Source organism: Acomys russatus, chromosome 24 (assembly GCF_903995435.1).
Source record: "Acomys russatus chromosome 24, mAcoRus1.1, whole genome shotgun sequence".
NCBI lineage: Eukaryota > Metazoa > Chordata > Mammalia > Rodentia > Muridae > Acomys > Acomys russatus.
In genome coordinates, this window is record NC_067160.1 from 15,921,418 (window position 1) to 16,046,648 (window position 125,231).

General features: G+C 39.9%; 1 protein-coding gene across 2 annotated transcripts; it reads left to right on the forward strand.

The window, feature by feature from the left end:
* Positions 1–2,291: 2,291 nt before the first annotated feature.
* On the forward strand, positions 2,292–118,846 carry Tlk1 (tousled like kinase 1). Of its 2 annotated transcripts, XM_051166690.1 has the most exons (21): positions 2,400–2,536; positions 32,399–32,642; positions 40,917–41,035; positions 54,857–54,928; positions 68,639–68,714; positions 72,755–72,801; positions 74,465–74,560; positions 76,288–76,377; positions 77,905–77,997; positions 82,862–82,972; positions 83,250–83,386; positions 87,161–87,349; positions 93,082–93,148; positions 105,086–105,183; positions 107,145–107,226; positions 109,551–109,732; positions 109,861–110,030; positions 110,333–110,468; positions 113,545–113,656; positions 114,670–114,777; positions 117,691–118,846. In XM_051166690.1, the coding sequence occupies exons 3-21, from the start codon at positions 40,922–40,924 to the stop codon at positions 117,865–117,867; spliced, it is 2,157 nt and encodes a 718-aa protein (XP_051022647.1). In that variant the 5' UTR covers positions 2,400–2,536; positions 32,399–32,642; positions 40,917–40,921; the 3' UTR covers positions 117,868–118,846. The 2 variants fall into 2 exon arrangements, with proteins under 2 accessions (XP_051022645.1, XP_051022647.1); XM_051166688.1 differs by lacking the exon at positions 32,399–32,642 and having other exon boundaries at positions 2,292–2,536.
* Positions 118,847–125,231: the final 6,385 nt, after the last annotated feature.

Sequence of the window (125,231 nt, forward strand, 5' to 3'; positions counted from 1 at the left end):
TAGTCCAGTCTAGCTTGCTACTCAAAGCAATCCTCCTGCCTCAGCCATCCACATGCTGGGATTAAGAATGTGAGCCACCTTGCTTGTCTGCCTTGGCATTTATTTACAGTTTATGAGGAACTGAACTCTGAATTAAAGTCTTGGAATTGGAAGGGGTCTCTCCGTGAGTCTAGCCTCATTGTTACATATGGGAAAGAAATAGAGATTTTTGTTTTCACTTGCTGACATTAATGTCAGGTCTCTTGACTTCCTTCCTGTCCTATGTTCTTTACGATACAATCTGCAGCCTAAGACGACTCTTAAAATACAAAAGAGGGGCCGGGGTGGAGTGCTCGCCTAGCATGTATGAAGCACTGGGCTTTATCTCCGGCACACGAAAGACGAAGCAAACAGAAAGAGTGCATATTTATTTACACATCATAGAAGGTCATAGGTATGCGACCAAGAAAATGGATGCGGTATGTCCATTCAGAGACTTGGAAGCAAAAATTGTTGAAGGCAAATGGCCAAAGTTGAAGGGATAAAGCACGACACAGTCACACAAGAAAATGCAACCATGTGGCAATTAAAATAACTATGTTGAGAGAAACCGGACATAATAAACACTGTACGCTTCATCTGAAATTCAAGAACAGTTAACTTACTCCATAGCATAGGGAGTGGATAAGTGGTTCTGAGGCGGATGGAGCAGGGGGGATCCTCAAAGGGGTAGGTACAAGAGGGTTGTGAAGGCAACAGATAGTCACCACTGAATGTACAGGGAGCTTCAGAGCTGTGTGCACCCTACAGTGTGAACCAAAGACATGCACTTTACAGCGAGTCCATTCTGCTTCAATCCAGTTGTTTAATTTGTGTCGGCTCCTGGGTTTCAAAGGCAGAATGTGACAAAAACCAGAAGAAGCCCAGGAACACTCCGGTGACTCCTGGAGATAACTGACAACCAAGGCTCTATTCTGGGACGATAGTTTATCTGAAGAAAACATTACTATGAGAAATGCAAAGTCATAAAAATAGACAATAGAAATGACATTTTTGTCCCCCTGGTAATCATGTCATTTCCTTATGCCCGCACAGTTGCTCTATAGTGTAATCTTTTTAGTGTTCTATTCAATTTAGTTGTTTAAAGAGAGCAATAACCTTGTCGTATTTCTCCTGGACTACTAGACTGTTCTTTTATGAACAAGATGGCCAGTCGCTGGTGTGTGTGTATGTGGGTGTAGAGAAAGCTACGCTTTTATCTATAAATTTTAGCAAATGCTGTAATTTGTTTTGGGAATTTGTTGTCAATACTCAACAGCGGCACCAGAAACTGGAAATTTCTAGAAACCATATTTTCTTCAAGATGAACGTTATAGGTGTTTTTTTTTTTTTTTAAATGTGAATTCAGTAGTCAAAAAATTTAGTCTAGATTTTTCTACTTCTGTGAAAACAAAGAAAGCTCTACCACACACATGGGCTACCCACCCCACCGGTAGAATTTCTCAATTCCTTTGGTAGATTGTTTTTAAGGAAAGTTTTATTTTCTTAGGTCTTTTATTCCGTGACGACTCCTGTTTTGCAGACCCGTAAGCGCACACTGGCTTTTTTTTTTTTTTTTTCCCCTTTCCCTCCCCGTGAGAGGCAAAGAGGCAACTCTCAACTTTTCAGTTCCATTTTGAGGCTCCCGAGCCGGGCGAGAGCAGAGGCGTCTCGGGCAGGCTGGGTGTGGGGCGCGCGTCGGAGCAGGCGCGCCGCGGCGAGGGGAGGGGGGGGAGGCAGGTGGCAGCGGGGGCGCGCCTCCCTCCGGCCGGCCCCGCGCACGCGACTCCGCCGCCACGCGCCGCGGGTCCCGCGCCTCCCCTGCGCGCTCGCGCCCTCCCCCGCCCTCGCCCCGCCCGGGCAGGGCCCTCCCCCCTTCTGCCCCCTCCCCCTTCTCCCCCCCCTTCCCCAGCCGGCCCCGCGGCCGCCGCCGCCGCCGCCGCTACCGGAGGCGCAGGAGCCTCGCGATAGTGTTTGCCTTGGCGGCGCGTGACGCCGCCGCCGCCGCCGCCCGTAACTGATGCAGAGGTTACCCCGCCGCCTCAGCCGCCACCCACCGCCCGCCGCCGCCCGGGCGACGCCGGGGCCCGACGCACTGCAGAGGTGCCGGCAGGTTCCGCCCGCGGAAGTGGCCTCGGCCGGCGCGGTCCGCGCTCCGCCCGCGCTCCGGCCCCGGCCCCGCGGCCCCGGCCCCTTGCCTCCCCTCAGCGCTGCCCTCCCCGCCTGCCCTCCGCCCGGCGCGCTCCCCCGGCGGCGCGGCGCTCCCCTCCCAGCCCTCGCGCCCGCGCTCGCCCTCAGCGCGGCCCCCGCCATGACGGAGGCGGGTGCCGGTGCCGCCGCCGTCGCAGGGGGGGAGTCGGGCTCCCAGAAAGTAGCTTGATGAGTGTCCAAAGTAGCAGTGGAAGTTTGGAGGGGCAGCCATCTTGGTCCCGGCTCTCCACGTCTCCAACCCCGGGCTCGGCGGCGGCGGCCAGGTCCCTGCTGAATCACACGCCGCCATCCGGGAGGCCCAGGGAAGGTAAGCGCTGCGGCGTCCTCCCGCCGGGGCTCCCTCGGCTCGCGCGGACCCCCGGGCTGGAGTTGGGGGGGGTGGATTGGTGGGGGTGGCGGTGAGCGGGCGGGCGGGCAGGCGGGAGGCCTGCCCTTGCTCCCTGAGCCTCCCGGCCTCGGGGCTCGGGTGGGTTTGCCCTCGCGGTGCAGCCCTGGTGCGCGAGCCCCCTCCCCTAGCCCGCACTCCTCCCCTAGAGGCGGTCCCCCGCGCCGCCAGCCGGGCCGCCCGGGACGTGGAGGATGCCCCTCGCCCGCCGCCGGAATGCTCTGGGCAGCCTCGGATCCCCCGCGCGGCCCCTAGAGCGATCCCCAACGGCAGAGCGACTCGTGGGCAAGGCTGCCCGAGCCACCCCTCCAGATGGTTGCAACTTTCCTTCCTTTTCCCCATCGGCTCCTGCGCGTTTGTACGTTATGCTCAAGGGTGCAAGTAGGGCTCTTCTCTGCCAGCGGTTGTGGTTTGTGTGTGTGTGTGTTTTGTTTTGTGGGAAATTCCTGCGTGAAGGTTTGTGCAGAACACGCACCGAGGTCGGTTACAATTGTTTTCTAAGTTTTCTGGCTTCTTGCAGGCAAGTGTTCTGCCACCAGATGTAGCAGTCACACAGCTAGTAAGGCATCTAAGTGCTTTTGACTAAAATTTGAACTTGCTGCATTTAACTTTAAGTATACTACATAAAATGGATTTTTTTGGGGGGAGGGCCACTCAATTTACCAAGGAAGAATAAACGTGCATCGGATCTATTTTAACGCGCTTTTGTCTGGAAAATACGTAGCCTTATTCGTTAGCTATTGGTAAATGGGTTCTCTCTCAGTTGTCTCACACAAGGAGATTATCGGCACCTTCAAAAAAAAAAAAAAAAAGGTTTGGAAGTCCAATAGTATAGTGAACCTGATAAAGAAATTCAGAGCTTCGATTTACGTAGGAGTGTTAGGATTAATGTATTTTGAAAATATGTCCATATTTATTACCCAGAGGCTTGATAATTGCTAATCACATGTTTCATTCCTGGATCCAGTGGTTCAGGCACAGCATTCTTTGTCATTTTGTTCCCGTGAGCATGTGTGAAAGTGACAATAGGCTCAAAGATTGACATGAATATGCTCTAAAAATTCATGGGAAGGTATGATTTATGGCATCCATTAGACATGCCGACTACATTGACAGGCATTTCCCCCCTTTCCTATCACCCTGACACTGATTTTTTCATTACTAGAAGATAAAGACTTATTTATTGAATGGCTTAAATTTAACACATCTGAGTTTTTCTTTCTGCACTTGAAAATTTATAAGATGTTTGTGTACATGCATAAACTTGAAAATCTGTAAGTAAATGGTTTAAAGTGTGTTTTGTAAATTAGAGCAGCTGGTGCTTGTAGCATATTTCCACTTTGTAGTTTCATTAAGATGCCTTAGCGATTGTGAGTTTCGAAAGACTATCTTGGTTTCTAAAGTACTATACCTTTGAAAAATAATTCCTCATTTCTCAAGTGTTTATTGAGCCATTACTATGAGTCAAGACCTTTATGAGATAATCTGCTAAGGGCATGGTGTTGGCTTAACAGTTGACATCTGTTATCAGTCCTGGGAATTTGGCAGCCACCAAATTCAGATGGAGTTTCTGAGGAAGGTCAGCTCGAGCTAAACTTCTCATCTGTTCTGAGCCATTCCTGATGTTGAGAAATTCTGAGTGGTTAGAATAATTTAACTCAAAGTTCCAAATAACCAGAACACCTCACCCCCAGCAGCTTTGTTTGTAGTTTTTGCTTTTTTGTTGCTGTTAACCTAAGATAACAGTTAGTACTTGAAATCATGGGATATGGATTTGTGAAAGTTACGCTTGATGCCGATTTTTCCTTCCTTCTCTGTAGGACCTTACATAAAGTGGGTGAGTGCTCTACCACAGGGTTACACCCCAGCTCTCATAATCTATAAGGTCATTCATTGTTGGACAGTTCTTTCTATTTTTTTTTTAAACTAACAATCCTGTAAATTAAAACTGTTAATCCTAACCTCTATTCATTTTGAGGCTTGGTACCTTAGTCTTAGATTTTACCAATGTCAACAGAAATTATCTATAGGAAGCCCCAAGGATCGAGATGGAGATCTTTATCGTTGAGTGGAGCCCCAGTTTTTAAATTTTTGTTTTTTTTAAATTTCAGACAGGGTTTCTCTGTGTAGTCTTAGCTGTCCAGGACTCGCCTCGTAGACCAGGCTGACCTTGAACTCACAGAGATCCTACTGCCTTTTCCTTCCCAGTGCTGGGACTACAGATGTGTGACACCACACCTGGCTAGAGTCCTCGTTTTTTATACAAGTGTTTAGTACCTTTTGCAGGTTTATATGTTAATGCTGCATAAACTAAGTTTGAGAACTTTTGACTTCAAGGGAGGACTAGGAAGAAGTGTTGACGGAATTTGATTTGAAGTATTGAGTGAATGTATCAAGAGTACAGGCTTTGTTTCTTGAAAACCTGAGCCAAATTAATGTGAAATCACAGAAAAATGTCAAGTTCAAAAGCTGTTTAGGTACATGTATGTTTGTGAACCCCCCCTTTTTAAAAAAAATTCATTATGTATACAGTGCTCTGCCTACATGTATATCTGCAGGCCAGAAGAGGGCATCAGATCACATTATAGATGGTGTGAGGCACCATGTGGTTGCTGGGAATTGATTCAGTGCTCTTAACCTCTGAGCCATCTTTCCAGCCCCCTGTTTGTGAACCGTTTTTGTCAGTTACTTAATTTTTAAATCCTTATTTATGTACACGCGCGTTTTGTCTGCCTTTGTGTGTGTCTGCCTTTTATCATGCCTCATGCAGACGAGGTCAGAAGAAGGTTTTGGATCCCCTGGAACTTTCAGATAGTTGTGAGCTGCCACGAAGCTGTATTGCTAACTGCTGAGCCATATCTGCTTTTCCTTTTCTTTTCTCCAAGACGACAGGGTTTCTCTGTGTAGTCCTGACTGTCCTTGAACTTGCTTTGTAGACCAGGCTGCCCGAAAACTCACAGAGATCCGCCTGCCTCTGTTTCCCTAAATGCTGGAATTAAAGGCGTGTGCCACCAGTCCTAGCTAGCTAAACCTTATCTTGAACCCTTGGTGTACTTCTTTTAAGCAAATTAAACTTTGAAAGTGTGTGTCTGTAAAAGTTATTTTGAAATTTTGATATATTTGACTCCAAAAATCTAAAAAGGTAATGTGATTATCTTTGTTGTATAGTTGGCTCTCTTTTAACCCTTCTTGCTGTGACTCCCGTTACATGCATATGGTTTCATTTGCTTTGAGAAACAATATCTTTAGATAAGTAGTTTAGGAATCTCTTAGATCTCCAGTAGTTTTTTTTTTTCTTTGTATTTATTTATTTATTTATAGTTTCTCTGTTATCCAAACTGGCTCTGTAGAGCAGGCTGGCTGGCCTCTGCCGCGTGCCCCACTGCCTCTGGCTGATCCTCAGGATCTTTATGATACTTGTGGGATAAGCTGTTGGATTTTTTGTTTTGTTTTGTTTTTTGCTCTGAGTCCAGAGTTTTTTGGTTTTGTTTTGTTTTGTTTGTTTTTATTAGTTTGGAAAGTTTCTCACAGGTGCTGATCAGAGATTCTCCTGGGTTTTTGGCCTGTAATCTCCAACTCATTCTTTTGCCTATAATCTTGTTATTAAGGGGTGAAGAGCTAAAAAATTAAGACTTCAGTAAGAAATCTTTGTGGGCCTACATAGTGAGTCCCAGGACAGCTAGAGCTACACTGGGTCTCTACCCAGTCTCAAATGACAACAAAAGAAAAAACGGGCGTGGGGGTGGGGTGGGGAGAAGACACATTTCAAGGAAAGGTCAGTTTGTTGAAATCTAGTAACCTAGTGTATTGCCAGCTGAATAAGCAGATTTTAGTTCTATTCCTTGTCTTTTGCATGTTAACATATGGTTACTTTTTAAATTCATTATTGCTAAGAATCAAATGATTGAAAATTCAGAGTACCCTTTCTTTCTTCATCAGTCTCCTGCTTATGAGACAAGAAAACTCAGGGTAGAGGCCTGGAAATCTGAGAGATGCTATGCTGTTATACACTTTTTGGTCTTTTTTTTTTTTTTTTTTAAAGATTTATTTATTTATTACTATGTATACAGTGCTCTGTCTGCATGTACACCTGCAGGCCAGAAGAGGACACTTGATCACATAGATGGTTGTGACCCACCATGTGGTTGCTGTGAATTGAACTCAGGACCTCTGGAGGAGCAGTCAGTGCTCTTAACCTTTGAGCTGTCTCTCCAGTCCCCTACACTTTTTGGTCTTAGCACTCCTTTATTCTGTTTAATATTACTAAGGATCCCAAATAGTTTCCTTGCTTGCTTATTAATTAATTAATTAATTTATGTTTTGTGTTTTTGAGATAGGGATTCTCTGTGTAGCCCTGGATGTCCTGGAACTCTCCCTATAGACCAGGCTGGCCTCCAACTCATAGAGATCTGCCTGCCTCTGCCTCCCAAGTACTGGAACCAAAGGTGTGTGCCATCTCTGTCCAGCTCCAAATAGATTTATTTATTAATGTTTGCTGTATTAAAATAGAATTTAGCTGAGCATAGTGGCACATGCCTGTAATCCCTGCACTCAGGAGGCAGAGGTGGGGGTGGGAGGACAACACACTTACTGAGTTTGAGGCCAGTCTGGTCTACAAAGCAAGTCCAGGGCAGCCAGGGCTACACAGAGAAACCCTGTCTCAAAACACAAACAACAAAAAACCCTGAGAATTTCAAAAGTCTTAATTAATTTTAAATATAATAAGCCAGTTACATGTTAAGTGAAAATTTTGTGAAAAAAATATCATTTAAATTGAAAAAAATTAGTATATCTAGTCGTATTGTTTTATATTTTTGCAAATTTTTTTTGGCTTATTGGAAGAACAGCTGGATTTTGCTTCTGCTACTTGTTGTGATGTGTGTTGATTGAGGTGTATGAAGTACTTAGCCTTTTCAGAATGACTGTTTTCTGATACTACATCAAATTTATAAAAAGAATTTTTAAGCCAGGTGTGGTGGCACGCACCTTTAATCCTAGCACTCAGGAGGTGGAGGCAGATGAATCTCTGTGTGTTCGAGGCCAGCCTGGTCTACAAAGCGAGTCCAGGACAGCCAAGATAACACAGAGAAATCCTGTCTTGAAAAACCAAAACAGGGCTGGAGAGAAGGCTCAGAGGTTAGGAGCACTGACTGCTCTTTCAAAGGTTCTGAGTTCAATTCCCAGCAACCACATGGTGGCTCATAGCCATCTCTAGTGAGATCTGGTTCCCTCTTCTGACCTGCAAGCAGAATACTATATATGTGATAAATAAATAAATCTTAAAAAAAAAAAATAAATAAAAGAAAGAAAAACCAAAACAGCTGGGTGGTGGTGACGCATGCCTTTAATCCCAGCACTTGGGAGGCAGAGGCAGGTGGATCTCTGTGAGTTTGAGGCCAGCCTGGTCTACAAAGTGAGTTCCAGGACAGCCAACGCTACACAGAGAAACTTTGTCTCGAAAACCAAAAAAAGAAAAGAAAAAGAAAAACCAGAACAAACCCAAGACTTTTTCAAAAGTTTACTGGCAATGTGGAAGTACTTTGTACTCCAAAAGCGTCTGAGGAGCCACAGAAAGTCAGTGGGTCATATATGCTGTCTAAGTTGGGAGACATATTTCAAAGGCATTAATGGAAAATAGATTCATTCTCCTAGTCTAGAAAGCAGAACTAAATCAGCAGGTGAAAAATTTTGTATAAATTTTGGACAAGAATAAAAGAACCATGTAGCTGCTAAGCTACCAATCTTGTCCGACAGTGGGAAGAAGTGTTTGAAGAATTATCACAGACTACAAAGACATTTGGGGGTTGGGGTGTAGATTCTTATTAGGTGCTCTTAGGTTTATCAAGTTAGAGTTCCATCTAAGTTAAAAATACAAACATTCTGGCGTTCTCTTTTTCTTTAAGAATCCTAATTATAGTTAAACTGTACTTATATACCCATGAATGCTTTGCATGTTCTCAAGCCAGTAATACGAATCTATTGTTGGTTTTATTATTTGTCTTCATTTTGTTGTGATTTTTCTCTGAGGATTTTCTGGAGTCAACAGGATCAGTCTTGTTGAAATGTTGCTAAGTTCTCTGTAAAATATAATAAACTTTGGAGACATTTAGAGAACTGAGTACTGCTAATGGTCCAGTTTAGTAGAGTATAATATACTGAGCTCAGGATTTTAGAATACTTTGGGGGGCCAGTTTTCAATTTTGAAAGAGAAATTAAAAATATAGTCTTCTTTTTTGTTTGTAATTGCTTATACGATTTTAGAAGTAATATGCTTAAGCTGTTTAATGCTTTTAAAAATATAGTCAGAAAATGAGGAAACATGGAGGAAAATGTTTAAATTAATCTCTCTTGAATTAAACAATATACATTAAATATAACCTGGATATAAAATAAAATCAAGAATTTTGATTTTTATATTCCAAGGATTGTACTTGTAATTACTAAACAGCAGTTCATTCTTTAATTTTATTTGGAACATAATCTTTTTTGTATGTTAGATATTTTAGGCATTGGGAAGTTAGGCATACATTCTCTTCACACATTTTTGGGGGTTTGTTTTGTTTTGTTTTGTATTTTCAAGACAGGGTTTCTCTGTGTTTCCTTGGCTGCCTTGGACTTGCTTTGTAGACCAGGCTGACCTCGAACTCACAGAGATCCGCCTGCCTCTGCCTCCCAAGTGCTAGGATTAAAGGCGTGCGTCACCACGCCCTGCTTCTCTTCACATTTTAAAATGATTTATTTGTAAGTGTGGTTGTCTTTGTGAATGTTTGCTCACTGAAGAAGAGATGGGGGTCAGGTGCACACATCTTTGGGTGCAGAAGCCAGAGCGTCCAGTTTGTCAGAGTTATTGGTCTTTACCTAGCTTGTTTTGTGTGTTTTGGGAGCTAAACTCTGGTCCTAATTGCATAACCTATGATCTGTCTCTTCAGTCCCTTGTCTGATTTTGCTGAGGTCAGTTTAGTAAATGTAATGACACTTCCAGCCTGAGACTTCACTTAAAATCCCCCCCGTGTGCCCCCCCTGTTTTTTTTTGTTTGTTTTTGTTTTTGTTGTTGTTGTTGTTGTTGTTTTGCTACTGGAGACAGGGTTTTTCTCTGTGTAGCCTTGGCTGTCCTGGAACTCTCCTTGTTCACCAGGCTGGCCTCAAACTCAAGAGATCCACCATGCACCTCCATGCCCAGCTAAAATTCATTTTGTTTTGGGTTCTTGTTTGTTTGTTTTTTTGAGACGGTTTCTCTGTGTAACCTTGCCTGTCCTGGTCTCACTTTGTAGACTAGGTTGGCGTCAAACTCACAGAAACCCATCTGTCTCTGCTTCCCTAAGTACTGGGATCACAGAGTGTGCCACTGCATCTGTCTTAAAAATCCAGTTTTGTTTTTGTTTTTTAATGCCTGATTCATTGAATAAGTAGGTTTATAAAATGAACATTTAGAGGTGGGAGGGTGGGGATGGAAAGATACAAGTGAGGGATGTAATCTGAATAAATTATAATAAATTAAAGTAACAAACAAAATGAACATTTAGTGTATTTTTTAAAATTTTATTTTGTTTGTGATTTTTGGTTTGTTTGTTTTGTTTAGTCCATACTGGCCCCAGAGTAGTTGTGTAGTCAAGGATGAGCTTTGAGCTCGCTCCCTGTTTGCTGCCTTTCCTGGTTGAAATGAGAAAGAGAAAAGCAGTGTGGTGTACACGGCATGACTGATGTATACAGCCTCTGATTTGCTGTTAACTGCCTGTGTGACCTTGGACAAGTGCTCAGTTTCATGAGATGAAGAGCACAGGACTGCAGGTACTGTGGGAGGAGTCTAGTACACATCTTGCATTTGCAGCTGAGGGAATGTAGACAATTTACCTAGGCTTTCACTGTAAGACAGTTGAGACCAAAATTCAGAGCTCTTGTAAGGTTTGTGGCTTTTCTCTTATACTCGGCAACAGTTTCTTAAAGATAAAATGTGTCTGGGTAGTTCACTGTTAGGGCTGATTAGAGGCACTGATGTATGTCTTCCAGCTCAAAAATTCTTGTGAGGAACAAATGTAGTTTACACATGTAATCTCACCACTGGGCTACATAGTGGGACCCTATCTCAAGGGAAACACAGTTATTGAAAGGCTAAGGTAGTGGATTGAGAGAGCACGGTCTGGCTTTGAGTAATTTCACTGGTTCCTTTCTCTCTCATTTTAATACAAAGCTACCTTTTTGACATTCATTCAGTTTACAAATTTTTGTTAATTTTTTTGGCATGACTTGTATACATGCATGAAGATGTAATGAACTCCACCCCTCAGTTTAGGAAGCTGAACAAGCTGTGCTAATTGTAAAAAGATAAATTTAGAGCACTCATGGAAAATGTTAGAGATACATTATTGGAAAAATCTCTTCATGTTTGATAATCTAATTTGGAGTTCAATTTATCTTTTTTTCTTTGCCTTATAATCCCTCTGGGTTGTAGCAGGTAAACATTTGAACAAAGCATTTCCTTGTGAGGGAAAAGGCGCCCTGGACAAAGCTGTGATGTGGAAGATCCTTGACTTTTATTAATGTTCAATATAGGCAGAGAAAGCTTGACATGCAGTTTGGGCCACCTATGCAGTTTTTTTTTAAATGTAGTTTTAATTCTAATGTTGCTTTAAAAATGATTTGATAAATCTAATGAGAGGTTGAACGGGTTAACATACATTGAAAGCCTGGAGTAGAAGGATCCACTGAACAAATCTAGGTGGTGGGTTAAATTCAGTATTCACTCTTCCCAAGGTAGCTTCATCATGAGGTCTGATATTTGGTGACTTTTAAGAAGGCAAGTTATTTTTGTACTTAAATACATGTTATATTCTCCAGATCATTACAAAGCCAAATAAATAGTTTTCTTAAGTGACTTACAATATTTGTTTCTTTTCATTTTATGTGGCTATACACAGATTTCTAAACTGTACCTTTCCTTAGAAACTAATTAGCTGGAGAAAACATCAAGCTGCTTTTAGCTTTATATTCTGAAGACCTGTCTGAGAAGTGTTGGTATTAAGTGTAATTTCATGGTTTCCTACTCACAGTGTGTGTACTTTCCTTTGGATGATAAATGTAGTGCCACTGGGGAAGGTCAGAGAGGTTTGTGTTAAGCTAATAATAACTCCACTGTCTTAGGAGACCAAAGACATGTGGGCTTTTTGTTTTGTTTTTGTTTTTTGTTTTTTTGTTTTCATTTTCATGAGTAGCAGTCATCCCTTAAAATGCTTTTTTTCCCCTTCAAAAAAGTGTTTTGGTAAACATCACTAATTAGTCAAGTTTGTATACTTTAAAAAATGGCTTAATTTACTTAAAGATACAACTGCTTCTCAGTGTTCTGGCCTCTGAGCTCATTTGCTTCTGACAGCCATAGGATGTGAGTACTGTTAACATCCCTGTCTGCAGATGAGGAGGTCTGTACAGAGGTTCAGAAGTGAAGGAATGTCTTACTACACAGAGGTTTACTCAGTCTGGACCACACTCACGTACAGAGTCTTACCTGTCTGACAATGCTACTTACTGTTCTTCCCAAGCTAGTGTGTTAGTGGTTTGTTTTGTTTTGAGACATGGTCTCACCATGTAGCTCTTGACTGCTCTGGAACTTGCTACATAGATGAGTCTGGCCTGCCTGTACCTCCAGAGCCCTGGGAGTTAAGGTGTGTGCCTCTTACTCTTAGTTCATGTTCTGATTTTGTTTTTTATAGGCTGGTTTTCATTATGAAATCTTTTGTGCTTTAGCATTTAAGCACCAGGATTAACATTAAGTACCAGGGAATAGGCATATGCCATATTCCCCCCAGCTTAGTCATGATTTTTTTTAGTTACTTGTGTTCACAGCATAACAGCTTTATTCATATAACTGGGAATTGTGTGTGGAGGAGTGTGGAATGACTTTGGAAGCAACTAGATCCAAGATCCCAGCTATTATCTCTGGGTCTCTCTGTTTCCACTTATGGATTTTCTAGCTTCTTTCTTCTGGAATGCCAGACATTTACCTGTAGCTTAGCAACCACAAATGAAAGACAACTTTTCCTTTGTAATGCCCATGTGTCAAAATTTGGTTACTGCTCATCTATTTGAATTGCCAATTCCTTAACTATCTTGGGGCCCAGGAGGCAAGATGTAGGCATAGTCAGTAAGGTTTTGGATAGAGTGAGAAAGCTATAACAGGCTCCCTTGAGATCACTTGGATGGACTGAAGTGTAGTTTTCCTAAGGAAGAGATGATGATAAAAACAACTAATATAGGGGATTAATTTAATTTTTTTCCTTTTTATCTTGTTACTTTGTGGCTATATTAAAACTATTGATACTACTTAGGATTTTTTTTAAAAAATGTTTGTTTATTTATTATGTATATAGTATTTCACCTGCATGTCAGAAGAGGGCATCAGATCACATTATAGATAGTTGTGAGCCACCATGTGGTTGCTGGGAATTGAACTCAGAACCTCTAGAAGAGCAGTCAGTGCCCTTAACCTCTGAGCCCTCTCTCCAGCCCCGTTTGTGGCTGTATTAATGAGTGATAAAATGAGAGAGTAAAGCTTTAAAATGTTTTTAGAAGACTAAATTCAAATCACCAGTGGGTTTTCGGTAAATTTCTCTGATGATTTGGTAAACTGTCAAATTCTTCTCTGTCTTTTTTTTTTTTTCTTTTAGCTCCTGTGCCAGCAGTGTATGAGATGGACCTGTGTTTATAAGCTAGGGTAGGGTTCAGCCTACCCTACAATACCAGGTTTAGGTATTTTTAACATATGCTTTGCACGTAACCAGAGCTGCCTACTCAAGACTATACACGTATATAATCCAATTTATCTGTGCTTTGTTAGAGTTGCTCCAGGTATTTCTTAATCTGTTTTAAACTAAATTTTGTAATTTTAAAGGCTACCATGCACCACAAGGACAGGCCACACATGTGTACAGTCTGTGTTACTGTTCTGATGTTTGTATGAGACTCAGATGGCCCAAGGAGTACATTTCTTAGTACATGCCCTGTATTAAATGGTATATGACGATACCGACTTTTTGAACATTGATACTATGTGTTGAAAGTATTTTCAAGTAGAAAGTTAATATAAGATAATACTTTTAAATAAGTGTATTTTATGTTGAATCCGGTACTAGCTAAGGTTTTAGCACTTACTGTAATTTCTTAATTTAACTAATCTATAGATTTTTTTTTTCTGGGCACCCCTGCCCCCATAGGGTCTTGCTTAGTAGTCCAGGCTGGTTCACGCCTCAGCCTTCCAAGTATTAGGATTATAGGTGTGCATCAGCAGTGCCTAGCAGTTCCTGTCTGTGTGTGTGTGTGTGTGTGTGTGTGTGTGTGTGTGTGTGTGTGTGTGTGAAGATTGATCACATTAGAAACATGCTTGTGCTATTCATTACTAAGCTTTAGAGCAATAATCCTTAAAGCACAAGGAGGGCTTGTGCTGTCTCTTATTCTTAGTTGTAGCAACGGGTACTTGATTAAATCCTTGCTTTTGTAGGTGGTATGATGGGGTTAGATGTGTGTTTTCCCATCATTTCTTTTTTTCTTTTTTTGGTTTTTTGAGACAGAGTTTCTCTGTGTACCCTTGGCCATCATGGACTCACTTTGTAGACCAGGCTGGTCTCGATCGCATAGCGATCCACCTGCCTCTGCCTCCCAAGTGCTGGCATTAAAGGCCAGCACGCCCGGCTCTTCCCATCATTTCTTACTTGTATGATCTTGGGCATACCTTTATACTGGTTTTTTTTTTCTTTACAATTTTTTCTCTGTCCTCTGTCACTGTTTCTGTCTCTGTCCCTCTCTCTGTGTATGCATGTGTACACGAGTGTTGTAGAATTAACCCAGCACTTTTTACAAAGTAAGTATAGGAAAGCACTCTCCCAGAATTGGCACTATTACACAGATCACAATTTAGACACAGGTGAAAAAATTTTAACAGTATCCATACACAGTTTTTTGTTTCTCTTTTTATCAGACAGCTTGCATTAATTCTACTTCATTTGGCCTCCTTCCTCTCTCTGGCCTCTATGACCAAGCTGGTCTGTGTAGATCCTGCAGTATTCACACTGCACAGCCTGCCTTGAGGTACTTCTCCATTGCTTTCCTGCTTTGATGCTGGGATGAATTCTGCCTCTGGAGATGAAGAAATGCTGGAGAGGTGTGTTCTGGAAAAAAGTGTGTGTGTGTGTGTGTGTGTGTGTGTGTGTCTCCAGAGAACAACTTTGCTTCTTGTTGAAGGAGGGTCTCTTGGTTCCCCTGAACAAATGCTCAGTGAATTTCAGGCTAGATGGCCCCTGAGCTTCTGGGCACATCTGTCGCTGAATCCTCTAATGCTGATATCACAGATATGTATCACTGACTCTGAGTTACTTTTCATGTAGGTTCCAGGCCTTGAACGTAGGTTGTTAGGCCTGTGTAGCAAGCACTTTCATCTGAAGAGCCAGGCATTTTTAAAAACATTCATTCAGCAAGTAGTTTTCAGATTGCAGCCTATTTCTGAGATGGACTGGATAGTGTATGAATTCCCAGCTTTGACCTCTGTGGTGAACATGAATTAGTGTGTAATTGTGGTATATGTTCCAGCAAGCTGTTAAAGTCATCAGTCATTTGGTTGCTCAAAGAAAACTTAAGCAAAAGAGATGAGTAAGATTTGGGATGGGTAGTGCTTAGACTCCAGTTAGGACAGTTGGGGATTGAGGGGGCACAGCCTCTTTCCAGTGAGGCAAGTTAAGTTCCTTAAAATAGAGTGGGGAGGAAGTAATCGAGTTTCTGTCACGGAGGTCTGAGCAAAAGCCCTCTAGAGAAGGGAGGGTTAGCTGCTGGTTGACGGTGTCTTGTTTCAGTTGGAAGGTCTTGATCACTAGCGAGATTGGATTTAGTTGATATTTGTATCAAAATCCTATTGTCAGTTTTTCTTAACATCTATATCTAAGACATTAGAATAAGTGGTATTGATGTCGCCTCTGCTACACCAGATGCAAACAGTTCCTTCCTCACATTTAGATATTTTTATATTTTCCATTGTATAAAGTTTTATACCTTTATTGGATTCAGCTCCTGACCTTTTGTTATGATTTTTTGGTTTTTTGTTTGTTTGTTTTTTGAGACAGGGTTTCTCTATGTAACCTTGGCTGTGCTGGCCTGCCTCTGCCTCTCAAGTGTTGGGATTAAAGGAGTGTGCCACCACAGCCTGGCTTCCTAGTAGTGTTTAAGACATGTATATACCGTCCTCTTCATGCACTGTTAATGTCTGTTTAATATGTACCTACCAGCAAAGCTGCTGGATTACAGATTGTGTTTGCCTTAGAAGATCCTGCTAGTTTTCTGGTGTTTGACAGTCCCATATGAGATCTCCCGCTGTGCAACATCACTACACACAACTGGGATTGCCACTTAAACTATTCTGGTGCATGTGGACTGGTATTTCTTTGTGGTTTTGATTTTCATTTACATTATTTTTATTATTAAACAGACTTTATTTTTTAGAGCAGTTTGAGATTCACAAGAAAACTGAACATAAGTACAAAGATTTCCCATACACCAGCTTCCCCCACCACGTGCACGGCCTCTACAATTATTTAAACTCACACCAGAGCAAGACAGTTTCGCAGTTGCTAAACCTCATAATTACTGCTCATAGTACATTTAATTTTCTTAAATGTGGAAAGGTGGCACTTTTTCATGAAGTTTATTAGCTTCTTGGATATCTTTTAGGGAGTGTAAATTTGTCATTTTAAAAACTGTCATTTCTTTTTCCATTTTCATGTATTTTTGCATTATGTGGGGGGTACGTGTGGAGGCTAAAGTTTGTGGGAATCATCTTCTTCCATATTACCCATTGTGACATCTTTCAATAAAATCTAGAGTTGGTCCTACTAACCAGCTGGTTTTGGGTCTTCCAAACTGGAATTACAGGCTAAAGTTTGTGGGAATCATCTTCTTCCATATTACCCATTGTGACATCTTTCAATAAAATCTAGAGTTGGTCCTACTAACCAGCTGGTTTTGGGTCTTCCAAACTGGAATTACAGGTTAGCTACTGGGCATCTGATGCTAGTCCCCAAGCTTGCATGGTGACTCCTGCCAGCACCTTAACCACTAAGCTATCTCTTCACCCTGTGTTGTTCTTTCAGAGGGTATTTGAATGGCACAGAGGCCGTAACTTCAGTGGTAGCTCACTCTCCAGCATGTTTGTTGGAGGCCCTGGGTTTGGTTTTTGAGTGTGGGCATGTATGCAGGAATTCTCTTATTTTGGAGAATTCTTTAAAACAATTATTTTTTGACAGTTTCATACAGGTGTTTGGAGTGTGTCCTTCCAGCCCCCTCTCTTATCCCTTTCCACTCCGGCTAAGAACTCATTTACAATTTTTACTTTGATTTATATTTATTTTATGTGTTTAAATATTTACGTGTGTATATACATATAGCAAGCAACCTTGTGAAGTCCAGAGGACAGCTTGTGGGAACACTGTTCTTTCTACCCATGTGGGCTTCCCTAGTTAAATCAGGCCATCAGGCTTGTTGGCAAAGCACCTTATAGGAAACATTTCCCCCCAATTTGTGCCTTGTGTTTTTTTCTTTATGGTGTTTAATTAAGAAGCCTTGTTTCTGTGTTTCTAAAAATGTTTTCTTATCTTTTTAATGTAGCCATTTGTAGCTGCAAAATTCTTTGGTGTATTGGTTTGATTCATGTAATACATTCTGGTATGTTCTCCTTTTGTTTTTATTCATCTCTGATTTTCTTCGACCCATTGGTTATTTAAGAGGACATTAATTTCCAGATGACTGAATTCCCCAAAGTGCTTTCTGTACCTGATTTCTAATTTAATTCTACTGTGGTTGTAGAACGTTGTTGGTATGCTTGAAATTCTTTTCAATTTTTTGATGTTTGTTTATAGAGTATATGGTCTGTAAAATGTCCTGGTTGTTTTGTCAACTTGACACAAGCAGGGGTCATCTGAGAAGAGGAAATTTCAGTTGAGAAAATGCCTCCTTAAGATTGCCTGTAAACAGGCTTGTGAAGTGTTTTCTTGATTAGTGATTGATGTGGACGGGCCTAGCCCACTGTGGGCAGTGCTGTCCCTGGGCAGGTGCTCCTGGGGTGTATAGAAAATTGTCTCTCTTCCAGGTGAGGTTTCCGGCTTTCTGGTCTGCCAAATTGTGAGGAGTCCCAGCCACAAACTCCAACCACTGTAAACTCCACCATGCCTTCCTTGTCTGTCATGATGGACTACTCTCAAACTGTTAGCAAATACATCATCCCCCTCAACCCCCGTCCCACCAGACTGGGTCTCACTGTGTAGCCCTGGCTCTCCTGGAAATCACTATGTAGATAGACCAGGCTGGCCTCAAACTCAGAGATTCCTCTTCCTCTGATTCTGAAAGCTGAAAGGCATTAAAGGGATTAAAAGAGTGCTCCACTATGCCCAGCTTTAAGTTACTTCTTGTCAAATATTTGGTGATCATTAGGAGGAAACTAATACATACTTTTCTGCATATTTGTTTGTTAATTATTGAAAGTCCTGTATTGAAGTCTCCTACTTATTGCTGTTGGGGTTTTCATTTCTCCTTTTAATTCTGTGGGTTTTATCATATCTATTTTGGGGCTTCATTATAAGACGTGTTCACATTAGCTGTGGAATCTCCTAGATAGAGCTACTCCTCAGTTGCTGTAAGATATCCTTGACTCTCACAATATTGTGAAGGTCTGCATGGTTTGATAACAAGGTATCTTATGATTGTTCACAAGGCATGCCTTCTCCCTTCCAGTGACTTCCATTCATTTTGTGTCTTTGAGTTTAAAGTGTCTTCTGTTGACAGCATTTTAGTTTGGTCGTTGTCTTCTTAATCTATTCGCATTTATGGTTATTTACATGCTTTGGTTTATGTCTGCCATTTTGCCTTTTTCGTTTGTTGTGTGCCTTTTTGTTCTTAATTCTTATTTTTAAAAAACTGGCTTAGCATTAAGTTAATGTGTTAATAACTTAAAGATATTCTTTACTGATCTCCGTAGGATTTATATTGTACATTGTAGCACATTAGAACCTTAGAACATATCCATTCTCCCCATATTTGTTATACGTATTAACACTATTGTGCATTGTTACAGTTATTTATATAGTCTTAGTGCTTTTTAAGGAAATCAAGATAATGGGGGCTGGAGAGATGGCTCAGAGGTTAAGAGAACTGGCTACTCTTCCAGAGGTCCTGAGTTCAATTCCCAGCAACCACATGGTGGCTCACCACCATCTATAATGTGTTTTAATGCCCTCTTCTGGCCTGCAGGCTTATATGCAGGCAGAACACTTATATATGTAATAAATAAATCTTTTTTAAAAATCAAGATAAAAGAATATACATCCATATTCATCCATGCTTTTATTATACTACATTTATTACTTAACATTTTTACTTATGTTCATTTCTTTGAATATATTCAATTTATTATTCTGTATTATTTCCACATTTCAGTAAAGTTTGTTCCTAATTTACTTTTGTTTGTTCTGGTGTTTCTGAGACAGTCTCTTGTGGTTTAGGCTGTCTTGAACTCATGGTGTAGCTAAGAAAACATTGAACTGATCTTCCTGTTTCGGTATCTCCCAAGTGATAGGATTACAGGCATGTGCCAGTATGCCTGGCTTACTGTGATTTATATGTGATAGATCTGACAACATAATTGTGTTGTGCATGCATGTGCATGCGTGTGCGCACACACATTTTCTGTTTAACTCAGATGATAAAGTTATTCTTCTACAATGGTCTGTGTAATTATCCTTTTCTGGCACTCCTGCTTTTTCGTGGCAGTTTGAGTTACCCTCTGGGTAGCCAGTTTCAGCTCACTGTTCACTCTAAGAAATTTTAAGCTCCAGTTATTTTGTAGTTAAACTTCAGAATTTTAATTTTTAAATAATTTTGTTTTTGTTCGTGTTTTTCATGTGAGGAAGCAATGTTATAAAAAGTCTTTAGAACGTGGTTTCTTTTCTTTGAATATTGTGGCTGCTTTGAACCCTGTTTAATCTAATACTGAGCCATCTTACCTTTGAATTTTTTCTTTGAATGCCTCACAATGATTTTATTGAAAATTAATAGCTGTGCTGTGGTGGCGCACTCCTTTAATCCCAGCACTCGGGAGGCAAAGGCAGGTGGATCACTGTGAGTTCAAGGACAGCCTGGTCTACAAAGTGAGACCAGGACAGCCAAGGCTACACAGAGAAACCCTGTCTTGAACAACCAAAAAAACAAAACAACAACAACAAAAAAACACTGAGTTTTGAAAAGTCTGTATGTTGATCTCTTTCCCCCCTGGAGCTGTTGTTGTTTACTTGCTCATCTGTTGAGGTGCTGGGCTACAGTGGTTCTCTAGAGTTTGTTTTCTGTGCTGTGCACAGCCTGTGAGTTGCTTCTCAGTCTATGCTGGTCCTTTATGGAGAGATGGCTGCTGGACTGGTTCTGCTCGCCTTGAGCATCTCTTGATCTCGTCGTTTGTTTTTAGCTAGGTTACTTTTGTTGCTGGCTTGCTCAGCTGTCAGCTCCATTAATTACTCTGTTTTCATCAACATCTTAAGGCCTAAATTGCTCCTTAGTCTGACCCAGTTAGAATCAGGCCTTTCAGCAGAATCGAAACACTGCCAGACTTTTGTATTATAGGTGGGCTTACCCTGAGAGGACTCTTTACTCCCTCTCTGCAGAGACTCACTATAGTTCTCTTGTTAAACTGACAGCTGCTCTTGAGTTTTGCATTTTGCTGCTACTGTCATTGAATTGCCAGTTTCCTTTTACCTGCTCACTCTGAAGCTCTCTAAAGATTGTTTAACAATTCCCATAGGAACGAACTTCCCCAGTTTGTTTGAAATAAAGGGTGCCCACATGAGGCACTGCAGTATCCTCTGGTTTGTGCATCAACACCTCAAACCTGTGCCTAGCTTTAGTGAAGCCAGGAGTGGGCCAGCAGACGTGCCACTGCTCATTTAGGATCAAGGTACTGATGGGTATGGTAACCCCTGTCCTTCTCTGCCTACATCACATAGAAAAAGCACCTCTGTCTTACCAGTGAGTGTTGGGAGCCCAGGATTCTTCTGTGCTCAGCCATAGCTGAAGCAGGACTTCTACCTTGCAATTGTGTGTTAGTTGGAGAAAGCAGCTCCATTCTTCTCATCCTTGCCTACCTGGCAGTGTGAAGCTGGCCAGTGGGAGCAAGGTGGTAAGAGATGCTAGCAGCCTTCCCAGCTGTTCACTAGACAGGAGATGGGGACCTTCCTAGTGTAGGACTTCACTGAGTCAGGAGGGTAGGAAGAGAGAGGTGGCATGTAGTAAGTGTGCCACAGATACTTGTTCATTTCACCTTATCAAACAGAATTTTGTCACGGCTTTATGACATTTTAAAGGAGAGTTGAGTTACTGAGTTTCTGAACTCCCCTTTGTGTCTTCACCTGTGTTCTTGTGGTTGACTTTTGCGTGTTGTGATACAAGGGTAGGTTTTATTTCCATAAGGCTATCCTGTTATACCAGTACCATTCCCCCTACTGTTTTTCATAGTGTTGTCTGTTTTATACATGAAATGTCTGTACCCAGCTGTTGCTGTGGACCGTGTCAGTTCTTCTGTTGAATACCGTATGTCCTAATGTAGTGTCTTAAACTTGATGGCTACTAAAACAGTCTTGGCTGCTTTTTTTTGGTAGGCAGAATTCTAAAGCTACTGCTTAGTTTTGTTCTCCGATTATTGAGTTGAATATAAGTCTAGTTATGTTGCTGAGGGATTTTTATGGTTGTTACAGATTAATAGACTTTTAAAAGCTGAGTGTGGTAGCTCACACCTATAATCCTAGCACTTGGGGAGGCAGAGACAGGAGGATCTCTATGAGTTCCAGGCCAGCCTGGTCTACAAAGCGAGTCCAGGACAGCCAAGACTACACAGAGAAACCCTGTCTCGACCCCCCTCAAAAAAACACCCAACAATAGCAGCAAAACAAAAAAGATTTTTAAAAGTGGTATGATGGAGCTGAAAAGCAGAATTGAGACCAACAACAGAGGTCAGAGAAAGCTACCTTTTTTCCCTCTTGTCCATGTTTTGAAACAGGGCCTTCCTTTATTGCTGATATCGCTAGTGTCAAACTCGCTTGAAGATTTAACTCTGTGAACTAGAAATGCACCTGACCCACAGAAGATGTGTGGCCAGACTTTGCTACTTTGTGGTTTCTTCTTTCTTTCACTCTTTCAACCCCATAACACTAGATAAGAGGGAAAAAAGGATAGAGAAGAAAGGAAAGAGATATTTGAATAAGGTTAGGGGTTTGGAAGGGGGCAATTTTATGGTTAGACTACTTCCTGCTGATTAGGGGCATTGTGCTCCTTGAGGCAAGTTTGATGGTGGTTGTGAGGATATCTAATCTCTTGTTGCTTGTTCTTGGGGCATGACTACTTAATAACAAACCTCATCCATCAGCAACCAACAACTCACCCTGCTTCTCCGGGCCCTAACATTTATACATCCTCTGAAAAGTTCCTAGAATTTCAAATGTTACACAATCTCTGAAATTGTCTGCAGCTGGCAAAATCATGCCCCCACCAGAGCATGAGGCAAATCATAGTCAGCTGCTGCAAAGCATCCCCATATCTCCACACCTGGGATTAAAATAAAAACATATTCTTACAGTATTTCTGGTTTTTTAGTTGTTGTTGTTTTTTGTTTTGTTTTTTGAGAGAGGGTTTCTCTGTGGCCTTGGCTGTCCTGGACTCGCTTTGTAAACCAAGCAGGCCTCAAACTCAAAGAGAGCCACCTGCCTCTGCCTCCCAGAGTGCTGGGATTACAGGCATGTGCAACCAACCCCAGCAATTTCTGTGTTTTTAAGTAATCCAAAATTCTAAAATTATCACTGCAAAGATGAGTCCAACCTCCAGCTGATACCCTGAAATGGAGACCTTGGGCTGTGCCAACATTCTGCATGAATGTGTACGCATATGGCCCTCTATAATAGGTACTTTTGGTACTGCCGTAATACCTGTCAGAGTGCTGGCGGAGTCAGAGTAACTGACAGGACTAGCTTATGAGAGGAAAGATTAGTTTGGTGAGTGTTTTCAGAAGATTGTAGTCTTTCCTGGCAGAGTGGCTGCACATGTGCTGGTAAGAGACCTGGCGCAGCTGTTCCACCATATGGGCCTAAAGCTGGAGTCTGAGAGCGTTAGGGGCTCTTTCAGATTCACCCTGTAACATCTCTTGTGGCAGCTTAACAGAGATACAGCCTAATTGTCATTTATATCATATTTGTGAACCTCTAAGCAGAGAACCTTGTTATAATTTTTAAGTGTGACAATAGAAAGTTTGTATAGACTCCTAATTTTCTTCAAGATTGTATTAGTTAATTTTGGCTCTTGGAAATTCAACAAAAAAAATAAAAACAAAACAAAAACCACGAACCTATTTGATATTACACATTAAACTTCATAAACCATTTTAAAAATTATGAGTATTGTAGATCATATATATGCTGTATCCCATTTCTGTTAATAATTTATTATTTCTCCATAATGATCACGTAATTATTGTTATGCTTTTAGGTGTTTTTGCCTTTCAATGTGATTATTAATTATATCTTCTTAGACATTATTTTGTTTTATTGCTGATAATGTAGAAACAATATTTTATATTGACTTGATAACTAGTAGCCTTGCTTATAATTCTTTTACTCTGAAGCTCATTTGCATTTCTTTCAGCATATTGGGGGCTCTTTGTAGTTTTTGTTCTAAATTTACTGCATTGAGTGATTCATTGTTGAGCCTATGTGTTTTAATGGACCTATTGTCTTGTATTCCATATTCTTTTAGTATTTCTCGCAGTTTAGTGTTATGGCATTGTTGGTCTGTCACCTGTAGATGATGGAAATTCTTTTGTGTTACTAATTAATGACTCTTATTTAAATAATGAATAAGTGTTTTCATTAAAACCCTCTGTACCTAGCTGGGCCCAGTGGCACATGCCTGTAATCCCAGCACTGGGAGAGGCAGAGGCAGGCAGATCTCGGTGAGTTTGAGGCCAGCCTGGTCTACTAAGTGAGCCCAGGACAGCCAAGGCTGCACAGAGAAACCCTGTCTTGGGGAGAAAAAATTTAAAAGAGTCTATACCTGTGTATATGTTTTTATTTCCTCAAATGAAGGGATGAGATGAGAGCCCTTTTCCCAAGTCGTTCTAGCTCTTCCTGAACTCTGGGGGCCTGGTTCAACTCAGCTTTTCTGGTGTAAACTCTTTTCCAAGCTGGCTGAATTGCTCTGCCTGGCCTCAAACTAATTCTGACACTGTGCTTTAATCTTCTGGCTCCTCCTCATTCTCTGGCTCATTCTGTCCTCACTTGTGTCTAGCTTGTTCTCTCTGCACTCTGTCTCTGTCAAACTCTTCCAGTAATAAATTCCTGGTAAAAACCCCCCTTCTCTCCCTGTGCTGCTCTTAAGTAGCCTCTCTTTCCTGTCCTGTCCTTGTGGATTTGGGCGTGTCCGGTCTCTGACTCATTCTGTCAAATCTTTCTCTGACTCATCACTTTGCTCCTCAATTAGACGTCACTTTCAAACATGGCTTCTTCTATAAACTAACTTTACCGTGATTGTTTGGGATTAAAGGTGTGCACTGATGGCGTATTTGTTTTCCAGCTAGATCATACTGTAATCCAGATCACGTCTGCATTCCAGGTGGATCACACAGACCTAGAAGATCTTTAGATGTGATTCCTTGGCAGAGCAGCCACGTTGCTGGATTAAAATTCCTCGACACATCTATTTAGGGAAATATTTTTTTCCAAGTCTTTAAAATGATGTCATGTGAGGGGTGTGTGTGTGTGTGTGTGTGTGTGAGAGACAAATACCAAGAGAGAAACATTCTAAAGGTTTATTTTGGTTTATGGTTGCAGAACATGCAGCCTAGCATGGTGTGATGGGAGACTAGGGAGGGAGGGAGGATACACCCTCTCTTTTTCTTTCTCTTTCATCAAGGCCCCAGCCTCTAGGATTATGCGACCAGTATTCTGGTCCGTTTTCCTGAATTAGTGCTCTTGGTGCTTAGTACCCTCCAGACAGGACTGCTTTCCTTAACTCCTAGGCACTTTTCAACCTGCTCAAGTTGACAAGATTTAACTCCTATAGTGTGGAATTGCTATTGCTCTTTATAAAACCAACCTTGCATTCCTGAAACCAGCCTACTTTGGAAATTACTACTAAACATTGTAAATTGCTAAATACTCTTCTTATCTATTATTAGGAATTTTTGTATCTATAGTTTTGAAGTAGATTTGCAACTTTCCTTTTATATAAATAAATTTCTGTCAGATATCGTGTTGTGATAAGACTTCCTTCATAAAAATGAATTGAGAAATGATTTTGCCTTTACCATTATTGCAAAGAGTTCAAGAATGGTGTGCTATTTTCTTTTAGTTTTGATAATTTACTAGTCAAGCCTTCAGGTCTGGACATTGTCTGGAGATACTTAAAATAATGGTGTGAATTTCTCCTAATGTCTGTAGACCCCTTGAAGTTTTAATTGTGTCAGTTTTGACACACACAAAAGGTGTTTTTTAAGGAATTTATGCCTTTTTGAAAAAAAAGGAAATTTCAAATATAATTGTAAAATTGTAGTTGTTTCTCGTGTTTCTGTTTTATTTAGTGGCGTCTTTTCTTGAAGTTGTATGTAATTGCTGTCTTTGTGTTGTTTCTTCCTATGAGTAGACTGCTAGTGGATATTGTCTTACTCAGGAATCCAGGTTCAGCTCTGTTCATTCTTTCTCCTTGGTTTTCTACTTGAGTTTTTAAGTGTAAATTGAAAAGTATAATTTTTATTTCATTCTGTTTTTTCCTAGAAGATTGTTTTTCTTCCATTTAAAGAAATGTAGCTCTTGGGGGCCCACAAAATAACCCATGAAGCCTAGTCACTTGAGTTTGATCTCTGGGACCTAGGAAAGAACCATTTTCTGCAAGTTGTCCTGTGATTTCCACATGTGTGCTGTGGTGCACTTTCTCCCTCTCCAAATAAAGAAATGTGAAGATTTTAAGAAACAGAATAGAGCTCTTCACATGGGCTTTGGCTGGGGTCATGGGGCAGAATCAGCAAATACAAATCGGATCCTTCCCAGCTTCACATGATTGATTCCTTCTCTTCCTGCTGTGAATGGGAAGATCACACAGTAATTCAGCACCACATAGAGGGGCACACATAAGCATTGGCAGTGCCTCACAAGTGTTCCAGACCGCAGCAGCGCCCACTCCATCCAGGGTGATGAACTTGCTCCTGGCTTTATTCTGGTGCACACGCTGTGGACAGTCTACTTGGACAGTCCAGCCTGTGGTCCTTCTTCTCTTCTTGGTCTTCTTGAAGCGTCCAAGGCCTAAAAGCTAGTTCTGGTTTCTATCCTGTCCCTTTGAAGGTCTGGGTTTAATTTGCTCCTCTTTTTCTAAACTGTGGTAAATGTTCAGCTCCTGGATCTCTGACTCTCTCCTCTGTATTTAGGGTCGATAAAGCTCTAGAAGTGTGGGTTGAATGCTCCCCTAAGTTCTGTATTTCAGTGCAAAGATTTTGATGTTGTGCTGGGTGGGTAGTGTTGGTGGATTTCTTTTTTGTTTATTTTTGTGGGTATTGCATTTTATTCAGTCAAGGCATACTGTAATTTTCATCTTTTTCTTTTAACAATTTTTTTATTATGTATACAATATTCTGCCTACATGTATTCTGTGTGTCAGAAGAGGGCACCAGATTTTATTATAAATGGTTGTGAGCCACCATTTGGTTGCTGGGAATTGAACTCAGGACCTCTGGAAGAGCAGCTAGTGCTTTTAACCTCTGAGCCATCTTTCCAGTCCTTCTCATTTATTTTTTTAATAAAAATATTTTTATGAATTATTTGAGAGTTTCATATAATGTATTTTGATATTCACCCCTCCTAACACACACACACACACACACACACACACACACACACACACACGCTTTTTCTGTTCATTCCTCCAATTCACCCCAATCCCTTCCCACTCTTTGTGTCATCTTTTTGTTTTTCAAGACACGGTTTTTCTGTGTAGCCTTGACTGTCCTGGACTCATTTTGTAGATCAGGCTGGCCTCGAATCACAGTGATCCACCTGCCTCTGCCTTCCTGAGTGTTGGGATTACAGGTGTGTGCCACCATGCCTGGCTTTTGTGTCATCTTTCATTGCTGCTTAAATAACTTATCAATTCCAATTTGTACTGACTATAAACTAATGGTGTGGGGCCAGCCACTGAAGTGTGGTCTGCCTGTGAGGGGCTACGCCCTTAAAAAAAAAACTGACTCTTTCTTCCCCAGAAGCCATCCATAGCTACTCAGTTAGGGGTGGGATCTTGTAAGCCTCTCTCCCCTCCGTGCTAGATGTTGAGTGGCTTGATTTTCACTTAGGTCTTGTGCAGACAGCCACAGCTGCTGTGAGTTTGTGGGTGCAGTGGTTCTGTCAAGTCCAGAAGATGTTGTTTTACAGGGCTTTCCCAAACCCCTGGCTCCCCCTTTCTCAGCAGGGACAGGTCTTTTGTTTTGTTTTTGCCTTGTGTGTGTGTGGTATTAACTGTCATTTGTGGCTCAACGCTGCACTTACACTGCACTTTGACCAGTTGTGAGTTTTTACACAAAGACAGTTCTTATGAGGTCTGAGAGTTGCACTAATTAATATATGGGTGTAGAGATGCAAATTTAGGAACCAGCTTGAATCAGTGTTCATTTAGCAGAGTGATAATAGTAGGTTCACTCCTGGAGCTTGTGAACTTTCCAAGCATAGATTCTCAGCCAGACTAATAGTACCGGGGATGTATTTCCTCCTCTGAAGTGAGCATTAAATCCAGTCAGAAAGCTGTGTTACTTTGGGGATCTCCAGGATGCCCCTGAACAACAGTTGGAGAGGTGGTGTCCCACACTTCACCCTGGGCATTTTATTTGGCAACCCATAGCTTCCTGGGAGAAACATCATCTCCAGGAGAACTTTATTATATATTGAAAACTCACACATGCACACACACACACCTCTACACACGCACATGCCCCCTACCTACCTACCTTACTTATAAAATGATTCTTCAGTGCCTAGTATCTAGAATCTGATTTTCATGCTTCCTCAGTGAGAAGATTGGTCCAGTTTACCTAAAATCACTAAAGGTGAGAAGCTACTACTTGATTTTATTTTTAATACACATTGTTTTTCAATATTTGAATAATTATTTTCTTACCATTTCCTTCATCCCTTTTATCTTTTGTTTAGATTGCCTTTAGTTATGTACAGACTGACTGGTCAGCTTGTTACTACTTAGCTATCTGGAGTTGTGGGTTTAATTTGAGGTAGAGATACTTTTTTCTTTAATGTCTTGAAGACATAATTTGTGAAGTCTTTTTGGTGTCGGTCATGTTATATCAATAAAGCTAATTTGTGAACAGTCCTTCCTTCATAAATTAGTTATAATGCAGCTGATTACAGTGAATGTAATATTAAAGACATGCGACAAATCATGTTACTATCTTATAATAGTGATGAATTTGGTCATTGGCTAAAGATCCTGATCTTTATAAGTGCTTGTTTCTTTGAAAATAAATGTGATACATTACAGTCCTCATTCCCAGTCTTCTGAGCCTTTTCTGTCATATAAGAAAATGCAAAAGTAATACAAACTTGTCATAAAAGTGTTGTCAGTTGTCTTGTGTGTATATTTTCTGGCTTTGGGATTGAATCCAGGGCTTCATATTTTTATCAGTTCTCAGGAGGGGGGGGATATGAGAATATATGAATGAATGAAAATAAATATGAATGTTTACTATTTTGGAGATCGAACCCAGGACCTTATGCATATACTACTACGCTAAATCTTCACCCTATTGTACATTTTAATTTAAGATACTTTGTCTAAATTGTGTAAAGTAAAAATGACTTTTAGGCTTAAAGTTTTCAGATTTAGTAGTCAATGTAAAGCCTGTACTAGAAGCCTAAGAGCCTAATAACTGATGAATTTTTATCTTAAAGACTGTGGAGTACCTCACTTTTTACAGTCAGTATCCTTAGCTATCAGTACTTGGTGGTGAATGTACCTGGAATCTCAGCACCATTAAAGCAGTGGCAGGAAGATTGCTGCACATTCACGGCCAGCATGACTTACATAGCAAGTTCCAGGCCAGCCAGCTACATAGCATGACTCTGCCTCAAACAGCAGAAAAGGACAGCAGTAGAAGACCTCTGATTAGCTTTACCTTCACCCTAAGCTGAGTGGCTAGCATCAGGAGAATCCGCTGGGCCTGGTGGCAGAGACTTGTCAGCCCAGTTACTCAAGTGAAGTCAAGGCCAGCTTGATCTTTGTTGAGATCCTGATTTAAATAGTAAAAAGAGCCAGGGGTATAGCTTGGTGGTGACACTCTTGCCCATCATTCGGGACCCACCCTGGCTCAATCCCAGCCCTGCAGAAGAAAGAAAAGGAAACAAATACGGTAGATTTGGGGGGAATAATCCCTTAAACACTGCTTATGGGAATCTAAATAGTTCAGCTATTGTGGAAAACAGCATGAATTTTCTTTAAAACAAACAGATAAACAAACTAGAACTGCCCTATGATCTGTTATATGTTAATATCACTTGATTACACACTTGAAGGAATGAAAAAGTCAGTATGCAATAGATTCCTACACACCCAGGATTATCAGTAAGTGACAGTATTCATAACAGATAGAATCCAGGGACTAAACGTCTACCCGCTGATGGATGGATAAAGAAGGTGTGCCACATACACACAGTAGACTTAACTCCACCATAGCGAATGAGGCTATATTATTTGAACGAAATAGATGGCTCTAGATAAGCATCATATATCATACCACATTTTCTTTTATACATAAACTCCAGATTAAAATGCCTACAAACAAATCTGAATAAGAATTATATAAGTAGAGGACTTGGGGAGTATTGGGATAGTAAGAATAGAGAATGACGTATCAGCAAATATATACATGTATGAAAATTCCATAGTGCAACATTTTTTGGTATGATAATTTAAAACATAGTTGTATTTGTGTCTGCATCTTGGTGATTAAAATGAAAAGCCACGTTAAAAACTAAAACTGTGACTTTTATTTTTCAAAAAGGTACTGTATTGAATCAGTGTTTTTGATAGTTAATTTATTTCTCTTTATCTCATCCCTTACTTTGGAATTAGATGTGAGTTGTCAAACCTTTGTGGGATGGAGGAGGTGAGAATCATAGCCATAGTCTTGTGCATGCTGCACCTTGGATCCTGAAACAGCTTTTTATCTTCCCCCTTCTCCTTTCTTGAGACATGAAGGTCTCCGTTAACTCAGGTAATGTAGCCTCAAACTTTATAGGTTTCCCAGGATGACCTTGAACTTCTGACCCTCCTACTTTAGCTCCTGAATGCTGGAATTACAGGTGTGCACCACTATGCCCATTTTATGTGGTGTTGGGATAGATAGAATGCAGGGCCTCGTGCATGGTAGGCAGACACTCAGCTAATTAAATACATCCTCAGTCCCAAGCTAGAATTTTACAAAGAGTTATCACAGCTGCTCTTTGTGTTACAGTGTCAGTGCAGCCATAGAGTGCAGGTAAAGGGTCTGCCATGTATAAACATGATATCTCACTTGTGGAATGGAAACTTGAGTTTTATACATGAAATAAATGGTTGATCCCCTTCCAAGGCTGTTGCCATGTGTTTGTCTTTAATACATAAGAAAAGTCAGGAACTCAAAATTGTTAACCTCTTTTTGGTAGCAGTGCAAGTACATTAATTGTATTAAAACATTTAATTGTGGTGAGAAATACGTGGCATACAGTTTACTGTTTTAATAATTTCTAAGTTTACTACAGATAAATGTATGTGGTTTTATTGTTGAACAGCTATTTCCAGATTGTTTTTATTTTTGAAACTGTGACTTTCATTAAAACAACGACTGCTCGCTCTCCCTTACCCCCAGCTCCTAGCACCACAGTGCTGCTGGTGTCTGAGTTTAGCTACTCCTATTTGAGTGGAATCATGCACCATACACTATTATACCTCTTGTTGTGGCTTATTTTACTTAGTGTAATGTCTTCAGAGATGTGTCATATTGTAGCTAGTGTCAGAATTTCCCTTTTGTTAGGCCGAGTATTAGGCTGAATAAAGTCCTACAGTATGCTTATTAATTGATCTACCAAGGACACTTACAGTGCGTCTACCTCTTACAGTAGTGCCATTGGGAGGTATACCTTAACAAGATCTTTTTTCACTTTGACCAGCATTCAGTTCCTCAACGCACACCCCAACCAGTCCCATTCTGTTCTTTCTTGTGATTTAAACTTGTTTGATTCCACATGTACTGGTATTTGTCTTTTATTTTTTTGAGGGGGGCCTGGCTTGTGTCACTTAGCATGTGTCTTATGTAGGTTTGTTCATGCTAGTTTGTTGGGAGGGATTTTTCTAAAAGGCCAAGTACTGTTCCATTATATATATATGCCAATTAAAAAAAAAGGTAAATGATCTGTTAAGGGATACATAGGTGGATTCTGTGTCGTGCCTGTTATGGACAGTGTTGCAGAAAATATGGGAATGCAAATGGGTCTGGCCTTTGTTTCCATTCCTTCGCATATATACATTTGGAATTGCTGGACCAGAATACCTTCATATACTCTTAGCCATTTAATATTCATTGCCAAGGAAACATCTGTTTAAGATCTTGGCCTGCTATTTTAGGTTATTAGCCCCCCCCCCCCACTACACACACACATTTGGTTATTTGATTTTTCTTTTTTTCTGAGACAGGTTTCTCTGTGTTGCCTTGGTTGTCCTGGACTGGCTTTGTAGACCAGGCTGGCCTTGAATTTACAATAATCTGCCTGCTTCTGCCTCCCTGACTGCTGGGAATAAAGGCGTGTGCCACCATACCCAGCTCTAAGTGTATTTTTTTAACCTAAAATTATTATTATTGTATGTAGATGGTGTGTGTGGGTAGGGGGTGGGGGGTGGAATGCCCTGTGGCATGTGTATAGTTGAAGGACCATGTTTTAGAATTCATTTTCCTCTCTACCTTTATGTGGATTCTGGGTATTGTTGTTGGGCTTGCAAAATCTGTACCTTTACCTACTGCATCTTGCTGGCCTAAGGCAACCATGTTTTACTATTATTTTTTATGTTGTTGCAATTGTTTGTTTTAGGTAGCCAGTATTTAAACATAGTTTTGTCTTTCCTCTTTCAGCATGTCCACAAAGTGCAGTTGGAGAGGACAAGGCTGTCGGGGGGGGGGGGCGGCGGCGCTGTGTGTGTGTGTGTGTGTGTGTGTGTGTGTGTGTGTATTTTTTGTAAATGCCAGTAGAGATGTTTAATATCTCATAATCTTACTATCTTTAATTGCTATTATTTCAGTGCTGAGGACCCAGCCGTCCAGGCCTAGTGCATGCTAGGCAAATGCTTGACCTCTGAACTGTATCCCCAGCTCCTGTGTTTTGAGAGTGTCTCACTTGTAGTCCAAGCTGACTGGGAACTCAGGATCCACCTGCCTCAGCCCCTTGAGTTGTAGGGATTATAGGAGTGTGCCAGCACACCTGGTTCCATAATTAAAATTTAAGATACACAAATAACAACTTGGAACGAGGCACTCTTTCTAATGTTATAAAGTCAGAGGTAATTTTTTTCCTGTGTTTGAGAATTAATTCAGTCATACCTTGCTTGTGTAGTATAATCAAATAAGGTGGTGAGTGGTACGTTTTATGATGTGTCCAGCTTAAATAATCTCGTTCTTTCTTTTACTCTGTTTTTCTTCATTTATGTTGCAGGTGAGCACTGCTTTGTCCTGTTGGCTTGTGTACAGTAGCATCAGTCATTTAAACGGCCCCAAGGGTGATGCGCTCTGATGTAGATGGCAGTGAAACAGTTTCCAATTTTACTCTCGGTTCTGTATGCTGCACTGTGCTGTGTCCTGCCTTTCCTCCTTGTCATCTCTTGCTCCTTGCTGATGACAATTGAATCATTGCCTTAGTGCAGACTTTTGAGTGTCCATCCTTACTGCTGGATAAGCAAGTAAGTCCCGACAATGAAACTCAAGATTGTTCTTTCTTATTTACAAATTCAGTATCTCTAAAAAAAGAAATGCTCGGGTTGAAAAGTGCTTGCCTTAACAAGCTTGGAGTCTTGAGTTAGGACTCCTAGCACTCACATAAGAAGCCAGGTGCAGCAGTGTACATGTGCAATCCAAGGCTGGGGGCTGGAGACAAGATTCTTGGATTCCTGGCAGTCAACCAGTCAGTCAGTCAGTCAGTCAGCTCCAGATTCAGTGAGTGATTTCATCTCTCCTGCCCCAGATGGAGACACAGCGGTGCTGAATTTGTTGTCTGTCTTAGAGCACACAGATACTAAGTTTATCATGTATCTGTGGTTTGTGTTTTTGGTGAAAACTTACTACTCTTATTTTCTCATTTAAAACATTCAGGTTTTGTTTTTTCAGAAATGTAAAGCTTGGATTTTTGTGTTTGTTTGTTTGTTTGTTTGGTGGGGGGCGTTGGATTTTGGGAACTTGATGAGTTTCTGAATATATGATTACTAGTTATGAAAAATAAACTCAAATGGAGAATTAGATTGATAAGAATTTTTATGCATTTTTCATTTAGCAGTACATTAACATATACAAAATGTATCACATAATGAAACTTCACTTTGAAGTTATAAATATCAGGAGTTACTATAATGCATAATCTTTATTGTTGGAAAACAAAGGGGAAAAAGAGTGAGAGAAAAATAAGCCAGAATGCTCCTTCCAGTTTTCATAGGGCATACAGGTGAGGGTTAACTTGAATTAATGTGCATTTTTACATTTTTTTTTTTCATTTTTGTCAGCAGTTCTGTGTTCTTTATTAAAGGTCCAAAGAACAAAATGAAATTGCTTGTTTTAAAAATGAAAAATATATACTCTTTTGCTCATGGCAAATAAATTGGCATTATGAAATGAATCTTGTCAGGAAATTACGACAATTGAAAGAAAAAAAAAATTAAGTGATCATATAGGTATGTCTATACCTCTGAGGAATGGGATCTAGGAGATGAGCTTGGAGGGAGCTTTCTATATTTTGTAAGTAGCTGTTACTTTAAGAGTAAGGGAAGGCACAAAAGAAGAAAAGACGCTAAGTCCTTGGTGTGAAGACAGGATCCAGTCAACTTCTCAGTCCTTTTCTATGAGTCTGTGTTTGGAGAACATTCCTTCTCTCCGCACAGTTGTCTCCCCTTTGTCTTTATTTTTCCACTCTCTTTTTCTGTCATACATACACACAGACTTCTTTTAGAACCTTCTTTTGGAATAAAGGTGTTCTCAGTTGAGAACTTAACCTCCTTTTCAATTTTTTATTATTAAAACGGGACTATATGTTACTATCGAAATAAGATCTAGTATAAAGTGTGTGTCTGTATAGTCATGCATGAATGCATGAGAGGGAAAATTAAAATTCTAACCCTGAGGCTAGAGGAAAAGGATTTTGGTTAATTATCTTATATGATGTAGAGAAATTAAACATTAAAATCTATGCTGTTCTACCCACTAGGAATTTCAGACCCCAGGGAGAAAGCTGGAAAGAGCACAAATTATGAGATGTATATTGTGTATGCTGGTATACACCTGTATGTTCCATGTGAATAGGGGCGCTTATTGAATGAACCCTAAGTGCGGACTTGTGTTACTGTAACAGATTTATAACTTTCCTTTCATTATTTTTCTATTATATATTAGGATGCTACAATGGGGGGCAGGATTAAAGGAATTTGACCAAGCTGAAACAACTTTAGCATGTGTGTGTTGTGTGTTACACAGCATGTATGTGGAGGTCAGAGGACAGCTCTTGATGTATGTTCTCACCTTTGTCCTCGTCTGACAGAGAGTCTACTGTTGTTTCTGTGGTATGCTCTAGGCCAGCTGGCTCACAAGCTTCTGGAGAGCCACACTCGGGTCTTCAGGCTTGGGTCGCAAGTGCTGAACCACCTCCTCAGCTCTCAGTGTGTTTATTTTTTGGTGAAAGCAAGATTAGTCATCAGATGTTTTTTATTAATAAGGGATACAATTTAAATTAGTTTTAAAAGTCATATAGAGAAGCATAAACCTAGTGTGTTGCCTCTGACTCAGTCTGTGCAGTTAAGTATTATATCTTAATTCTTTCCTGTGAAGGCTCCAAGAGTAGTGTTTAAAATGATAACAGCATTAAACATGGAGATCATCTAGGGTAGACTGTCCTCTCACTACAGGCTTATAGAATTACATGTACCTTAGATTCTGTGCCTGTTATGACTCTGTAATCATTTGTATAAAATACTTGGTGTATGTGATAATGTGTGTACAATCTCTATGTGTGGGGCCGTGTGTGGGGCTATGTAGATAGGTAGCAGGGTAGGTATACATGGCCCAGAGATAGTTTACTAGAACAGAATTAAGTGTACAAACAGACTTTGCTTGTATGAGATGTGATTGACCAGAGAGGTATTTCAAATCAGTGGAGAAGGTTGTATTTTTGAAAAAATTGTGACCTTTTTCCTTTTGGGGGGGAATATATATATATCACTTAAAAAGAGAGTTCCAAGTTGGGTGTGGTGACGCACACCTGTAATCCCAGCACTCAGAGAGACCGGGCAGAGGCAGGAGGATCTATAACTCAAGTTTGAGGCCAGCCTGTTCTACAAACCTTGTCTAGGACAGCCAAGGCTACACAGAAAATCAATCTCTCTCTCTCTCTCTCTCTCTCTCTCTCTCTCTCTCTCTCTCTCTCTGTCTCTCTCTCTCTCTGTCTCTCTCTCTCTCTCTCTCTCTCTCTCTCTCTCTGTCTCTTTCTGTCTCTGTGTGTGTGTGTGTGTGTGTGTGTGTGTGTGTAATACACAAATAACAGCCTGTTGAGTCTGTATAATGCTACTTGTATGTGGTTTTCAGGACTGACCATTTGGTATTGAGTAACCAGGTGGTCTTCATTTCTTTGGGAGAGGCTATTTCTTTCTCTTGTTCTCACCATTCCTTATTTGCTATAAGTTTTTATCTAGGGTTGAGGCCTCATGAGAATTTCCTCTTCCATGTCAGCATGTCTGCTCATGTTTAGGCAGCCATGTTATATTTCATGGGTGTATACCCATTTCTGACATTTCTAGGAGATACTTCTCACAGTAAACTCCCTGATCGTCTATCTCTAACAATCTTTTCACACACACACACACCTTCCAGAATGTTCCCTGAGCCTTATGCAAGGGAGTGTGCTGTAGATGGATCAGTTTGGACTGGGCTCCATAGCTCTGCATTTTGATCAGTTATGATTTTCTGTAATCTGTTACCCGCTGGAAAATATTTATGTATTTATATTTGGACAGATGAGAACTACACTTCTCTGGTGAGACCCTAGAGATTGTCTTAAGACAATAGTTAGAATTAATCCAAAAGTGTTAGAAAAATTTTTGCTTTATTCTTGTTTCTGTACTTTGAAGTGCATCGATATGAGCAAAAAGAGATGACTTAAATGAAATATTTTATTTTATTAAACTATTTCTTAGTTTTATCCTGGTTTTCCTTTTTGTTAAAAATGTCCTCAGCCTTATTAGGCATTATATGAAAAATATTAACAGAAGAAGAACTTAAACTGTGATGTATAAGCCATCTATCAGGTGTTACACAGAAAGTTAACAATCTGGAATGAATTACAAGTTTTTGGACTTTGGGAAGTTTCAAGTTTTAAAATGTTATGGTGATATGCCAGCAGCAGCAGCAGACTCTATTAGAGGTTTTTAATGAATGGACTTATTTTCTTGACTTTTTGGTAATGGATAGTGACTTTTAAAGAAACGCTTTCTAAATATTTTGATTTTATTTTGACTGTTAAAGATGAAGATGTAGACAACTAAAATTACACAATGGAAAATTTTTGTTAAAAATTAGCATGGTGTAATTGTAAGCTATGCTGATTGGCCATAATTAGTGTATCTTCTGTGCCATTCTTGGAAGTCATGCTTTATGACAGCTGAGCATTGTATGAAAGACAGAACAGAGAGGAGGAGAGTGGGACACAGCATAGTGCTTGAATGGGTTCAAGTTTATGTGCCTTATTTTTGTCCCCTACTTTGCTCATGTAGAATGCTGTTGCTCTCTAATTTGGGGGAGCCTCTGCTCTTGTTTTTATTTGAAATTTGGAGTTTACAACCATGAACCTAAGAAGTAGGCTAGTAAAAATAATGGGGTACAGCCAAGCATAGTTAGGGGCTGCTCTTTTTGTTGATGGTGGCTTTTATGAGACAGGGTCTTGCCATGTAGCTCAGGCCAGCGTGCAAGTTTTACTATGTAGCTCAGACTGGCCTTGAAATTGTCTTGATCGCTGGAATTGTGGGATTACTGGCAGGGACTATTATAGGATATTCCTTAAGAATGTTAATGTTTTTTAGTATGTTCTTTAATTTTTTACAATGTATAAACACAATATAATAAATAACAATGGATGTGGTTACTTTTTCTTAGAAAGTTTCACCCCTTGTAATTGAATACTGAACACTTGAGTGTTAAATGACAGCTTGGATTAGATTGATATGTTTGAAATGTGCTCTCAGGTGATAGTCAGCAAGCCTATGTACTTCTGCATTTTAAATATGCTTTAAAAGATCAACTGAAGAAGAATAATATTGAAACTTCAATTTAAATGTCTACAAAGAGTGTTCAATCTTTCCAAAAGTTATGATGATTTCTTTCTGTGTTATAGTGTGACAGAGACCATACATTATAATTATCAGTACTTTTTACTGCTTTTAGGTTGTAAATTTTAGTGATACAGTTATAACATGACAGTATGCTGAATACCTTTGCTGTTGCTGATCTCTGTTATTTGTTTTCTTTATTACTAGTTCTTGTCCATCAAAACAAGAGAAAATGGACTTTGAGTGTGTGTGTACACACAAATCCCTGTGTGCACATATATGCTGGAGCTAAAACCCAAGTGTTGTACATGCCAAGTATGCACTCTACCATGGAACTACACCCTTGGCCTCTGAATGCAATTTGGATTACTTTGTTGAATTAAATAGTAAAAAAGCAAACATTTTCTTATTATGCTGTAACAGTACAATTGGGATAGAGTAATATATATTGGCATTTCCAGGGTAAAGACGCTGCAGCATTCCCAACTTTTGGTAGTATAATTGGAAATTTTGAAATGAAGTATCTTAATTATGAAATAATTTTTCCTAAAAATAAAAATGAAAAAGACCTGAAGTTACCATCAAAACAAGTTTCCAGTGGACTCACTTGCTAGCTAGGCAGTCATTTCCTGATGTTGAGTTAGTTAAATTGTTGGATCACAGAAGTCAGAAAAGTTATGTCCAGAGACTTGCTTAAAATTCTTAGCTTTTTGGCAAGAATAAATGATTTTAACACTGCAGAACATCTGTGGTGGCTTTGATAGTCAATTAAAATACAAGGCACATGGTTTATAGTGCTTCTTCTGGCTCTTGAGGAGTTGACAGATGTTATTGATGCTACTCAGTTGTTCCTGGAGAACTCACTGACAAGCTTAAAGTGGCAGAAAAATTAACGTTATCAATGTTTTTTTGTGGAGCACTTTCAGACAGGTGTTTTCAAAGTTGAAGGAATACCTTAGCACAAAGGGAAGTGGAACTCACTAAGCTCTCCTACAGTGGATAGTGATAAGTATGCGTGGAACAGATAGAATTCACAAACTGATTAAAAATGTCAGATGTTCAAAGCCTATGGTTAATATGTTATTTATCAGCAAATCATTTTCAGGAAATATGTGAATCACTATTGTGAATGCCATTCACTCTCATGGGGTTAAATTAGCGTTCCCTCCAAAAATATTTGTTAAGGACAAAAGTGAGTATTCTGATTGGCTTAATGTTGGTAAAGTATTTTCTTTTCTTTTCTTCTTCTTCTTTTTTTTTTTTTTTTTTTACAGTTTAAAGGCAGAGATTGAAATTTTATGATAAAAGAGGACCAACTATTATCAGTTACTATTATCAAATACTATTTACTTTTAAAATTGTTTTTCTTCAGATTTACTATTTTTAAATGAATATAACATAAAATTAGAAGATAAAATAATGCATATATGCCAGGCATGGAGGCTCATGCCTTTAATCCCAACACTCAGGAGGCAGAGGCAGATAGATCTCTGAGTTTGAGGCCAGCCTGTCTACAGAGTGAGTTCTAGGACAGCCAATGTTAGAGAGAAACCCTGTCACAAAAAAACCAACCAACCAACCAAATAAATAAATAAACAATAAAAACATAATGCACACCTAGTAAAGTATGTTACACCCTTGTATATACTTGAGTGCCATCCAAGAAGGCAGATCTTAAGTCCTACACGGAGATGCATGGGTATAGTTTTCAGCTCCACTTATAGTTTTAGGAGCATTTTTCAGATGGTGTAGCAAGCCCAAAGGAGACTCTTGTATTTCAGAATCTCCTTGGTTATACAACTGAAGAGCTTCTATTGACCCTTTAATTGCTTCTGTACTGTAGTGACACAGTTCGAGGCAAACCTCTAAAGAGTCACCCAATAGAATTCTACACTTGTCTTTCAAGTAATAAATATCGTTAACTAAAGTCACACGATGGTTTTGGTATATGGCTGTACCAATGTTAGTGAAAATACCTCAAGGTCAGGAGCATTGGCTGCTCTTGCAGAGTACCTGGGTTCAGTTCCCAGCACCCATGTGACAACTCACAGTTTCTGGAGATAAAAGACCTTTTTCTGGCCTCATGGACACGTGTATGCATGTGATACACAAACATACACTCAGGTACATGTACATATAAAGTAAAAATATCTAAGAATGTAATTGATAGTGAAAATGTAAAACCCTGAGTGAAGCTCTTGGGCTTCAGAATGGCCATTCTAACTCCAGAAGCTTACTGTAATATAGTCAGGGACTGGGTGAGTGTTTGAGTGAACATTAATCTAGTTGGATCGTATTTTCACTTAGGAGTTTATTACAACAAGGTGATTTTTGTTTTGTTTTGCTTTGTTTTTTTGGGACAGAGTTTCTCTGTGTAACAGAGCCCTGACTGTTCTGGACTCACTTTGTAGACCAGGCTGGCCTCAAACTACAGAGATCTGTCTGCCTCTGCCTCCTGAGTGCCTGGCTAACAAAGTGATTTTTTTTTAATATTAAAAGCTTAATGTTTAAAAAAGATAAATACATAAGAGTCTCATTTCAGATCAGTATTTATGGATGAATATTCACAAGAGATTTTTAGACTAGGAAACCCTAGTAAGTAGGGTGGCTTGCTCCCCAAAGAGTCCATGCTCATCAGTAGACTTGTATTGTAAGACTTCATTCTCAATGGCATTGCTTGAGTGTTGTCCATGAAGTTTGTGGAAACCCTTTCTCTTGTTATGTAAATGTGGACATGATTTTGCCTGTTGGCCTACAGAAATTGAAATGCTTAGGATCTCTCTCTTTAAATAAAAAAAGTTGGCAAATCGTTGTTTGACAGCAGAGCTTCTCATATACAAAGTGCTGACGGGACCTTGTTAGAATAATGCAGGCTCTGGTCCAGGCTGCAGAGGGACTGCTCTTCGCTCATACTAAGTCTAACAAGATACTTAGCTAACAAGTCACTAGTGTTGTAGGTAGATTTTCAGGCACTGCCAGTGCATTCCGACAGCACCTGTTCTGTGCTCGGCGAGTGCTCCTTTTGTAAGTTCACTTGTGACTCACAACCAGTGTGTTCTTCCATCCTCTTAGTGTATTAGGACAGAACTGACATTGTATAGGATTCTTTTCTTATGTTTTTGAGATGAGGTAATGTAACCCATGCTGCCTAGAGGCTAAGGCAGGAAGAGAGCCTTGAAGTCATGATCTTCCTGTCTTAGCCTCCTTAGTGTTAGGTGTGTAGGTATGTGCCACATACCTGGTTCGTATAGGACTTTTATTACTTTGCTACAGTAGGCCAGTGTTTCATGGAACATGTTTATGTTTGTGTGTGTGCGCTTGCGTGAGAGAGAGAGAGAGAATGAGAATGAACTGAGTTGGGTGTACTGTGGCCTAGATAGTCAAAACTAAACTACAAGATGTTTTGTTAAATGGGGTGCACTTTTTTTTTAAGTTGTAGTTTCTTTTTCTTTTGAGACAGGATTTCTCTGTGTAGCCTTGACTATCCTGGACTACTAGCTTTGTAGACCAGACTGGCCTCTGCCTCCCTGGGTGCTGGGATTAAAGGCATGTGTCCACCACGCTTGGCTAAGTCATAAGTCTTAATCTGTAAATTTTGTATCTCACTACATGTAATGTGCATGCACACATGCGTGTGTGTTGTTTTTGTCTTACTAGGTGCAATGGATGAGCTTCACAGTCTGGATCCAAGAAGGCAAGAGTTATTGGAAGCGAGATTTACTGGAGTTGCGACTGGGAGCACTGGGAGCACTGGGAGTTGCAGTGTTGGTGCAAAAGTGAGTAAAATTTTAATCTCATTTAAAGTCCTTTCTTTGTGTTAAGTGGTCTAGAACATGTTTAGTAGGGCTGGTTGAGACGGCTTGATCACCAGAGTTCAAGCCCCAGGACTCATGTTGGAAGAAGAGAACCAAGTCTTACAGTCTGTCCATTGGCCACCATGATATATGCAAATGCCCCAATATAAAACACTAAAACTACAAAGTATCCTTTGCACAGAAGCCCTGTATACATGCTTAATGACAAACTATTTCCCTCCCCCCTCCCCCAGACAAGGTTTCTCTGCCTTGGCTGTCCTCGACTCACTTTGTAGACCAGGCTGGCCTTGAACTCAAAGTGATCCACCTGCCTCTGTCTCCTGAGTGCTGGTATTAAAGGCATGTGCCACTACGCCGACTGACAAACTCTTACTTTTTAAGATTTTTATCACGTGTAGAAGGAAATTAGAAACCTCATCTCTTTTTATTTGCTGTGCAGAAGACTTCTATATTGATGCAGTTGTGTTTGACAATTCTTGCTATTATTTCTTGAGCAAAACATCCTTGCCTATGCCCTGCTTTTCCTGTAGCAGTTTCTAATGGGAGGGAGGTCTTACATGAAATTTTTCACTGTTTTGAATTGAATTTTGCACAGAATGAGAGAAAGGGATCTAGTTTTTCCATCAAATTGGAATAGATTGTCTTTTTCTCCAAGATACATTTTTAGCAACTTTGTTGAAAATCACCTGTGTGGGCTTCTGTGCTGTCTATTCCCTTGATCTGTACATGTTAGTCTCAGTAGCATACTGTATCTGTTAAGCATCTGTAGTATAATTTGAAATCAGATATTATGATGCTGCCAGCCTTGCTCTCTTTTGGCTCAGGGTGTCTTGTGGCTGTTTGATGTCATTAATATTTCTATGTGAGTTGTAGGATTCTCTTTTTCTGTTTCTGAGGAATGTGCTTGGCTTTTGATGGAGGATTATGTTGAATCTGTAGATTGTGCTTGATAATACAGTATTTTCACAATATTGTGCTAGTGTTTGAGCTCTATTTTGTAGTGTCTCCAATTTGTCTTTAATGTTTCAAGGATTTCATTGTGGATTTCTTTCACCTCCTTGGTTAGGTGTCTGTCAGTTATCTATTTACCAGTATACACACACGTTTTAAATTATTATGCATGCTATTCCATTGTGAATGGAACTGTGCTCTTGATTGCCTTCTCCGTGTTTGTTGTTGATATATAGAAAAGCTACTGTTTTTGTGTGTGGAACATATATCCTAATACTTAAAGTCTATCACATCTAAGAGCTTTCTGGCAGCTTTAGAGTCTCTTAAGTATGGGAACATATTATCTGTAAAAAGGGATGATTTGAGCGAGTTCATTTCCTATTTATGGCCCCTTTGTCTCTTGCTCTTGTCTTACGATTGGCCAACAATTCAAGTATCATATTGAATAAGAGTTAAGTAGTGGAAACCTGCCTTGTTACTGATTTTAGAAGAAATACTTGGAGTTTTCCTAATTCATTGTAATGTTTTGTTATCAGCCTTCAATGTACTATGACCCCCTTTGTTGCTGCTGCTAGTTTCTTTTCTTTACTTCTTTTCTTTTTCTTTTTCTTGGTTTTTTTTTTTTTTTTTTCCTTTTTTCTTTTTTTCTCCAAGACAGGCTTTCTCTGTGTTATCTCGGCAGTCCTACGCTCACTTTAAAGACCAGGTGTCCTCAGAACTCATGGAGATCTGCCTGCCCCTGCCTCTCTGAGTGCTTTGATTAGAGGTGTGCACCACTGTGCCTGGCTTGCTGCTAATTTCTTGAGCGTTGGTCGTAAAAGGATGTTGAACTTTGTCCAAAGACCTTTTCCACATCTGTTGAGACTCCTGTGATTTCTGTCCCTGGGTCTATTCAGACGCTGCATTACATCTTCTGCTTAGTGTGTGTTAAATCATCCTTTATTCTTCTCTTGGTGATTTCATGTTTCTTATTTTGAGAAACTGCCAAACTGTTTTCCAACTGTCTTATATCCTCATCAAACAATGAACAAGGAGGATGGTTTCTCCATCCTTGTCAGTATTTGGTCATTATCTCTTATAGCATAGCATTCTGGTCAGTGTATAAAGTAATACCATATAGTGTTCTGATTTACATTTCTCTGTTGACCAGTGAAGTTTTTGCCATATACCTACTTACTATTTGTGTATGTTCTCTGATGGGGTATCTAGTCAAATTCTTTATTTTTAAGTTGGGTTGCTTTTAAATCTTGAGTTATAAGGGATTTTTATGTGTGATGGGTAATAGATCCTGGTCTAAGTGATTTGCAGAGTTTTCTTTCATTATTATATCTGAGAAACTTGCATAGTTCAATGTCACATAATGTATACCTATTTTTTTTCTAAGACATTGTTGAGGAGTGAATATATTATGTCCCTCTCAGGTGCATGTGCTGAACACTTGGTCCCAGCTGGTGGTGCTATTTTGGGAGATTGCGGAAGCCTTAGAAAATGAGACTTACTTAGCTGGAGGAAGAGGTAGTAGAGGGTAGGCCTCAGGAAGAGTTCCTCTGTCTCTTCATGTCCCTCTGTGATGCTATCACCAAGAGCATGGGGCCATGTGATGAAACCTTAAGCCAAAATAAGTAATTCTTCTCTTTAAGGTGTTTTTCCTGGTCATTGGAGAAAATGAAACCAGAAAGATGTTTATAATTTTAGCCCCTACATTCAGGTCTTGGATCATTTTGAACACACATGTGTATTTACACATACGTAAATTCACTGTATGTACATGTGCTTATCTAGTTGTTTACTGGACATAAACTTAAAGTTTTCTGCTGATCTATGCTTTTTGTCCTCAACACAATATCATACTTCAGTGTAGCTTTGTGGTACATTCTATCTATCTATCTATCTATCTATCTATCTATCTATCTATTTATTTATTTACTTACTTACTTACTTAATGTATATGAGTACTCTATCTGCATGTACACCTGCAGGCCAGAAGAGGGCATTAGAGTAGATGGTTGTCAGCCACGATGTGGTTAATGGGAATTGAACTCAGGTCCTCTGGAAGAACAGACAGTCCTCTTAACCACTGAGCCGTCTCTCCAGCCCCTTATGGTACATTTTAAATGTGGAAGTGTGCATTTGCCAACTGAGTTCTTGCTTAAGATTATTTTAGCTTTCTTGAGTCTTTTTCATTTCTGTCTGGCTTTTAGAACCAGCTGGTCACCTTCTGTAAAAGACAACTGAAGTTTTGGTAGGAGTTCAGGTAAATGTTTAGGTTAGTTTAAGTATTGGCATTCTTAGTAAGTTGTCTAGTCTATGGCATAAATGCCCTTACGTTTTTAGGTATTTTGTTTTCTTTCATTGATGTTTTGTGGCTTTTGGTGTATAGTTCTTGCATTTGTTTAAACTTTTGAGTCTTTCCTTTTTCACAGTAGTATGAAGCTATTGAATTTTGTTTTGTTTCTCCTTTAATGGAATTGTCCTCTTCATTTTATTTTCAGATGTTGATTGCTGTTGAATAAAAAGTACAATTGAGTTTTGTGCATGGCTCTTGTGTCCTGCAACCTAGTTCAACTTACTTATTATTAGCTCTGCTAGTTTTACCAAAAGCAATAAGCTTTTGGAGTTACTCAGTGTTCTTATGTACACAATACTGTAGGCAGGAGAGCAACTCATGTTGTCAGACCTCCATCCAAGAGGCCCTGGGATTGATACCCTTCACCATAGGTTTGGCTAAAAAAAGAACATGCTCAGATCCTATTTCCTTGTCAGTTGTGAGTTGAGTCACTTATAGTCCTCTGTTTTATCTTACTGTTGAATTATCCCCAGAGGGATATAGTTTGGAATGTGTGTGCATTTAAGATGCCATTTTTCTAGTTTGGTGGGTTTTCTGAAAGGCACACCTTTCTTAGAAATTCTGAAATGGTTTAATATAGTTTTCGAGTTGTGATTCCTGCCTTATTTTGTGGACCAGTTTTATGCTTCTCTCCTCCACTTTTCATCACATTTATGCTTTTCTCTAGTCTAACAAACTCATTTCTTCAACGGGTGTTTTCTCCAGTCTGTTTTTTTTTGAACACGCAGTTGACTTTGATTGAAATTGTGCATTGTAACCAGAGCCTAGTGTGTTTTTGCAATTTTTGTCTAGGGCTAGCGCTAGTCAGAACACCTGATTAAATGCTGAGATAGACAAGTCTTCTTGCTTAATTGGTGATTTGATTTTCGTCTTTGGTCCACTTCAGATTTTCTGCTAAACCATTTAAAGTGTTTGACATTTTGTACCAATTATTTTATTTTCTTTATAGAAAAAGAAGTCAGTTTTAGCTGTCTTACAGAGGGGAAGAGATTTGGTGGACTGTCGGACAATTCACAGAATGGTTCTGAGGCTGAGAAGATGAGACTTGGACAGCAGGCAGGGCAACTCTGGTCACTTTGGCCAAAGAAACCCCTGTTTCTTTCTGATTGTGGTGCTCTTAAGGGATCCCAGCCCATAAAGTGACACCTTTCACCTCCACCCTGTGCTTATGTCACTCTGAGATCCCAAGCTATAGGGCCACAGTCCTCAACCTATGGTTCGTACCTTCGATTATGATTCATAACAGTAGCAGAATTAGTTATGAAATAACAATGAAAATAATTTTACGGTGGGCTTCCCTATAACATGAGGAGCTGTATTAAAGGGTCACAGCATTAGGAAGGTGAGAACCACTGGGCTAGGGGAAAGCGTTGTCAGGTTGCTTTTGTGTTTTCTCTTTGAACTATAGGCATGGGCCTATGCACAGACGTGTGTGGAGGAAGGATCTTCTTTAGATGCCTGTAGTACATAGACAAGTTAATTTATAGTTCCACCAAAATTATAAGACAGCACAAAACAGAACAACTTTTGATGCTTGACCAACCCAAAATCAAAATGGAGGTTGAGTACCTAAGATAAGAAATGTTAATTGTATTTTATATCCATAAGACTTAAGTTTTGAATTGAAAAATTGAGACAGTGCGTTTTAGGGAATGAAGGCATTTTGATATTAGAGTAGCATGGTTAGATGGGGGCATCTATTGGTGAAGTACAGCATTGCATTCAGTTCTTACACACACACACACACACACACACACGCACACACACACTGGTAAGATACTGCATTGCATTAAATTCTTCCATCCCCACTTCCCCCGATTTTTCATATGGTCCATGTAGCTGCATTTGGATAATTTTCTCTACACGACCAAGTAGTGACTGTAGGTCATATGAATTCTGTCATAAATGCTTTACTTAACTGTCATTGTGACACTCAAGGGACCATAGACCAAATGTCATTCAGTGTATGTGGCTGATTATATTCCAGTGAAACTCTGTTAAAACAGGTGGTAAGTTATACTTTGATAATCCCTAGTTTCTAGCAGAGCTCCACAGTAGTACTTTATGGAATAGGATGGTCCCATTTAATATTTCTATGGCCTAATTTATGTTTACTAGTATTAAGGGCTAAATAAATAATTTTCAGTTTTTTAAATCTTAAGTCGGGGCGTGCATATCTGGGCTGTGCCACGTATATGGGGAGGCCGGGGGCAACTTTGGGGGTCGATCTCTCTTTCTACCCCCATGAGGACTTAAAATGTGGAGGTGTTTAAATGAGGAAGCTAATTCTTAAAGTTTAGTTTTAGTAGTCTCAGCTTAAAAACTGTGTCTTCTATCTTTAAGTATTATTCTCTAAAGTCTTGACAAGATAACCAGTAAAAGTTACAGAATTAGTACGCAACAGTAGCAGTCATGGAAATGCAAATCAGAACTGCGATGGGATATCATCTCACCCTCATCAGAGTGGCTGTTGCCAAAAACGCAAAAATAACATGTTAGCAGGGATGGGAACAAAAAGAAATTCTTAGTCACCGCCTGTGGGAATGCAAATTAGGGTGGCCATTATGACGACCCATCTTCAGAAAAACTTAAATCTACAGGATAGACGAGCTGTCATGCTTCTGAAGTATGCTTCTGAAGTATACCCAAGGGAAATAAAGTCAGTCTACCAGAGATACGTGGATGTTGGTACTTATTCTAACACTAATAACTACTGTAGGAAGTCAACTAAGATATGAATTGATTGATGAACACACACACACACACACACACACACACACACACACACACACACACACACACAAAAGACCTTTTTTCAGTCATAAAAATGAAACCCCAGGGTTTCAATGGTTAAGAACCCTAGCTACTCTTCCAGAGGACCCAGGATCAGTTCCTAGCACTGACATGACAGCTCTCAACCATGTGTAACTCTAGACCAAAAAGATCTGACACCATCGTCTGGCTTCTGTGGGGATTGCACACATGGAACAAAGACATACTTTTAGCAAATACTCATCCATGTAAAATGAAAATAAATAAAATCTCAAACAAAAACAAAAACAGTCTTTTGAGGACTGTTGATGGCTCACAGAGCACTGGCTGCTCTTCCAGAATCCCTGGAGTGGCTCACCGCCTGTAGCTGAGTTTCCAGGAATCTGATCTGTGCTTCTGGACACTCAGGTGCACATATGACAAGGTGGCACACACATGTACACAAAAATGAAAATAAATAGGCATTTAACAAGATATACATTTTCCATTTGTGCCCAAATTGGCACAACTAGTAGACACTATTAGCTGAAATAAACCAGATGCAGAAGATGTGCTCTGTGGAAACAGGAAGAATTGATCTCAAAGTAGAGTTAGTTACTAAAAGGAAGGAAGAAGAGAGGGAAGAGTGAATAATGGGAAACTAGGACAGAAAGGGGGTTGGATAAGTTCTGATATCCTGTAGGACAGTAAGAGTGACTGATTTGCAGTCATCTGTTTTGTACTGTGTATGGAACTGAGAGAGGAGCTGGAACAGGTGGTCAAGAATTGGCAGTAGCAAGCTGGGCGTGGTGGTGCATGCCTTTAATCCCAGCACTTGAGAGGTGAGGCAGAGGCAGGTAGATCTTTGTGAGTTCAAGGCTAGCCTGATCTACAAAGCAACTTCAGGACAGCCAGGACTACAAGAGAAACTGTCTTGAAAAACAAAACCAAAAAAACCAAAAACAAACAAACAACAAATTGGCAATAGCAACTACCCTGATTTGACTGCCATGTATTGAGGTACTGAATTATGCCTATGAATGTGTTACATTAAATACAAATTAAATATGTAAGTGATTTTTTTAAAAGGTTCCTTACAGAAATAGTTACATTGAGGTTAGGAAAATGTTTTTTTTTTTCAGTGTAACAAATGTATTTTCAGAAGATTAGTTGTGGAACAATAATACACTTAACCATCATACTATTTCATAATATTCTGTATAGAGACCTTACAGATTGCTTCTGTTTGGTAGAAAAATGTATGGTTGCTAAATAAAATGTTTTTAAGATCTAGCTGCAATCTCATTTTTAAAATTAAGGAACAAAAGTATTAAGTAAAACACTTCGTGGCACAGGGCGCTGTGAACATATGGAAAAATGCATATTAATTTTGATGTAGAAGATAGAGTTAGGAATGTTGATGAAGAAATTGTTAGTTTTACTATCCATGGAATCTGTACTAAGATTCCTAGCATTCAAATAAGTAGGAATACCTAGAACCATATGCTATGGCTTATATTTGTGATCCAAGCATCTGAGAGGCCAAGGCAATATAATATTGGTTATATTCCCGTATAATCAGTACAGTGGTAACAAAGCAGTGGCTTTAAATAGAGCCCAGAAGCAATCCTTAAGCTGGGCACAGTAATATATGCCTGTAATTCTAGCACTCAGGGAGTCAGAGGCAATCGTACCTCTGAGTTTGAGTCCAGCCTGGTCCTCAAAGCAAGTTCAGGACAGCTAAGGCTACACAGAGAAACCCTGCCTCAAGTAGTCCTCCCAGTACATAGAGAATGACTCATGTTTACTTACACAGCTTACTTGGTGACATGACTCAACACAGCCTGCCACCACCATTCATATTAGAATAAAGACTATACTCATTGCTACAGAAGACAGTCACAAAGAATTGACAGATGAGGGAGGATACGCATGCTCATGTCATGTATACGTCATTCAAAAATAAGTATTATTTTTATATATTAAAAAATGAGAGGTAAATTTTTGAAGAGATATCCTGTACAATAACATAAAAATTATAAAACACTTTAGAATAAATCTAACAAGCCATTTGACAATTTCACCAAGGGTTATAAAGTGCAGAGAAATTAAAAAAAAAAAATCCAAAATGAATGTAGTACTTATGAGTGGAAAGACTCAGCATTATAATGTTGTCACATCTTCATAAGTTTTCCTGTAGATCAGTACAATATCAGTTAAAAATTACAGTATTTGGGGGAAGGTAAAAATCAATAAACTTCCAATTTTTACATCAAAATATAAAGGTAAAGAAAGACACCTAGGCGTGGTAACGTGCTCATGAATTCAAGGCTAGATGGGGCTAGGTAACCTATCAAGATAGTATTTAAGGACAGTACAGAACTGGGGGGAGTTGTACTATTAGATGCCAAGAAATAAGGTAAATTAAAACAGTGTGACACCAACACAAAAATAGAAGTTAACAGAACAAATAGTCCGACAACAGATTCATTACATACTGACCTTGTATTGTAGAAGGCAAGGGGTTAACTCAGACCATCCAGTCTGCTGTCCTTATGGAAGCAAACACTTTAATTTGTGGTTAAATTAGTATTTCAGTGCTTATACTTTTTACTGTAAATTCATTCCTAGCTGAACTTGGTGGCTCTATTATTGCATTTTCTTTGTTAAAGCCTTTGCTTTCGGCTCAGTTAACAGTTATTTACTGGGTTAGTGTAAACATCCATGTACTCTTCAGCCGATAGGTGCAGACATCATTTTAGAATTTCCCTCGTTCTTTAAACCTCTCCCCTGAAGTACTTCATTCATGTGTTCTAACCGAGGCTATTTGCTCTGTTTCCTGGGATGTGTATTTTCCTAGAATTGCGCTTCTAACCCTGAGTATTCATTTCCCTTTGATTTGTGTTTGAGCTCCTATTCCATGTATCCCACATCTTCTTTGTCTTGGGTTATTTATTTCTTCGTTTTAGTAGGGCATATTTGCCAGTCATTTCCTTTGGAAAGGAACATGGTGAATATTTTGAGACCTTGCTTATTTTCCTCTCATGGTTTTTTTGTTCATTTATCTGGGAGTAGTATTCTAGGTTGGAAATAATTTTCTCAAATTTGACGCATTGTCTCATTGTCTTTTAGCTTTCTGTGTTACTGCTTGTCACTCTGGTACCATTCTGATTTCTGGTCCTTGTGAATGAATTGCTTCTTCTAGTTGTGTGTGTTGTGTGGGTATGTGCACACTAATATAGGTACTTATAGAAGCCAGAAGAGGGCATTGGCCCCCCTGGAGATGGAGTTACATGTGTGCTGGGAACTAAACTCAGATCCTCTGCAAGAGCAGTATGTGCCTCTGAGCCATTTCTTTAGCCCTTATTTCTAATTAAAAAGTCACGCTTTCCACTTCTAGGAAAGTTTGGCTCATCACCGTCATCATAGTCATCTCACAGTTACCACAGTCATCATCCTTCCTTCCTCCTTTTCCTCCATCATTGTCATCACCACTGCCGCCACCACCATCCTTCGCTCCCTTCTACGTCATCACCCTTCCTTTACTCCTCCCTCCCGCCTCTCACTATTTGGACCAGAAACTTGCACAGTCTAGTTTTCTTGTTGTTTTGGTTTCTTTTTAGAGAAGACTTTTTTAGTTTCTTTTTTAAATTTATTTTATATGTATGGGTGTTTTGCCTCCATGTGAGCATATCATGTGTATGTGTCAGATCTCATGAACTGAGTTAGAGATGGTTGTAAGCTATTATGTGAATACTGAGCCACCTCTCTAGCTCTCAGGATTTTCTTCTTTTTTCTTAGTCTCAGATATTTTACTCTGATGTGCGTACCTATATTTTTCTTGTTACCTTGCTTGGGGAGAATGCAGGACCTCTTAGCTTATAAGTGTATGTCCTCACCAAGTTTTAGACTTTTCATTCTTTCCCTGCTCCTTTCTCTCCTGTGACTAACTGCATGTCAGTTGGAATGCTTGTTAGTTTGGATAGCTCTCTGCACTTCTGCGTTCTGCTGTTACACCAGTGCAGTGGGTGCTCATTTAGAGTGGGACTCCTGAGTTCTGGAGTTCAATCTGTCTCTTCTCTAGTTTTTATTTCTTTGCAGAAATTTTAGTTTGTTCATTCTTTACAAGCATATTTCACCTTGTCATTTTGAACATTTCTGTAGGTACTTCAAAGTATCTCATTTGTTGGTTCCAGTATCTCTGTCAGAATGAGAACGGCCGGGTGTGTTCAGCAGAATCTTGACTTTTTTCTTTTTAAGGTTTTATAGCAGCTAGTTAACTTATCAGGACAGCATAACTGTGTTGCCACAGGGTGTCCAGCCACTGGTATTGCTTTTCAGGTTCTTCAGAGTTATCTGGACTGCTCAGAGCTGGCTCTTAACACAGATTAGGTACCATCTAGAGGCATGAGCACAATTGATGTGCAACATTCTGAATTTTTTTCTTTGTGGTTCTTTATTTTCCACATATTTCTCCTTATTTCATCGCTGCTGTGGTGTCTAGAAATCATTTTTTCTAAACAGTGAAACTGGAGATTTTGATCCAGCTTATAGTTGCTTTGGGGCAGTTCTTTTGTCCAAATTCAAGACTATGTTATTTTTACTGGAATCTGTATCTAATGTACTAAGAATTGTAGCTCTTGAGGGCAATGCAGATGGTACAATTAGAATATTGCACAGCTGTTTATTAGTCTATATCAGTAAATAAATAATACTCTACTGCTTGCCATCAGTGCTCAGAGGGTCAGCTCTTCATTGTGGTTGTCTGAGCAGTTAGTTCCTGATTGTATTCAGGTAACGCCAGTGTCTTAAAAATCACTTTGGGTAGTGATGGCGTACACCTTTAATTCCAGAGGCAGAGACAGAGGCAGGTGGATCTCTGTGAGTTCTAGGCCAGCCTGGTCTACAGAGTTCCCAGACAGAGAAACAAACAAATAAACAAACAAAAAAACACAAAATGAAACCAAACAAACGAAATCACTTTCACTGGATATAAATTGTTGTATTCATTCTTGTTTTTCTTAAATGCTTCCTTTTAGTAGTCTTTTAAGTATTTATTTTCTCTCTGTTAAATCCTCCAGTGCTTCCCTAGTTGCTTTCTCTCATTCTTTTTATTTGGTCCGTGAGATGACTCAGTGGGTAGAGGTGTTTGCTGCCAAGCCCAAAAACCTGAGTTCAATCCCTGGAGCCCACATGGTAGATAGAGAGCACCAACCCCTCTCCACACATTACTAGTTCTACACACACGCGCGTTCGCGCACACACACACACACACCAAATACATCTAATTAATAAAAGTCCTTTTTACTATTAAAATGCTTTGTGACCTTAGGGCTCTCTTAAAGCACCAAGTGCTTTAAGATTGCTTGTTCCTTACTGACACTATTTCTGAAGCTTCTCTGAGTACTGTTACTTGTGGTCTTTAAAAATCTGATGGTAGTGTTTTTTCTTATTATAAACTATTTTGTAATACTGTGTCTCACTTTGAAAATAATGGGTTACAGTTTTCACTTATTTTGTGTGTGTTTCTGGTGTCATAAGATTGACTCATTTGGTTTTTTGTTTCTTTTTTTGTTTTTTGTTTTTGTTTGTTTGTTTGTTTTGTTTTGTTTTGTTTTTGAGAAATCAGGTGGCCTGAACACTAAGGTAGTTCAGCATGGCTTTCCCACAGAGTTTCTTCCCTCTGCTGTTGGTTTTGGGTTCATTTAAAAACTGAGCCATTTTCCTTTCTTTTTGAGATTTCTAGCCTATGCTTTCAGAAATTTGTGTGTGTTTACACATGTGTATTCAGTTGTGTATGTTTGTAGAGGCCAGAGATCAATGCCAGTGTCTTCTTCATCACTACACACCTTCAAACATTTTTATTTCTAATATATGTTTGGATGTTTTGCTTGCATGTATGTCTGCTCATCACGTGCATGCCTGGTTTCTGCAGGGAGCAGAAGAATGAGTCGGATCCTTTAGAACTGGAGTTACAACTGGTCCTGAGTTACTGTGTGGACGCTGGGAACTAACCCTGTGGCCTCTGGATGAACACACAGTGCCCTTGATGGCTGAGTCCTCTGTCCAGCCTCCCACTTATTTTTTGAAGCAGGGTCTCTCACTGAACCTGGAGTTCCCCCCTTCCTCCCTTAGAATAGACTGCTTGCCCAGCAAGCTCCAGGGGTGCTCCTGTCTCTGCCTGCCTGGCAGTGTTGAGGTTATAGGTGCATGTGGCTACTGTGTTCAATTTTATGTAAGTGTTGGGATTGAACTCTGGTTCCCATGCTTACACAAGTGCTTAACCAGCTGAGCCATCTCTCCAGCCCCCTTCTGGCCTTTTATCTGGATATTTATTTTCCTTTATTGCTGTTGTACGTATTGTGTTCCTTTTAATTCCACACCCAGCAATATGCATTCCTTGCACTTCCTTCCTTGTTATAGACAGGTCTTTCCAGGACTCCTATGATATGACTATGACTGCCCCAACCTTTAGACTTTGTTGTGAACAGACTCCTGTATTAGTGATTATTTCAAAGGTCAGAAGGCTCCTGGCTACAGCTTCTGTCTTTAAGTTGGGGTTTTGCTTTTTGATGGTATCTATCCTGTTTTCACTCTGTAGATAGCTTTTCTCTTGCTTTCTATACAGGCTTTGTGGTTGCTTGTGCATTGTTCCCTTCCAGCTGTTTTGGGGGTGAATTTGTGGAAATTTCTGTCACATGACTTTATTGTATTTGTCTGTAGATTTTTGTCATTTGTTTAGTTTTGTGCATGTCTTCACCAGGCTTTATAGATGGTCAAAACTTTGCCACTGCCTGCATTACTCCAGAATCAGAATTTCTAGTTTGACAAATTTACTCAGTTTTAACTTTGTTCCAGAACTCCTTGAATCTTAATCATGTCAGCTGAGAGCCCACGTTGATAGCTTTACAGCGTTCATAGCATACAGTGGCTCACAGTTGTCACCAGAAATTTATCTACAAATAATTAGGCCAGTTTGTAACTTAACTGTAAGATTTGTAGCTATTCTTAGAAATGAGAGGGAAATCTGAGGATATCAGTTGGTTTGCATTTGTGCAGCAACCTGTCATTGTCTGGTCAAAGCATTCCCATAAGGATGGATCCAAGACCTCGATACTGCTACAAGAGTTCACAAAATGTTAAGCATTGGGGAAGCATATTGGAAGGAAAGCATATACCAGCGGACAGTTTGTGTCTGCTCACCACTGCTCAAAAATACATTGTCTAGAAAATAGGGAAACTTTAGCAAAGCAGTTAAAATTGTCGAAGTACATAAGAACTTTTAAATTAAATTAAAACAGAACAAAATAGGCAGTTTGTTTTTATGAAGAAAGAAAGTACGAGGCATGGAATGTGATTCTTATGGTGACAGAGGTGCATGGCTGATGCCTTACATTGGTTGGTGTATGTGAGACACAGAATGTGATCATTATGAATGAGGCACACGATGATGCTTTCTGTATGTTGCCTGATGACTTTAATGATCTTGGATTCTAGACATGGCCCAGTTCCTTTGTTTTTGACTTGATGATGTAAAAAAGTTAACAGTACAATAAGACCCTGAAACAGCAGAATTTTGGTAGCTTGACAAATTATTCTAGACATTTGTAGTGTTGAGAATATGGTATTTGTTAGATTTACCTTGCTTACTTGGCTTCCTTGGTTAAAGAAATCATATTTAATTTGTTTCTTTAAAATCACTCCTAATTTTAACCTTTGAAAACCTTTCACAGGCTTCAACAAATAATGAAAGTTCTAATCACAGTTTTGGAAGCTTAGGATCACTAAGTGACAAAGAATCAGAGGTAAGTAATTTTATTTTAAATGTGGTACTGGGAAAGTAAAGGTGGAATTGTCTTCTAAATAAGTGTCCCTCCCTCCTCATTAACAGTCCTGGTCTGAAGGTTAATATTTCAAAGTTTTCTTCTAGAATTTATTCATGTAGTGTTCCTCTAGCCCCAGGCAGCAGTGGTAGAGAGGGGGGGGGTGGCCTTAATGAAGCACAGTATTTAGATTAAGGATTGTATTTGGCATCAGAGAGAATATAGTTTTTGATTATGCAGCTTAATTTGCACATGAATAATACAAAGGCGGTATCAATGGAAGACCAGGCATTTATGGTTATATACGATGACGGTGGGTTTTGAAATATGCTGCATTTCATAGTTTTTTAAAATTATTATTTTAATGTTTCCCATCTTAGTTTGGTCTTTATGAGGCTTTGTATACCCTCCTAGTTATAAAAATATGTCTTTCTTCTTTGTAGAGTTTCTTGTGGAATCAAGCTCATGGTTTTCATTTTGAATATTTTAAAAATGTGATAAATCCCCCCACTAGCACCCATTTACTGACCTCACGGAGAAAGTAGGTGGTATTTTTGAGTGGACATTTGGGTCCACGGTATGGCTCATTCTGTGCATGATACACTTGATGGCGTCTTCTAAAACTGGTGGACACGAATGTGTTTGGGTTTAGCTTTCATGTTTTGATACAATGACTTTTTGTAAGTCTAGCCTTTTCTCTTCTTGGGTTATACAGTTCTGTTTATTAGTTTTAACCAATTTATGCGTGTATGTATGCGTGCATGTATATGTTTGTGTTTTCCCTGTCAGTGTAATGATTTGTACTTGGTTCCTTTAGTCTTTTTCTGTCAATAGGTCGTTAACACTTAGGAAACCTTACTGCGTTTGGCTTCCTTGTTGGATGCAGAAATTCAGAGGTGGCATCTTTCTAGCTGTTTGTTATTGAGAGTATCTAGGAACCTGTAGGTAGGCAGTTTTGTGCAGTTGTACAGGCACCCTACACTCCACAGGAGTGTGGCATAGGGTTCTCACTCATCAGGCTTTCCCTTCCACAGAGACAACTGGCAGGCAGCTGAAAGGACTGTGCAAGTGACGGGACTTTATCTGCAGTAGGTTCCCTTGAGGTAAGCGTTAGTTGCCCCTGTAGCATCAGTTATCACAGTTTAGTTTTTCAGATTAGCACATGTGTACTAAGACCTTTAAAATAGGTTAGTTCTAATCCAAGTTGAGTTAATAACAACAAACAAAGCAAAACAACAACTTATCAAGAATATTTTTACTTTATTTCTTCTGGACTTTGGAATATTCTTGATATTTTTTATAGATGAATATATTCAGTAATCTCATATGTTCTTTCATAATCTTGTGTTATGAAGAGCAATAAAGTGACTTCAGATGTTTTTCCTTTCTGTTATATGCTTTTTGTTTTTTAATAGCAAAGTATAGTAAAAGTTAGGGTCCCTATATAAGACCTTCATAGGGATAAAATATTTTTATATTTTCTTTATCAATATTCACAATACAGGTTATGGATCAAATACTTGGATTCTTTTAGAGGAATTACTCTATTAATAAAATTTTCCTTTAAAGAATTCCATGGATGCCAGACAGTGGTGCCACATGCCTCTGATCCTAGCACTTGGGAGGCAGAGTCAGGCAGATCTCTGTAAGCTAGAGGCCGGCCTAGTCTATAGAGAGAATTCCAGGACAGCCAGGGCTACACAGAGAAACCCTGTCTCGAGGGCAGGGATTGGGGGTGGGGAGAAGAATTCCAAGGCTATATTTTTAGTTGGATTTTAACTAGCTGTATTATTTGTACATAGATTTATTTGTATAGACATTTTGACATTTGGGCAGCATTAGAAAATCTTGAAAAATCATTTGGCTTTTGCTGTCCTGTGTTCTGTATATGGGATTTAAAAAAATTGATAGTTAAGCGTAGAGGCACAGTATTTTGACATTTCTTCAGATTGTACATATTCCCTAACAGTCAAAGAAGTGACTTTCATTATTTGTTCTCTATTTCCTTGTCAGAAGTTGATAATCTGGAAAATGAATCTCAGGCTCTATTTCTGTAGTTAGAACCTTAAGGAATGAGTTTCCTTGAGATGAAATTTTATACATACCAAGTACGAATGTACCTGGGCCATGATATAAGGCACTGGGAGTAAAGAGCGTGAGGTAGAAGTGCTCTTTTGCACTGAGTACCCTGAGTAGCATAATTTAGGTAGTGTCTCTTGTCTCCTGACAGCACTTATCTTTTTGATAATCTATTTTATGACTGTTATTTTTGGGATGGAACCAGGGCCTTGAGCCTGCTAGACAGATACTGTACTGCTGAGCTACAATCAAAGCACCCTAATACATTTAAAAAATAATAGTGTTTATTTCTGTAAGCAGATAGTACTGGAAGGTTTGTTTATGTTTTTTTTAATTAGCTGTCCTTTTACCTAACCTCAATTATGTTAACTTTTTCTTCTAACATTTACTTACAAATCTGAATAGAAATGTGTACAAATCCTACTTTGGATTTTCACTTACTCTTTCCCCAATTGTTTTCTGTTCACACGCCCAGAATCATATTTTCTTCTGTCTCCTTACTAAAACTGGAAAGCACCTCATTATAGTCACTACTAGGTTGATTGAATCTATTTTAATTTACTGTTATTTCAGCTCATCTATGTATCATTTAATACACACATATGACTTATTTTTAGATGTATGATTACAGAATAAAAGCTTTTTGTGGGGGTTGAAAATTTGTCACATTTGTAAAGTGCACTGTGCAAAAACAAGTAGTTTAAAGTCTCAGTGCTTACATACAAAGCTGGGCATGGTAGCATGTCTTTAACCCTTGTGCTCAGTGACAGATTACTGGAGTTTGTTGACCAGCCAGTCCAGCCAATCAGTGAGCTCCATGTGAGAGACATGTCAAAATACAAGGTAGACAATGAAAAAGACAACTGGCATTGGCTTCTGACCCCTCTCTGTACATGTATACCTACATAGGCATCTACCCCCGCACACATCGCACACCCAGATACTTTCCTCTTGGTAGTGCAAGTATTTGTTAGATATGATGGTTCTAGGTTTGTTTTCATCCACACCATTCTGAGTCTATTAAATAAGCTTAAGATATCTAGTGTAAGCACTTACTGTGTATCAGTAGTCTGCTCATTTAGCCCAACCACAGAATATGAGCATATGATATCATCTCTGCCTTTAAGTAGAAACAGTATTTGGGAGGAGGCAGGCAGGCATTTAAACACTCTTTTGTGAGCAGTGTGAGTGCAAGGTACTAGGAAAGCCAAGAGTAGGCAACCTTCAGTTCTGTATACCTGTAAGGAAAGGTGGACAGAAAGAGATAAAGGTACTTTGTTAAGCCCCACCCCCCCAAAAGCACTGAGCATGGTGGCCAATGCCTTTAATCCCAGCACTCGGGGGAGGGCACGGAGGCAGGTGGGTTGATGTGAGTTCGAGGCCAGCCTGGTCTACAAATCGAGTCCAGGACAGCCAGGGCTACACAGAGAAACCCTGTCTTGAAAAACAAACAAAAACCCAACAACAACAACAACAAAAGAAAAACTGAGTTCCTCCTGCATGATAGGGCAGAATGTGAAAAGGCGCAAGCTAAGGGATTGTGGTGGTTTTTGCTCCTGTGTGGAAGCATGGTCAGTTTAGTTATGGAGGTACAGCAGTGGTTATCAGGACTAAGGCACTTTAGACCACTAGATAGTTGTGGCCTATCATTTCAGTGGTTTGTAAACTTCTAGTATGGAATGCTGGGAGCTGGGGATCACATTTTAGAGGCCCTTGGATTTCATGGTGAGGAAGTTCAGGTGATGGGGGAGAACCTTGAAGTCAGAGAAACAAACAGAAAGAAAAGTATAGAAGGCTCTCACTGGTCTCAGGGAAGAGGGTGGAATTTGAGGGAGATGAGACTTGAATCGGGAAGATGACTAAATAGCAGTGTGGCCTTCTACATAAAGTGCCAGTCTGCAGCTTGAGTAATTAGAGAGCGGTGCTGGAGAGGCTCTGGTCACACTGGTTTCGGTGTTGACTTGCAGACTTTCCCCACACCCCCTTTCCAGATCCTAGAAGTTACTATGTCACCACACATAGCATGCTTTTCAAACTTTAATGTGCAGTAAATTCCTGGATGCTTAGGGCAATAGTAGTTCTGCGGCATTTGTTTTGACTTTTTACGCTCTCAGATCCCACTAGACTTAAAAAAGGAAGAATGAATAGAATTTGATAATATTGAGAAAACGAAGGAAGGGAAGGAGTCTAGGATGACTTACAGCGAGGCTCTGTAGGCAGCAGAGGACTAGAGGTAGACACCTAGAAGTCTCAGGCATGGGTGTTAACAAAGGGCTAGGTACAGACAACACATCTTAAAATGCAGTCTGAGGGCTCCTGGGGTTCCTCAAGTGTGCTTCAGGGAGGTTTCTTATAACTGTGCTAACACATTAGTTTCTTTTTCTTTCATTTTCTTAGAGTTTATAGAGAATTTCCAGACTGTGACACATGGTGACATCACACCAGTGATTTATGCATTATGTATTTGTATGTCCTAGTGTATCAAAAGTTTTGAAATGGTACTGACATTTGTATCTCACACAAATGGGTTTGGCTTTTATTAGCTGTTTTCTCATACTGTGGTAGAAGGAAAGAAGGGCTTTGCCTCACCCTGCACATCTTAGGGCTTGACCTGTCAGCAGTGGTGGGAAATGAAAATGACAGAACAAAGTTGGGCTCAGGAGGGTTGTGTGCTTTGAAGATGCACCAGCACCAACCAGAAAACTCAGCATGTTTATTTTATACACCTGAATGGAAGAGGCAGGGCTATTGTCTGTGGCTGAAGGAGGAGGTAGGGGTATTGCATACAGCTCAAGAGGCAAGTTTAGGCTAATCTTAGGGGTCTCTGTAGGGGAGCGGGCTCAGGCTGTACCACATTTGTGCACATACTATCAACATCTGCACATGGGTCAGGCATGGGGTCATTGGCATGGCTACGCTCACATTCAGCACACATTCATTGAAATATGGGGCTGTCATTAGTTACCATGTCCATAAAAGTGGGAAGGGCATGCTTATCAATTTCTTGATGTAGTGTTCCTCTCTCCCCACACCTCTCAGTTCAGTACCCAGATATTGTCCTTGGAGTATTCTTTGAAATTCTGATACACTCTTTTTAGGTGGTGTTGATTTTTTTTCTTTACATTCTAAATACTTTGAAATAATAGTTTTCTAGGCATTTATTTAGCAAGCAAACAAAAATATGGTTAAATATTACTTTTTATAAAAGTGTGTGTGTGTGTGTGTGTGTGTGTGTGTGTGTGTGTGTGTGTCATGGCTGCTTTACTTTTCTCAAGCAGATTGAATACAAAACTGACTGGAAGAGAAAAGTGAGATTGTTTTAATTGAAAGTTCAGCCTACTATAGTGCTTCATATACTCTAGTAGGTGATTAGTAAATGCTTCTTGAAAGAAAAGTTAAGTGTTACTGTCCACCCATCTCCTTCACAGAAGATCTTCATCCTTCTTTGTCAGCATGTCCATGCCATTCCTCTCAGCTGCTCACATTACCTAGGGTTTATACAATACCAGAGTGCCAAGTTATGTAAAGAATCAGTTTTCAGACTTTTAGGTCTCAAGATTGAGCTCTACAGCTCTTCCATATTGTTAAGAATCCCAATAAACTTCTGAAATGTCCTTTACAGTTATCAGTATTTACCACTTTAATAATTTAAAAAAAAAAGTGAGACCAAGATGAGTGAGCACACAGTTCATAAGTCATCAGTAAGAGCCATCCTGTCTGTACAGCCTCTGAAGTGCTCCTTGTTAAATTCATGAGAGAGTGGGAGCTCAGTGCCAGCTACAAAGAATTCTTACACTCTTACGGAGTGAGGCTTGTGAGGCTTAGCAGTGTACACTGGATAGTTAGGAAGCAGAGGAGACTCTCCTATAAAGTCAGTGAGGGTGTTGCCAGAGTCTCCTCAGCTCTTTTGCACTGTGGTAGCCAGGATGCCCTCAGGTGTTGCCAAATGCTGTCTGATAGTGGGAGGGAAATTTCTTTTGATAAAGGTCTACTCACTAACTGAGGGGAAGGAATTTAAACATGTTAACCATGGAGGTGAATTACAACTTTCTTAACTTTAAATCACCAAACATGCAAACAAACTCACAGAGTGTCACTTGTCCACAGGCACACACATGGTGAGTTAATGGTAGAAATTCTAATTTAAAAACTTGTCTTGTTGTAAAATGCTGTTCTCAACTGTAGGAGCATGGGGAGCTTTAACCTGATAGCTAAGGTAAAGTGGAGCTTACCATAGCATAGTTGCCCTAATTAGTCTTCTGAAAACATGTATTTTGGAGTACAGAATCTTTAGGTTTGAGATAGTTTATAGCAGTTGTCAAATAGGCCAGCCCAAGTAACATCTGGAATAAAATCATTCACAGGTGCTAATTTCACACACATGCCTCGGAGGTTTTAAGAGCTTTGAGCTTAGGCTCATATTGCCGAGAATTTAGTTTTCAATATTTTATTTTTTAGTAGAGTTTTAAAGATACTAGAAAGATGCATTTTATAGCAACAAAAAGTAGTAGATATTTTACTAATGTTCCTTATTTCTCATTTTCTAAAATAGCCGAGTATCCATGATCCATGACAACCTACTGCCCAGTGAACTTGCTATTGCCTAATTAATTTTCTGTTATATGGTCCAATTTTGGTTTTAATTGTACTAGGGGATTATAAGTAGCAGTGGTGGCAGTAGCAGTATAAGCAGTAGCAGCCGCAGTAGCAGCAGTGTTTTGTTGTGTGTGTGTGGGTGGCTTTCCTTACGTGTGCATCTGTGCACCAAGGCACTGAAACTGGAGTTGCTGATGGCTGTGAGCCAACAAGTAGATGCTGGAGGTGATCCTGGGCCCTGTGCAAGAGCAGCTTATACTCGCAGTTCTTGAGCCTTCTCCTTAGCCTAGGAATAGTGTTCTTAATTTTGGAGATTATGAAATGCATATATTACACAGGTAATTCATGATTTAATTACTTTAGATAGATAGCCTGATATTTCACCCATCAAAATCACTCCCAAGAGTTTTTGAGGTGTTTTCTAGAAATAGTTAACTTTGGAATGGAGATTCTGTTTAGAAACCAAAACTTTGTAAATTATTGAAAACCATTTTCAGTAGCTCTATGATAGAACTATTAAAAATAACACTGATCTTACACAGGAGTTAAATGAAATATAGTGTTGTAGAGACAATATAGTGGTGTGTGTGTGTGTGTGTGTGTGTGTGTGTGTGTGTGTGTGTGTGTGTGTATTTAACTTACAGCTTGTACCAGGCAAATACTCTACTCCTGAGCTACACCTATCCCACAATAGTATTTTTTCATTGTGTACAGATCTTAAAATTGTCAAGTATTTTCCTATGTTAATATTATTAAATATAGGTTGATACTACCTTTGAACTTAAGTTTTGAAATGTGCATTCTACAGTTGATCTTAGTGAAAAGCCGAGACGGTCTGACCCTCACTAGTTGGGAAAATCTGGTGCTTTTTCAGTTCCCAGCACCTACATGGTGGCTGATAGCATCAGTAACTCCAGTTCCTGAGGATCCAATGGCCCTATGTGCACAGCACACATATGATGCATTCTGTAAATCACCCAGAAAGTAAATACATAAAGTAAAAATAAATAAATCTTTTTAGAGAGATTTTGTGTGTATGTGTGTCTGTCTGTGTGTGTGTAGAACTAGTAACTTTGGTTTAAGATATTGACTATAGTGTGTGTGTGTGTGCGCGCGCACATGCGCACACAAGTTAGTCACATTTCCTGTGTATCACAATGGGACAGAAATTACTTATAAATTTTGCTACTGTAATGACTGTCATAATGCCAAGCTTGCGGGGTAAATTTTCTCAAGTTATTGCTTCCCAAACCCACCCAACTCATCTCTCACAACTGTTCTCTATGGCTGTTTGATTCTGCTTTTGTGGCTTGAAAGCCGTGACAAGATAATCTGAAAGTTCAACTTGATTCTAATTTTATGGTACATTTTACTTAGCAAAACCTTAAAGGGAAAGCCAGAGAAAAGAAAATGTCAGTAAACAGTTATACTGCATAACGAAAAGAAAATAGCACACTAAATTACCAAATTACTCTTCAGTAAGATTGGAAACTTAGTGTGTTCTTTGTAACATGTGGGGACTCAGTTTTAAGTGACCCAAATAACAGTTCAGGTTAGTATGGGAGTATGGCAAGCAACATGGTTGTTAGAACTCAGGGTAAGAGGAACACCTTCGTATTAGACTTCCCTTTGTTGTTAGAGGGTGCTAGGCATGTATGAGGAAAAGTACAATGTACAAGCTTTTAAAAAATATAATTTTATATTGGAGCTGAGTGGTTATCAATTAACTTCTTGCTTGTGCTCTCCCACTATAATATTAGGATATTGTCATATAATAGAAGTGATAAATTATAAAGTAAAATATAATATACTAAAAGTAGCTCATGTGTTTATTTACTTTGAACATAAAGGTTTTGTTTTGTTTTTTTCTTTTGAAGTGGGTTTTTTCTGTGTTGTAGCCTTGGCTGTCTTGGACTTGTTTTTTATACCAGGCTAGCCTCAAGCTCACAGAGAACCACCTGCCTCTGCCTCCTAGAGTGCTGGGATTACAGGCTCATACCACCATGCCCAGCAAGGAAAAACCTTTTTGATGATAAGATTCCAAACATTGTATATATAAACTTTCAGGGTAGATTTTGGAGTTAGCAGTGTAACAGAAATTTCCTATGAAAGGTCAAAGTTTCATGCACAGATTTCTGGTAATAGTTAATTATTAAAGCTTTGCCTCTCTTTCAGAGATGGACTATTCAAATTCTAGGTCATTAGTAAGTGAAACTATTCTTGAATTAGAACGTCCATATTTCATGATAGGTTGCTACAAAAATGTAAATAAAATACAAGGAAACAAGAAAAACTTTGCAACACAATTTGCTGTATTCTACTCTAGAAAGTTTAGAGAAGACAGTATCTTTTTAAAATTCTTATTATTTAACATGTATGGATGTTTGCATGTATGTCTGTATACAACATGTAAAAACCTGATGCCTGCAAAGTTGATGAGAGAGTGTCAGTTCCCTTGGAACTGGAGTTACAGGTAGCTGTGAGCCGCGTGGGTACTAGGGATTGAATCCTGGTGCTCTGAAAGAACAGCCAGTGTTCTTAATAACTGAGCTATTTCTCTGTCTTTGAAAACAGAATATCTTACATATTTGACATTCTTGGGGAGCGGCATTGATTTGCATTGAATATTTTTTTGTAAGGACCCAGGTTTTGATATGTGCCATTATGTAATAAAAATATTTCTTTAAAAAAAAAAAGATATTTCTCAATAAATCCTGCCCAAAAATGTGCTTAACAGTTGAACACTGGGTGCTGGATGACTTAAGGGGTTAAGAGTCCTTGTTGCTCTCATAAAAGATCCAAGTTAATTTCCCAGTATCTGTACAGTAGCTTACACAATGATGTGTAATTTTAGTTCAAGGGAATCTAATTCAGTTTATGACCTCTGCAGGTAACAGGCATGCACATGGTACACATACATATATGCAAGCAAAACACCCATACACATAAAAATTGAAAAAAACAAAGACAGAGATCGAACATTATTTTTAGCAGCTGTGGGCAAAAGTTTGTCATGACATCTGTTCATATTATAGTAATCATCCTTGAACTTGGTGTGTGAACATGAATCATTTAGACAGGCAGTGGATTGTACTTTTGAGTCATTCATTTGCTTGATGAATATTTCACTAAAGATAGTTAATATTAGTACAATTTTGTTTTTTAAAGTGTTTGTAATTTCTTAGAGAATTTAGTTGGAAATAAGTTAAATGTAGCCCTGATAGCTATAGTGATTTTGTTAGGACTTTGTCTGAGGGGCGTTGCCTGCTTAGCTAGGCTTCATGGGCCTTAGCTGAGAGAGCAGTGATCTATCCCCTTTCCGTTGGTGCACTGCCTCTTCACACACTGCAACCCCTTGTACAGTGCATTTGTGCTGATAATTTTAAGGGTCTATCTCATCTACGCTTGTAGATACATAATCTGTAGTGATTTATGCCCTGCATTTTACCTCAGACTAGGATGCTTTTTCTTAAATTTTATTTGTATTGAAGAAAGACAATTTCATCTTTTAGCATAAACCAAGAAACCACATGATTAGCTATAAAACCTTTGTTTAATAAACACTAACTTAAGTTTCAAATGATAGAACAGCATTCATTAATTATATCACCTCTGGAGTGCTTTAAAATTTGCCTTTGTTTTTCAAACACATTTTTAACTGCTAAAAATACTGTGTATGTTTATGCTATATCAATTCAAATGTCTTAGAACATTGAGTGCCGGAGTAGAATGTCTCAAACCTGGCATTTGTAAAGCTAAGTGTTCTATGAGTGCTAGTCTTTCCTTCGTTTTCTCCTAGCCACTGTCTTACTTCTGTTGGGATCTTGGGCCTTTTATAATCACTATTTTTTCACCTCATTCTACAACCAATCCAACTTTACCTTCTCTGTCAATCCTTTCTGAGGTCAGCTTCAGTGGGTTAACTGAGAAAGGTAGAGAAGGAAAGAAAAATAGTATATAAAGCAAGAGCAGTAATAAGCTTGAAAAGTTCTATAGAAAGTGTGTGATCTATGCAAATTTTACATGTTATGTAAATACAGGTGGTATCATTGTGTCTTTGGTTCAAGAAAACCATTGGATGTGATGAGTAGTTTTTAAAGTCATAATTTGCTTCTTCAAAGGAGAGTTAATAGAATCAATATATTAAAATAAGATGCTGTGTTTGCAATTATAGGTAGCAGTGGCATAAGATGCATCTCTGTAGGTTAGAGCTTTAGCTCAGCCACCTTCTCCTGTAATAATTTCTGAGCACAACCTGTTTTCCCTTTAGGCATCTGTGGAACAGTTTGAAAATTGCAAATAGTATTCTGAACTTTGTCAGTGATGAGCCACTATAGTGATTAAATACATGGTGAGTTTCTGCACATTTTCCTCCGAAATTCTAAATCCTCAAACAGGCCTATGTACCAATGAAATGACTCAGACAATTGACGGTGGCCAGCTACATTGAGGATTTTTATTTTGTCTAATACCAATGTTCCTCAGATTACTTATATTTAAATTCAACTATTCCATGCTATTAGGGTTGTTGGTGGCCTAAACTGTAGGTTCTTACACTTACACACACACACACACACACACACACACACACACACACACACACACAGCGTTAAGTGTGCCCATAAAGAGAAACTGTTTTGCACGTCCTACTAGAGTAGAAGCTGCTAATCATTTTACATTACGACACATAATTAAAGTTTGAAACATGAAGTGATGGATACATGGGATGATGCGTAGGGTGCTTGTTGACATAAAAAGAATTGATGTCAATGTGTGTTAGCATCTTTGTGTGCTAAGTATACTGCAGGTGCTGTGTTCTAACTGTTCCTTATCCAGTCCCCACATTCTTACGGTGTTGACAGTATTGCATCTTAGGTTGATAAGGAAATTGCTTCATGGCATAACATGACAGTAATTATAGTACATAATGGATCAAGAGTTTATTAGTGTATTCACAAACTCATGGTACCTGGGCTATTAAGATATTACATTCCATATAACTCCAAGTATGTTCACAAAGTGAAAGATTCTTACAAGGGAGGCACGTTAGGACATTGTAGAAGAGCAGCAAGCTCTCATTCAGTAGCAGCGTCTGCTTTACAAGCTAACCTAAGTGTACTGTGGTTTCAGTCTCTGTCTTTCACTCACTTCATACAGTCCTTCTGGATCTTACCAGTTGTTTCCAATCTCTTGTACGTTATAGTTTTAAAGTTTTTTCAATTGTCTTCCCCCCCTTGTCACTTCTCAAACTCTCATCTTGTTTGAGATAAACCTCATGGCTTTCTTTCCTTCTTTACTGTAATCATGACATCACTACTCCACTTTCTTTAAATGAATGACCCTTTTCCCAAAGGTATGTTTCATTTCCTCCTACTGAGAAATGTGGTGGGAGGAAGAAAAAACCTTTACTAAGTACTACTTTTTATCTCTAAAAACAACCTTGATGCTTCTAAGATGCTTATTGAGTGAACTGTGTAATGAATGCTTTCCCAGATACATTTGAGAAGATATACATAATCCAAATACCACAATCCCACCTCAGCCGTCTTGTGATAGCTAGAGTGTTAGCATTTTAATGGTTTGTACTAAAGAAGTCTGTTTGCCCCCTATGAAATGTAGCATTCTCAGCCTGTCTAAGCCAATGTTCCTTGGAGTGAACCATTTAGAACATGGCATTTTCTAACTAAAAGGAAAAAAAAAAAAATACTGATTCCAGTATTACTTTTAGAATTAAATTTTATGGTTTTTGTTATTGTTTAGTCAAAATCTAAAGATAGAATTCAGATAGGACCTTAGTGTGCTTTAAACTTAGCATAATGTTAATTTACTCTGAAAAATTGTATTTTCTTTGGTGTTAGGTTTATTTGTTATAGGCAGGGTGAGGTGGCACACACCGTTCGTTAATCCCAGCACTCAAGAGGCAGAGGCAGGAGGATCAACTGTAAGTTCAAGGCCAATCTGGTCTACATAACAAGTTCTAGGCTAGCCAAGGTTACATATTGAGCACCCCCCAAATATATATTTGTTGGCATAGATTGTTGAAAGAAATATGAATAAATTATTATTGAGGGACTTGCTTTTATTTTAATACAAGGTTAGGATTCTTCATAGAGATGTTAAAAATTTTAGTTTGTTGTAATACTCTAAAAGTAGATTGACAGAATTTCCTTGAAAATCTATGGTTTATAAAGTGAAAAATGTCACAGGTCATGCATGATGTTTAAGTAATGTTTTGAAATAACAGTAGTTAATTCATTTATTTTTTGATCCAGGGCATGTAGCATGTTGAACAGAGGAAATTTGAAGAGCATTTGGACTTTGGGATTGCACATAAATTCTGTTTGAATCCTGCTATATAACACCAGTAGTGCAAACCTTGAACAAGTTGTGAAGTAGTCATTCATATATGTGTCTAGTAAAAACTACATTCTAGGCCTATAGTGAAGAAGTGAGAGGGGAGAAGATAGGATATTTATCTGTAAAGAATTAAAAGATATAGCTGGGTGTGGTGGTGCAAGTCTTTAGTCTCGGCACTCGAGAGAGAGGCAGGTGGGTATCAGCCTGGGTTACATAGTAAGACTGTCTCCTCCCGACCCACCCCACCTACTTCATACATGACCTATGCATTTATTTACTATAATTATTCTTGAGTAATAATTGTCAGGCATTCAGGTCTCATTAGTTTGGCTTAAATATGTCAGTTTATGTTTTGTCCCTATTTTCTCATCTAAATTTACTCTTTGTAAACTATATATAACTAGTAAAAAGTTAATTTTCCTCTCTTCTGTACTTCAGAAAATTAAGAGCTAATTATTCTCAGATTTCTCATTTTTTCTGTAAATGTGAATTTCAGTTACATCTTCTAAATAAAATGCATGTCAGTGATTGCATTTGCATCCTATGGACACTGTTGAGTGTTTTATTTGGCCTTGAAAATAAAAATGATTTTTGTATTGACAGTAATAATTTTGTATATTAAAACCATAATTTAAAATGTTGTTAACTTATTTTCCTTAGACACCAGAGAAGAAACAATCTGAGTCATCCAGGGGAAGAAAGAGGAAAGCAGAAAGTCAGAATGACAGTAGTCAGGGTAAGCAGAAGCCATCTTCCTCCAAAGACGTGATGCACACAGTCCATTACTCTGACTGATAACCTAGCAGGATGGTAGCTTTGAATAAATGGCTTTGAGGTTTGCAGATTTTATATCTAGTATGTATTCTCAGTGTAGACTGTACTTCACATAGAAATAATCATGAAACTGCAGGCCTTTGTACTGTGTAGTTAGCTCACGGTTAGTGTCTGTGAGCTTTGACATTTCCATGCTTATTTGGGCTTAGAATCTGGTAAGCATTTCTTCGTCTCCTTTCATTTCTCCTTTTTCATGTGGAATATTGAAATGGCTTTTCTAAAACATACACTTTCTATCTAGCTATAAAACAAGCAGCCTATTCTCTCCTTTATTAAAAAAAAAAATAGAAGAATAATTAGATTCTAATCAAAGCATCTATTTTTTGTTAGGCCCATTTTTCTTTTCTTTTCTTTTCTTTCTTTTTTTTTTTAGGCCTATATTTCATCCTTTCTTGTATATATAATTTTTGTGATATAAACTTAAAAAGTTGTTTTTATTAGACTATACATGATCTCTTAAAAAATCTTCCCTCCCTTCCTCCCTCCCTCCCTCCCTCCCTCCCTCCCTATTTCTTTGAGGTAGGGCCTTTCCTTGAATCTAGGGCTCACTTTTCTTGCATGGGCTGGAAGGCAGCAAGCCCTAGCAATCCTCCTGTCCCCACCCTGCTTGGAGCTGGAGGTACAGGTGTGTGTAAATAAAAGCCTGGCTTTTTTTTTTTTTTTTTTTTAATAATGAACTGGTACTGTGAGTCCTGAAAAGATGGACAGAAGCTCGAGCTCCTCACTCATGTGCATTGATGGCTTTATATATAGGAGTTGCGTGTTTGAGCGCCAGGCTTTAGGCTTATGAACTGCCTTACCACTTTATATATGGCACTGGAATCAAAGGCCTTTTTAAGGTGTACAGTATGTTTGATCTCACCTGGCTGTTGCTCTGTTTTGTCTTGGAGTAGGCCCTCCAACCTGTGGTGAGTGAACATGTAACTTCGGGTGTGGTGGCACATGCCTGTAATCCCAGCACTCAGGAAGCAGAGGCAGGTGGATTTTTTTGAGTTCAAGGCCAGCCTTGTCTATAAAGCAAGTCCAGGACAGCCAAGGCTACACAGAGAAACCCTGTTTTGAAAAGCCAAAACGCCCAAACAAAAAAAAACTAAAATGCTAAACAAGAACACATAATTTCAGTATAAAGGTGTATTAACTCACTTGAGCAACAGACTCACAAAATCTTTAAAAGTAAGCCCCCAAATAGGTTGGGGCTTCTGAATGTTTAGCTAACTTGTCATTAAGAACTAGTGTAAAACATTGAGACAGTTTAGTGGTTAAAGGTACCTGCCACCAAGCCTGACAACTTGAGTTCAGTCTTTGGGGCTTATATGGTGGAACAGGAGAAACAGTTCCTGCAAGTTGACCTCTGACATCCATATGTACACTGTGTCACTCCTTGTGCCACGGACGCACAGACACTAAGTACATTGAATTAGAATGCAGAACTTTATCTGTGTGGACTGCAACCCACAAAAATGCCTGGTCTTTTGAGTGAAGATGGCTGCCTAAAGTGGATCTCCTCATTCTTCCTCACTGAACATTTGCTTCAGAATGACATTGGCTTATTGTGTTTCCCACCCTGCCTTTCCTTAAAGTGAGCTTCAAGCCCAGATGCAAACCTCCAGTGTCACCTCATGGTCATTAAATCAAGTTTCCATTCCATAACCATACTATATAGTAGAAGTACTATTACTTTTAGGAAATCAGACCAGTCTCTGAAACTAGCAGTGGAGTAACTCTCTCCTCAATAATGGGCCTTGAGGGAGTGGTTACTGGTTAAATTCTACTTCTGATGAGGAAAAGACAAAATGGGAGTGCAGCTGTATAGGAACAGGCTCCTCCTGAAATGAGATGATGTGTATATGGATAAAACAGATAGAAAATAGTGTTTCAACAGAGGAAAAGAATTAGGGAAGTAACTTCTAGGTAGGCAGCCCAAAACACCTCTGTCTTCACTAACAGGTAGTGTCTCTTCAGGAATCATCAGAAACAACACCCTTTAGGTTAAAGTCCAACTTCTACATAAATAGATATGAAAATGTTCACAATTCCGAATAGCATTTGTTGTTCCAAGTCAGCATGATACAGATTTGTGCTGATAAGGTAGCTCCATTGGATGGTTACTCCATTTGCCTCCAAACAGGATAATTGTATTCCTAGGTCCTATGGATTCCCACAAGTTGTTCTCTAGCTATAAACGGCAAATATGCAAAGTGTGCACATGTGCTTTGCATAAACACAAATAATTAAAAAAAAAAAACAGAAAGTTGAGTAAAACAAATAAGTCAAAATTGAATTGATACATACTTATATGATATAAAGCATTTGACTTATATCATTAGTTTTTCTATTAACTATTTGAAGAAATCATGTATTTTCCACAATTCAAATTCAAGAATGAATGCCTTTAAAACTATTGGCTCTGTTTCTTAACAATTAAACTTTATTATACAACCCAACTAGCTTACACAAAAGGGAAAAAAGGTTAATGGGAAACGAGAGTGAACCGGTCCCTAGGTGTCTCTGTCCTGCGCGCTGGTCCAGCCTATTCGCTGATCCTCTTCCAGATCCAAGTACACTCAAGCCTGGTCTAAACCTGCTGCTTCTCTCTGTCCTTTCTGCTGGACTGTCTCTCACATGCAAGGGGCGGTCTCCTTCTCCCATTGAGGGTCGATTAGAAATACAGTAGTCCAGGTGGAGTCCCCAGGTCCACTTCCTGAATTCCAGGCCCAGGATAGCTCCACCCATTCTATCTCAAGGTTAATCTCAGGGAGTATCCATGGTGTGTCCAAAGGCAAAGCCTGCCAAGACTGCTTTCACTTGTGACAAAGCTTACTATCCTTCCCACGGTAATCATGTATTTTCCACAATTCAAATTCAAGAATGAATACCTTTAAAACAAAACAAAATGAAAAATAGGACACATTACTTTTCTTAATAATAAATCTTTTATGCTGGTGGAGGTGGCGCATGCCTTTAATTCCAACACTCAGGAGGAAGAGGCAGTTAAGTCTCTTAAGTTCGAGGCCAGCATGGCCTGCAGAATGAGTTACACACACACACACACAGAGAAACCCTGTCTTCAAGGGGCAAAAATCATTTAAAACTAATGGAGACTGCATTTTAGGACAGAACATGTAAGGAATGATGTGACCTGTGATGACCCTGCTTATCAATATGGTCATAAGAACAGTTGTTAAGATGTAGATTTTTAAAACATATACATTCTGATAATTTGCAGCAAATACATTATAGAAAATGTAGTGAGACCCTAACTCAAGAAAGAAAAACAAAGAGAAAGAAATTGAAATGTTACAATAACATTGACAATAAGTATGCTGTTGTGTGCCCAACAGATTAAAGTTTGGTTTGTATCACAGCTGGTTTTCATGATCATCATTGTTATTATTAACAAAGTGTGGCTTAGTTTGTCAGATACAAAGTTGCCATTTGTCTTTTCAGTTTATTGGTTTTATTTTCTGTAATAGATATTAAGAAATATTATTCATGTTTTCAAGATTAAGTTCCCTTTGCTGAGGGTGTGGCCATGTGGCTCAGTGGTAAGAGTATGCTTATTATATCGAAGCCCTGAATTCAATCCCCAGCACCCTTAACAACAAAGGGAGAAAGGTGGGAGGGTAGAGAAAGGGAGAGAAGGAAACAGGGCATCCTTAATATTGTTTATCTGAATTTTCAGTAATCCACAATTTCATAAATTGTCATGTATCTATTAAAATATGATTTGATTAGATTTTATAAATGCTTAAAGATTATTAGTATTTTTAATACTCATTACCTTATTAAAATGCCACACTTTTAAGTTAAATAAATTGTTTTTATATGCTTTTAATTCAATAAGTTATGTTTAATTTGGCACTTTTCACTTTTTGATGTAATAAATGGTAGATAATCACAACTGACTTTTAAAACTATATATATTTTTTTAATATATTTTAGGAAAAAGTATTGGGGGACGTGGCCACAAGATTAGCGACTATTTTGAAGTAAGTTTATTAAGAATTATTTTCAGTTCCTAATTCAGTATAGTTGTTCTGCAAGTTGGAAACCATTTCTTTGAAGCAGAAGGTCAGCTGTGAGAAGAATGTTAGTGTTGTGTGATCATGGAAACATTTCAGAGTATTCTTGCTTAAGTGACCCATACTGTAGGTAAAGTCAGCTATTAGTGTTCTTTTTGCAGATGGAGGAACTAAAGACAAGAAGTAAAGTAGCCACCTGGATGACAGACTAAATTGGAGTAACAGTCGAACCTGAAACTTCACCACTTGATATCGCCACGGGCTTTATCGTCTAATGGCAGTATTGAGCACTATGAATGGCGATTAAGAGGCCCTGAAAAAAATAGCTATGCTTTTAGTCTTTCTTAATCTAGACTATTTTCTTGCTTCTGCAGACCTTAGATTGCCAGTTCCTATTTGAAAATACTGATTTGCTTGTTAAAGCAACAAATACTTCTTCAGTAGAAAAACATGACTTCACTTTTGAGTGAGAGCAGAATTAGCTGATTAAGACAACAGCTAAGTTCAGACAGCATCGGTGCGCACACAAACACACACACACACACAAACACACATATCTCTAAAGCTTTTTTGGTGTGTGTGTGGGGGCTGTATTTGGAGGAGGGGTAAGGAATCCTGTGTAAAACTGTTTCTAGCCCCACATTATCCACTGTCCTTTATTCTTTTAGTTGAGTTGAGCCACTTAAGGTTAATATAAAAAAGAACTTGTGCTGGGGGCTAGGGATAAATTCAAACAATCATAGTTTCTTGAGTGCCTACTATGTGCTGGATAATAAACTAAGCTCTAGATAAAATGAACAAGGAAAAATCCTCTTGTTACAAGAAGGTGTTTAGTGAACATACTGGTCAGTTCCGGTTTTTACCATTCGTATCGAACAACTTAAAAATTAATGAAAGGTGAAGTAGACAATGAAGTCTACCCCAGAAGGAACCAAGCGGCAGTGACCTCTCTTCTTCTGTTCTTCATACTGAAGCATGAGCTAGGAAGAAAACACTGTAGGCAGGTTGCTGGCTTTGGTATGCAATGAAGGCATGGACGCCATAAGACAGAATGGGGGTTGTAAAGACTTTGTTGTTGCTATTATTATAGGGAAAAGACTTGTCCTATATAATCATTTTATATATTGCACTGAATATTTGGATATCATAACATCCTGTGAATAATGATTCTTAAGATAATTGTGTTCACTAAAAATCATAAGTAAATATTTTTAAATTTCTTGGGATTCGAGACTTTCTGGTTTCCTTTAAATAAAAATTTATAGAGAAACTGCTCATCTTTGGAGGGAACAAACAAACAAATATGTTCATTTGGGGGTGTGTGTGGATTTTTTGTCTTTGAGTGAGCCACAATAGCAAATCACAGAAAATAAAGTCATGAGTGGGCATTGTTGTATGATGTAGTCTTAGGCTTTATATAGCTGACCTTGCTCTTGATTTTTCTGGACCCATTTAAATGCCAGTTTGAGTTTATCTGAAGCAAAGTATAATTAGGTCTGGGGATGTTGACCAGCTGTGTGGGTTCTTGGGTTCACTCTTTTGCATTAGAAATAAAATTAGAGATATTTGAATTAATTCCTTCATGCCAAGTCTGACACAATAACTATGCTTTTTCATTTCTTTTTTGCAGTACCAAGGTGGAAATGGCTCGAGTCCAGTAAGAGGCATACCTCCTGCAATCCGTTCTCCGCAAAACTCACACTCACATTCCACTCCTTCCTCATCTGTAAGCTTTTATTATTCAAGGTTTTAATGCGTCTTTGCCTTAGAGGTTATGCTTATTGAATAACTTACAATGTATTGTTTTTGCTGATACTTTCATATAGTCACTTATGTTTTAAAAGGGAGATCACTTCAGTGACATGAGTTGAATCTTCTTTTTAATGATCTGATTCTTCTGGAACTTTTATTTTTGAAAACAAGTCTCTTAGTCAGGCATTGTGTTACGGGGCTGTAATCCCAGCACTCAGAAGAGATGGATACCAGCAGGATTTGAAGGTCGGGGTTAGAGACACCTCAGTGGCCAGGGGTACTCTGGCTGCTCTTCCAAAACATCCTCCCACTTACATGATGGCTCACAAACGTCTTTAACTTCAGTTCCAGGGCATCTGAAACACTTTGGCCTCCATAGGCAGCAGGCATGCATGTGGATGCAGGCAAAACACCCATACACGTAAAATAAACAAGAGTTTCTTAAGCTGAAGCTTTCCTGCATTGATCATGTGTTCCTAAGTAGTGTTGTTATTATCTTTTAAGCTACAGAGCTCGTGTGGTAAGATAAGTACTATAGCATCTCTATATTCAGTTATTAATTTCTTATTTTAACTTCATTGTTGATTACATTTAACATGAAGATAATCGTGAATTATTTAGGGGAATTCTTAAGAGAAAGTCTAGCTGTTCAGTTCAGCATAGAAGAATTATTATAATTAGCTTATAACTCTTTATTTCTAACATTTAAGACACAGTTTTTATGTCCATGGCTTTACATCTTAGATTTTATTTTTTATTTACTTGGAAGTTGACTGTTTAACCAGAAAAATAATGTTGGCTTTCAGTAATTTGAAGACAAATTAAAAATTGGTAAAAAGCAGACTTTCTCTTACTTATTCAGGCACCCTTTCACTATTCCCTTTATCTTCTCCTCATTGTAGACTTAGTTGTTTCTTACCATTTTGTTCCTTGGGATACAGTACATTGCTATTTGCAAAGGAAGGCTTAAGACTCAACTTCGAAAGCTGATACAGCATTGATACAATTTTGCCATAAAACTCAATAATAAATCTGATTTTAGAGTACTTACGACCATGCATTTTTATTCTAGTACTAAAATATCTATATTCAGATTTATAACTCCTTTCTTTCTTCCTCTGTTATTCTCTCCTCCCCCCTGCCCCGCCCTTGGACAGAGTCTCTCTCTGTTCGCCTAGCCTGGGATTCACAGATCTATCTACCTGCTTCTGCCTCCCAAGTACTGGGATTGAAGACACGAGCCACTGTAGTACTCAGTGATCCTTCTTACAGTCAGGATAGTCTTTAATACTTTTGTTTCAGGCCATACTCTGCTTATAGAGCACTCAGCTTTGATGGATCTGAATGTAAGTCCCTTTAGGTCAAGGAATGTACGGTTGTTCACACTGGGTCTTGTACAGGAGGCATTTAAGAATGCTTGTTGAGTAAATAAGTGATGATTAAAAGTTTGAAAAAGGTACTACAAGATAAATCTTGTTCAGAAGGATCCCAGTACTCAGGAGGCAGAAGCAGGTGGATCTCTAGTTTGAGACCAGCCTGCTCTACATACTAAGTTCCAGGACAGCCAGGACTGTTGCACAGAGAGACTCTTTCTCAACAACCTCCCACCCCCCAGCCCCCCAAAATTGTCAGATATGTTAAGTGTTGTTCCTAAGTAGAAACTTCTTTTACCTGAGGTAGCAAATTTACCATATTTTTCAGGTTCGACCGAATAGTCCTTCTCCTACTGCATTAGCTTTTGGGGACCACCCTGTTGTACAACCAAAGCAGTTATCCTTTAAGATTACTCAGGTAAGTAGCTTTATATTTTGGCTATGAGCCTGGCATGACGGTGCACACCTGTAGTTTCATCACTTGAGGGAGGCAGAGGCAGCCAGTTCTCTGAGATAAGAGGCCAGCCTGGTCTATGATGTGAGAGTCCAGGACAGCCAAGGCACCACAGAGAAACCCTGTCTCAAAAACAAAACAAAACAAAAAATTGCTATGACATTTAGGAAACTTTATGTTAACAATTAAAATGTTTATGGTTTGTTGTGGATATAATTGTAAAGTAAAATTAAACATAAGAGCTGACTTACTAAACTAAAACATTTGTAGGGCAGGAAGAACTGAAGCATCCATCTTATTCCTAGCTTGAGCAAATGTCTCAGGCAATGAAATGATCATAGCAGTCACCACATGTCAGTCTTGCTCACTGAAGGGCTTTGAACCTGCGTACAAGTACACATAGAGTAGACATCTTCATGACGTTTCTGTGTTGATTATAGTAAGTGAAGCCTAAAGAAGTCATTTCAGTGTCTATGTTTGTACACTTAGAAAAAATCACTTATATCAACTCACTTGGAAATATTAATGCCATTACTATTACTATTAACATTCAGTTTCATGAATTTTGAATACTGATCACATGTACACATTTTAAGGAGTTTTTGTTTTCTTGTTTCTGCTTTACTTTTTGGTACCAAAGATTGAATTTGGGGCCCAGTGCAAGTAGCAAGCAGATGCTCTGCCACTAAATTGTACACCTATTTATTCTTAGTTGTTTATTTGTTTGTTTACTTGTTCGTTCATTCATTTTTACATGCATACTTTCTGGCTAATGGTTTTTCTAACTTGAGATTGGAGAGTTGATCTGTTGATTGAGCACCTTAGTTCCACAACAGTGTATTTCCTTTAGATTTTCTGGGTCATAGCTAAAGTGCTGTGCATGTATCAAAACTTTGTTTGAGGGGCTGGAGAAATGGCTCAGAGGTTAAGAGCACTGCCTGCTCTTCCGTAGGTCCTGAGTTCAGTTCCCAGCAGCCACATGGTGGCTCAGAACCATCTATAATGAGATCTGGTGCCCTCTTCTGGCGGGCAGGAACACATGCAGGCAGGATGCTGTATACATAATACATAAATAAAACTTAAAAAAAAAAACAAACAAACAAACAAACTTTGAGCTGGGTGTGGTGGCGTAAGCCTTTAATCCAGCACTCTGGAAGCAGAGGCAGGGGGATCTTTGAGTTTAAGGCCAGCCTGATCAAAACATATTCATCATAAAAATATGAGCACTTTTACTTGTCAGCCATAAACAGATTAAAAAGTGATTTTACAAAAATAAAGATACACTAGAGCAATGTATAGTATAAAGCATTTGTGTATGTGCTTATGTAAGTTATGCACATATTTACACTTCCGATGCGTAAAACTGCACTGAGTTGTCTGTTTACACACCACAAACTATTCTTGGATGTTTGAGGTTGGTAAAATCTGCCTTCATATTTATGCATAATAGTGTATGTAGTAGAGATAATAAAGTATCTTTCTTTCGTTTAGACTGATCTTACAATGCTGAAATTGGCAGCATTAGAAAGTAATAAAAATCAGGACCTGGAAAAGAAGGAAGGTCGGATAGATGATTTGCTCAGGGTAAGTAATATGTCATGGAGAGGAAATTATGCGACTCATTTTGGCAGGAGTGAAACATTTGAGAAAATACTAAATATGACAGTTTTCCATATTTAGAAACAATAAACTTTTTCTGGTACTAAATGGATGTGATTGAAATACACTTTACAGGCTAGAGAGATGGCTCAAATGTTAACCTCTGTAAGCACCTACACACAGCTATACAGATACACACACTCCTAACTAAAATAAAAGACAAATGTTAAAAAGTCAGAATACTTTATTAGCTCTTTGAGTGTGAATTGAGAAATTGTTAAAGAAGTAGAAGTAGGCTGACACGTGGTTTTACTGGATCGTCTACCCCAGACAGATGCTCACTTACTTTTAAGTGGTTTATTGCTCTCCACCTGATATCTCAGACCACTAGGGGTGGAATTAATGACATAGTCCTGTGTGAGTTTCAATGAGAACTTAATTTTAAGCATTCAGAGATTGATGCGATTGCTCAGTGGTTACTAGCACTTGCTGCTTTTATACAGACACCTTGGCTTGGGCCAGAACCCGTGTGATGGTTCACAACCCTCTGTAATTGAAGTTACAGAGGTTTTGAAGTTGCTTTTTTGGCCTCCTTGGGTACCTCATTCAAGTGGCACACAGATATACATATGCCGACAGTATATATATACATGCATACATAAAGCTGAAATTATGTATTTGGCAAGTGACTTAGCAGACAAAGATGCTTGCTGTGCAAACCTGCAGACCTAAGTTTATCTTCAGAACTTCCATAAAGGCGGGAGGAGAGAACTAACTGCACAAAGGTGTGATTTGCACACAAACATCATGGCATGTGCATTCACACCCTCAGACACATACATCGTGCACATACACAGTAAAATTTAAAAACACCCAAAAGTATATTTAGAATGTGACTAAGGCATAAAGCAGAATTTCTTGTCCCTTGCTCTTCATTTGGATCATCAGATGGAAGTACTAATTTTGACCTCTACCTTGTGGACTTCTGATTAAATTGATGTGATATAGCTTGAGTGTTGATAATTTAAAAAGCTTCTTTCAACTATTGTGATTTAAACCAGTACTGAGAACCAGTGGCTTCAGACTTCAAACCAGCACCTGTGATGCCATTGTGTCCTTGAAACATTGCTCTGTCGCATCCTTTACTGCTAACCACTCTTCTGACATCAGTGATACATGAATTTATCATTTCTTTGTGTTTCTTTATAGTGGTGTGTGTGTGTGTGTGTGTGTGTGTGTGTGTGTGTGTGTGTGTGTGTGTGTCCGTGTCCCCGTCCATCTGTGTCCCCGTCCCCATCTGCTTTGAGACAAGGTCTCCCTTTGGCCTGAAGTTCACCAATTAGACTAGACTAACTGGCTGCTGAGCCCCAGGGATCCTTCTCCTCTTCTTCCTAGTACAGAGATTTTTAAGCCCCTACCATGCGTTCTGGCTATCAAACTCAACTCCTTGGACTTGCATGCACTTGGCTGACTGAGCCATCTTCCCAGCCACTGTGTATACATTCTTTTTAACACTTTATTATTTGTTAAAATTATCCTCTATGGATTCTTCGTTCTATTTGTTTTTACTGAACCTGATATGTGAGAAACACACTCATATTGATAAGTATAACTATATGTTACTTTTCATTGCTGTGACAAAAGACCTGAACAAATCAGCTTAAAGGAGGATTTGCTTTGGCTTACAGTTTTTAAACAGATTTTAGTCTGTGGTGTCTTCGCTTCATTTTTCTGGGCCCTTGGTAAGATAGGACTATCAGAATAGGAGGATTTGGGGCAAATGAGGATATACCTGTAACAACTGCCTTGACCGCTTGAGCCTTAGGAGGGGTGACTTTATAGATCACAGCCCTCACGCTGTGGTTTGCTCCTTCCTGGTGCTGTACTAAGGCAGTAAAGAATGCTACATGACTTATGTGATCCTTCAGCTTTGGGCTGAGGCTTTGTTTCTGATTCTTCTACTACAAAGAATTCTGCTAAGCACTTGCCAGTACTTGGCTCCTAGGGCAAATGCAAGATTTTCCTGTGTTGTAAGCACAGGAAACGAGGCAGTAGAAGAGAGCACAGAGTGCTTACATCTTGTACATTTTGATACCACAATTTGCCCTCAAGTGATTCTGCTCCCCTAACAGAGCTGTTGCTCATTGTCTGTGCCAAGTCTTAGTATTACAAGATTTAAAGTGCTTATCTTCCTGATGCCTCTGACAAAATGGTGCCTTGCATTTTTGTTACACATTCCTGTTTACTGACTGGTGTTCAGTATCTTTTTAAAACATCTTTTTAAAAAAATTATTAGATATTTCTCTTGTGTTCTGTGAAATACATAGAGAAATAGGGTCTCATCGTAGATTACCTGAGGCTGGCCTTGAATTCCTGATCCCCCTACATCCCAAGTGCCAGAATTAGAAATGGATGCCATTTCACCCAACTCTGTGTGTGTGTGTGTGTGTGTGTGTGTGTGTGTGTGTGTGTGTGTGTGTGTGTGTTGGTGATCAAACCTAGGACCTCGTACATGCTAAGCAAGTGCTGAACCACTGAACTGTATCCTTAGCCATTTTTTCACGTTTTATTAGACTTTAGGGTTTTTTGTATGTTGGTTTTTTCTACTTTTTGAGAGGTCTTTTCCATTACACCATGCTGCCTGTTATCAAAGATACCAAAATAACTGATTGTAAGATTCTAAAGATGCTTTTCAATGAAAAATGAGGCGTGCATCTGAAACAGAGCAAGGAGGGGGGATATATGTGGGAGGGTGGGGGAAGGGAAGGGAAGGGAGAAATAAAATTATAACTTTGAAAAAAATTTAAAAGTAAGAAGATTTGGTTTGAACTTACAGTACAATTTTGTGATCTCGCTAGAATTGATTTGTGGTATAGTGTGGAATAAGGGTTCATTTTAACTTCTTACTATATTGCCAGTTGTCCACTTGAATTAAAAAGTTCATTTTTATACTTCAGGCTCTACCAGTGTATCTTCTTTACATATGCACTGCACCTACTTGTGTCCAGTGTCCTGTTGTTGTGCTTTGTGCATTACTAAATGAGTCCTGAAGCAGTTGTCTTTTGTTGGTAGCACAATATAAACAGCAGTACTTCAGACGAGACACAAATGTATTTTAGAAAAGAACAGAAGTGCCAGCAACCTAGATATAATTGCCCCACAGTTTCAAGAGACCATGGTTCCCTCAGCGGTTTGCTTCCTGTCTTTAGTACAAGACTTTCATCTTGAAGGTCACCTCTGGGTCCAAAATAAAAATAGTCACAATCACAGTGTCTGTGTTCTAAGCAGAGGCCAGGGGAAAGAGACCTACAAAAAGCAACCAAAGTGTGCAGGCTTCTTGGATATTCTACTGAATTGCTTACATGTCTTTGTAAGGGAAGCTGGGAACTCTATTCTTTTAGCTATGTACATATCAGTCCAGAATTAAACATTTTATTTCCATTATTATGCAAAGAGATTAGAATGATTGTAATTACTGTGGCTCTATATTAAATCTTGACATGTACATGCCCAGAACTCAGCACTGTGAGGGCAGGAGGAGGGCAGCAAGATCATAAGTTTAAAATTACTCTGAGCTGCATACATAGTGAAAGACTGTCTCAGACAGGGAGACACATACACACAGACATATTGACACAGAAAACGCTCAATGTGTGATTGAACAAATACCCGTTCCTTCAGAGCCATGTTGAGGCTTTGTTTGAACTGTTTAATAGTGAGGATCTGTTTGTGCTAAATCCCCTTTAGCATATAGTTATGTTGAGCGTGTAGCTTTAGACTGGCAGTTATTTTCTCCCAACATTTAAAAAATATTCTACTAATATTCTACAAAGAGTCTCTTGGTTTCTGTGTGACTGGCCTAGACTTGGGGATCTGAGTACCCAACAGCAGCAGCATTGCTGGAGAAAGTAAAATTCCTAGGCTCTCCAGACCCAATTCAGAAAATTTGAGGGTAGGGTATCTCAGCAGGCAACAAAAGTAATTTTCTTTCTGTAATGGTCGTCTAGTCAGATTTGTCTGAAGTTAGAGAGAGCGTATAGCTGCCTGTGGAGTATACAGATTCAGGATCCTGTTCACAGAAGAATGGTAGAAACAGTTAATTGGGTCAACAAATTGCAGCACTGTCTTGAATTTTAGTAGACATAGACAAAGTGTTCTGAGAAGATCAGGTAGTGTGAAAGAAGAAATTCACATTTCCTCTGAAATGTGCTGCACACATAATATACACCACATTTTACTTTAGTTGAGGTATTATACTTCTTCCATTTAGAAATAAGGGGACTGAGCCTGATGTGGTGGTACACGCCTTTAATCCCAGCACTGGGGTGGAGGTGGGAGCCAGAGGCCAGCCTCGTCTACAGAGTAGTCCAGGACAGCCCAGGCTACACAGAGAAACCCTGTCTTGAAAAAGGAAACAGGGAACTGAATTTAGATTCAGATGATGTAGCCAAAATTATATACCTTGGAATATACATGTAAATATCTAGACTGTGTATATAAATTTTTCTGTGCTTTCTACTATGCAGTTAAATTAATGGGCTTTGTTTTTTCTTTGTTGCTGGTTTTTTGGGGGGGGGGGTTGTTTGTTTGTTTGTTTTTCTCAAGACAGGGTTTCTCTGTGTAATAGCTCCGGCTGTCCTGGAACTCATTCTGCAGTCCAGGCTGACCTCGAGCTCACGGAGATCCACCTGCCTCTGCCTCCCAAGTGCTGGGATTATAAATTAATGTTTAATAGTAAATAACTTTTGGTATTCTTCTTACCTATATAATTTATTCAAAACACTAAAACCATTGTTAAGATTTTCATATACACAGATTCTAGACCTCTCATTTTCTACTCATGTTATAGGCCAACTGTGATCTCAGGCGGCAAATAGATGATCAACAAAAATTACTTGAAAAATACAAAGAACGATTAAATAAGTGCATATCAATGAGCAAGAAGCTTCTTATTGAAAAGGTAAGTTATTACTAAATTTTCCTTTCCCTCTGTAGCTTGCTTTGCCCTGCATGCTTTTACAGTTTGAATAAATAGCCTGGCGGTGGTGTTGCACACCGTTAATCCTCGCACTGGGGAGGCAGAGGCTGGAGGGTCCCTTGAGTTCAGGTCCTGCCTGGTCTACAGAGTGAGTGCTAGGACATCCAGGGCTACATAGAGAAACCCTGTATTGAAAAAAAAATTTTTTTTGAGGGAAAATTTTGAATGAATATAAATGATTTTTCCTTCTCATTTTCAGAGTACACAAGAAAAATTGTCAAGCAGAGAGAAGAGTATGCAAGATCGGTTACGCCTTGGACACTTTACAACAGTTAGACATGGCGCCTCTTTCACAGAACAGTGGACAGATGGTTTTGCATTTCAAAATCTTGTGAAGTTAGTAATGGTTACATTTTAAAATTTTATTGTTAAGTGTGCGTGCACAGCTCTGTGTGTGTGAGTGTGTGTGCGTGCGTGCGTGCACGCTGTTCTTACTAAAAGAAAGTGATAAGGAATTTTATATTGACTGGAAAATGTGTGCCTGAGTTTCCTGGAATTCATTTTTAGTGAGCCTTGCTGTGTTGTTCAAGTTGGTCTTGAATTCTTGGACTTGACTGATCCTCCTGTCTCAGCCTGCTGCGTGCTGGGACTGCAGTAGACACCACCATTTCCACCTTTTTACTCTTGTCTCCTTCCCCCATTCCTTAAGTGTTCAAGATCAGCACTACCTGATCTCCTGCCTCACCACAGTGACCCCACACAATTGTCACCACTTTTTTTTTTTTTTTTTTTTTTTTTTTTTTTAAGTTCACATGGTGAGAGGTCAGGGAGCATTGGCTGCTTGTGTGTCTGGAGCCAAGACCATGATCCTCTTTTGTTTTTTTGCCTTGAAACATTTTAAAGACCTACCTAGAGTTGGGGTGTCAGTGTCCACATGGCTTTTCAAGCATGTAACCATAGAGTGGCCTTGTCTTGTCCCCTGGCTCTCAATAGGTTTATTGAGCTTTTGTTGGCGACAGCTGTGCTGGGTACTAGTTAATCACAATGAAAGACAGAATCTCTGCAACACTGAGTTTGAGGGCTTAATTCTGTGCCTTGTTAAAAGTTAGGATGCATTATATGTGATCAGAATTGAGATACTGAATAACTTTATGATAATACAGAAATAATATTGGGAGGAAGATAAAATATTGACAATTAAAATGGACAGATATTATTTACACTTGAGATAAAATACTGAATACAAAAGTAGAGAGCAGGAAATGGGCTTGAGATGACAACCATACTTTTTAGTATTTTGTAAACAAGAATCTGTCTGCTACTAAGCCCTGCCCTGACTATCACACAGTTCTCTACTGAGTGTAAAGTATTAAGGGCAGGAGAGATGGCTCAGTGTCAAGGATACTAGATCTTCCAGGTTCAGTTCCCAGCACTTGCATGGTCGCTCAGATTATCTTTAATTTCAGTGTTCTTTTTTTGCACCAGCACGCACCAAGAATGCACACGATACACAGACATACATGTAGGCAAAACATCCATACACATAAAGTAAAAGTAAAGGAAAAGTAATTTAAGAAATAAAATACCACTAACTATGCCAGTAGTTACATTTTGTTATGTAAGAACAAAATTATTTGCATATCCTATCAGTGATAAGAACTGATTGAGAACTTACTGTGTGTGGTTACTTTTACATAATGTTTACATTCATTGTTATAACCCAAAGTGGTTAGAAAATGAGAGGGAAGGGGAATAAGTGAGAAGTGAGTAATATGAAAGATTGGCCTTTGAAGCAGTTTGTGATCCCTGAATAACCAGCTGTCTGCTGCATCCCTGTCCCATTGATTATTTCTCTGTCTCTAGGCTGTTTATTTATACTTCTAGCTTTTTTTCTAAAATATGTATTTCTTGATTGTTTTTGTTTGGGCTTCTGGGGATCAGACCAAAAGGCTCAAACTTACTGGACAAGTATCTACCTCCATGCTGCATGCCTGGCCTTCAGATTTACCTTTCATTAAGTAAGAGCACATTTGTTTACTCCTACATCCAAATAGAAACAGAATTAAGATCTTATTCTTACTTTGTTACTTTTGTATCTTAGTCTGGGTTTTTTTCCTCCCCATTCTTGTCTTATCTCTGCTTCCTCACTAAGGCCACAGAAAAAGAATGTGAAGAATTAATCTTTCAGCCACAATGTCAGAACTTTGGGGTCCCTGTTTGAAGGGTGGAGTGGGGCAAAACATTTGCCTTGTTTTAAATCTGAGTAGTACAAGAAATGACCATGTAGAACTGTAACAGTTTCTTGACATAATAGGAACTATAAAAGGAACATGGTTACTATCAGAATAAACTTAATGTGTTGGAGGTATACAGTTCCTCTGTTGGCTGTTGAAATGGCTCATCAGGTAAAGTACTGCACTAAGTCTGATGGTCTGGGTTGTGTCCCTGGGACCCAGTAGAGGAGTACAATAGACTCAGAGCTGTCTTCTGACCTCCATATGCCCTATCCACACAGCTCCCAACATTTTATGCGAGTTTTGCTCTGTAACCTAAGCTGCTCTAGAACTTCCAAACCCCCACACCCTTTCACACACATACTCTTAAATTACAAGTCTACAACCAACCTTTAATTCTGTAACAGACATAATATCTGTTAGTTTTTAGAATTAAGCTCTTTGGGAAATAGTTTTATGTTTTTCAATGGGACGTGCTAATAAATTTGAGTTTATTAATGTAACAGGTAAAAACTCCAAGTTTCTTTTCTGCTTTTTGTTGTTAATTTATTTTATTTTATTTTAAAAGATGTATTTATCGTGTATACAGTGCTCTGCCTGCATGTACACCTGCAGGACAGAAGAGGGCATCAGACTGGATTGTAGATGGTGGTGAGCCACCATGTGGTTGCTGGGAACTGAACTCAGGATCTCTGGAAGAGCAGTCAGTGCTCTTAACCTCTGAGCCATCTCTCAACCCCCCCCCCCTTTTTTTTTTAACATTAAGGTCAACTTTTATTTCAAAATGTCAACTGTGCATTCCCATCTTTTAAGAAAAGGCCTTTTATAAACTTATCTACAAATATTAATGCTAAGTGATAAAATATATTTTTAAAAACATTTATTTATTTATTTTTTTATTATGTTTACAATGCTCTGCCTGCAAGCCAGAAGAGGTCACCAGATCTCATTATAGATGGTTGTGAGCCACCATGTGGTTGCTGGGAATTGAACTCAGGACCTTTGGAGGAACGGCCAGCGCTCTTAACCTCTGAGCCATCTCTCCAGCCCCGATAAAAATGTATTTTTAAAATCTATACCACACTGTCGTGAGATGGAGCTTGGGTTTTGTTTTGTTTTTAATTCATTTATTTAAAAGGATCTTACTGTATATACTGGTATATTTTGATGACCATGCCAAATAGTAAAGATACAATAGAGCGTGTGTGTGTGTGTGTGTGTGTGTGTGTGTGTGTGTGTGTGTGTAGACATACGCTGTCTGTTTTTGTGAAAAGACTAGCCTACAGAACTCATTCTGATGAAGTACCTATAGGAATGGTATTTGTTAGCAAGGACAAGATGCTGTGAAGTTCTGTGTGGCCACACACTTGCCCTTGTCTAGAGGTTTAGGGGACGCTTCATTTAAAGACCTATAGGATGTTTTGCTTCACCAGTGTGTAACCCAGGAGGCTGGAGAGATGGTTCTGCTGTTAAGAGCACTTGGCCGCTCTTCCAGAGGATCTGAGGGCCAGGCTTTGGTTCCCAGCATGCTCATAACCTTTTGTAACTGCAGTACCAGGGGAGCTGATACCCTCATCTGGCCGGTAGAGGCACCAGATCTACTTGTAATGTACATGCGTACATAGGTAGGTACAGGCAGTGTCCTCGTTTGGTGTTATTGGTGCACATCTTTAATCCTAACACTTAGGAGGCAGAGGCAGGTGGATCTCTGAATTCCAGGCCAGCCAAGGCTACACAGTGAGATCCTATCTAAAAAAACAAATGAGCAAACCAGTTATACACATAAAATAATAAAGTAATATTTAAAAATTTTGGAAAGAGTGGGTCCAAAAGTATACAGACTTATGTGATTGTTTCTTATGTATTTTTTCATGTTTTAATTGTGGAAAATAATGGGAGAGTAATGTGGCTTTCTTTTTTGTTCATTTTTTCACAGGCAACAAGAATGGGTGAATCAACAAAGGGAAGATATTGAACGGCAAAGGAAGCTTTTAGCCAAACGCAAACCTCCAACAGCTAATAATTCTCAGGCACCTGCTACCAATTCTGAACCCAAACAGAGAAAGAACAAAGCAGTCAATGGAGCAGAAAACGATCCCTTCGTCAGGCCCAACTTACCACAACTGTAAGCCTGTGCTAACTGTCTCAAGCACGTTGTTACCAGTGAGCAGGAATGCTAACGGTGGTGTTATTCATAGTTAGTACTGCAAAACCAAAAATAGTTACAGCCAGGAAAGATGCTAATTGAAAAAGGTTTCTCCGACACAAATCTCCAGCTCTGCATATTTTAGTGGAGAGTAGGGTCTACCTCTCCCATGTACCAGAATCAGTTGGCTGTACCAGCCTAGTGCTCAAAATAATGAGCTCTTTAAATCCCATTGGTGTTATTTTGAAGCCATAAACACAGCACACAGGTAGTTACAGATAGCTGCTCCTTTTCTGTTTTCCAAGTTTTGTGTCGATTATTCTTTGTAAGTCAAAGGACAAAGATGCTTTAAAAATAGTTATATGTTTATAGAAAATTTGGAAGTTGTACAAAAATTTACGAATGAAGATGCAGGTACCCTTTGGTTTGTGTAGATATATTCATGTCCCCTCTGCTGAAAGACAGTGCTTCAACCTTCATCTAGAAGCAGTGAGCAAAGCAGAGCTCTCATTACGTTACAAGCACATCAGCTCCATTTGGTCCCTCCACCCACACACTGGCCACACCTTATGCTTTCTACACTAGTTGCTCCCCTTTCTCTTGCGTGCTACTCATTGGTTAATATTTGTCTTCCCTTTCTCTCCCCCCTGCACCATTTGTGGTGAGTCCTTTGCTTTTCTCTTTATCTACCTATGTTGTCTGGCTGGTCTTTAATTTCTGGGGTCAAGCAGTCCTTCTGCTTAGGCTTCTAAAAATTTGATACTGCATGAACATACCACCATACCCAGCTTCTCCAAAATTCATCTCAAGGGGGATGGAGAGATGGCTCAGCGGTTAAGAGCACTGGTTGCTCTTCCAGAAGTTCTGATTTCCAATTCCCAGCAACCACATGGTGGCTCACACCATCTATACTGGGATCTGATGTCCTCTTCTGGCCTGCAGGTGTACATGCAGATAGAGTACTCATACATAAATAATTTTTTTAAAAAGCCATCTCAAAATTACTTCTTTAAGTCATTCTTGATTTTCTTCTACAATTACAGCACTGGATTGTTGGCTTAAAAAAAAAAGTAAGGATCTTTATATATTTAATAGCAGGGTAACTATCTTCTAGGGTGGGGGGAACAAGTAGCTATCTTGAAAGTGTTGGCTTTGGGGTTGGAGAGATGGTTCAATAGTTAAGAGCACTGGCTGCTCTTCCAGAGGTCCTGAGTTCAATTCCCTGCAACCACATGGCAGCTCACAACTGTCTGAAACTCCAGTTTCAGAGGATCTGACACCCTTTTACAGACATACATGCAGGCAAAACACCAATGCAAATAAAATAAATCAAGTGTTGGCTTTTAGTTCTATCCCTAGAGACAACTAACACACACCTCATCTTTTAGCTCTACTCTGTAGGCACCTAGACCTTTAACTATGCCCCTGTAAATAAATACCTGGCGCTTTAAAGACTTTAACCTCCTTATTTAAATTTATTCCTAGCTCTTTCTACTGGCTTCTGTTGAGTCCTGTTGAAACGGGGATTGTTAATCTTCTACTGTTTATTTCTAGTATGTGCAGAACAGTGATTTCTGTTTGTTGTCTCACACCTTAGAGCATTGCAGAACTTATTTAGATTAACCAGTCTCTTTGATCCAAATACATATATTTCTTTGTCTTTTTAAGATACATTTTTACTTGTGTGTAAGTATAAGTCGCATGTATGCAGGTGCTGGGAAGGGTCAGAATGTCAGGCTGCCCAGTGCTGGAGGTGCAGACAGTTGAGATTCCAATCACTAAACTGTTCTCTCCAGCCCCGTAGATTTCCTTTGTTAATTTATTGAGATTACATCCCGATTGTTATCCCCTCACTTGTATCTTCCCGGTCAGTTTCTTTAAAAACACGTTTCATCAATGCAAAAAGACAGCAGAAAAGCTAAAATGCTACTATATGTTAGGTTCTTCTTTTTGCAGTGTTGGGGCTTAAATTATAGTTAAAAGACATGCTTCTGGAATAGGAACCTTGAGATCAGGAATGGAGATTCCTCTGAAAGATCTTTTATTGTATAGGATTGCTTTAACTATTCTGTGTTTTTCCATATGAAGTTGGGAATTGATCTTTCGGGGTCTTTAAAAAATTGTGTAGGTATTTTGATAGGGATTGCATTGAATCTGTAAATTACTTTTGGTAAAATGGCCATTTTTACTATGTTAATTCTCCAGATCTATGCACAAGGGAGATCTTTCCATCTTCTGATATCATCTTCAATGAATGTTTTTAGTGGAATATTACCTAAATTTTGTGGTTTGTTTCTTGTGAATGCTATTTTTTGGAATTAATGACACTCCCTCAGAATACATACATAGGCTTCAAACAAGGGCTTGGGTGTGATGAATGAAAGCTCTTCTTTGAGAGTTGGGCTATGACATTAATTTTTTTTCCTTATCAAATACAGGATCCTTTTTGTTGTTGTTGTTATTTTAAAGAAGTGTTAGTATATGTTTTGTAATGGTTCTAAATGTATTAAAGTGGCTGTTTTTCAGAGAGTAACATAGTAATTAAAAATAACTATAATGCTTTAAAGTCACGTGCTTGTTAAGGATTTGGGACTGAGGATGTAACACATGATAAGAGTCCTTGTGTGGCATAGACGAGGCCCTGGGTTTGATGCCCAGCACTGGAGTATGTGACTTACCGTGTCAGTATCTGATGTTTTGAATATAATATCTTGTGTATTTACTCTTAACACTGGTATAGAGAAGGGAAAGTGTCTTCATTGTCGTCTAATCCCAGTTGGATGGACTGTACTACTCCTTACACAAACTCTAGCTGATTATCTTCCTGGCCTCTAGGTCCCTTCCTGATCTGGCTTCCTCCTGGTATTCTTCTTTTTCCTCTTTTATATACCAAGAGTGTTTTAAGGATCTTTGTGCTTGCTTTAACCAGTATCTAGGAGCCCCCTGCCCACTCTTCCCCCCATGGCTAATAACCAGTATCTAGGAGCCCCCCCACTCTTCCCCCATGGCTAATAACCAGTATCTAGGAGGCCCCCCTACTCTTCTCCCCATGGCTAATAACCAGTATCTAGGAGCCCCCCCCACTCTTCCCCCCATGGCTAATAACCAGTATCTAGGAGGGCCCCCACTCTTCCCCCCATGGCTAATAACCAGTATCTAGGAGCCCCCCCCCCCACATTCTTCTCTCCATGGCTAATAACCAGTATCTAGGAGGCCCCCCCCCACTCTTCTCCCCATGGCTAATAACCAGTATCTAGGAGCCCCCCACACTCTTCTCTCCATGGCTAATAACCAGTATCTAGAGGCCCCCCACTCTTCTCCCCATGGCTAATAACCAGTATCTAGGAGGCCCCCCTACTCTTCTCTACATGGCTAACAACCAGTATCTAGGAGCCCCCCCTACTCTTCTCCCCATGGCTAATAACCAGTATCTAGGAGCCCCCACACACTTTTCCCCCCATGGCTAATAACCAGTATCTAGGAGGGCCCCCCACTCTTCTCTCCATGGCTAATAACCAGTATCTAGGAGGCCCCCCCTACTCTTCTCCTCATGGCTAATAACCAGTATCTAGGAGGGCCCCCCACTCTTCTCCCCATGGCTAATAACCAGTATCTAGGAGGCCCCCCCATTCTTCTCCCCATGGCTAATAACCAGTATCTAGGAGCCCCCCACTCTTCTCCCCATGGCTAATAACCAGTATCTAGGAGCCCCCCACACTCTTCTCTCCATGGCTAATAACCAGTTTCTAGGAGGCCCCCCACCCTTCTCCCCATGGCTAATAACCAGTATCTAGGAGGCCCCCCCACTCTTCTCCCCATGGCTAATAACCAGTATCTAGGAGGGCCCCCACTCTTCTCCCCATGGCTAATAACCAGTATCTAGGAGGGCCCCCACTCTTCTCTCCATGGCTAATAACCAGTATCTAGGAGGCCCCCCCACTCTTCTCCCCATGGCTAATAACCAGTATCTAGGAGGCCCCCCCCTCTTCTCTCCATGGCTAATAACCAGTATCTAGGAGCCCCCCACTCTTCTCTCCATGGCTAATAACCAGTATCTAGGAGGCCCCCCACTCTCCCCCCCATGGCTAATAACCAGTATCTAGGAGCTCCCCCACTCTTCTCCCCATGGCTAATAACCAGTATCTAGGAGCCCCCCACACTCTTCTCTCCATGGCTAATAACCAGTATCTAGAGGCCCCCCACTCTTCTCCCCATGGCTAATAACCAGTATCTAGGAGGCCCCCCTACTCTTCTCTACATGGCTAACAACCAGTATCTAGGAGCCCCCCCCACTCTTCTCCCCATGGCTAATAACCAGTATCTAGGAGCCCCCACACACTTTCCCCCCATGGCTAATAACCAGTATCTAGGAGGGCCCCCCACTCTTCTCTCCATGGCTAATAACCAGTATCTAGGAGGCCCCCCCTACTCTTCTCCCCATGGCTAATAACCAGTATCTAGGAGGCCCCCACTCTTCTCCCTATGGCTAATAACCAGTATCTAGGAGGCCCCCCATTCTTCTCCCCATGGCTAATAACCAGTATCTAGGAGCCCCCCCACTCTTCTCCCCATGGCTAATAACCAGTATCTAGGAGCCCCCCCACACTCTTCTCTCCATGGCTAATAACCAGTTTCTAGGAGGCCCCCCACTCTTCTCCCCATGGCTAATAACCAGTATCTAGGAGGCCCCCCACTCTTCTCCCCATGGCTAATAACCAGTATCTAGGAGGGCCCCCACTCTTCTCCCCATGGCTAATAACCAGTATCTAGGAGGGCCCCCACTCTTCTCTCCATGGCTAATAACCAGTATCTAGGAGGCCCCCCCACTCTTCTCCCCATGGCTAATAACCAGTATCTAGGAGGCCCCCCACTCTTCTCTCCATGGCTAATAACCAGTATCTAGGAGCCATCCACTCTTCTCTCCATGGCTAATAACCAGTATCTAGGAGGCCCCCCCACTCTCCCCCCCATGGCTAATAACCAGTATCTAGGAGGCCCTCCCACTCTTCTCTCCATGGCTAATAACCAGTATCTAGGAGCTCCCCCACTCTTCTCCCCATGGCTAATAACCAGTATCTAGGAGCCCCCCACACTCTTCTCCCCATGGCTAATAACCAGTATCTAGGAGGCCCCCCCACTCTTCTCTCCATGGCTAATAACCAGTATCTAGGAGGCCCCCCCACTCTTCTCTCCATGGCTAATAACCACTATCTAGGAGGCCCCCCACTCTTCTCTCCATGGCTAATAACCAGTATCTAGGAGCCCCCCAACTCTTTTCTCCATGGCTAATAACCAGAGCAAAATAAATGGTCATTATAATTGCCACCCTTTGTTTTTTCTTCGTAACACATGCTGTTCAAAATTTTTCCTATTAAATTGTTTCTTTTTCTACCTCTGTATCCCTACTGCTGATTGTAAGCCCAAAACAGAATATAAGAAGAACTGTCTTCCTTTACATACATATGCCCTTAGATTCTGAATTCTATTGTGTCACTTGATTAATGACAACCATTGCATAGTAGTTAGTTAATTACCCCAGCTGGAAATGTTAAATGTTAAATGTTTCAGACTTATGTATTTTAGGCTTTAGGTTATCAGTATGTTAACTTTTATATTTGGTTGAGGTTTTTAAATCGTGTTTTATTGGATTTTAATTTTTTAAAAAGGCTAAGCATTAATCTCAATGTAGAATTCAATGTCACTTTTGACAGGCTGACTCTGGCAGAATATCATGAACAAGAGGAGATTTTCAAACTTAGACTAGGACATCTCAAAAAGGTATGTGCAGCCCGTGCTGGGTTTCTAGTTTGCTACCAAGAGTGTGGAGAACTGTGTTCATTTCTTTGGCTTAATTCTTAAGTTAGTCAACCTTAATTTTTAAGTATTTATTTAAGTATTTCTTAAAGTATTATTTAAGTATTTTAAGTGTGTATTAAAATACATAAATAGGAAAATGTTATAACCAGTTGATCCAGTATAAAGTGATACAATTGAGAAAAATGGTGTGTTTTAAGAAAAATGCTATGTGTTAAGTCTGTATCGCTTTGCACTTGTTTACAAACTTTCAAACTGTAATCAGTCCTTTGTTTTTATAGGTCTCATTTTGATGTGATTCATTTCCACACAGTAGGATTAATTTTTTCCCCTTTCAAAATGAAGTTTTGAACAGACTAAAAATTTTATTCTGTTTAGCCTTTAACTTTTTACATATCAATTATTTCATTTTTAAAATAGAATAATATATAGATGCAGCTGAACTAAGTGATGATAGTGCCTGTGAAGTCACCTCAAAGGAGTTGGGTGGGCTAGGCCCTGTGTGGGAGATGCAGCTGCTGGTGAGCCACGTGTTCAGCCCTGTTTGAGATGCCGCCCATGTGCCACTGGGTTAGAGCATGCAGACAATTGTAGTGACTGTTACCATGCTCAGGAAGCATCAGCCAAAACTATCAGTCAGTGGATCCCAAAATTAATTGTTTATTTATATCTTTTGTTTCTCTAACATATTTCTGTTCTATTGTGGTTGTTCCCCATGCTCTTTGAGATGTATAGACAGCTGCAGTCTGTTCTCCATAACAGACGGGACTGTAGATAGATTTGTAGCAAAAGTACAACAGTGCAACTATAATGAGCTGTGAGGCAGGAGTGGATTTTAGTACAGATGAGTTACAAGTATTTTTGTGTCCACCTAGTTTTGATAAAAGATGTGTTTGATGCCTAATAAAAATTCGCCGAGGGCAAGTAAAATGGATCAGCAGGTAAAGGTTCCTGGCAACCCAGGATCTACATGATGGAAGAAGAAAATTATTCTGGCCATTTGTCCTTTGACCTCCACACTTGAGCTGTGGCATGTATGGTGTGTACACATGGGAACACACAAATAAAAAATTAAATTAAAAAACAAGGAGTATTTTAAGCCTTTAAGTATAAACATAGAAAAAAAAGGAAGTCCTTGATAATAAAGGGATACTGTGTATGGTTGCTCATCCTGTGGCTGAAGAACGCCTTAGTTAGTGTGTTAGTACTTAAACTGTTGGTGGGTAAGTGCTTTGTCTGGAGGTCACTATTTGCACTGTGAGAGCACATTTAAATTACACTTTCTATTTTGTTAGATAAACTAAAATTTAATTGCACTTAAAGTCAGCATTACTAGTTATGTGTTTTGGTTTTTTTTTTTTTTTTTAAATACACATTCGAAAGCATTCTGGGAAGGGTTTGCTTTTTGGTGCTTGATAACTGTTGAGTTTAAGGTTTTCTTGGTACTTTGAAAATATTTGTCTCTATGAACACTGCTTTATTTTCTTAGGTTAAATCTACCTCCATGTGTTATTACTACCAGAATCATTTCTCCTCACTTCTAGTTTATTTATCAAATTTGCTATGAGTCTTTAGTTTCTAACATTTTCTACTCAACTAATTCTCAACATGACTCTTTGTTGTTGTAATTGTAGTCATCTGCCATGAGGTATTCTGGGAGAAAGTGTCAATTTGCAGTACTGAAAGTCTTAAGTAACTTCCATCTCTTCTCAGGGATGGTTTCGGGTGAGAAAAATGAATGTGTTATAAAGGCAGTTGCTGGCAGTTCATGGAGAAAATAAAACTGAGCAAGTAATGTAACCTTAGAGAGAGCAACTACATAGGGCCTGCCTGCTTACACCTGGGTATCTATGTTTTAGCTGCTCAGTTAGGAAGCAGTAAGCACTAACTTAATGTGTATTAAAAATAGGTTCCTAAGCACAGCTAGAAACCAGGTCATTCTGTTTTATAAAGAGGCAGAGACAGACAGACAGACACTGACTCTCACATACAAAGGACAGTCTTGATTCCCAAGTTCCTGGGTTTGGTAGCTGGTAGAGCAAACCTGAGCTGTGGCTATATAGCTTAGGCCGTAGGCTGGGTCTCTTCTGATCTGTGAATACTTGATGTTTGTGGTTAGAGACGGGCGTAGATTTGGAGCCCTACATGTTAGAGTAGCGAAGACCTCTCTCCGCTCCCTCCTTCCTCTGCCCTCTTTTTCTTCTCCTCTCTCCCTGAAATAAACTCTTAACATAAAGTAGGATTATTATATTAAGTTCATTAGCCCTAAATTAGAAGCATATTCCCAGATAAGGAGTTCCGTTTGCCACTTAAAATTGATACTTTGTGGTGTGATGTATTCACATGTATTTCATATTCAATTTATATCTATGATACTCTGTAGTCTTAGAAAATAAAGTCCTTAAGTGTGATAAAGTCAAGTAGGAACCTTCAAAAATACGTGGTTTAGAGTAAATAAATCAAATTTGCCTCCAAAAACTTAATTGTAAACTTGACTTAAGTGCTTGGTATTGGGTTTTACTCTAGGATCAGGAAGGTCTCTGTAGTATCTCTCAGCATTTCAAGCATTCTTAGGCCAGGCACACTCCTGTAGCCTCAGAACATAGGAACTGAAGTGGGAGGGGTCACTAAGCACCCTCTACACACTGAGACCCACTCGTGCCTCAAAAAAGCCTAAACAACGCCTCCCCCCGCCCCCCAAATCCTAAAACACAGACCACTCTCCTGCTCTATATGAAGACTGGGTTCCAGCCTCAGCACTGTGCACAAAAGGTTTTTAAATATTTATAAAGGAAAGAATTGAGTTGCCAGGAGTCTGTGCAGTCACTGTTTACACGTTCATGTGTGGTTTATTTTTCACCTTGTCTGATGCAGGCATGATTCTCAATCTGCAATGTAATTTCATATGCTATATTTTTTTCTCTTTTTTTTTAATGACAAATTGTAATAACTCACTTGCCCGCCCGCCCCCCCCCCCCACTCCCTCTCTTCCTTTTTTAAGGCAGGGTCTCTCTACCTAGCCCCGGCTGTGCTGTGTAGACCAGGCTGGCCTCAAACTCAGGATCTGCCCACCTCTGCCTCCCGAGTGCTGGGATTAAAGTTGTGCACTGCTGTGCCCAGTTTGTAATAACCCTCTTTCAAGTGAACATTAGCTTTAGCTTTCTGAGTGCCACGTGCTTTGTATGGGTGATCACAGGCAGTGAGCAACAAGCCAGTTAGGTTCTCCTTACGTCTGTTCATTTATAGTGTTGTAGACATATATAACAAGTAGATTATGTGTGTTGAGAAGAGTGAACTTACAGGTAGTTTTTGTTGTCTCTGTCATAGACTAGAGTAAGAGATTCTTCTGCTCATTCTGGGGAGTGTGCCATTGCAGAGAAGAATATCTTAGTTGCTATTCACATACATTCTTTCTCTTTCACATATTTCCTTCCTTGGAAATTATGTTTATGCTTGAAAAATGTTTCTTCGTCATTAACTGATTTATTTTTAAAGGTCATTAGATAAGCCTCCCCTACTTTAAAGTACGAACACTTTTAAATAAGTTAAATTCCTTTTATTTGTTTATTATGTGTTTGAGTGTTTTGCCTTTATTGCTTTCTGTACACCATGTGTGTGCAGAGCCCTAGTAAGCTAGAAGGTCATTGTATCCCTGGAACATTACAGACAGTTGTGAGCTGCCATTTTACGCTGAGATTGAACCTAAGTCGTCTGGAAGAGATGCCAGTGCTCCTAACCACTGAACCATTTCTTCAGCCCCAGCTGGACTTTTTCACACACAACTACCCACATGTGCCATAGGTCAGGGGACAGCTTGTAAGAGTTGTTTTCCCTCATTTGCTGTTTGGGTCCTGAAACCAAACTGAGGCAGACTGGTGTTTTCCCTGATGAGCTGTCTTTATAGCCCTCAAGTAACTTCTGGACAGTATCTTAAGAATTATATACAACAGAGCTGTATAATTAAAATATGAAGACTACGTTACGTTATTCCTGAAATGATTTCAAGGGGAAAATACTCATTTTTGCTACCAGTAATTATGTAAACCCTCTCTAACTAGGGCTTACTAAAACCTTGTTACAAAAAATAATTTTATGTTTTCAAAAAGGCAACTAGAGGCCAGGGAGGTAGCTCAGTAGGTAAAATGCTCAGTGCATAAGCATGAAGACCTGTGTTAGGATCCCTCGCACTCAAGTAAGATCTGGATTCAGCAGCACACCTATAAGCCTAGTGCTGGGGAGATGAAGACAGATGGGTCGTGGGAATTCCCAAGCTACCCAGCATAGCTGAATTGATGAGCTCTAGGTTCAGTAAGAGACCCCCTGTCCCAAAAACTTAGGTGGGGGGCTGGAGAGATGGCCCAGAAGGCAGAATTGTTCACTGCCATCCTCATAACCTGAGGCCAATCCCCGAAACCCACATAAAGGTAGAAGGACTGATTTGACTCCAGGTACATGCTATGGCAAACATATGCCCCTTCTCTCTCTCTCTCTCTCTCTCTCTCTCTCTCTCTCTCTCTCTCTCTCTCTCTCTCTCTCTCTCTCTCCCTCCCTCCCTCCCTCCCTCCCTCCCTCCCTCCACCTCTGACTTACATAAACATACACAGACATTTACCTGCACACATGTACATACACACATGCAAATAACCACTCACCACATAAGTATCTCTGTCCCATCTGAAACCTAGGGATTTAGAAGTATCATCAAACTATAAACATGTTCCTGTTTTGTTACTAACCTTTGCTAAGTTTTAATGATGGACAAAAGTTTCATCTCTGACTTACAGAGCTCTTGTAAGCTCTTTGTAGAATGAGATAGTTATTCTGGAATTAAAGATAGCTGTGTTTTCAGTGAAATCAACAGACAATGAAAAAATTCCCAAAAATGTCTCTCTCTATTCATAGTATTTTTAAAAATGTTTTAGAAATTATTGTACCCTAGACTGATAAGGAAATAGAAATTTAAGTTATCAGGAATGGTTACTGTGTCTTGACACTACTGTTAAGTTCATAATGTGAACAGTGTGTGAATATAGTTCCCTCTTTGTTTTCTAGTTTTGGTAGTTGGGTGTTTTGAGACAGGGTCTCACCATATACTCTGGCTGGCCTGGAACTCACGGAGATTTGCCTGCCTCTGCCTCCCCAGTGCTGGGACTACAGATGTGCACCACCACGCCCACTGTTCTCCTGTTTTCAAACTTATATTTTAAGTAAGTGATTATTTGAAGAGAATGCTCGGAAGTTTGATGTCTCGGTGTCAGACACGCAGGAAAGTAAGAACTGGGGTTGGGAGTGTGTGTGTGTGACAGAGACGGACAGATTTATAAGATCTGATTCAAGTGCCAAAAGTTTTATTGGGGAAACATAACCAGTTTGAAACAGGGGCAGGCAAGAACTATCGGCAGGCACAAAGTTACCAGCCGGAAGCAATCAGCTAAGCAATTGACAGCCATCTCAGTCTCTACTGAAACAATCACATCCAACATGCCACCTGACACCATTTCTTTCTCTCTTTCTCCTCTGCTCCTTGCGATGTGGCATTCATCTCTCCTTGTGCCTCGTTCTGAAGAGATAGCAGTGTAGCAACAACTCTGCCACTGGCATCCTGTTCTCTGACCGATATTGGCACCTGCAAAGAGAAACAAGCAGTGACAGGCAGCAGCAGCATCAGTACTAACCTCCATGGTGAACTCTTTACAGGCTGAGAACAAGCTCACAGCTCTTTCTCACTCCTCACACTGGAACATGCAGCCAGTTGAAACGGACAAGACTGGATTGCCTACAAGCCTTTTGAACAGTGGAGCATGCAGGGCGGTGGTTTTAGGTGAATTGACTCCACATACTTTGGTATCTCTTCTGGCCCTTTTAGAATACCTAATATCATCCAAGTTATCAGATCCTTAGTATGAGCAGAAATAAGCTCCATATGTGACATTTCTTGTCATTTTTGTTTGGAATGAAAATAATGAGCAGTATAACCTTAGACAGCTTAATCTTTAGATCTGTTTGTTCACCTCTGTACGTGTGGCCATAGCCAAAAGAAATCTTGAAACTTCTGTCACTTAAGGTCAACACAGACACATGTTTCTGTACATAGTGATGAGGAGTAGGATAGTCTTCAGGGGATGTTGGTGGAAGTGCACTGTTCTTGAGAAAGTCACATTTAAATGCAGGAACAATGTCACGAGGAAGAGCATCTGGCTTCTTGTGTATGGCAAGAAAGGTACTGAGAAGCATCTTGGAATTCTTAGTTGACATTTTGTCCTTGCTGTTGCTTCCTACTTAAAAAATTAGTAGATTGTGAATGGCAACAGCTGAGCAAGCATGGAACTTAGCTATAGATGGAAGCTGTCTGATTTATGGCCACCTCTTCCTCCCCGGAGACTTGGAACAGTCTGGCTCTTGTAATCAGAGCCCTAACTTGGTAGTAGATGATAGGCCCTTAGCAAGATGAAGATTTGGAGGTAAAGTTTCCTTTCTTTAATGTTAATTTTCTTGTTTAGGCAGTAGGATTTAAACATATTTTGTAGGGCTGGGGATGCACTCGCTTGGTAGAGTACACTCTGTAGAGTGTTTGCCTGGCATGATGAATCTAGGGGTGGTAATGCATACATAGTATCCAAGGAGGATCAGGAGTTCAAGGTCATCCTTGGCTACATAGTGATTTCCAAGTCAGCTTAGGCTATGTAACACTCCTACCTTAAAAAGAAAGGAACAAAGGAAGGAAGGAGGGAAAGAAAGAAAGAGAGAAGTTTTTGTTACTGCTTTTTTAATATTGCAGGTCAATTTTCTCTCACTCAAAAGGAGAATGGTTTCTTAGCCATTGGCCATTTCTAGTCAAAACTATAAATCTATGCCATTTACATGCACAAACATACTGAGTATGTTGAAGTTAAATCTGTTAAAACAGTTATACTGTTTTCTTTTAAAAAGTATGTGATCCACCAATATTCTGAAAAGGATTCAAAGGAAGGACTACACTCTACCACCATGTACTGTACATGAGCATGTTAGACAGTGTCAGCACCCTGGTTAATATTTAACGGATTTTGCCCTAAAATACAGCAGTATAGAAGAATAATACTAAATATTATACTTTCAATTTGCCAATCATTGGGGGAATTCTTACATTTATTTGCAGCTGTTTAGATAGGATTAGCTTTGTTTGCATAAAATGGAGGAACTTGCCGAGGAACAGACCTGTCTTGTTTAGCACTCGTGTCCAGTTACAAGTTCCAGTGTGTATATTTGTGCATTTGAAGGGAGAGTGAAACATGTACACACTCCATTCCCCAACACAACCTTCTCTCACAGAAATGAAGAAGATGAGTCAAGGGAAGAGAAAGACATGAGTAAACATTAACAGTAGAGGTTGGAGGTGGAGGTATTTAAGTTAGTTAAACATATGAAGGAAGGACACAGTTTGTTCCCGTCAGTGATAGCAGATGTCCTTATTGGGAATAGGAAATAGAATGGAATGATAATGTGTTTAGTTAGAAAAGACAGTAGACATGAATTCCAGACTTTGTGTCTTCTTCCTCCTTTCTCATCTACACAGTCACACTCAAGTATGACAGCTGAGATAAACTCAGACCTGCTTTGTATTGGTAATAGCTCTTTGGGTGTTGGTCATATCCCCCCATATCGATATAATAAGGATAAATTTGAAGTAAATTGGTACTACTCTTCCTCTCTCTCTCTCTCTCTCTCTCTCTCTCTCTCTCTCTCTCTCTCTCTCTCTGTGTGTGTGTGTGTGTGTGTGTGTTTAAAAAAGAGGTCATGAATTCAAGGAGTAGACAGACATAGGAGTTGGAGAGCAGGAGTCTGGAGTAGGGGATATTTTGATATCGAAGAGACCAATTATGAATAAGATTCATTTTTCTGCTGAAGTTCTAGTAAGAGACAAATCGTTTGGATAAAGTGGCCATGGTACTTCAAATGAATTAGAAATATTGGAAAGTAGTATTTTACGGGTCATTTAATGAGGCAGTATTGAGATCTGCTGTTCGTATGACGATTTTTGTGATGTATATCAGAACGTGAAGTGTGTTTTAAGGTGCTGTAAACCATTGTATTGTTAAATTGGCTATTGCTGCATTGTTGGCTTGAATAGAGAAGAGGCATGTCCTTTTATTTTGTTCGATCACCAAACCCATCGCTCTTTCATGCAATCTGTTCTTTTTTTTTTTTTTTCTTTAAAGATTTATTTATTATTATGTATACAGTGTTCTGCCTGCATGTATACCTGCAGGCCAGAAGAAGGCATCCGATCACATTATAAATGGTTGTGAGCCACCATGTTGTTGTTGTTGGGAATTGAACTCAGGTCCTCTGGAAGAGCAGGTAGTGCTCTTAACCTCTGAGCCATCCAGCCCCAATGCAATCTGTTCTTACTGATGTTCCTTCTACTCTGAAACTGCCTACAGAAACCAATTCATTTCCAGAAATACCTTCGTTTCTTCAAGAATCTCTCTGCTTTAAATAACTGGTTAGCTAGTGGTTGAATCAAAAAGTACAACTTTGTTTATTTTTGAGATAGGATCACATTATGCAGGCTTGGCTGGCCTGGAGCTTGCTCTGTAGTCTAGGCTGGCCTAGAACTCAGAGATCGGTCTGTTTCTGCCTTCATAGTGTTGGTACTAAAGGTGTGCACTACCATGCCCAGTGAAATTTGGTAGCTGGTTAGATTTTCTTATTCTAATTTGACCTGGTTTTTCTGTGCGTTTGAGGAGTTCTATGGTGATTAATTGTGAACTCAGGTCATCCTCACTTCTGAACCCAGTGAAAAAGACTAATGTCTTCTCAAGCAGTAAGAATATAGCTTACAGAACAGACCTGTGGAAGTTACTTCCTTGTTGAGACTCTTGGAGCTATAATACAGCTGGGCCATGGCCTTTCTTGTCAGGAGAAGTTATTGGACAGTATTGCTTATAGCATTTGCTTAAACAGTAGCTCTCAACCTGTGGGTCATGATCCCAACCAGATACCCTGCATGTCAGATATTTACACTACCATTCATAACAGAGAAGTTACAGTTATGAAATAACAGTGAAATAACTTTATGGTTGGGGTCACCACCACATGAGGAGTTGTATTAAAGGCTGTAGCAACTGGACAGCTGAGAACCACTGGCTTAATTAACAGCATGTGTAGACTTCTTGGGCTGGCATAGCAAAGCACCAGACGGGTGGCTTGAGCAACAAAGTGTACTGCCCTAGATTTGGAGTGTAGATCAGGGTTCAGCAGGGTCTGGCTTTAGTGACGACTCTCTTCCTAGCTTATATATATGTGGTCTGGGGTATGTATTTATTCAGGCAGTGATCTGATCCCATAAACACACTCCTCTTGTCATGAAGCACCACTTCCATGGCTTATTACTGACCGTGACCCATCCCAAAGACCCAGGTAATAATATGTTAGGAATTACGGCCTGTGTCTACAAATTTGAAAGAAAAATAAATATTTACTCTATAACAATATACTTTTCTCAGTGAAATTTGGGAGAAATTAAAGTTACAGAATTGTATTTCCCCTAGAGTATGTCCTTTGTTTTAAGGTTTAAGACTTACAATTACTCCCAGTTACCACACTTTGTTTAGAAGCTTTAAGATGTTGGTTACCTCAATAGTATAAATCCCTGAAGACTACACAGCGAGTGTTATTCTGTTCACCAGTCTAGTTGAATCTTGTAGTTCTACAGTTATGACTAAATTTCTAGGGCTGGAGAGATGGTTCAGCAGTTAAGATCTGAGTTCAATTTCCAGCACTGACATGGTGGCTCACAGCTGTCTGCTACTCCGGGCTGCCAATGCTCCATTCTAGCCTCTTTGCCACCATGTGGTGCACAGACAGACATGTAGACAAAAACACTCATACACATAAAATAAAATTTAAAAATATGTTTTCAAAAGACTAAATTTCTGGAAATACACTACTGAAATTGCATCTCCATGTGGTAATTCAAAGTAAAATTGCAACAGGTGTTCTGGTTGCTATTCTGATAGGCTTGATGTATTTTATCAGACCCTTTGAACTTTTACTAGCCTGCTAAGTGCCTGGTAGTCCCTTGGAGAGAGCAGTCAACCTTTTCTAGGTTCTGGAGCTAAAATGTAAGCTTTACCACACTTTTTACCTATCTAAAGGGCTAGTTTTTTCTACTTTATATGAGGAAATTAAGACAACCAGGCTAAGCCACCCAGCTAGCTGTACTCCAAATTTATTTTTCCAGCGCTTTTACATTTACAGTGTTATGTTTGTACATTGAGTCTTTGATTGTTGATTGATGTTGCTCTTAGCACTTGGGGGTATTTGGGGTGTGGGAGTCCTAAAGTAGAAGATTAAGTTTGAGGCCTGTCTAAAATATGCACTAAGAGCCTATCGAGTACTTTCCAAAAATAACTGACTGAAGCTGTAGCGAGTGATTTCTGTCACTGAAGAAAGCTAGAGGTAAGAGTGCAGCTCGGTGTTACATGCTTAACTGCCATGCGAGGGGCCCTGTGTTCCCTCAGTTCCAACAGAAAAGACTGGTAGAAATAGAACAGTATTTCAAGAACTCTAGATTTTTTTTTCTTTATTTAAATTAAGATTAGGGAGCCTGGTGAGAATTTCTTAACACACACACACACCCCACACCCCATGGGGAGAGGTGAAGATGATATTGACAATGAAGATGCAGCTTTCATAGTCACATGGGATTTAAACATTTAGATTTAATTTTTTTTAATTGTGTGGCATTTTGAGGGGGTGTAACTCAGCAGACAACTTGTAACAGTCAGTTCTCCTACACGGGGCCCCCCGGATGACAAGGTTACCAAGCCCTGGATTTAATTTTTTTGATCTATGATGATTTTGTTGTTGTTGTTCAGAACACTTTCAGAATTTATTTTTAAATTAAAAGTGCCCCCTCTCTCTGAATATCTCTCTGTCTGTCTTCTTCCCCTCCCTCTCCCCTCTGTCCCTGTAAGTATCTTAGACTACATTCAGATTTCATTGTGCTAGTCTCCCTGTGCTGGGATTACAGATGTGCACCGTCACTTGCTGTTCAAAGGTGCTGTTGATGCTGAGAGAGAAGCAAAAGAGTTAATTGAATGGGAGATATTCAACTATAATATTCAGAAATAACACCTAATCTGTATTTTCTATAGTAGATTAATAATTATAGTACATATATAACAGATTACCATATGTGTTTATTTACTCAATGAATACTCTTATTCAAAATATTTTGAAAATTGGACATTTCTAGAAAATTTTACCAAATTTGGCGTATTTGTTTCCATCTATAAAGATTATAGGGATTTATCCAAAGAGTATATATATTCCAGATTTTTGTTTGTTTGTTTTTTTTTTTTTTTTTTTTTTTTTTTTTTTTTGGTTTTTCGAGACAGGGTTTCTCTGTGTAGCCTTGGCCATCCTGGACTCACTTTGTAGACCAGGCTGGCCTCGAACTCACATCGATCCGCCTGCCTCTGCCTCCCGAGTGCTGGGATTAAAGGCGTGCGCCACCACGCCCGGCTATATTCCAGATTTTATAAAGTTCCCTTCCTCCCCTAATGATTATTTATGAAAACAACAACAAAAAAACCTTCATTTGCTTTGTGCTAGTAATTTTTCATCTTAAATTAAGATACAGGAACCCATTTTTCTGTGATGAGCCAGCTTCATACTGCCTTGTAGTCAGTCACTCAATGTAGACATACCAAAATAGGTTCCTCAAAATACAGAATAAATATGGTCATTCATTGGGTACAGTTGTCTGTCTCTGAGGCATTGAGAACACTCTGGTCTTCTACCTCAGTGGTACTTTGTAATATACTGTTGTTCTCGTCACTGTGAGTATGGATAGGATAAGAGACATTTTTATATTGCAAACAGCTTGTTACAGTTTCTTCTCTTCATCTTCAGGAAGAGGCTGAAATCCAGGCAGAACTGGAACGTTTGGAAAGAGTCAGGAATCTTCACATACGAGAACTGAAGAGAATAAACAACGAGGACAATTCACAGTGAGTTATCACACTTGGACATGGCAAGTCAGCCATCTCTGCACACATAGAGCAATCCAAGGCATCTCCCGGCTTGGGTGCCTGTGTGATCTGCGCTCCAAACACGTATCCATCCCATCTCTCTCATTCCTCCAACCTGAAATAGTCCTTTCAGTGTCTCTGAGTGTCTGTCTTTTTATTTCATACCAGATGCTCCCTAGACAGACAGCTTGTCTCAGATAGTCACCTATATTTCACCTCATTTTCCTCTTCATTGTCCTTTAATTTTCCATGGTAATTATCCCTATCTGGAATTATAGTTTATTTTTTAGTTATGTATTATCTGTCTCCTTCTCCTAACCTGTAAGTTTCTTGTGCAAGATTATTTTGGTCTCCTTGTGTCATCAAACCTAGGACAGAGCCTGTGACATGGTAGGCACTAAAGATACTTCTTGACCAGCGTCAAAATTAGTGTTACAGGAATAATGGAAAAGTTAATGTTATGTATCTAGGATTATACAATATAAAGAGAAATGGAAAAGAGAACTACAAATTGTAGTCTCTAGTTTAAATCTAATTATCCGAATGAGTGCCTTGAGTGGTACATAGAAAAATAACCCGTGGCAGGCTAGACTTCTACCACTAAACCCTGTATCCGGCCATGGTTGTGCACACCTTTTATTCCAGCGCTCAGGAAACAGAGGCAGGTGGATCTCTTGAGTTGGAGGTCAGCCTGGTTAACAGAGTGAGTTCCAGGACAGCCAGGGCTACACAGAGAAACCCTGTCTTGAAAAACAAAAAACAAAACATGTGTTTAATGGATCTTCATGTATTAGTGTGTAGGAGAGGACTGTGTCTGTTGACACTTGAGGTTCTAACGCTAGCAATGTAATTTAAAGCTTTGTGACATAATAACATATTTTCTCTTGTGAACTGTGAATGTCTTGCTTAGAGAAAGGCCTTTTTGTAATCATCTGTCAATATGTAATTCATAAACATAGATCACGTTAGCATGTATGAAATGAAACAATAGAGAATATCCCAAATTCCACTAGATTAAAACAAATGGGCTAAAGCTAATTTAAAATTAACTTACTTTGAAAATTAAGTACAGTATTTGTGCCTGTATCTTAAAAAATGTAAGATAAAGTAAATTGTTACCATTTTACACTGTATCTCCAGTCCAAGCAAAAATCTCTTTGTTTTCTACAGTTTTTTGGGAGAAATTTAACAAGCATATATTCAGTTAATTTACAGTAAAATTGTACAGATGAGTGTACATTTTGGAACCTGTTTTTCTATGAAGCCTTTCATGTATCACCATTTAACTTGCACAGATGGTGTGCGTGGTCTGAGCCTTTCTGTGTAGCAGCAGAGCCCTCATCTGTGAGACAGGCACAGTAGCAGGCTTCATTTCATAGGAGTGGGTGAAAACTAAGCAAATGAACTTATGTAAGTGCTTAATATTATAACAGGTACGATGCACATTAGTAATTTTATGTATTCTTGAGAGTGATTTTTATGGGCTTTTTTAAAAAAAATTTTTACTCGCAAAATTGATGAATGGAAGTCCAAAGACAATAAGATCTAACCATGAACCAGTTGATAAATGTAATTTTATTTCAACTTCAAGTTAGCACTATAAAATCTCGATCACTGGATACTCCCATTATAAAGTATATTTTTGAATAGAAATGGTTTATTGAGGAATAAGGGTTTGCTATCAAATAATTGGTAGACTTTAGAGTACTGTTAGTGGCTAGCTGTTATATTTATTCTTTGTAAATGCTGAAGCTTAACACAGGTGGTACTACATAGAAAGACTGAGGATAGAAGCCACTGCTGGCTGGTATTTGAAGTTAACACCAGAATAACTGAAGTAGATGTAGCTACAAGTAGAGTCAGGAGTGGGCATCAATGTGCACAGAACTCCTTGTCTTCTTGTAATGTGCCTTAATAGTTTTTTTCCCTACCCTTTTCAGGTTCAAAGATCATCCAACGTTAAATGAAAGATATCTACTACTTCATCTGCTTGGAAGAGGAGGCTTTAGTGAGGTGTATAAGGTAATATTCTCTCTTCTTCGTGCTGATAGATAGAGGGGTGTGGTGAAGAAATACTTGTCTTTTATTTTTCTGGTTTTAGGTTGATGTTTATCCTTTGTCTCATTAGAAAAAAGAGGCTATTGTGGTGTTTGTTGTTGTCGTGTCTCCAGGACCTAAGCTCTGTTCTTGAAGCTGTGCAGTCCTCGCTTGATCCTCTCAGCCATTCTGACTGTACATGAGACCTGCTGACACTCCCACTAAGTCTCTATTCTCAACTGCTCAGCGTCCCTGCTATGTTGATCCCATAGTTTTACAATTTTGTCATTAAGTCACTTTTACTCTTTGTTCTGGCTTGTCTCTTGTTGTGATAGACACCATGACCAAAACAAGTTGAGGAGGGAACAGTTATTTCATTGTACAGGTCACAGTCCTCCACTGAGGGAAAGCAAAGCAGGTACAGGAAGCAGGAGCTGTGGAGGAATGCTGCTGGTTTGTGCTCATCTTTTTTTTTTTTTTTAAAAAAAAACCACAATCCAAGACCACATGCTCAGGGATGGCACTTCCCACTAGCCAGTCTGATCAAGTCAGTCTCCCAATGCAGAGTCCTTGGGATAACTTTGGGCTCTGTCAAATTGACAGCTAAGCTAACTAGAAAAGTATTTCTCTGCTTAAGCTAGTAAGGTAGGGACTCTGGAGACCTTCTAACAAACATGTAATTTATTAAGTGTTGTTTTTAAAGGGGTATCTCTGCATATTAGTCACAATTCTTTAACAGCGTTTGGTGTTTACAATATTTACAGGGCTGGAGAGATGGCCTCACAGTCAGGGCATGTACTAGTCTCCTGAAGGCCCTGAGTTCAGTTTCAAGCACACTTGTTGGAAGGCTCACATCTGTCTGTTACTAACTATAGCTCAGGGGGATCTGATGCCTCTGGCTACTGTTGGCACCTGTGCTTGTGTACATAGAAATAAAATTTAAATATTTATATACTTATAGGTCAGCTCATGGAGGTCATTTAAAGTAAAATAAAAGGTTTGAATCACTTAGAAATCATGTGAAACTTAAAGTGCTAATCATATTCCTGTTCTCTATGAAAGGGGCTCCTGATTTGAGCACTTTTTGGGGTTTGGAAGGGAGAGAATTGGGGAAATTAAATATAAGCTGTATACTAGATTAGATTAGGAAATATTATTGATATAGTTAGGTGTGGTGATATGTATCCGTTTTGGTTGGTTTTGGTTTTCAAAACAGGGTTTCTCAGTGTAGCCTTGGCTCTCCTGGATTCCCTATGTAGAACATGCAGGCCTCAGATTCACAGCAATCCACCTGCTTCTGCCTCCTGAGTGCTATGATTTGAGGTGTGCACCACCGTAGTTGGCTGTGTGGGTTTTGGTTTGTTTTCTAAGACCTTATCTTTTAGAGATAAATACTGAAGAATTACCAGGACTTACTTAGTTATGTATTTATTTTTTGGTTGGATCACAGGCATGCACCACCATGCCAGACTGTTATTTTACACGTTATAGGGGGAATAAGTCAGGTGGCTGTAGGTGATTTTTGATGGTGGAGCACTGGCTTAACAACCACCCTGGGTTTAGATTCACATAGTCTCACCCTAAGGGGATGGTGACATGGTAGAGGGAATAGATGAAGCTTTACATTTTTTTTATTGGGTGCATGAAGATTCTTTATGCTCTTTCTCCTGAGTATAGATTGAACAGTTTCATAATAAAAGAAGTTTTATTCAGTAGTTGAAAAATTATTAAGAAACTGTTAATTGTATCTGGAGAGATGGCTCGGTAGTTAAGAGCGTTGGTTGTTCTTTCAGAGGACTGGGGTTGGATTTCCAGCACCCACATGGGCAGCTCACAACCATCTGTAACTTCTACTTTAGAAGGCCCAGTGCCATCTTCTGGCCTCTGTAAGCACTACATATACAAGTGCACAGATAACAGAGCCAAAACACCCATATACACAAATTTAAAATAACTTTAAAATTTAAGAACTTATTAATCTTCACAGTGTTAAAAGCAGGGAATTGCTAAGAAAAGACAGATAAAAATACTTTGTTTTCTCCAACACACAGAAAGGCGTTATAGTTGCTTGAAGTGCTGGTTGCTCCCTACAGAATTGCTGTGTCATTGTTTCACTGTGATTCAAGATGTTAGTATTTAAAGAACTTGAGTTTTTATTTTCCTGCTTCATTGACATGATGTTTCTCTCTTATTTAAGTATATCATTGACTGTATACAGTCTTAGAGATGATCACTAGTTATTGCAAAAATTAAGTCTGTGTAGTGTTTGGTTGATATGCCTTATAATTGTGTTTTGCCTTGAATCATAGGCTTTTGACTTATATGAGCAAAGATATGCTGCTGTGAAGATCCACCAGCTTAATAAAAGCTGGAGAGACGAGAAAAAAGAAAACTACCACAAGCATGCCTGCAGAGAGTATCGAATACACAAAGAACTGGATCACCCCAGAATAGTTAAACTCTATGATTATTTCTCCTTGGATACAGATACGTAAGTGAACAGAGATTCCACTCCCTCTCGCTGATAGGATTCTCAGTTACTAGCTAATGATGTCCCGTTTCCCAGTGTAGGTTCCGTGTGGTGCAGGACGTCTGTTGACTGTTTTCTTTGCGGTGTAGGTTTTGTACTGTGCTGGAGTACTGTGAAGGCAATGACTTGGACTTCTACCTGAAGCAGCACAAGTTGATGTCTGAGAAAGAAGCTCGTTCTATTGTGATGCAGATTGTGAATGCCCTACGGTATCTCAATGAAATCAAACCTCCTATTATACATTACGACCTGAAGCCAGGTATTTCCAGAAATGTGTCTTACAAGGTTGGGGGTTTTTTGTTGGGGAAGAGGAAGGGGTTGTGTTTGCTTTTTTTCCTGCTTTTTGTAACAGTGTTTCACTATGTAGTCTAGGCAGGTGAACTCCTCTACTTCCTGAGTGCTGGGGTTAAAGGCATGTACCACCATAACCAGTCCCCACATACACATTTATTTACCAAGCATTACTCTTAGTTGTAAAAATTATCCTTTCATTTACGTATATGGGGTATGTGTATGCGCGTGTGCACGTGCATTACTAAGAATATTCTGTTTTTGTTTTAGGAAATATCCTTCTGGTAGATGGAACGGCATGTGGAGAAATCAAAATCACCGATTTTGGTCTGTCCAAGATTATGGATGACGATAGCTATGGTGTTGATGGAATGGATCTGACTTCCCAAGGGGCAGGCACTTACTGGTAAATGTATTAGTAAACATATCAAAAATACTTAGATTAGTCCCTAGTGTTATATGAAAATTGAGCTTTATTTTCAAATATTCTTTCAGATTACTGTGTTGAAGGCATTAATACTAATCCTTGGAATTGAGAGGGAAAGACATGTGGCTAGTGTTCTCTTCTGCATTCTACTGCAAAGATTGAGAATTGCAAAAAGAATGGCTCAGCGTTCACCTATAACTTTTAACATGTAGCAGTCTGGAACTTGTTGTGTGAATCAGAATTCATGAGTTTTCTTATAAGGTGTTGAGTGATATTTGTGATCTGAATAAGGACTTTGACATATGCAGTACCCTGACTGTCACAAAGCCCACTCTGAACCTCAGGCCTCTTTTCTAGAGGTTTTGTGATCATAGTTTTCATAATAGATATGGAGTGTGTTAACTGGATTGTAGATAAACTCAGCATATTTGTAGTCTTCAGACTTGACTCTCAGAAATCTCTTTATGTAACTACAAATCTAGATGGAGCTGATTCCTGAATGTAATAGTCATCCCGGTTGTCCCTAGGCGTCGTAGTTAGGGCTACTAGATGAAGGACTATGTCCAAAAGCAGGAGGGAAGGGTTTATTTGGCTTAGAGTTTCATATCCCTGTTCATCATTGACAAAAGTCAGGACAGGAACTCAAAGCTCTCTGGTGACACTGGGTGTTTACAAAACCTATGGCAGTGTGAATTGTCAGACTTTTTTTTTTTTCCCTTTTGGTTTTTCGAGGCAGGATTTCTCTGTGTAGCCTTGGCTATCCTGGAATTGCTTTGTAGACCAGGCTGGCCTTGAACTCACAACGATCCACTTGCCTCTGCTCCAAAGTGTTTAAAGGTGTGGATTAAGTAGATTAAAGGTGTGCACCACCACACCCTGCTCCAATTGTCAAACTTAAATTGTCCAGTTCACCCCCTGGAGAATGTCAACTAACATTTTCAAAATTAACCTACTTTTCAAAATAGATTAGCAAGAAGGTAGATTTTCCTAGCAAGAGAGCTGCACACAACTTGGTTGAACAGGATTACAAATACCAGCACAGTGACTGTTGAGGCCCAGGCAGCCCTCACAGAGTTTGCTCCTCCCCTGCTGACCATTCCCTGAGCTACTTAGAGTTGAGTTGGTTTCCTGCAGAGGACAGTCCTATTTGTGGACTGTCTTATCACCTGCCTGTGGTACCACCAAAAGAAGTATCAAGTTACTGCTTTCTCAGTGAAGAAAATTGCTACTCACACTTGGAATTGCCTAAACATTCATAGTCTCAATCAGAAGACATCGACTTGTTAGGAACACAGCTGTCTGACAAAAATCCTATTTACCTACAGTAATAAAACGCTTTCCTTTCGTGTAGAACACCCATCTCTGTCTCCCTGTCACAGTGACATATGTCACTAATGTTGACAGGGGGAGGAAATGTCCCTCTTGGAGGTGGACCTGAGTCAGAAGTCTTGTTTTAGGGCTGTGCAGGACAACGGTCATGATGTCCTTTTTGGGTTTTGTTTGGTTGGTTGGTTTGGTTTGGGTCGGGGGTTTTTGTTTGCTTGGTTTGGTTTTTTTGAGACAGCCTTGGCTGTCCTGGACTCGTTTTGTAGACCAGGTTGGCCTCTATCTCACAGCAACCTGCCTGCCTCTGCCTCCCAAGTGCTGGGATTAAAGGCGTGCGCCACCACACCTGGCAGTAGTCATGATGTTCTTATGTAGAGACATAGGACTTATTTCCAGGCCAAATGCAGAGGTTCACACTGTAAATCCCAGCCCTGGAGGTAGAGACCTCTGTCCCTGTAGCTGACAGCCAGCCTATGGCTTACAGTGATTCTAGGCCAGCCAAGGTCTCGTAGTGAGACCTGTCCCAACAACAACACAAGAATAGATTTCCCATAGAAACAGTGAGACCACCCCACCCCCCCATCCCCCACCCCCTACCTAAATGATTTCAGTGTCATGAGTTACCAGCTGTGTGTTTAGACACTGGGATGATTCTTTTAGAACATAACTACTGCTTTTATAAAATACTTCTTACCTACAGAAACTGAAAACTGGTGTCAATATCACCTGGAAAAGCCAGTTTTATCTCCTTCCCTCTTACTGTCAGTGCAGTCCAGTTTGTCACCTACAAAGTTGTTTCTACAATTGCTCCCTTGCTTATATGCCCTTTGCTGGAGAGACCCTGCATGTTTAAGAGCTGTGCTCCTTTCACCGCAAACGTAGGCTCCTTTCAGCAGTGAGTCACTGATAACTACTTGGTTGTTACTATTTTTAACTTATCAGAGTTGTGAGATGCTTGCATCTCTGATGGATTGTCTTATAACTTAAGATAACAAACTTATTTTTACCTTCATATATCAAAATATGAATTTATGAACAGCAGTTTAAAAAAATTTTAAAGTTAGTATTTGAATACTTGGTGTATTTCACACACTGGTAGTGCTTAAAACTCAGAATAAACGAAAGCTCCTTGTACTTGTTGAGGTCTAGTGCAAGGAGAGTTGGTGCTTTTGTAGATGCACACACCAGTCTCCCTTACCTGGGGAAGGAACCTGTTTTCTGCATGGTGGGCAACAGAGAAAACTCATGTGCAGCAGTGAGTGAGTTGTCCTTGACTTACCAGCTTTTGGGGAAGAAAGGGGATAATGATGACTACAGATTTTGCAATTTGTATTGTGGATTGGGATAGGGTTTATGTTACAATACAAGGAGATCCTGTCTCGCTGGAATAAGTAAAGGCTTTGGGTGGATTAAAGGAGAGATCTGGGGTCTGATGTGTGTTTAGGAGAAGTGCCTGCAGTTAAGCCGTGGCTGATGAGAGTGTAGTGGGAGCATTTCTTCTGTTACTGAGATTATACCATCACAGCCTCTAATGCCAATGTTTTCTTTAAATGTAAATATGCTTTCTTACAAAGTTGTATTTTGGTTCTGGAGTCAAATGAATTAAAACTTTAACTGATGGTTTTTGTTGATGAAAGCTAAGGTTATGTGTAAATAAAATAAGCATTCTACGATTTAGAAGGTTTTAAACTAAGTGTTGCACTCCTCCCCCTACCCCCATTACTTATAGGTATTTACCTCCTGAGTGCTTTGTAGTTGGAAAAGAGCCACCAAAGATTTCCAATAAGGTTGATGTGTGGTCTGTTGGAGTCATCTTCTTTCAGTGTCTCTATGGGAGAAAAGTAAGTTCTATTAAACCAGCTTCAGCTATAGAAAGAAATTAAGATTTTTTTTTTTTTAAACATGCAAAATTTCAGTAACTTAACAGTTGATTGGTTCATCTCTCCTCCTCCTCATTCGTCCCCTTTCCCAAACACTTTGTGTTGGCAGCTCTATAGAGCTAAGCTTGCCTTACACTTCTCTTAACTCCCGCTCTCACCTGCAAACATCTGGCCTGGGCACCATTTCCTCCTGTAGCTCCTCAGAGAATACCATCGAACTTAGTTTTCCCCAAACCTCTGTTAATATTAAAATCATAAATGCAAGTTGTCATGGATAATGTCTACTTCGCATCCTGCCTAGTGTCCATCCGTCACTATGAGTAGAGAGGTGGAGGCACCTGTCCTAGAAATGTGCAGCATATAAAGACTGTCTTTGTTTGCATTCTGTTGTGAGATTAACGTAATGACCAAAAGCAACTTGGGCAGGTCAGCTTATAGGTTACAGCCCACCGTCACGGGAAGCCAAGGCAGGAAGTTGAGGCAGGAACCAAAGCAAGAGACCACAGAGGAGCACTTCTCTCTGCTGGTTCAGCTTGCCCAGGTTGCTTTTTTGTTCATGCAGGTGCCACCTGGCCGGGGTTGACCCTCTCACATGCCCCCATAGATACCCCCACAGGCCAATCTAATGGAGGCAGCTCCTCAGGTGAGGTTCCCAGTAACTAGCTTGTGTTAAGTTGTTAAAAAGTGACACCAGCCTAGACTCCAAACCCAAGTCTCCTGGCTCCAAACCTAGATCCATTTCCTCCTCATTACTTGAATGACAGCCTCATTGCTTCTCCATCACATGGGGTTTATCTGCTGAGGACTGACTGAGTAGGCTTTTCCAGCCTGCTCATAGCTATACTCTGTTTCTGAGAGACCACATCCCAACTTTCCAGTAACTGAGGACAAGATGTTAAAATACAGATCATTTTTGTGGTAGGCTCAGTGGTGATTCTTTGTTTTAAATATTTTATTCTTTTTCTTTTTTTAAGCCATTTGGTCACAATCAATCTCAACAAGACATTCTTCAGGAAAACACAATACTAAAAGCCACAGAAGTCCAGTTCCCTGTAAAGCCAGTTGTAAGCAGTGAAGCCAAGGTACTGATCACACAACGTTCTGTGAAGGGTCTGGGCTGTGTTTCCAGTGTGCTCAGTGCTTTGGGAGCCACGGTGGCAAGGATGACTTGCAACATGGCTGCTGACCTGTTTCGGCCTGTGGATATGCTGGTTTTCATCTTCAAGCATTAAATATGCTTCCTCATTCTGTGTGCACGGCAACTCGCTTTTCTTTGAAAATGAGGGAGAAACCACATCTGGAACTTTCATTACTTTCAGGTCTTATTCAGCCTGCCTATTGTAATGCTGAGATACTTAAGTATATAAAAGAGGAGCCAGAGAGATGACTCAGTGGTTAAGGCCGCTGGCTGCCCTTCCAGAGGACCTAGGATTGATTCCCAGCACCCATACACTTCACGCTACCTGTAACTCCAGCCCCAGGGCATCTGACGTCCTCGTCTCCACTGGGACACACATGCTTCTCTAACCTTTCTGCGGACAAAACCCCACACACATAAAATAGTAAAAATGTGAAAATAGCAGTAGGCATGTAAGAAAGAATAGACATGATAATAGCTACTATTTCTTTAGTGCTTTTATATACACTGTGTGTTATTCTTGTTTTTGTAAAAGGAGAAAACAGCTACAGCATAGCAGAAACACCTTGCTTAGAGTCTTGTGCCAAACACAGGAGTCTCCTGCCAACAGCAGACAGCACACCTTGTTCCCTGTGCTGTGCTGCGCTGGGTCAGGAGTTAACCCAGTAGAGTCCACATTCTCAGACACCCGTTTCTCATGTGCGTGTGTCTTCTTGGTAAAATCATGAGAGCTCGAGCTCATTGAGAACAAGCCTTTTCTGACCCTGAGTGTGCTGGGCTTCCAGTGGCCTTTCCTTCGTATGTGTGGATAGACAAAGCTTATTTTTCTGTAACTGTTAGGAGTCCTGTTAAAAAACAAAACAAAACCCATCAAATCCATGAGACAAAACCACAAAATTTCTATATTTTCTTATATAAATACTCTAGGCCATAAGAACAATTGTCCTTTAATCCCAGTATTTAAGAGGCAGAGGCAGATGGATCTTTGTGAGTTTGAGGCCAGCCTGATCTACATTGTAAATTCTAGACTAGCCTACATAGATTCAGTCAATATTAAAATAATAACAATAACAACAACCCAAAAAACCTGGTCAGCAGGCACCATGTAGTGAGTGGTCTCTACCTGTTATTACGTGTGTAAGCACTACAAGGCGTTTGTAGTCAGAGCTGTCTTCATGGTTAAAGAGGTGCTGCCTTTGTGAACCCTCATTTATCGGAAATTATACTTAAATATTTATTGATTTGTTTTTATATTGCCTTTTGGGGGAGGCAGGGTTTGAAACAAGTTTTTCTGTGTAGACCAGGCTGGCCTCAAACTCAGAACTACCTGTCTCTGTCTCCTGAGTGCTGAGATTCAGGATGTGTGTTACTACAACTGGTTTTGTTTTGGTTTTTTGAGACAGGCTCTCACTCTAGTCCAGGCTAGCCTTAAATATAACCTAGGCTGGCTCCCTCACTGCAATCTTCCTGCTCCAGGCTTCTAAGGGCTGACACTTCAAGTGTGAGCCACAGTGCCTGATCGTTAGAATAATTTAATAATTTAACAATAAATTTTTTTGTCTTGGGGTTGTGTGTGTGTTTGTTTGTTTGTTTGTTTGTTTGAGACAGGGTTTCTCTGTGTAGCCTTGGCTGTCCTGGACTTGCTTTGTAGACCAGGCTGGCCTCGAACTCATTGATCCTCCTGCCTCTGCCTCCCGAGTGCTGGGATTAAAGGTGTGCGCCACCATGCCTGGCATATATTTCTTTAACATAATGGTTTTTGTTTTGGTGTGGGAGTTGCTTTGGGGTTTTTTGTTGTTGGTTGTTGATTTCTTTCTTTTTAAGAGGTTTTGTTTATTATATATACATAGTGTTTTATTTATAATGTATACATATGTTCTGCCTGCATGTACATACACCTGCAGTCCAGAAGAGGGCACCAGGTCTCAGTATAGATGGTTGGGAGCCACCATGTGGGTGCTGGGAACTGAACTCAGGACCTTTGGAAGAGCAGCCAGTGCTCTTAACCTCTGAGCCATCTCTCTAGCCTGTTTGTTGACTTCTGAGACAAGGTCTCACTATCTAGCTCTGGCTGGCCTAGAACTCGCTTTGTAGACCAGCTTTCCTTTAACAAGTAAAGATTGCTGGGCTTTGATCCCAGCACTCAGGAGGCAGAAGTGGGTGGATCTCTGTGAGTTCAAGGCCAGCCTGGTCTACTAGAAGAGTCCAGGGCGGTCAGGGCTCTGGGTAACAGAAAAACCCTGATGGGAGTACTATGTTGATGTTACCTTCACCTAAAGACAGTCATGCTAAATAGGAGGTGGGGTGGAGAATTAAGGCTTCTTACAATTTGGCCAAACAAAACTGGTAACAAAATGGGATTAGAGTCAGAATATTGGTTCACAAAAGAAAAATGCAGAACTTTAGAATTTTGTAGAGGCTGGAGAGATGGCTCAGTGCTTAAGCACCCTGGCTACTCTTCCAGAGGACCTGGGTTCAATTTCCAGCACCCACATGGCAGCTCACAGCTGCCTGTAACTCTGTTCCAGAGGATCCAACGCCCTCACACAGACATACATGCAGGCAGAACACCAGTGCACATGAAATAAAAATAAATTTTAAAAAAAGAATTGTATACGCAGAAATGGAATTTTCCAGCAATGCATTCAAGGAAAGCAATAATGATTGAGGCTATAATCAGTGGAGGGTTCACATTGGAGTAAAAATTTACCTGTCACCCCAAAAATTCTTCAGGTTTGAACTTCCTATTAGAATGTGGCCTGTCTGCAGTCCTGACTGGTCCTTGCTTTTGTAGGAGTTGGTGGGTTGGTATTTAGAGGGTAGAGGCTCATTTGTGTTGTGTCTCTATCTTTTGAAGGCCTTCATTAGACGCTGTTTGGCTTACCGAAAAGAAGATCGATTTGATGTGCACCAGTTGGCAAATGACCCATACCTTCTGCCACACATGAGAAGATCGAATTCTTCAGGAAACCTACACATGTCTGGTCTGACAGCGACTCCCACACCTCCTTCTTCAAGCATAATTACTTACTGACTGTCCCCAAGACTGGCATGGTCTCTTTGATTGGCTTCCAGATGCATACTTGAATTTGAGTGCATTTGAGTGGTTTTATGTTTTTTACACAGGACATGGTCAAGAAGTGTTTGTGAACTAAAGCTCCCTCTGGAGTCACTTGTGTGAGAGTGGATTCTGAACAGTGACTGAGTGTGCACTCCTCACGCTCCTGGAGCAGCGCGAAACAGGAACCCCGTGTTACAATAGAAAGAGGACACTGTACATAACGTTTATAATACTTAAATATATTTGATTGTTACCAGAGAGTTCTAATATGAAGGGTAGTTTTCATTATTTAAGAACACATGGAAAAATTATGAGACATTTGTAAGATGGGAGCTACAGTGCCTGGTACAGCATCAGCACTTGGCAGCTGATCTGCAGAAACCAAAGCAAGAACTGAGTGACAGCGGCTGGTGTGTTTTGTAACAGAATGTGACAGTTAAGGTCTGTGGACAGTTGTAGACTTCGTCGTTTGCCTATCCTGGCATTTACCAAGTTGTACCTTGAATCACAAGTCTGCGCTCCGCCGCGCCCCCACCCCTCCTTAGCTGGTTGTGTTAAAGGGAGAGCTGTCACTTCTGGACACTTGACACCTTTAACATGAGGAGCTGTCTATTTCACATCAGCTGAAGTCACTAAATTACAGCATTTCCAGGGCTTTCAGTGCTTTAGAACTAACAGGCATTTTTCTTTTGTTTCCAGGCCTCATTCATTAAAGTAGGAGACAGTGTGTAACCAAAAGCAGGCCAGTTCTATGCAGGATAATGATAAATTCCCTTCTGGCTCTATTGTAAATTACTGTACAGATGTCGTACTACAATTACTGAATTTCAGCAGCTTATTCTTGTACAAATGTTTAAAAATACGGCTTTTCTAATTGGATATTGTATTTTTTTTAGTCTTCTTGAAGGCGCTTTAATTGCTGCTAAATGATAATGCTTTTTTGCTAAAAAAATTTCTGAATGACCTCCTTGAAGGCACAAGTTGACTGTACGCCATAGAGAACTTTTAAAAGCAGGCATTCATTAACAATCAAGGCATGTAAACGGTCCATGGTGGGCATATTGAGTTCTTTAAATCAGTTTTTTAGGTTCTAGAGCTGTGGAGCACATAGATACTAGATTTATAAATTGTTCATGGTTATTCTACATTTCTAGAAAGTTCTTAGCATCAAGGTGGGATGATGGTCCCATAGAATGTTTCTTGTGCTTTGTACAGATTTGTTAAAATGTGAACATTTTCTAACTGCCTTGTGTAGTAGAAACCAATATTTTTCAGGATGCTGTATTTCATTCTTGTAAGGATTTTTTTTTTCTCTATTGTCACAGTCATAATGCTGAGATTTACATGTAAGTTGTCCATGGTGCAAAAAACAGGCTACCCTACCAGACGCCCCCTAACATGTACAGTTAACTGTGGCGCTTACCTACTGTTGCAAGCCATTTGGTTTTGTTTTGTTTTTCATTGTACATAGACACATTGTCCGTTTAAGATGCTGCTGGAATTAGAGAGAATGTAGCCAAACAGTAATAAACAATGACAGTTAAAATGTAAAGACTGTGAAGATTACATTCAGAGTTTTTAAGACTCAGGGTACTAACTTAGCTCCTTTACTTAAAAAGTTGATAATAGATTCCTTAAGCACACTCAAGAGAAGTATGGAGTATTTCCACCTGTTAAACTTAGTAACCGTCATTAAGGCTAATGCTGGGAGCACCACTGACTCCTCTGTAGGATGAGATAGAAATCCCTTAAGGCCGTTGACATGGTCACTGCCCGCTGGCAGCTGTTGATGCGTGCAGGTGCTGTGTGTAAGCTCGTGCGCCCGGCTGAGGTGCCCAGTTTTGTTTAAAGTTGTCGAGTTGAGCATGAGCTGTGGCATGAGTGGTGCAGACGGTCACTGATTTCAGCACATTTGCAAGTGCGTGAGCAGAACCGAGTGTCGGACCCGCAAAAGAGAGTGAGGCCAGTCAGGGCTCCAGAAAGACCAGACCACATCTCACAAATACAAAGAAGGAATGGGGAGAGAGGAGGAAAATGAGCCAGAGAATGAAATTGCTTCCTTGAGGCGGGGCGGGGGGTGAGGAGATGGGCCACCAGGTCCGACGGCCTGAGTGCTAGTAGAAGGCTAGGTGGCACGCCACAATGCGCATGGTCATGCACACTAGATGATATTTAGAAAAAAGGGAAGGCAGAGTGTTATCAAAGGTCAGTCAACTTAACCATGTCCCTGAGCTAAACGAACCAGTATCACCTTCGCAGGGAATTGGTGCTTATAACTAAATAATTTCCATGTTACTCTGGCAATTTTGACTAATTTGTTTTGAGGTTTTAGTTGTTTTTTTCTGGCGTCAGCACTAACTGCAGGTAAAGTGCTTGAAAGTAGCTGTACAGGGCAGGGGCGGGGTGACGTTCATTGGTAGAGCGCTGTTCTTAGCTCATGTAGGTTCAGTCTTGAGCATCCCCTCCCCCCCCCAAAAAAACCCAACTCCAATAATAAATACATTCGCTTTAATAAACACGAATGCCAAGAGGAAAGAAGTGCAGAAGCCGCCATGCGATGTGTGAATTGGGGGCAGGAGACTGCGGTTGTTTTCCTTACAGCCACTTCTACCAAAGAACCTGAGTTTAAATGTGAACAAACACTTCTGCAAATATCTCATTACAGGGGGCCAAAGTGGTGGGTTCGCAACAAAGCATCACTGTATCGTCCAGCTTTGATATTTGCCTTGACCTATTAAATACACTTATTGGTTACTGTTTATGCTGCTAGATATGTTTTGGTGGAAATGTACGTAGCTTATGTTGCTAGTTTAATGATATAGTTATATTGATGGTGTGTCTGTGTGTGGAGGCGTGCTCCATATAGCTTTATTCTAAAAACTCAGGTCTTGCACTAGTTTCACTTTAAATTTCCTTTTTCTTTTTCTTTTTCTTTTTCTTTTTTTTTTTTAACCATTTTTTTCTCCAATTACACTGTTTCAGTGTTCTGAATATTTAACCTAATTCCAAAACTGCTTTGGCAGCTAGTTTCTAAATTTAATTCTTAGAGTTTTGGTTCATTCTATAGTGGATTTAGAGTGTGTATAGCTTGTCCATTTCAATCTGAACTAGCTTTCCTGCCCAAAACACACGTCCAGTTACCTTACCTCCCTTCCCCTATTCATTTATTCGTAGATTTACCCAGGGATCAGGTTATATAGCTAAAACTGGCCTCAAATTTGGTGGCAATCCTCCTGCCTCAGCCTCCAGAGTTCTGTAATGTTAGGTGTCTGCTACTTCATCCTGTAAAAAAATTTTTTTTCCAAAATGAAAGATTGTAGTGTGTATTAACCAGATTCAAAGGTAGTTTTCACAAAACCATCCCAAACACCGGTGGAAAGTGAGACATGACTAGCAGGATGCGTGGCTTTTGCCTGAGTCTTCCAGCGCCTTCATCTCTGCGGTGTGGACCATAGCTGACCGATGGTGTCTAGGTTCTTCGTCTGAAAATGGGGATACAGGTCTCTACGGTTGCCCTGTGGTGGAGAGCTCATGGTGCTCAGAACTACACTCGGCACTTAGTACACCCCAGTATCGGCTGCTTTCTAAAACCCAAAGATCATCACTTTGCCTTATGCATAAAAAGCAGTCCAGTTTGACTCTTGTGATAATTTAAATGCCTTCAATAAAAAAAGTAGCTTCTCAATGTTTGGCTCAAGTTTCAAGGAAGACATAATTAGATTACCAGAAAAGGGAAGGTGAGCAAATGTAGGGATTTGAAAGTGACTGGAGACAGCAATTCGGAGGGAAAATAAGCAGTAACTGCAGTACAGAAGGAACATGCTTTGTCAGTTACGCTGTCTCCTCAGCAGCACGTCTGTGCTTTTCCATTGTCTTTCTGTGTAACAACTGTAGAAGTAAGAGTTGTTAGGGTGGAGGGTCTGCTCTCCAGAAGAGGAAACCCACGTGGCAGAGCCACATGATACGTCAGAAGGGAGCAACCTCAGCACCAGGCAGGTGTGGAGTCTTTATAGCCAGCCTGGGTTAACTGTCTTGGATGGAAGGAAGGAAGGAAGGAAGGAAGGAAGGAACATTGTGAGTTGAAGGACAAGACCAGCCTGGGCTATAAAGATTGTCTCAGAGCTAGGCGTGGTAGCACACACATTTAAACCCAGCACTCAGGGAGGCAGAGGCAGGTGGATTTCTGTGAGTTTGAATCCAGCCTGGTTTACGAAAGTGAGTCCAGGACAGCCAAGCTACATAGAGAAACCCTGTTTGGAAAAACAAAGACTGTCTCAGATGAGTGGACAGACAGATTGATATTGGGAGTTGAAGGCCAAGGGCAGCCTGACATAAACCAAGCACAGGAAGTGAGTGAGCACAGGACCTGGCTCCTGAGAGGATTAGAAACCATTGGGATGCCCTAAGAAGAGAGAGAGGAGACTGAGCAGCTGCCAGCACCTGCTTTTAATGTGTCTTTAAACCCGTATCTGGGCGTGAGTTCAGTGTGAGGCCTGCCTGTGGCTCATTTACCTGAGCACACTCAGCTTCTGGGGAGCTGCTCCCCACTTTGCTCTATGGATCTTGAGCCACTGTGGTCACTGACGCTGGTAGCTTCTGGACTAATGTATCAAAGGGCTTGTTAACTTTGTTTTTTCCTGACAGTTTTAACTCTGCAGTAGGCCATGTGTTTTTCTTCAATTTGTAAAGCTTTTTTTCAGAAGCGTGGGTTATCTAGCAGACACCTAGATAGTTTCAACTTTAAGTCTTTAAAAGAAACTTTGAAGAAATCCTGCCCAGCGTTGGCAGATCATGCACATCAAGATGCAGACACCTCAGTAGTGACCAAATTAGTTAAGGAATTTAAACATTATGGCAAGGATTATCCTGTGTAAGTATTGAACCAATAGCACACTTACCTTCAATGTACCTACCTTTAGTCTGGCCTGCAACATATGTGTTTTTGTTTCTTTGAGAGATTTTTGCCTTTGCAGCAGGCGGGGTGGGGCGGGGAGAATATGGTAATTTATCTTGTATTCCATTGGCTTTTTATTTTTTATTTATTATTATTATTTTGTTGTTGTTGTTTTTTCAAGACAAGGTTTCTCTGTGTAGCCTTGGCCAACCTGGACTCACTTTGTAGACCATTGGCTTTTTAATTCTAAAAGAAAGTCTTTTAGTAATAAATGGACTGATTTGATTTGTAAGGATGATTAGAGAAAAGAATTGACTTTGCAGTGGCATGTATGAAGCATGCTCATTCTGCTAAATGACCCCAAAATGGCTTGCAAGGTTTCTTGTCCCATGGAGCTCATTGTCTACATTTAACTCCCACATTTCTAGAAGAGACCATACTTGGAAATGAAATCTGGAAAATATAAAGGCTCACCCTAGGAAAGTTCTGGGTTCTACACTGGTTGGGGGCGGGAGGTATTGCATGCCTGCATCCGTTTAGTGGTCTGGCACAGCGGACGAAAGTGGCAATGGAGTGTCTTGTTCTGAACGTGTCACATGAGACCTTGCAAGGCTTCCTTGCCTGTTTCTCAGGCTAGCCATGTTGGCACTAGAATGTTTCCCTTCTGGTTTAGACCGTTTGGCTGAGACCACAATGGGAACACTGCTCCAACTCACTGGCCGTTACCACAGGAGTAAAAGTTAAAGCCAAGAAGGGCCCTGGTAATGCACCGGGTACACTGCGGTAAAAACAGTAGCAACTGGAGCATCAGCATGTGACTGTCCCCTGTATCCGTCAAGTGTTGGGTCCCCCCCTCCCCCTGCCCAGTTTTAAGTTTTTATGCTATTTTTTTCCATTGAATCACAATGGTGTATTTGGAGAGGGTAAGCTAGAGTTACAAGTCCCCCACCACCCACCACCCAGAAAGAAAAGCTTGGTTTTCATTCCATGCAAAAGTACACTCAGGTTTGGTAAGTCTCCTTGGCAGCTCTCCAAGCCAGCTGTCCTTGGTATGGGGTCTTGGCTGATGGAAGGATACTTGGTTATCACACCTGAGCATGTTTGGTCCTGTTCGCACACTTACAGCCATTGAAGAAGAGAAGCAAAGGTGAGCACCTGGGTTCTCATGCCTCAAACCGTGAGAATCATTCTTGACTACAGTTGAGTCATGAGGCCCCAAACTACTACGTCACAGTACTGCTATGTCGACTTCAGTAACTTGACAAATGGCCTGTTTCTGCATGTAGCCTGTGCTTTCTGAAAAGCCAACTTCAAATGTTTACATAGGCTCATGTGCACAGGATCAGATTTGGGGAGCATGTGGAGCAGGAACCTAAGTGCTCAGCTGAAAACATCTGCTCTGGAGAACCCTGGTGTCACCATTAACAGTAACTGTACATACTAGGAGGAAACGGTGTGATAGCTCCAACTGGGTGCACTTCCTTCTCTTTGCCATTTGTGTTTGAGGCCTTAGAGCTTCTAGGACCTTGTAAACACACAGTGGGCCATAAGAGCTCAGCACCCCCTCCCCACTGTGAGTGTAAACTTGCTCCTTCTGTGTTTTGATGTCTACTTGCTATCTCCATGCTAACACATCACATAGCCTCTGGGGATTGCGAGTTCAGGTGGGCTTTTTCTTTCAGCTTTCACATAAAAAAAGTGTGATTGTGTCAGTGTGTTTCATAATGTTCCATCCATCTAGGTCCAAACTGATCCCCCCAATTCCAGATGGAAACTCCTGGAAACCCGAGCCTAAGAGTGGGGAACACACTGAAATTGCCACCCACATCCATGCCACGTTTCTTTAAGAAGGGATTCACGGGAACAATGTTGAGCTACTAACTGCGTATGGCGCTCTGGACTCACCTAGAGTTACACCGTCTTTTGGTTTGAGTGGGGAGGGATGTCGTTCTACTCTACTCATAGTGTGGCAGTAGAAGCTGATCTGATCTGGGCCTAGGGACCCCAAAGCTGAACTGGGTTAAACGACAACCAGCTCCAGGCTTTGTGGGCATCTTGTTTTCAACATAGGAGTTCTTAGAAGTTTTCAAATGCCAGCCCTCCTGCCATTTTCTTTGTCTTGTGTTTGAGTAACCTTAAGATCCCCGACATGCTGTTTAGAACCCACTGAAGGGACAGAAGTACTGGCCAAGACTCATTCCTGGTTCTTTACGGAGAGAAAAGCCACACATCTGACTTTTGCAGAAAAGCGCGCCTGTTGGAAAACTTAAAGGATCCATCTCTACTTGTTAACCAGTTTTGCATACCCCCTGACCCCCTGGATGAAGGAACTCAGGCTTAGATGGGCTGTCAGAGGAGAAGACCTCTGGCCTGTCATCCTCTTGGTTACCTGGACAACCAGTCCTGTGGGGAGGACAGATGAGGCTGAAGAGTTCCGCACCCT

Excerpts from the sequence above, each read along its gene's own strand:
- Tlk1 (XM_051166688.1), top strand. The coding sequence starts at position 2,398 with ATGAGTGTCCAAAGTAGCAGTGGAAGTTTGGAGGGGCAGCCATCTTGG. Across the intron at positions 74,561-76,287 it reads ATTCCACTCCTTCCTCATCT|GTTCGACCGAATAGTCCTTC; the intron begins GTAAGCTTTTAT and ends CATATTTTTCAG. Across the intron at positions 114,778-117,690 it reads TTGTAAGCAGTGAAGCCAAG|GCCTTCATTAGACGCTGTTT; the intron begins GTACTGATCACA and ends TATCTTTTGAAG.